The 142,212-nt window shown below is 43.0% G+C and overlaps 2 protein-coding genes across 6 annotated transcripts; one reads left to right on the forward strand and one right to left on the reverse strand.

The window, feature by feature from the left end:
- Window positions 1-9,999: 9,999 nt before the first annotated feature.
- On the forward strand, window positions 10,000-74,062 carry FXR1 (FMR1 autosomal homolog 1). Of its 4 annotated transcripts, none has more exons than XM_060242572.1 (17): window positions 10,000-10,445; window positions 44,400-44,452; window positions 45,164-45,257; window positions 48,939-49,010; window positions 49,377-49,525; window positions 51,417-51,510; window positions 52,897-53,013; window positions 53,132-53,302; window positions 55,527-55,605; window positions 59,008-59,117; window positions 62,124-62,210; window positions 64,632-64,839; window positions 67,354-67,560; window positions 69,169-69,369; window positions 70,304-70,384; window positions 72,652-72,743; window positions 73,038-74,062. In XM_060242572.1, the coding sequence occupies exons 1-17, from the start codon at window positions 10,395-10,397 to the stop codon at window positions 73,206-73,208; spliced, it is 2,037 nt and encodes a 678-aa protein (XP_060098555.1). In that variant the 5' UTR covers window positions 10,000-10,394; the 3' UTR covers window positions 73,209-74,062. The 4 variants fall into 4 exon arrangements, with proteins under 4 accessions (XP_060098555.1, XP_060098557.1, XP_060098556.1 ...); XM_060242573.1 differs by having other exon boundaries at window positions 10,007-10,445; window positions 69,217-69,369; XM_060242574.1 differs by lacking the exon at window positions 70,304-70,384.
- A 2,480-nt stretch (window positions 74,063-76,542) lies between these two features.
- On the reverse strand, window positions 76,543-104,905 carry DNAJC19 (DnaJ heat shock protein family (Hsp40) member C19). Of its 2 annotated transcripts, none has more exons than XM_060242577.1 (6): window positions 104,714-104,905; window positions 98,184-98,235; window positions 94,405-94,478; window positions 90,802-90,878; window positions 88,807-88,877; window positions 76,543-76,990 (listed from the first exon to the last, which is right to left on the reverse strand). In XM_060242577.1, the coding sequence occupies exons 1-6, from the start codon at window positions 104,714-104,716 to the stop codon at window positions 76,920-76,922; spliced, it is 348 nt and encodes a 115-aa protein (XP_060098560.1). In that variant the 5' UTR covers window positions 104,717-104,905; the 3' UTR covers window positions 76,543-76,919. The 2 variants fall into 2 exon arrangements, with proteins under 2 accessions (XP_060098560.1, XP_060098559.1); XM_060242576.1 differs by having other exon boundaries at window positions 88,807-88,880.
- Between the last annotated feature and the right edge of the window lie 37,307 nt (window positions 104,906-142,212).

Genomic DNA, 142,212 nt, shown 5'->3' on the forward strand with positions numbered 1-142,212 from the left:
CTTGAAGGATAAGTCTTGTAGCAAAGGAACTCCAGTGGAATCAGAGAGCAACATTTTTAACGTTGTTGGCAGGTGACCTGGAATATTTAACAGCAACATGAACCCTGCAGGTGTTTAACTTTGCCTGGAAAAGATGGCAGTGCCACTGGGTGACCTGTTTCATAATTCTGAGTGTGTGGACACAGGGATTCTGTTGCTCTGGTGTGAGGGAAATGAACTCTTCCCATCTGTTTTTCAGGATTCAGCAAAGCAATTTTTAAAAAAGGGATTAAAATAGTAACACAATGGAACAACCCAAGAGGATGTTTTTACTCTTCTATCAGGGATAGTAAGGTAGGCTATTGCACTGTTTACTGCAGGGCCTTTTTTTTTTTTTTTTTTTTTTAAAGCAGGAACGCACAGGAACGCAGTTCCGGCTGGCTTGGCATCAGGGGTGTGGCCTAATATGCAAATGAGTCCCTGCTGAGCTTTTTCTACAAAAAAGCCCTGTGTGAAACAATGATGATGTCAGGGGGTGTGGCCTCATATGCAAGGCAGCCCTTGAACTCCTATGGGACTGCCTTTCCCCACATATTCCCCAGAGAGTACTATGGCTGGGGTTTCAACACCTTCTTTCAATCCCTGGTCCTAGAGAGGCCAGGTTGGCTATAACCAGAGCAAGGACCTTCTTGGTCGCAGCTCTGCACTGGTGGAATGAACTCCCTGAGGACATTAAGGCCCTGTGGGATCTTCTACAATTCTGCAGGGTCTGTAAGATGGAGCTCTTCCACCAAGCCTTTGTTAAATCAGAGATCACCACCTGGACTGGACTAGATGAGTCACTGTGGAGCCAGGGCCTTCTATTTTATCTGGAGGACTTGTTAAAGACATGAAGAAGACTGGCTGCATTTTGCCATCTTGGATATAGCACCTTATAATGTTTTAAATGTAATAGATATAATGGTTTTATTGTTTTAATTTATGCCAGCTGGCCTTGTAAACCACCCTGAGCTCGCTCTGGTGGGGAGGCCGGGATGTAATTTAATTTTTAGATTTCTATCCCGCCCTATCCTGCAAGCGGCCTCAAATGAAATGCAAATAAATAAATAAATTTCCAGGTATTTCTGAACCCAGGGTTGGCTACCCCAGTGAATACTAATAATACTGACAACAATTGTACACTCTAATGCATGTAAAGGCATGTGTATCTAAATGTAGAGAAAATAGTTTTTCTTTTATATTTCTTTATAATCTTTTGTTCTTGTTTTTCTTGTTTTTCTTGCTTTTTGCTTTTTTTCTTCTTTATTCTAAAATGCTTAATAAAATATAATAATTGCACACTCTTTCCCTCATTGCCGAAGTCATTTAACGTGACTTTGCTGTTACTTCATTTTACCGCTAGTCATAAATTGCTAGTGTGTAGAGATTAGAAATCAAGCAATGTATGTGTATGCAGTTTGGACTATTGTAAGGTGAGGTATTCAGGGGCTGCCTCTGAAAAGTATCTGGAAACTACAGTTGGTTCAGAATACAATGACAAGTCTTTTAACAGGGACCCACAGAAAGGAAATATAACCCCAGTATTGTGTGTGCTTCATTGGCTGCCGATTTATTTCTGAGGACAATTCAAAGCGGCAATGGCTTTTAAAGCCCCAAGAGGCATAGGACCAAGGCACCTTAAGTACTGCTGCCTTCCATATGTTCCTTAGATCTTCCACTGGAATACTGCTTCGAATGCCTTCACAAATGGAAGCCCTGCAGGGTGTGGGGAGCACACAGAGTAGGGATTTCCCAGTGACTGCACACCCAGACTGTAGGATGCGCTCCCACAGAAACTTAGTTTGGCCTCTTTGCTCTTCATGTTTAAGATCTTTAAAAAAAAAAGTTTGGAAGGCATTTGGGTGAATGTGTTTGTTGAAAACCAGTATTGTGCAGACCAACAACAGCTGTGTCTAAGTGAGGGCTTCTGCCCAGCAGGGCTTCTGACTGGCTGTGCAAATTAAAAGAATGTTGCTTCAGCAGCAGCTGTCGTCACAGATTTTGTTTTATTCTTTCTCTCCCCTTCCCTGCATATTTATTAAAAAATCACTTCTCTTGTCCTCTGCATTTGGGCTTCTTTTATGTGTTTGTGTGCGCGTTTGACTTCCGTTGTGGCCATTTTGCAGTTGTGCCCACCACCCTATTTCAGAATTCCAAAGGTGTCCAGAGGCACAAAAAAGGTTGGGGACCCATAATCTAGAGGCATGCTTCTTATAACCCCTTTTCTAGTTTCTTTTTAAAATCATTTTTTGTATTTGTATTTTGTATCCAGATTTGTCTGCACCTTAGGGTTGCAAACTTAGGGTTAGAATGCTATCAAATGCTGCAGGATAGAGACTGGCAGTGGCGTTCCAACAAGAGACTTTATACAAAATATTATTTTGGAAGGCCAAGATATGAAACACGGCACTACAACACTACTGAACCCATAAATATAAAAGACGGTCCCTTGAGGAAGGGTTTTCCCGAAACGAAATTGGACTGGTTCTTTTATGATTGATTGAACTTTAATTATATATGGTTTTTGGACAGTAAGAGCGTTGTGCAGAAGATGCTTTTTTGTCTGTACCACCGTATTGTTTAAGAATTTATAGAGGATACACATTTTGGATTATACTGAATAGTTTTTTCCCCACCTGGGGATTGGCAGCTCTACTGCACCTAGAAGTCATGTTGACCTCCGGTGACTGACCCCTACTGGGAGCCTGGAGGATATTCAGGGAGGTGGCTGAATTGAGCTTACCCCTGTCCTCTTTATTGGATATTTCAAGGAAGTCTTCCATCCAAGTACTAACCACAGTTGTCTTCTGTGGACTTAGTCTTCTGAGATCTGATGAGATCGGGCTTGCCTGGGCTATCTAGGCCAGGGGTCCCTTTTTTAGTTTCTCATAGGCTCTTAGGCAGACCTTGGACCCTCAGACAGAATTGTAGAGAACACAGTGCAAACCCTGGGAAGCAGACTGCCTGTTGGCTTAAATCCTAATGCTTCAGCTGAACTGGGCTCTGCATCAGGCTATTATGAGTTGCATTTGATGTACATTAATGTAAATGCAAATAGGATTTGGTATAATCAATATTCTCAGGTTGATTGCTTCTGTGTTGCTACTTCCTTAGTCCAACCCCCTAAAAAATTATAATTTTTTTTTGCCAGCTGCAGCAACTGGCCCTAATATTAGCCTGTAAATACACTTTGCCTTTTAAACACCACTGAGAGTATATTTCCAGCACAAATAATTTTAATCAGGCAAATTCACATGCAGATTACAGCAGCCCAAGCCAAGTTTCAAAACATGGCATTATTGACCAGAACTATGAATAATATTCCAAATATAGCCAGCATGCTTCTTGGGGCTCTACATTAACTTTAAAAAAATTAACAGACTCTTGATTTGAATAACTGCAGGGTGTTTATGCTGTCAATATAAAGTGTGTGCAGTTTCTTTCTCCCAGTATGACTTGGTGCAACCTGTCATTTTTACAGTGGGCACAACTTAACCTAAGTTTACTTCCAAAAACACCATTTGGAGACTGTAAAAGACTGCAGATGGCGATTCTACTATACTCGCAATCAGCAACATTACTTTCTTCTTCCTGTCCTCATTTTTTTTTTTTTTTTGCAATTTAACAGTGAACCTTCAGAAATGATCTGGGAAATACTTAGCTTAGGGGTCCCCAGCCTTTTTGAGCTTGTGGACCCCTCTGGAGTTCTAGTAGGGTTGCCAGCCTCCAGGTGGGGCCTGGAGATCTCCTGCTTTTACAACTGATCTCCAGCTGGCAAAGATCAGCTCCCCTGGAGAAAATTGCTGCTTTGAAGAGTGTCTGGGATTTAGATTGTTTTTTGCAATTGTTATCTCTGTTTGGAGGTGAATATATGTATACTAACTTCTTAGCAATATTGTCGCAGTTGTATTTCTTTACTTATACTCATCTGGAGGCTGGCAATCCTATTTAATTCTGACACAGGGTGGTGTGATCAACTACAAAAAAATGGTTGCCATAGCAGGTGGAGACAACTGCAAAATGGCTGCCACCCAAGGCAAAGCCAACTACAAAATGTCAGGGAATGAAATAAGGAATTCCTCAACATTTCAGGCAAAATCTCTGTTTAATAAGATGCCTTTTAATCTGTATACTTTTTACTTGGAAAAGTAAAAAAAAAGTAAGTAAGTATAGCCAATCAGAAGCCCTACTGGCAAAAAGCCCCACCCAGTGCCACCCACTTTCTAAAATAATTCGTTGGGTGCCAGAAAAGGTGTTGGCAGCTGTCCGGTTGTGAACCTCAGCATCTTATTTTGTGCGGGTTTTTTGTTGGTCCTAATAAAGGTACTTTATTGCCATTTGGATTATTTCTTTAGAGAACCTTGAAAGCAGCTTGCAAAATGTTTTTAAAGGGTTGGATTCACATTATGGTATGTAGAGTGGGATTTTCCTGCCTCTCCTGTCCTTCTGCAATGCACAGAGCCCCTGAAATTTCTTATCCTGAGAATTAGGGTGCCCTCTTACATAGCAGGGGCAAAATGGGGTCTTCAGTTTCTCTGAGGGAACTGGCAAAAACCATGCATTCAACTCTAGCACAAAGAGCAGGCAAAATAGCACCTTTGGATCCAGCCCAATGAACACAACAACAAACAACGGAATAAAGCAATATAAAAAAGTAAAACAGCAGAAGCACTAATCAAGAAACCTGAAGTGCTGAAAACATTCCTAGATCAAATGCAAGGATTTTTTTTAAAGGATCATCTTCAAAGGAAAATAAAGCTGTTGCCATGTCAGTGTGTGTGTGGGGGTGTATTCCATAGCCATGGTGCCACCACAGAGAAGGCCCCCTTTCCCAGTCACCTCTCATCTAACCTCAGAAAATGGAGTTACCCAAGAATTCAGTAGATGACCAATAGAAATAGGCTAGTCCCAATAAGGAAACATGCTAGGTAAATTTTAATTTAGGCTGATTTACCTTAAGTTTCATGTATCGATTTTGAGTGATGTATTAATCACACTTACCTATAATGGAAACAGAAGCTTGGAGAACTAGTAAGAACTTTTAACATTAATGTCCATATCATATTATTAATTTGTATTCTACTTACTGCTTTTTGATATTATTTTTGTTGTCTTTTTTTAATTTTTTTAAAAAAGAAACATGTTTGGGCTGCACTAGGAATATTTGGTTAATATAACTGAGTTTTGCCCAGTCATAGAAGTAGTGCAGTAAATAAATCTCCCAAGAAGTATATTGCTAAAAAGATAAACTTACGTTTATTCAAGGACATCCAGTTCACATTCGGATTGTAGTCAAAAGAAGAGAGAGAAGCCTAATCTAAATAGTACTTTTTCTATCACAAATGGCCAGCTCCTCTACCATCATGTACCTGAGAGCATAAGGGCATTGTATCTACAGGAGAAACCTTCAGAGACCTGTGTCTCCATCAAAGGGCCTGTAGGGGGAGTGACAGGAAAAAAAGAAAAGAGGGGTCAGAGGGCACTTCCCTGGTTAAGACAAAGAGAGGCATCCCATTAGGGGAGATAACACCTATATGCACTTAAAGTATGTAGCGCCCCCCAATGTCCAGGCATGCTGAGTTGTTCACTCTAATATTGGCTGCATTTAGGGTTGCCAGGTCCAATTCAAGAAATATCTGGGGATTTTGGGGGGTGCAGCCAGGAGACTTTGGGGTGGAGCCAGGAGCAAAGTTGTGACAAGCATAACCGAATTCCAAAGAACATAAGAACATAAGAGAAGCCATGTTGGATCAGGCCAATGGCCCATCCAGTCCAACACTCTGTGTCACACAGTGGCAAAATATTTTATATACACACATACACTGTGGCTAATAGCCACTGATGGACCTGTGCTCCATATTTTTATCTAAACCCTTCTTGAAGGTGGCTATACTTGTGGCCGCCACCACAAGTATAGAGAGTTCTGGTCATCACATTTAAAACTGCACACCTTTTAAATGCCTTCCCTCCAATGGAAATAATGAAAGATAGGGGGACCTTCTTTTGGGGCTCATAGAATTGGACCCCCTGGTCCAATCTTTTTAAACTTGGAGGGTGTTTTGAGGAGAGGCACTGGATGCTATGCTGAAAATTTGGTGTCTCTACCTAAAAAAACAATCCTCTCAGAGCCCCAGAAACCTGAGGATCAATTCTCCATTATAGCCTATGGGAATTGATCTCCATAGGGAATAATGGGATGATCAGCAGACATTTCCCTCCCCCTCCCCCACCTTCTGATGACCCTGAAGCAGGGCGAGGGCCTCCAAACTGGGAGATCTCCTGCCCCCACCTTCGGATTGGCAACCCTTGCTGCACGATGTTTATTCACTTTACAGTCTTCCTGGTTTGCAATTACATAGTTTGACAGAGGCTTTTTTTTTTTTACAATGAGCAGATGCACCAGATGCTGAAAAGGTGAGGCTCTACAAAGAAAAAAGGAGGGCTCCCTGAGTTTAAGCAAGACTATAAATGAAAAAAACATCAGGGTGAAACTATACTATCGAAACATATGTAATAGGGAAAACCCTTTTGGCCTCTACTTCTGCTCCTAAATAATCTAAGATAAACAATATAAATGTGCACAAAAGGCACTTTAATAATCCAAAGCTTCTACCTTAAACAGACTGCAATATGAAACACAAGAGTGCACGCAGGCACTTAGACATAACCTCTATTCTCAAACAGCCTGCACCAAAATGAATTCAAAACAGTCTGCAGAAAAATCACAGTCACTTTTAAAGTGCACACAGGCACTTTTAGAAGGTTAAGAGTCTGCTATAGACGCATAAACCAAAATCATAAGAGAACAGTCTGTAATGAATTCTTTCATCCAGATTATGCACAGAAATTTAAAGAAACAAATTATCCCAGTTCACCGTCTTGCTTGTTCAGTCCACTGTTTTTGTTCAGTTAGGTGTAGGATAAGGAATAAGTTCATCCACATTAAGCCAGTCCATGTTAGCTGGTTAAACGTTTCATTGCCTTTTTCAAGACTGATGACTTTTAAATGGAACCCAAAAATCCTATCTCTTCCTCACAAGGCTCTAGCTCATTCTTTGTATGGACGGAGTGGGTAAGGACTGTGAAGTGGGATAATTTGTTTCTTTAAATTTCTGTGCATAATCTGGATGAAAGAATTCATTACAGACTGTTCTCTTATGATTTTGGTTCATGAGTCTATAGCAGACTCTTCTTTCTAGAAGTGCCTGTGTGCATTTTAAAAGTGCCTGTGATTTTTCTGCAGGCTGTTTTGAATTCATTTTGGTGCAGGCTGTTTGAGAATAGAGGTCATGTCTAAGTGCCTGCATGCACTCTTGTGTTTCATATTGCAGTCTGTTTAAGGTAGAAGCTTTGAAGTATTAAAGTGCCTTTTGTGCACATTTATATTGTTTATCTTAGATTATTTAGGAGCAGAATCTACTCAGAAGTAGAGGCCAAAAGAGTTTTCCCTATTACATATATGTTTTGATAGTATAGTTTCACCCTGACGTTTTTTCATTTATAGAAAAGGTGAGGCTCAGCAGAAAAGCAAGAGCCAACCAGAACATTAAGGTGAGTGGGTAGCAGATTTGGGGACACAATTGATTAAAGGCGACAACTATAAATTATTTATCATTACACTTTTGGAACCACGGATAAGAAAGTGCCATTTTGTGAAATTCTGGAGATTTGGGGGGTGGTGCCTGAGGAGGGTGAATGAAGTTTGGGGAGGAAGTTCAGTGGGAATGTGATGCCTTAGTGCCAACCTTCCAAAGCTTTCATTTCCTTCAGAGGAACTGATCTCTGTAGTCTGGCTGTTGGCCGTAGTTCCAGGAGAACTCACTCAGAGAAGCAGTCCCCACCCATCAAACTGTAACTTGCATCTGGAGGCAGGACAAGCATGAGGTATCCAGAGATTGATCAGCATTCTTGATCAGCACTCTTTTTTCACATAGCAGCTAAGAAACAGGGCTCAGAGGCCAAGGCCTCCTAACGTTGGTATTCGGAGTTTTATTGCCTGAAGATTTTTTATTTATATCCCACTTTTCTCCCTAATTTGGAATTCAAAGCAGCTTTTCCCCACATGGTTCCCCTCACCTCTACTTAATTCTCGCCATCAACTTGTGAGGTTAGGTTAGGCTGAGAAGTTGTGATGGGCCCAAAGTCACCTGGCAGCAGGGCCAGCCCTAGACAAGGCTAACTTCTGGCGTGCTCCCCCCCACCTGCACTGATAACGTCACCAAGTCACATGGGGGCACCCATTCAGCACCCCCAGGAGGTCAGTGTCCTAGGAAATTGCCTCGTTTGCCTAGTGGTAGGGTCAGCCCTGCCTGGCAGGCTTCCATGGCAGAGTCAGGATTCGAACTCAGTCGTCTCAGGTCCTTATCAGACACTCTTAACTACTATACCAGCCTTTGGCCACTATGGCTAGTAGCTATTGACGGATCTCTTCTCCAGGAATTCAAACTTTTAAAAACCGTCTTTGCTAGGGGCTCTCACTATGTCCACTGGTGGCAAATTCCACATTTACTCTACACTCGAATGTAATTAAACACACCCTGCCAAATAGCTGAACACTCCATGTGCTTCATGAAGGGTGTCCTGTCTCAGCATTTATGCTGGAATAAATTTTAAGTCTTCAAAATCCCGCTGGATCCCTTTTTATTTCTTGAACCAAGGCTTTCCTTTGCTTCAAGTGTGCTTGGGTGGGAGACAGATTATGCTTACCACCATCCGCTTAGAAGCGTTTTCCATCTCTAGAGCAGAGTGTCTATGAGAATGTGCTGAGTTCCCACAACCTTTTTCTTTGCAAGTAAGGTACATTATTTGGTAGAACAGGACTCAAGTGAGAGCAGCCAATGGCCATCACTGTGAGGCAGGGTTGCAGTAAGTGTATGTAAGTGCAGTAAGGGTTGCAGTAAGGCATGAGTGGCTAAATCATGCAAGCAGTTAGCTATTTCTTCCCCTGAGGGGATCTATCTGAGCCACGGATCATGCCAGTTCATGCTTCTTAAGTACTGCAGTCACCTTGGCAGTTGGCACCATCACCCATGCAGAGCCATAACTTTATGCCCCAGGCAAGAATATAAAATTGCTCTAGTTATTTTGGGAGAAAGGTATATACAAAGCTAACAAGAAAAATAACGTTTAATTCTCCATAGGGAATAGTGGAGTGCCCAGCTGACATTTCCCTCCCCCCCCCCTGCTTTCTGATGACCCTGAAGTGGGAGAAGGGCCTCCAAACCAAGGGATCCCCTGCCCACATCTGCGGATTGGCAACCCTAAGAACCAAATACTTTTTCTTAAAGTGGGTGGGGAGTGACGACCAGCCACTCCATTCCCAGCTTTGCCTACCCTATCTCAGGGCAAACCCCGCAAGGCGACAGATGGCGGTGGCAGGGGGTGGCGGGAAGGCTGAGGCGTCGCCTGCTAGGGTTGCCAAGTCCAGTTCAAGAAATATCTGGGGACTTTGGGGGTGGAGCCAGCAACAAGGTTGAAACAAGCATAATTGCACTCCAAAGGGAGTTCTGGCCATCGCATTTAAATGCCTTCCCTCCATTGGAAATAATGAAGGATAGGAGCACCTTCTTTGGGGGCTCATAGAATTGGGACCCCCTGGTCCAATCGTTTTGGAACTTGGAGGGTGCTTTGAGGAGAGGCACCAGATGCTATGCTGAAAATTTGGTGCCTCTGCCTAAAAAAAAAAACCAAAAAAAAAACCAGCCCCTCCCCAAGCCCTAGATACCTGCAGATCAATTCTCCATTATTTCTTATGGGAATGTCTCCATAGGGAATAATGGAATGCCCAGCAGATACTTCCCTCCCTTCCCCCCGCTTTCTGATGACCCTGAAGCGGGGGGGAGGGCCTCCAAACCGGGGGATCCCCTGCCCCCACCTGGGGACTGGCATCCCTAGCGGGAGGACAGCGGGACTGTATTAGTGTGCTTGTGGGCGGGGAGAACCAAAGACTTTTTCTTAAAGGGGGTGACGACCAGCCGCTCCGTTCCCAGCCTCCCTCGCCCAATCTCCGGGCAAACCCCGTGAGGCGACAGACGGCGGCGGGAAGGCTGAGGCGTCGCCCGCCCTCGAGGCGCGCAGAAGGGAAGGCCCAAGCGGCGGCGGCGGAGGAGAACGCCAGGAGGAATCCCTCCGCCTAGGGTGAGTCTCCGCGGGCGGCGGAGGCTGAGGGCGGCGCATCACAGACAGACACACCCGCCGCCGTCGCTGCCCCGCCTCCCTTCCCCCTCCGCTCCTAGCCTGCGTCGGCTGTGAGGAGGGGGAAAGCCTTGAGGGCAACCCCCCCCTCCTCCTCCTCCTTCCCCTTCTTCTTCTTCCTCCGCCACCCCAGGTGGAGAGAGTTTCTAGAAGCCCGTCCCAGCGTCCTTTGCGGCCCCAACATGGAGGAGCTGACGGTGGAAGTGCGCGGCTCTAACGGGGCCTTCTACAAGGTAGGAGCCGCCCCCCTCCCACGGGGGTCGAGGGAGGCCCGGAGGGTCGGCTGCGAGGGGTTTTCTTTCGCGGGGAGGGGAAAATTGGCCTCGGGGTTCCTCTGGGGAAAAGGGAGTTCGGGGAGGGAAGCCTCTCGGGCAGGCCTGAATAGGGAGGGGAGGGAAGATGGAGCGCCTTTGGGATTAGAGGTGTGTGAGGGGCCCGGGGTGGGGGGAGGGCTGGGATCTCAGGTAAGGCAAGGCTTTGGGTATGGGTGTGCGAGGAAGGGACTCTCGAAATGGCTTATTCCCGTGGTACAAGCAGGGTTCAGTGTAGCAAAACCTTTGGCCCACTCTTTAGAAAATTAATGAAACCAAGTTAAGGGGCTTCCTTTCTTCCTAGGGACAGGGAATGTAAGTCTGGGGAAGCACTTTAAAACCATCGAGGGGAAAAAAACCTCAGGCATAGGATTCCCCCCCCCCCTTTTTAAAAAGAGATACTTAAAAATTTTTTTTTGTCTGAATGAAGGTTTATTTATCATTTCCCAATACAGAAACCAACACAAATGAAAATTAGCGTACATCACATAAGATATGAAAATAACATTAAGCAAGAATAACACAAAGATCAAAAGTAGATCAGTTTTTTGTAGGGAAGATTATTAGGTACAATGTCATGGTCAGTTAAATATGTTACCAGAGGAAACCAAACAGCTACCACACGATGTTCATACTTTTGACCTGATAACCTTGAACTGCTGGGTAAGTATTCCATGTTGGAAGTAGGGGTTGTCCTAATTTTAAAGTTTTAGTGTCTGTGTGGCATGTTTTGGAGGGGTTTACATTGGAGAAGGATTGGAAAGGATTGTGGTTTTGAGTCACTCATGGGGTTGGGGGTGGGGAGAGAGGGAATTCCCGTTGCTTTTACTCATATCTTTTCTAAATCTTTACTAATGCTTGATTTAGGCTTCTGAAGTGTGGAGTTGTATTTCTATCGGTACAGACCCATAACACTGGTGGTGGGTATGGGAAAGTGTTGGTAAAATATGGTTGGAAATAAACAAACATGCAGATATCTGGAGTTTTGATTGCTAAATTTTTATTTAGGAACGTAAAATATGTAGCTTTCTTATAAAATTAGGAATGTGTGGCAACTTTAAAGCAAGTAGGGGCCTGGAGTTTATTTATGTCACCAGAAAGCTTCCTTCACTGCCACCCTCCCTGGAATGCCAGGATGTTACAGGATCAATACAGGATACTCTCAGCTGTTGCCTGTCAGTCTTTCTCTCTAAACTAAGCCTTGGATGCTTGAGAATCCTAGATCTTTTTATGGTGTGAGGCCTCTGTATTCCTTTACAGGAGCATTCCTAGCAACCAGCCGTGTAAATGCTAGTTTTCTCATTGCTTTCTGTAGGCTAATCATCAGACATAACTATAAATGTATGGTAGTATAGTTCCTGTCACAATACAGTTTATTTTTCAGGGACAATGTACTGTATAGTGTGCTTGAATGACATATGATAGGAACTTAGTATAAATGTGGTTGGCTTTTAAAGGTTTGTTACTAGATAATGTTCCAAGCAACCATCGATAGCAGTTCTGGAAAGCAGTATTTATTGTTTTTAAACTGTAATGACACTCCGGCATTTGACTTATTTTTGACCTTGAACCGCATATCGAAGCCATACTTTGGTTTTGCACTTAATGGAGTACTTGGAATGACTTAATGTATTTTTAAAATGCAGAATGCTAGTGCTTAGGAAGAAAATTCCTTCACTAGTAGAAAGTTGAGAGATGTGATTTGATGAGAGTCTGTTGGTTCAAAAGGTTGCAGTGTTCAGATTTAATTCTATGTTGTGTTAAGTTCTTTCATGCTATATAAATGCAAAGTCACACTATTTCAGAAGGTCCTATTTTAACGTAAATAAATAAAATCTGTTGAATTTAATCGCCTTGAAATTGCAGCATTCAACTATCACAGTTTCTTGCTTCTGCAGCTTTCTCTTCTTGTATGTACCTGAGGCAGGGGGTGGAATATTGGATTGGAAATTAAGCCTAGGAGTTGGGAACAGGACATATGAGTTGGATATGATCCTGGAAAGGGGGGGGGGGACTGTTTGCAGTAGCAGGAAGGTTTTCTTGTTTATCCCAGTGAAAATTACATACATTTTCACCTGAGCAGAATTTGAGCAATATGTTAAACAACCATAGCGGCCCGCCCCCGCAGCCAATTGGGGGCCATTTGTTATATGTTTTTCCTTATCTGGAAGTTATTTGGATTGGTTCTGTGTGAAAATCACAAATGACAGAATGCAAAATTCATGTGATATTTTGCAAAGAAGGTATGTAAACTGGAGTCAGTAATTTTAAAAATCATTCTATTTGTAGACTCTTCCAACCCCCCTCCAAAAAAAAAAAAACAGTGTTACATTTTGTTGTACTGGTTTTCAAGTTTTCCTCTGCAGGAATTACCCCAGAGCACTCCTGTAGAAGAAGAATGTTCCCTGTTGTTTAATGGCAACAATAAACATTACCCCGGGTATGAGAGCGTAACAATTTACCAGTGAGAAGTGATATTTTGTTAAAAAAATGAGAAAATCTCTAGTGCAGAAGAGCCCATGTGTACTCTTATTTTTTGCAGAGCATTCAAATTAATTTCTAGTGGCCAAGGGTGACTAGCTCTAGAAGCCATTGAAGAAGAAGACTCCATATTTATACCCCACCCTTCTCTCTGAATCAGAGACTAAGAGCGGTTTACAGATTCCCTGTTATGTGGGTGGGGCTGAGAGGGCTCTCACAGCAGCTGCCCTTTCAAGGACAACTCCTGCCACAGCTATGGTTAACCCAAGGCCATTCTAGCAGCTGCAAAAGGAGGAGTGGGGAATCAAACCCAGTTCTTTCAGATAAGAGTCCGCACACTTAACCACTACACCAAACTGACTCTGTAACCAAACTTGCCACTGTAACTTTCATTAGCACTTTAAAAAAGATATATACCAATTCAATAACACATTAGTTTGTCTGGAACTGGTCCTATAAGAGTTGATTAGGATTTTTTTGGCAGAAGCTTGCCTGTTTTGTGTGGTGAATATCAGCTCTAACCTTTTTAGCTGCATTCTTTTTGAGCACCAAGGTTAAGGCAAGATTGTAAAGATGTGGAGGCATTTCATTGTACCCGGAAAGAGTAGTCCTGCCTTTGTGGAAGCAAAATCTCTTTCTCCCATGTCACTAAGGTTTAAGTTTCCTGCAGGAGGGGGCTGTGGCTTAATAGAAGAGCAGCTGTTTGGCATCCAGAAGGGCCCAGATTCAATCCTTGGCATCTCCAGTTAAAAGGGTGAAGTAGGAGGAGATATGAAAGATGTCTGCCTGAGGCCCTGGAGAGTGGATGTCAGTCTGAGTAGACAATACTGACTTTGGACCAGTGGTCTGATTCAGTCTAAGGCAATTTCATGTATTTGGTTTCACAGTTGCAAATCAAATGTGATTCCTCCCCCCCCTCCCATCCAGTGCTCCCAGAATGGCCGTATGTACTAAGGCTGATGTAGCTTCACTGGCAGTTTAAGTTGTGATATCACAGGTGATGTAATTCTTGCCATGTTTGCTCTATTTAATAGTGTTGAAAAATATATAAAAATTTAGAAGTTTTTGTTGCTGTTAGGTTGTTGTGGGAACGTCCTTTTATACTTCCAAAATTTTGGACACTAAGGTGCAGTCACATGAGCAGTTTGGCCTGACATAGCCATCCCTCTGCTCCAGATCAGATGGGTGCATTCAGACATGCACATCTGATTCCCATGCCCCACTTGACTCCTGCGCTAAAATGACTCTCTCATGGATTAAATAGCCACCAGTAAATTCCCGTGGCTACCTCAGTGAAGTGTTTCCATGTTGGGTTTCCGGGTGTCTGATTGCCCAGGTGCACCATGGTAATGCATGAGTAGTGTGATTGTTCCATTCCATTTCCAGTGCATCCTTCCCCCCCCCCCTCAAAACCCCACTCCAACATGCGCTTCAGCATCCCCATAGATAGAACATGGCCAAGAGTGCATGTGTGCTTGTCTGCTTATGTGCACAAACAGCCAGACTTAGGGGGAAAACCCACCAGCCATGGTTGTGGGTTTTACAACCCATGGATCCATGGTTGTGGCACATTAGTGATGTGAAAGACCAACCATGGGCCTTTGGCACTACAATGTCGGCTTAGGGGAGTGCTGTCTGATGGATGGAAATTGCCTCAACAGCTTATTTAAAGCTGAGATACTGCTGCAGCAACCTAAGAAAGTTAATCATAGTTGCAGACATTTATCACTCCCCCTCACAAATAGATAGATTCAGTTACAGGGGAAAAAAGTTTAGTGTCTGCCCTTTGAGTGGAGTCCTTTTTTTGCCAAGTAACTATGGTTTTTTGTCTTCTCCTTGTTCAATATTTTCTTGTTTGTTATTGTGTCTGCTCCATTGTCACTCACAGTCCCCAAATGCAGATGAGACTTCCTTGTATACTCTCCCACCAGTATGCAGGAAAGAGGAAGATGGTTGAACTCTCCCTCTGAATTGTTGGGCCAAGGTTGCTTGCTCTCATGCTGCTTCAAAATATGGGTAGCAGAAAGCAGAGCATAGATGAGATCCCTTGGGTAGCCAGGGCCTGATGTGGGGCTGAAGGGAAGCAAGTGGTTAAAGTAGAGTGGGGCAGTGGACCTTTGGGAGATAGCACCCTAAAGTGTGTATCTTTCAAGTAATTTCTTGCCTCCACTCTGCTATCTGTTAGACTCAATGTTGGGGATTTACCTTTCACAGTTAAAAGGCTTGAAGGATGTCTACATCTGAATATATGTGGAGTTGACCTTGGAGAACAAGTATTTTCTCAGGCTGACACCCCCCCTTCCTTTAAAACCTCTTTTTAAATGTTGCTCCAACTTCCAAACTTTGGAACTATTAGCATTTATGGTATATGTTGGCAACAGCTCACACTAACTCAGCTTAGGGAACATTGGTTGGCAACTATTCAGTGGGCTGTTAAGCCCCATTGATCTTAACAGGAAACTAAGTGTGCATAAGAAACCTGTGTGCTGCATTGTGACCAGTGTTTATAGTCCTTTGAAGAGATCAGTTCAGATAAAACCTTAAAATTTAGCCATCTATAAGCACTAGTTACTAGTAAAGTGTTAATCAGTACATTGGTACAAGGCACATAAGATAATGCCCAGTAGTAGAACATTCATCAATAGAAAAGTAATTTTTTTGTGTTTAAATTTTGTAATTACCATTAAGCTGATTTTGCACCAGTCTATCATGACTGTTGGAGAGTAACTTCCAGGTGATACGCATGCCTTCCCTTGCTCTCTACTCTATTCAGGAAGTCCACTTAGAGAACAATTTCAGGCAAATGGGATGTATTTGTTACAAGTGATTTCTGAACCACAGTGTACTGTTTCTTGGACTCTTTAAGTCAGGGGTGTCAGACTCATTTGTTATGAGGGCTGGATCTTACATAGACCTTGTTGGACAGGGTCGTGTTGGTCTGGGCCATGTGTGTACCTATTTAAGGTTAGATAGCAGAGATATAAACTTTATAAGGGACACAAACACAATTAAAGGGTTTTTTTTAAAAAAAAAAATCTTAAAACATTAGCACTCATTGGTCTTAAAGGTGCAGGAGGGAGAGGAGCCTCAGCCAGTAGAAAGAAGAGAGGCTTGGCTCAGTAGCTCTGCTGTGTGATTAAGAGAGTTTGGCAAAGCAAGCTCTGCCTTCCCCCCCCCCCCTCCAAGGGAAACTCAGCCAATAGAGAAAATAGAGGTTTTGCTCTGTAGCTCCTGTGCAGTTGAGCAAGCCTGGCAAAGCAAGCTGTTATGCAGAAGGAAGCATGAGAGAGGGAGAAGGAAACAGATGACAGCCGGTTGCTGGGGGGCCTGATTTGGCCCCCTGGCCGCATGTTTGACACCCAACACCCCTGCTTTAAGTCTTTGAAAATCACTGGTAGGGGGCAATAATTCTGTAAACAGGGTGATAGTTCATACTAGTAAAACTGTTCTATTCCAAGGGACCACCTATGCAGTGTGGCACAATTCTACAGTTTCCTGTTTCTTTGTATCAGTCATGTGCAACTAAAATACTCTGTTGGTGTATCATTTATCTACATTGCAGATGCCATGCTACAGTTAGTAAAGTTGTTACAATTCTACAGTATTATGGTTGTTCTAAAATTAGTTACCTTATATGGCACTATTGATTCAGCAAGTTAGGAATCCTAGATTGACATATTTATGATAGGGGTGGCAGTGGAGGTGCTCTTTTTCTGTTCTTTTAGCAAATTTTGTTGTCATGTTTTCCAACAATTGACAGTGGAGGCCAAAGAAGTGTCTTTATGGTTTGTACAAAATGCGTTTTGGGGCTATAGAGTTAGATCACAACTACACATTGGGTAGAACTGCTCAAATTTAAGTGACAATGGAATGGCTTTTGAAATAGTATATATTTGCCAATGCTTGCCAATATTTTATCTGGTAAATACATACATATACACATGTTCTGATTGAGAAATGCCTCATGGCATCTGGTAGTTTTTTACTAGCTTCCCAACTTAGAAGGCTGTCTGAACTAATGTATTGAATGGACAAACATAGTTTAGACAAGCTTTTCTCCTGTAGCAGGGAATGTCTGCTATTCAGTCTTATGGAGTAAAAATAAAAGTAATGCTGTACCTTTTATGTGAAGCAACCAAAATACTGCAAACTTTTGAGTTCTCCAAAACTCCCCATCAGTCTGTATTCTTAAATAAAGGGGAAGGGGATTGGGAGGAAAATGGTATTTCAGGTCACTGTGTCAACATATGTGGTCTATAGTTTATGAAGCATGTGTTGTGTACTTTATTTAGATTAGGTATTGCTGAGTGCAACTGGTTTTAAGTTGCACTGAAGCCTTCTGAGATGGAGAAGGAAAAAATGGCAGTCTTCATTTGAGAATATTAAAGACAAGAGTTAATCATACCATACTAAACCTTTAAACGAGGGTTAATCAGATGTCTTTCTGGCATTAAGTGGAGCAGAGGCAGGTATCTTGAAAAGGTTGAAAGCAAAATGCAGTGGTTTTTTAACATAAGCTGAACTAGTTTAGATGAGGCAATGCAATATACGAAATGTTAGGGGGTAAAAATATAAAATGCTTAGACAGTGTTGCAGTTGGGACAGAATTCACAGATTGATCCCGCCATGCGTATAGTATTTGTGTATAGTACATGTAGACATGGCACTGTCAAATAATTTCTGCAATACAAGGAACTTCCTTAGTGGCCTTTTATGGTGGGTATTATGCTAGACTGGGGTCCCTGACCTTTTTGAGCATGTGGGCACCTTTGGAATTCTGAAACAGGGTGGTGGGCACAGCCACAAAATGACTGCCATGCAATGGCTGCTATAAGAGGCAGAGACACTCACAAAATGGCCTCAGCAGTTTACGTTCAGTCACACAGCAAAGATCCTTGTGCTGTGGTGACAGTTGCTGCCAAAGCAATGTTTTTAAATATCTGCAGTGCCAATCAAAATCTCCAGTGGGCAGTTCGAAGGTTTGCTGGGCAAAAGCTCCAACTCTCCCTGCCCACTTTCTAAAAGCACTTGGTTGGGACCAGAAAATGCATTGCACTGTGGCGGCCATGGTCACCATGCTGGTGATCCCAGTACTAGACTATAAATTCTTGACTTTCATAACAACTGTAGGATATTCCAATTATGTATTAAGTGAGCACAAAGAGGCTAGTTCAGATGGTTCCACACACTTATGTAACAAAATACAAATTCTAATGTATTGAAACGATAAGTCTATTCACTTCTGATTTTGCTATATGCAAAACTTGAAAGAATTCAGCCTGCTTGCTAAAACAAATGGGATGTTGCTGCACAGATATTAGCGCATTTCTTGGTCCTGAAGTTCTTGTCTTATCCTTATGGGTAGCTATCAGTGCAGTCCTAAGCAGAGCTGTGCCCTTTGAACCCAATGACTTCAGTGGATTTAGAAGAATATAATTCCACTGAGGATTGCACATTTTAGGGTGCCAGCCAAGTCACCTTCCTATTTAGCTTTGTGCATCTTGTGAAAATGTTTGTTTTCACATTTTGAAATATTGATGAAATGGATTTTGGAATGCCCTGCTGTTCTTGTGTACATCTTTGATATTTTTTGTGTGTTTATCTTTCTGTACATTACTTTGAGGATCTGTGTTAAAAGGTGATACTTTTAAAAAAGAAAACATCATGCATATGGTGTTTCGAAATGCAGGTAAATAGGACAGGAGATTACAGTGTGTTACATTGTAGTTTTTTGATGTTCAGATGACCATTGTTTTCCTGTTTATTTTAGACTGAGTTTGGAGAGGTGAATAGGTGCTGTGGCTTCATGAAGGCTTTTGCTTATGTGGAAAAACCTGGGGAAGACTGGTTACAGCTATATTTACCGAAGTTCTGTCAGAACTTGTTTTGCCTAGGAGATGGTCTTGCAATCTTAGTCCTATTACACTGGTTATTAGATGTCTCCTCATTCTATTGATTTCACTGACTACATTATGTAATCTGCCTTGAGTCTTGGAAAAGTGGACTATAACATGAATTAAACAAAACTTGCAGAGAATTTTCCTTTTATGAGAAATTTAAATGTGGATAACAATCTTTGATTCCAGATGTGGAAAATGTGCAAACAAAAAGCTAGTACAGTTCTGTTTCACATTAAGGTGATGTGTGCCTTCACAACTTGTGGGAGTGTACCATTTCTGTAGGAAAAGAGACTCAAACCTTTTAACCAAGTACAAAAGACAATGATATTTTGCAGCTTTGAAAGTAGGCTTTCAACCTTCAAATTGATTTGATCAGTGTGGAATCTCCACCACTTCATGAGTTGCTTTCTGCTGCCTGTGAGTCATATATCTCTTTTTGGATTGAGTCTTGCTCCACTGTCTCACGTTCACTGACATGATGCATAGCTGTAAGGTTATTTTAGGCTATCTGGTTTTCATAGTATGGGGCTCTAAAGAGGACAGAAGTTAATTTCAATATTAATTTCAGTACCCATTCTTTTCTTCTGTCTTCTGTCACTATAAAAAGATCTAATCTTTTTCATTTACTTTTTGGGTTGTTTCAGTGACTGTAATATGATTTTGAAAAGTAGCATTTGTAATACACTTTAAAAGGAGTGCGGCGGGAATAATAACTTTCTGGACAGCTGAAGTAATTCAGACTAATGTAGAAGCTTTCAGAAGAATTGTTTCTTTCTGTATTGCTGTGATTTTTTTCAAGGGGCTTTGATGCTGTTTGACTGATTAGTTTCATTGAGACTTAGATAATAAATGTCAGCTTTCAAAGTGCTCTGGTTTGGATCCTTAAAGGTTTTTAGACAGATACAACTCCTGAATGTGAGCTAGATCAGAAAAGACAGCAAGGGAACAGCTGGCTCTCCTTGGGGAGGAAATTCCATAGTTTTGGTGCCATGACTGAGGAGGCTACTTCTTGCATTGCCACCCATCTAGCCTCAGGTGATAGTGGTACCTGAAGCAGGGCCTTTGAAGATGACCATAGTGCTTAGTTAAGTTCATATGAGAGTAGGTGTTCTTTAAGGTATCTTGTCCCCAAACCATGTAAGGGCTTTACAGTTTAGTACCAGCATCTTGACTTGTGCCTAGAAGCAAACTGGGAGTTGGTGCTAATGGAACAAGACTGGAGTTATATAGTCCTCATGACCCACTTCAGCTGGAATTCTGGCCACAGCATTCTGCAACAGTTGTAGCTTCTGGACATTCTTCAAGGGCAGCCCTGTATAGAGTTTATTACAGTAGTAAGTATGAACTGTGACTTCTATGCATTATGTGCTTAGACCAGGGGTCCCCAACCCCTGGGCCGTGGACCTGTACCAGTCCGTGGCCTGTTAGCAACCGGGCCATGAGTTGTATAATTATTTCCTTATATATTACACTGTAGTAGTAGTAGTAGTAGTGATGATGATGATGATGATAATAATAATACTACATTGGATTTTTATCCTGCCCTCCACTCCGAATCTCAGAGTGGTTCACAATCTCCTTTATCTTCCTCTCCCACAACAGACACCCTGTGAAGTTGGTGGGGCTGAGAGAGCTCTCCCTAGAAACTGCCCTTTCAAGGACCACTCTGTGAGAACTATAACTGACCCAAAGCCATTCCAGCAGCGGCAATTGGAGGAGTAGGAAATCAAACCCAGTTCCCCCAGATAAGAGTCCATACACTTAACCACCACATCAAAATAAAGTGCACAATTGTATAATCCCAAAACCATCCCCCCCCCCCCCCCCGGTCCGTGGAATAATTGTCTTCCACAAAACCGGTCCCTGGTATTAAAAAAGTTGGGGACTGCTGGCTTAGACTACTCCCTACTATGAAACACAAGGAAGAATTGTTTCTGTGTGAAGCTTGTACTACCTCAGTTATGCACGTCTGAAATTACCATAGCTTTTGAAATGTATACCCAGTCTTTATTTTAATTCAGTTGTGAAATATTGTTGGCTAAAGCAAACAGATAAACTAAAGCAAATAGTTGTCAGGACTTCTTTTTTTAATACTGTTACTGACGCATTCTAATGTGGTTTATTGTGGTTAGTGTTGGACTAGGATCTGGGGGACCTGGGTTTGATTCCCTACTCTGCTATGGAAACTGACCATGCTATGGAAACTGACCTCGTAGCCTAACTTTCCTCTGAGGATAAAATGGCAGAGAAGGTGATATTGAAAGCCACTTTGGTTGCTGTTTGGAGAGAAGGAAAGGAAAGGTCGGTCCCCTGTGCAAGCACCAGTCGTTTCTGACTCTGGGGTGACGTTGCTTTCACAATGTTTTCACGGCAGACTTTTTACGAGGTGGTTTGCCATTGCATTCCCCAGTCTTTTACACTTTCCGCCCAGCAAGCTGAGTAAATGAAGTAAATACTGATGTGTTCATATTGAGATGGTGGAATCAACAAACAGAAAGGAACATATACGGTAGATAGAACAGGGGAGTGAATTAGGCTAGCTGAGGTGCAAGTTGATAGCTAGAGATCAGCTAACTTGATTTACAGTAACAGAATGTGTCCTTGTTACACAGAGGTTCTGCAGTTTAGCTTATGGTCAGTAAAATCATTAAGGGGTTCTAAATTAAATATTTGATCAAAAGGTATTGCAAAATATCATGAATACTGTACTTCAGGTGCAGGTACATAAAGGCACATGGTTCCTAAAATATGAGTGGTGCAATGTACAATTGCAGGGATACTATGTTTCTTCTTTTTATCAAAACATCATTATGAACAAAGCTGCTGGAGTATCCAGACGTTTTAAGGCAAGCACAAATTCAGGTACTGGAGCTATTTGCAGAATATGTGTGAAGTAGTCCAACTGGCAACTTGAGGAGGGATTTGGAAGATAGGGAATAAGGCTTTTTTTTTGGTTGAAAGAAAACTATTCATTTCTGAGATACCTTGTCAGAAAGGAAGAGGAAAGGCTTTGAAACTGCACTGTGGCTCAGTTGCAAATTGCAAGTTATCCTTTGAGGGGACCTCTTGATTTTAAAAAAGGCCCCTTTGCTAAAATTGATTAAATTGGCTGAAGTTGTCAGAACTGGTTAAAATGCTGCTGCTCTCTTTCTGATAGTGGGAATTTGATCATCTCTTGGAGGATGGGGAAGCAACCTGCCCATTGTTGCTCATTGGCTTAGAACCAAATGGGATTTCTTCAGTTGCTGCATCTTCTTATACTTGATGGCATTAAGATTCAGGTGGATAGTGGTGTTGATCTGAAGTGGTGGAGCAAACTAGTTTGAATCCAGTGGCATCTTTAAGACCAACTGAGTTTTATTCTGGGTATAAGAATATTATCAGTGTATCTGCAGAAGTGTGCATGTGCACAAAAGCTTATTCCCAGAATAAGACCTCGTTGGTCTTGAAGATGTTACTGGGATCAAACTTTATTTTGATGGCATTAATATACTGACCCCTGTTGTTGGAAGAAAGAATTCCCTTGAGAGATCTTGATAAAATGCATCATGCTCACTGTTTTGTAGTCTAGCAGTCCTCACACACACACACACCCCTTTAAATCACGGTAGTCTGGGTGCTCTTTGGGATTCTTTTTGTATGATCTGACCTGGATAGGCCAAGCTTGGAAGCTAAGTGGGGCTGGCCTTGTTTAGTACTTGGATGGGAAACCGCCTGGCAAACCACCTCCGAACATCTCTTGCCTTCAAAACCCTGCAGGGTCACTATAAGTAGGTTGTGACTTGATGGCACTTCCAGCCACTATTACCATTGTGGTATAATTTATTTGGAAATGAAGATAATGCAAGGGGCAGTCCAGACATATTTTGTCTCAGTTCTGGTGAACTGGTTTTCACACGCTAGCTGCAAACAAAAGGGGCAATCAGTGTGGGAAGTGCACAATGGGAGAAAAATTCCACCATTAACAGTATTGTTAATGGCTGATGGATAAGAATGTTTAACAAAAAGAGGAGTTCCTGGTATATTGTTAAGGAAATAGTTCAATACTTTAGTGCAGGTGGGTTTAAGAAAAGCAAGAAGGAATAAGAAAACAAAAGCGGAGCTCCTGGTAATATAGTTGAGATGGTTCACCACTTAAGGTTTGGTTAGAAGTAAATTTTGAAGCTGCAGGTCATCATGTCAAGTGAGAGACATAAATTTCCCATTGAGGGTGTTCTGCCTACAAATGCAGTTCTCATTCAGTCAAACCCCTGTTTATACCCCTGTTTCTATTTTAATGGAGCTCAGAAGCAATATCAGCCAAGGCACCAGTAGAACTTTGGGTACAAGATACTGACATTGACAGTGACAAAATTCACACAAGAATTAAGTCTCAGCTTTTAATTTTATTGCTCAAACATCCTTCAGGTGTGTTTACCTTATTCACTGGACATCTTACAAAAGCTATATTATTTATATTATTGATAGTTTGCTTTTCTCTCTGAAACTCAAGGTGGATTACACGATGAAGTCAGTTAAAATCAATATGATGAGGAGACGTCTAATAAACAATGTAATAAGACTACAATTACAGAAATCTGAAACAGGGTATAGGTATTAAGTATGGCATTTAAAAGTCACAAACAAATAAGCCAAGAAATGCTCAAGTGCTCCCTCATCATCTTCTTGCTGGTAGCTTGGAAATTGGAGACTTACTGAATCACAGCAAACTGTTGTTTGTTGTGACATCCAGGAAGTTTTCAAGTCTCCATGCCACATGGGAGAGGAGAGGGAAGGGAGCATATGAGCTATATTGAAGACTTCTGGATCACTGTCATCGAGAGCCAGTTTGGTGTGTGGTAGTTAAGTGTACAGACCTTTATCTGGGAGAACCGGGCTTGATTCCCCACTCCTCCACTTATTTATTATTTTATTTATTTCATTAGATTTGTATCCCGCCTTCCCCTTACTTGCAGCTGCTGGAATGGTCTTGGGTCATTCATACCTCTTGCAGGAATTGTCCTTGAAAGGGCAGCTTCTGGGAGAGCTCTCTCAGCCTCACCTACCTCACAGGATGTCTGTTGTGGGGGAAGAAGATAAAGGAGATTGTAAGCCACTCTGAAACAGGGTATAAAACTGTGGTATTCTTCCTCCTCTTCCTGAATGCTTTAGGGGAGGCGCCATAGTTCATTTGAAGAGCCTGCACTTTGTATGAGAAGGTCCCTGGGTCAGTCCCTGGCATCTCTAGTTAGAAGGATCATGCTATAGGTCAGGGGTGATGAACCTCTGGACTGAGGTCACTTGAGGACACTTGGTGTGGCCCTTGGGGATTGCTGGGCTGAGCAGTGTCCCTAGGGCCAGGCAGGGATCACAGGGCCCAGATGTACTGTGCAGAAGCCTCCCTGGGGCCTGGCTGGTCGGCCAGAATTGCTGCAGGGCCTGGAAAAGTTACTGTCATAGTTCAGTTTGCACTTGATTATCCCAGATGGTGTGGCCTAATATGCTAATGAGTGTGTGACCTAATATGCTAATATTAGGGGATGTGGTCTAATATGCTACTGAGTTCCTGTTGGGCTTTTTCTACAAAAAATCCGTGGACCTAGGCATTTGCCTAGGGCAGTGGGCCAGGTGTGTGTATATGTATGTGAGCCAGATTAGGCTCTCCCCACATGACTTCAAATAGAAAAACAATTATTTGCATTAATTTTGCTGGCCTGAATCATTCTCCCTCAGCAGAGCACTGTTTTTTAAGTTCATAATTTTTTATGGCCTGCGAATGATGTTATAAATATCCATATGGCCCTTAGCAGAAAAAAGGTTCCCCACCCCTGCTGTAGGTGATGTGAAAGAAATCTGCCTAAGACCTGAGCTTCTGCCAGTGTGAGTCAACAATATTGACCTTTATGGACCAAGGGTTTGAATCCATATAAAGCAGCTTTATGTGTTCTCAACTGAGTTTTGTTCAGTTGCAAACAGGGTGGATTTGATTTAAATCATGTTTTTACAGAGAGATTCATTCTTGCTGGTATAATCTTAATATTCTCCCTTAGAGGTGGAGGACATCTTGGGCATTTCCCACCATCCAATCAGGGAGGCAGGACTTCAAAACTCTTTCTCTTCCTGTGATGTGGGAATACCCTTTGTTCAGTTCCTTTCCTGCCTCGATAGGGAGAGCAGCTATTAAGATAGGGTCCTATCCTTCTCACTGTTCTTTGCCTATTTTCTTGTGACTAATACCTTTTTTCCCCTCTTCCTCTCTAAATTTTTCTCTATACAAAACAAAACAAAAAAATGTCTTACCTCTCCTCCTCCTCCCCCCCCCCCCCGGAGGGAAATCTCCATCGCGGCAGTTTCACAGCCTCAGGAAATAGCCGCGGTGGGAAGACAGAAGAATGCAGCGACGTGATGATTTTCTCAACCGTCCATACTCTGGCACCCAGACCAGGACTGTGGGAGAGGGACCTTCTGGAGCAGGCATGATTTCCAGGCTTGCGGTGGCTATGGCAATGTGGCCCTTCAGGGCGACCCGCAAAAGTGCAGGAGAAAGCGGCGCTGGTCTTCTCCAGCCGCGGACAATCTGCCCCGCCCCTGTTCTTTGCCTGAGAACGGCGGCCATGTTGGGAGCTCCTTTTTGACGGGAAACAGTGGCCGACAGCAGCGCAGCTTCCCGGGACCGGCTAGCAACGTGGATGCCAATCTCCAGCCGAGAGATGGAGGATATTGCCGGTTTGACCAGGAGCAGAGACCTGAGTATTGCCCGTGGCAGTCATATGGGTTCAGTAACATACCTACCCCCCAGGGCGATTTTCCTAATGACTTTTTTGAATTCATTAAGCAGGCTGTGACTTCTGCAATTTTCAGTGCCTGTCAAATGGGGGTGGAGGGCTCCCAAACTCCTCTATCTCGTTCCTCCTCCAGATCCCCTTCTCCCAAGAGATCTAGAGATGTCCCTTGGCCTACAAAGGTGACTAGAAAACAGACTCAGGGCATCCGGTCAGGCAGAGAAGGCTCCCCAGACAGATGTCAATCCACAGTCCCTGATGCGGGGAGGGAGGAAGGAGAATTTATTTCAGATGAAGAAATTGAGGATGTCAGCATACCTGAGCCCGCTGTGCGTTTTTTCAAATCTGAGGAATACCAGTCCCTTCTAGCCCAAGGTCTTGCCGGCCCTAGATTTATATGAATCTCCTGATGAGCAGGAGGTCACCAGCTCTCTCACTAACCCTAAGAACAAACCTGAAGGGAATACAGAATTCTTTCCTAGGTACAGGTCATCAGATAAGGTCTTTCCCTTTCCTGAGTTTTTTGAGTGCCAACTAAAGATGGAATGGGAAAAGCCAAATGCTAATTGTCAAATTTCTAATTTTGTTAAGAAATTGTATGCCTTACCATCTTTTGCTACTGAGATGTTACAGGTGCTGGTGATAGATGGACCAGTGGCAGCTCTTCAGTCACAAGGCCTGCTGTCAGAGGATGGCCACGGATCAGTGCGTGATAACTGGGACGGAAAGATTGATCTGGCACTGAGGCGAAACCATGAAGCCACGGCCATGGCCATCAAAGCTGCAGCTACCAACTCCATAGTGGCCAGAGCAGCTATAGTGTAGATCAAATGGCTCACTCAGTTGCTTCCAGACGCCAACAAGAAGGTGCTAGAGGGCATCATCCGACTCATGAGGGTGACTGAGTTCTCCGCAGATGCCTCCTTGGATACACTGCACCTTCTGTTCCAGGGTGTTGGTGGCAACCATAGTGGCCAGGAGAGGCATTTGGCTTCGTGGCTGACCTTCACTCCAAGAACATCATAGCGTTTTACCCCTTCAAGGGTGAAAGACTTTTTGGAGACTCCCTGGAGAAAATTCTGGTGGAAACCAGGGATAAGAAGGCCATACCTAAGATCATTTGATGACACGACAGAAGGGGATTTTGCTCTCAGTCCTTTCGTCCATCCTCCAGCAACCTGAGGGACAGACAAGACTCATGGAAATCATCCTGGGGCCAAAACAGACAGCCATTTTGCAAGAACTTCTCTAATTACAGATATCGTAAACAGCAGTCGGACAGAGCTAACAAGGACAGAGACAGCAAGCAGAACGAAGCATGACTGGGACACCATTCCAGTGGGAGCCCGTCGTCTTCATTTCTACCCAGCATGGGCGGACTCCAAAGCTGGTGCCTGGACCTTAGAGATTGTTTTAAGAGGATATGCAATAGAATTCAAAAAATCTCCTCTGCGCCGTTTTCTGATGTCACCTTTACGTTCCAATGCAACCAGACGGGACATCACATTCAAGGCCATCCAACACCTGAGGGACATTGCAGCAATAGTACCGGTTCCCCTGGAAGAACACATGCAAGGGGTCTACTCAGTTTTCTTTACAATTCCCAAAAAGAATGGGGACTGCAGAGCGATACTAGAGCTGAAATTTCTGAACAGGTTTATTCGCCTACGACACTTCCGTATGGAATCTCTCAAGAGTATCCTGGAAGCCCTTCAACCACAGGAGTACCTGGCTTCCTTGGACGTCACCGAAGCTTATTTCCATGTCTCGATTCTTCCTTTGCATCACATGTTCCTTCGGTTCTGCATCCACGACCAGCACTACCAATTTAGGGCACTGCCCCTCGGCCTTGCCACGGCCCTGAGGATCTTCACAAAGGTACTGGTGAACATAGTCTCCCATCTCTGACAGCAAGGGATTCATGTTCACCCATACCTCAATGATCTGCTGATTCGTTCCCGCTTAAAGGAGCAGGCCATACTAGACATACATCAGACCATGTCATGCCTGAGACGGCACGGGTTCCTGGTCAACATGGCCAAGAGCCGCATCTAGCCGACGCAGAGACTGGAACATCTGGGCATGATTATAGACACCTACCTGAGCACTCTTTTCCTACCAGAGGGCAAAGTTCAGAAGACAAAGCAGCTGGCACTGACAGTCATCCAAAGCTTGTCCACTCCTTTACTGGTCCTAGCAAGACTAATGGGGGTGCTAATCTTGAACCTTGATGCAGTCCAGTAGGGTCGCTTTCACACCAGGTCCCTGCAGTCCTTCCTATGCACCTTTCAGCAACAGATCGCAGAGAAGCGCAGCCTGCTTCTTCAAGTACCACTGCCGGTTCGAGAAAGTTTGCTGTGGTGGACCAGAGATGCCAATTTATGACAGGGAAAGCAGTTCTACATGGAGAAAGAACTGCGGATATTTTCAGATGCAAGTCTGCATGGCTGGGGAGCGACTCTCAACAAGGAGACGGCACAAGGTCAGTGGTCCTGCAATGAGACCCTACTTCCGATCAGTGTTCTGGAACTGAGGGCTGTTTGGGTAGCCCTCCTACATTTCAAAGACCATTCAAACAGCATGTTCTCGTACGCACTGACAGCATCTCAGCGAAGGCCTATCTGAACCATCAAGGAGGCTCCAGGTTACGAGCCTTACACAAGGAGGCGGTCAATTAGGCGGAGCAGAACCTGGGCTCTATAAGGGCTGAGTACATCAAAGGATCCCTCAACGTAGATATGGACTGGCTCAGCCAGAAGAATGTTCTCCCGGGAGAGTGGTCCTTGAACAGGAAACTGTTTCTGCTAACAGTAGATTGCCCCGGCCTTTCGGTAGTGGATCTCTTTGCATCCCCCAGAATCACCAGCTGCCTCGATTCTTCACCAGGTATTTCCATCACCAAGCGGAGGCCACGGATGCTCTGATGTCCATCTGGCCACTGGGGCTGATGTATGCATTCCCTCCCATTCCAATTATACCAAAGCTTCTCAGGGTGATCCGCCAACAGAGTGCAGAGGTCCTACTAGTAGCACCATGGTGGCCTCGACGTCCATGGTTTTCCTCTCTGTATCGCATGGCGGTGTCTGATCCCCTACATCTACTGACATGGCCAGATTTGCTGTTACAGGGCCCGGTTTGGCACCCACACTCAGTGGCTGCAGCTGACCGTTTGGAGGTTGAGTGGCAGGCGCTCATAGATGGGGTTATTCGTCAGAAGTAACCAGTACAATCTTGTCCTCCAGGAAACCTTCCACCGTCAGAATTTATAACACATCATGGAAGGCTTTCCACAGATCGTGTAGGAGGAAAACAGTGGACTCGTTGCACCCTCCGGGCTGTACTCCAGTTTCTTCAGGGCGGAATGAAAGCGGGACTAAAACTGGCTACCCTCCGAAGGTATCTGGCCTCGCCTTCGTAATACAGGAGGTGGAAGGGGTGAGTCTCTCATCCTCATAGCCACAGATTCCTTCTTTGATCTCGCCTCCTCAGAAGCACAGGTTTCCTACGTGGCATCTTATCCCGGTCCAAACAGCCCAGACTAGACCACCTTTCGAGCCTCTAGGATCAATATCTTTAAAGTGCCTTCGGATGAAGGTCGTATTCCTAGTGGCAGTGATTTCTGCAAGAAGTATATCAGAACTTGATGCCCTGTCAGTCAAGAAGGAACTCTGTGTATTTCATTAAGATAAGGTGGTGCTCAATACAGACCCCACTTTTCAGCCTAAGGTCTCTTCGAAGTTCCATAGAGATCAAGAGCTTTCTCTACTGTCATTCTGTCCAAATCCAAAACATCCCAAGGAATGAATATGGCATACGCTAGATGTCCATTGGGCGCCATTATAAAGTGAACCTCTGCGCTTCAGCGGATGCTGCCTTTGGGAGACGAGTACTACAACACGTCCCTGAATAGGATGATCCCATCCTGTCTGTCTATACTGCTCTGGGAGAACCCAAGATGTCCTCCGCCTCAAAGGGAGAACGACCCTTGGCACTTACCGTGAGGGGTCCTTCTCCTTAGAGGAAAGGAGGACATCTTGCCCTCCCTTCTATCACCCTATTTTCCTATTCTGCTATTTTGTTACTCTGCTATTCTGATATTGGCTGCCTCGTTCTCTTCTGTCTTTGCTACCTAAGACTGTGTACAGGCATTTGCAGTTGGGCTCCTTAGAGCCTTATTCAGTTTACCCTGGCCTGATTTAGGGTCAGTTGTTACACCCTGGGTGCTTTCTTAGTTATTCTGTTGATAAGTGTTCTTAATGTTATATTAGAGTTTACTGCTTCTCGAAGTCACCCGAACTGAGCAAAGGGTGTTCCCACATCACAGGAAGAGTTTTGAAGTCCTGCCTCCCTGATTGGATGATGGGAAACACCCAAGATGTCCTCCTTTCCTCTAAGGAGAAGGACCCCTCACGATAAGTGCCAAGGGTCGTTTACAACCTGATGAAGGTTTCATTTTTAGAATAACAACTTTTCCGATTACTTTTACAGTTATACCAAAAAATTACTGATTTGGTTACACTACTGTAAATGCATCATAGATAGTTCACTTCACAGTAATTTCATAATTATCTATAATTTAATAGGTTGTTCATATTTGGACAACTTTTCTGCTGTACTTTATTGGAAGGAGAAAAATAATCATTACCTTAATAACAATTTAAATAGTTTTATTTAACTAAAAATAGCATTATAGCATATGTATTCTTGCATTTGCTTAAACATCCATGCTTGTTAACTGATGTTAAACTTTTTTTAGAAAAAGTCTTAGACTACCAGCCCACTCTACACATGAAAAATTTAAAATGCTCTCCTCTGTAGCTCACTCATCTTCATCTTCTTGTTTATTCATAATCTGGAAAAGAAAAATGAACTTTACTGTTTTATCAGATCCCATTCAATTTCTCAATTTAGAATGAATGAATCCAAAGGAAGAGAATATTCTTTCTACACCAACAGACGCTACAGCTGTTAAAAGTGAAATCATTACTTAGCTAACTCCCACCAGTTCGCTGGTGTGACTTTCTTTAAAGCATCATCAACAAACATATATTTCTGGAATGGTTCCCCCTTAGCTCTAACATTTGGCATTACAGATGGATGATTGCTGGATATCCGTGTCATACCTGACTCTTCTTCCTCAGCACTTAAGGTTTGACCCTGGTACTGAATAGTGACAATATTTACGAGAAAATGAGATGGAGACAGTGCTTGTCCCATTTGTTTTTTTAACACTTTAATTCTGTCAGTGTGTAGTTCTGTTTAAGTGCTCATTCAGTTTCTTCCAAATTTCAGTAGCATCAGCAATAAATCAGCTATTTTTCTGTATTTTATTTAAAGCTTCAGAGATCGGTTTCAGGATGCTCAGTGTATGTTCAACATTTCTCTTGAGCCTAACATTGAGGATTTTGGCCATGGCAGTACCATCTTTTTTCTCTCAATTTTGTTCACAGGCCACCATTAGAATAGGCCAGTTTGATATATGCTGCTCAAAACAGTCCACTACGAAGTTCCATTTAACATCTTGTGGGAGCATTAGCTTGGTTCCACCCTTTCTTTTCAGAGCTGCTGCAGCAAAATGATTGTTATGGAAGTATTAAGCGATTTCAACAACATTAATCTTTATTTCTGGAACACTGGCTAAGACAGAGGTGTCAAACTCATTTGTTACGAGGGCAAGATCTGACATGTCACATTTCTGGAACACTGAAGTCTTTGGCTAGGACAGATGTGTCAAACTCATTTGTTATGAGGGCAAGATCTGATATAAATGTCACTTTGTTGGACTGGGCCATGTGTATCATAAAATGTAACACAAGGTATTGGAGGTAACACCTTTATCAAAGGTGACTTCAGATGTCAAATGGCAATAGCAGGCTTGATTGGATTAGGTGTGATACTCAGAGAGGTAGTAGGCATGGTGATACCAGCATTGGTAATGAGACAGGAAACCTAGATCTGGGTACGATCCAGGAAATTTCAGTTCAGAAGGATGCAAAGAATAAATGGGCATAACTCTGACATTAGAAATGACAACATTCAAAAACCAGTGGGAGAACATTTAACCTTCCAGAACGTTCAGTTGCTGACCTAAGTAGCAGTTCTTTTACAAAGGAATTTCAGAAGGAGTTCAGAAAGAGAGACTGCTGAATTGAAACTGATAATGAAGCTCAATGCATTCTCCATAACTGAACTGAGACCTAAGTTTCCTGTCTTATTGCCAGTGCCTACTGTTGTCATTTAGCATCTGAAATTACTCCACTCTCCAAGATAAAAGGACTCACAGCTGTATCTGAAGAAATGAGTAGTGACTCTCAAAAGCTCATGCCCTGCCACAAATTTTGTTAGGTACTACTGGACTCTTGTTCCTTTCCACTAATGAAGATTGCAAACTGTGCTGTTAGCCTCCCTTCCCTTCCCTTCCCTTCCCTTCCCTTCCCTTCCCTTCCCTTCCCTCCCCTTCCTAGTTTGGGAGTAATTGAAACTTTGTAGAGAAATAGAATTTCTCCCTCAGAGGTTGTCGGACATCTCTGTGGGTTATTCCTACTATTCCTTCAGGGAGGCAGGAACACTTTTTTCAACTTCCTGTTGGCGCCTTCGGAATAACCCCGCCCTCAGTTTTGTTCCTGCCTCTACAGGGAGCAGCAGCACAAGGCTAGGTTCAGCCTTTTTTTTTTCTCTGTTCTTCTTCTCAATTTCCATTCCATATCCTTTCCTTTCCATATCTACTTATCCCTCCTTTTCCTTCTGCCTTTGCTGATCAAAGACTACCGAGGAAACTTGTTCTGGGTCGTTTTAGAATGGCCTGTAGTAGGGACGGTTTCCTATCGGACGAGGAGGGAGAGTCGCGCGCCGCGCTTCTAGCAGCGCCGACTCACGTCGAAGGAGCCGACCTGCCTTTGCGGCTTGTTCGCGCCCTTCCTGACGCGGCCGCAGACGAGCCAGCTGCCAGCGCCAAGAAACGGCGCGTAATGAAGGCCCAGGCTACGTCCCTCGGGGCGGCAGCAAGCGGCGGCGGCCATTTTGGAAGTGCGGAGCGTAGCTCTCAGACCTTCCAACCCCCAGGAGCAGGCACTCCGGAGACTCGGAACTACCTGCAACCGCGCATCGAAGGCTTCCAGGACGGGGGTAATGTACAAATGGGCAACCCTCTGAACCCAGAGGCTATGCTTTTTATTAGAAGAGCTATGCAGGAGGAAATGGGCTCCTTTTGCGCCCGGCTGGGGCTTCTCCCTCAAGGATCAACCTTTCCTGCAGACCCTCCCCGCTCTTTCTCCTGGCCCACTAAGGCAGCGCGAAAGGCCCCAGTGCAGTCTTCCCAATCCTTAGAGCTCGAGACTATGGCATCTGACTCTGACCAGGAAGACAGGGAAGAGGGGGAATGTTTCTCTGAGGAGGAACAGGAGGAGGTTAAAATTCCTGAACAGGCTAGTCGTTTCTTCCATCAGGAAGATTACCAGTTTCTTCTAGCCAAAACGCTTTCAGCCTTAGAAATTGAGGAGGGCCCTATTGATGAGGAAGTCAAGGTAGCTAAATCTAAGAGGTTTAAGTCAAGAACCAGTGGTAATTCTGAGTTCTTGCCCAGGGGGGAAGCTTCTGAACAAGTCTTCCCTTTTCCAGAATACTTTGAAAAGCAGGTTAGAGCAGAATGGGAAAAGCCAGCTTCCCTTAAGCAGTTTCCTCACTTAGTAAAGAAGTTATATGCACTGCCTGCCTATACCAATGAGTTGTTACAAGCTCCAACTGTGGACGGCCCAGTAGCAGCTCTACAGTCTTCGGGACTGGTTTCAGAGGACGGCCAGGGTTCTCTTAGAGATCCCCTGGACAAAAAAGCTGAGGCAACCTTGAAGAGATTGTACGAATCTGTGGCCATGATAGTTAAGGCGTCCTCCGCGGCCTCCCTGGTCTCCAGGGCGTCCATTGTTTGGGTACGTAAGTTACTCCAGATGTTACCAGAGGACAACAGACGCATGTTAGAGGGCGCCTCACGCATCCTTAAGGCAGCGTCATTCACAGCTGACGCAACCTTAGATATACTGACCTTTGCCTCTAAAACAATGGCTTCCGCTACTGTGGCTAGACGCCTCCTGTGGCTTAGGGCTTGGCAAACTGACTTCCTCTCTAAGTCCACAGTGGCAGCTTATCCCTTTCAAGGGGATCGTCTCTTCGGGGACGCTTTGGACAAGATCCTAGTAGAGACTAGGGATAAAAAGAAGGCCATGCCCAAATCCATTCGGAGGAATGAAAAGAGGGGCCCCCAGTCCTTTCGGACCCAACATTCCTTGGCCAGATATCGTTCTGAATCAAAGAAGTTTAATTGGGAAACACCAAAGAATTCCTTCAAAAGAGGCTCATTCGGCTCCAAATTCAATCGTAATAACTTCTCCAAAATGGACAAGCCTGACAGAGAGGGCAAGTCCAAGCAGGCATGACTACGGTCACGTACCGGTGGGAGCTCGACTACTCCACTTTGCAGAAGCCTGGGAGGCCTCTCAGGCAGACCAATGGTCTTTAGAAATTGTAAAAGAGGGGTATTCAATAGAGTTTCACCGCATTCCACCAGACAGATTTGTCAGATCACCTTCCCCCAAGCAGAAGCACAAACGTCTCATCACCTCAAAAGCAATTCAGCATCTTATCGACATTCGAGCAGTCGAACTAGTCCCAGGGTTGGAGAAGGGGAAAGGCGTATACTCCATCCTTTTCACCATACCCAAGAAGAATGGCGACTGGAGGGCCATCTTGGATCTCAAGTTTCTAAATCGCTATGTCAAAGTACGTCACTTCAGAATGGAAACCTTGAGATTCATTATGGACTCTCTATTGTCAGGGGAGTACCTCACTTCCATAGACCTGACCGAAGCTTATCTCCACATCCCTATCCACCCTTCTCATCGTCGTTTTCTAAGGTTCGTGGTACTGAATCAGCACTTCCAATACAGGGCCTTACCCTTTGGCCTGTCAATAGCGCCCAGAGTTTTTTCCAAAATGTTAATTCACCCAATAGCCCAGCTGAGGAAGCAGGGTATTCACATTCACCCCTATCTGGACGACCTCTTGGTCAGATCCAACAGCAAAGAGAAATCCCTTCGGGGGACAACTCTGGCCATTCAGTGTCTTCAGTCTCACGGATTCCTGGTGAACAAAGAAAAGAGTTCACTTCAGCCGAGTCAGAGGTTGGAACACCTAGGCGCAATGATCGACTCCACTTGCAATTCGCTATTTCTACCTCTGTCCAAGGCCAGGGCCATCAAGGATTTGGCTTCCAGGGTCATCCAGAGCAAATCATCACCTCTGATGTTGCTTGCCAAACTAATGGGACTTTTGATATCGACCATAGACATGATTCAATGGGCCAGATTCCATTCCAGGCCTCTTCAACTGTTCCTACGACCATCTCAACTTCAGATAATGGAGAGAAAGGCCATAAATCTGATAATTCCGTTGTCAGTCAAGAGGAGTTTGCGATGGTGGACGGACTTGTCTCATCTTCGCCAGGGCAAGTTGTTCCATCCTCCCTCATACCTGGAGGTATTCACAGATGCCAGCCTGGGGGGCTGGGGAGCTTCTCTTCAGGACAAGCCAGTCCAAGGCAGGTGGTCTCAGTCCGAGAGTCTGCTTCCCATCAATCTGCTGGAAATCAGAGCCATACGTCTAGCTCTGGTTGCATTCAGGACCCAATTGTTCCAGAAGCATGTGCTTGTCAGAACGGACAATATCACAGCCAAGGCGTATCTGAACAACCAGGGGGGCTCCAGGTCTTCACAGTTGCACCGGGAAGCATCAAGAATTCTGACATGGGCAGAAAAACATCTGGCCTCTCTAAGGGCGGAACACATCAGAGGCCAGGACAACATACAGGCAGATTGGTTAAGCAGACAGGAAATCTGCGAGGGCGAGTGGGCCCTCAGCTCAGACATATTCGACCTCATATGCCAGCGTTGGGGTCTACCAGAGGTGGATCTTTTCGCTTCAAACACAAATTCGCAACTACCAAGGTACTTCACAAGGTTCTCCCATCCAGAAGCCGAACAGACAGATGCCTTGACAGCCATATGGCCTCCAGGTCTCTTGTATGCATTTCCTCCGGTCCCTCTGGTTTCTCGAGTACTGCGGAGGGTGAGAGCTCTACAGGCGGAAATCATCATGGTAGCTCCCTATTGGCCACGGCGTCCGTGGTTCTCAATGTTGACAGAGCTATCAATAGACCTTCCAATGTCACTTCCAGTTCCTCCCGACATGCTTCATCAGGGTCCGGTGTGGCACCCCGACCCGGGGTGGTTTCATCTGACCGCGTGGAGATTGAGCGGGAGACATTCAGAAATCTAGGTTACTCTCCGGAGGTGACGGACACTATGCTAGCATCAAGAAGGCCCTCCACAGTTCGCATATACAACACCACCTGGAAGGCCTTTGTCCGATGGTGTCGTAGGAAAAAGGTTCCTTCGCTTTCCCCTTCCATTGCGGAGATACTAGCGTTTTTACAGGAGGGCCTGGAGTCCAGGTTAAAACCAGCTACGCTGAGAAGGCAGATAGCTGCCCTGTCCACTGTCTTACCGGTCGTTGGAGGGTATAGGCTATCTCAACATCCACACATCCAATTATTTTTGCAGGGGGCAAAATCGAAATCTCCTCCGACAGTCCATCGCTTTCCGTCTTGGCGGCTCCATACCGTTTTATCAGCGCTTACCAAGAAGCCATTTGAGCCCCTTCGAGAGGTGGACTTAAAATGGGTGCGAATGAAAACTCTCTTCTTAGTAGCCATCACGTCTGCACGTCGAGTCTCGGAACTGGGGGCCTTATCAGTGAAGGCGGGTCTTTGCGTGTTCCACAAAGAAAAGGTGGTTCTGCGCACGGATCCCTCCTTCATTCCTAAGGCTGCTTCTAGGTTCCAACGCTCACAAGAAATCTACTTACCCACCTTTTGTCCAGAACCCAAACACCCAAAGGAGGTAGTCTGGCATACGTTAGATGTGCGCAGGGCCTTGAAGATTTTCATTCTAAGATCTGAGTCAATTAGAAAAACTGAATCCATGTTCATCAACATCTCTCCTCCAAGAGTGGGAGACAAGATGTCTAATTCATCCATCAGTGCAGTGCTGAAGGCCTGTATCAGCGAAGCATATAGGGCATCAGGGTTACAGGTACCTGGAGGAATCACTGCACATTCTCTTAGGAGTGCCTCCACAAACGCGGCACTGCTGAATAGGGCTTCAGTCGAAGAGGTGTGTAGAGCTGCTACTTGGTCCTCTCCGTCTACATTCATAAGACATTATAAGATCCATTCCATGGCATCAGCAGATGCAGCATTTGGGAGAAAGGTATTACTGCATGTTCTGGGGGAGGTCAGCGATGAAGACCCACCCGATTAAAGGGGACTGCTCTGGTAGGTCCCACAGAGATGTCCGACAACCTCTGAGGGAGAACGGCCCATTGGACTTACCGTGAGGGGTCCTTCTCCTCAGAGGTTCGGAGGACATCTCGCCACTCCCAGATTCATTTTCATCGCTTAGGTTTCTTTCTATAGCCTATCTCCCTTGTACTGTGTTACTTTCAGTATTATCGGAGTTCAAGTTTACAGTTTACATGTTAAAACGAGTTGTTAGTTGTGTTTATAGTCCTTCTAGTTAGAGGGAAGACGACACTGCTTTCGGAGTCCCACAACTGAGGGCGGGGTTATTCCGAAGGCGCCAACAGGAAGTTGAAAAAAGTGTTCCTGCCTCCCTGAAGGAATAGTAGGAATAACCCACAGAGATGTCCTCCGAACCTCTGAGGAGAAGGACCCCTCACGGTAAGTCCAATGGGCCGGTCTAAGCTAAAGATCCTGCCCTATATTTTAATAGCGGATAGGGCAATTATAGTGAAAGGGACAGATAACTTGCGTTTTTACCAATTTCTTTTGTGTTCCTTGCTCAGTATGGAGCTATGCTAAAAGTATGCTTGTAGACATTTTCTTTTAAATAAATACTTTTAAATAAGTACTTTAATAAATACATATCAAACAGATCTCCATCATCTTGAATACAATACAATACAATATCTGAAGAGGGTGCCTGAGGCATTAATCCGTCCCCATGGTGACCAGGTGCTGGGCAGCAGGAGACACTGAGGCAAGGACTCGGAATGTGGAAGGGAAGCTGGAAGTCCTGATCCTCTCTCAGTAGGAAATCCTAGCTAATGATTGGGTGGTACTGGAAGGCTACCAGAGAGTAAGAAAACCTCACTAGGGAGTTGGGAACCCCTAGGAAGACAGGGTAGAATAGGGTCTGTAGGTCAGAGCAGGCACATTCTGCCACAGGGGACTCTGCATCACAAGTAGAAACTTAATTTTGCAAATGAGGAAGCAGTAGGGAAATTTTTTAATTAAAAAAATTGAAATGTAGTGAAGTTGAAATATTTGCAAAACTTCCCTATCAAACCTAAGCCTGTTATGAATCTTTAACGTGAAGTGCATCATTTCAGAAAAGTTACCATATAAAATTGAATTAGTTTGCATATTGATGGAATAAAAGGCTTAATTTTATACAATGAATAGGGCAAATACACTCAGCTGGAGACTGCTGTACCATATCCTGGAACATTTAGAAAGGATGACTGTTATTACTAAGAGCCAGCATGGGTTTCTGAAGAACAAGTCATGTCAGACTAACCTGATCTCTCTCTCTCTCTCTCTCTCTCTCTCTCTCTCTTTGAAAAAGTTACTACTTTGTTGGAGCAGGAGAATGCTGTGGACATAGTTTATCTTGATTTCAGTAAGGCTTTTGATAAGGTTCTGCATACTATCCTTGTTAACAAGTTGGTAAAATGTGGTTGGATCCTGTTACTGTTAGGTGGATCTGTAACTGGTTGACAGATTGCACCCCAAGAGTGCTTGTGAAGTGTTCCTCATCCTCTTGGAGAGGAGTGACAAATGGAGTGCCTCTAGGATCTGCCCTGGGGCCTGTTTTGTTCAACATCTTAATAAATGACTTGGATGAAGGAATCAAGAGAATGTTTATTAAATGTGCAGATGATACTAAATTGGGAGGGGTTGCAAATACAATAGAATACAGACAGGATACAGGATGATCTTGACAAGCTGGAAACTGGGATGTAACCAATACAATGAATTTTAACAGGGATAAATGTAAAATTCTGCATTTAGATAGGAAAAATCCAATGCATAGTTATAGGATGGGGGAGACTGGTCTTGGCAGTGGTCTGTGCAAAAAAGGATCTAGGGGTCTTAGTGGACCATACGCTGAACATGAGTCAACAGTGTGATGCAGTGGCTAAAAAGCCAAATGCAATTTTGGGCTGTATTAACAGAAGTATAGTGTCCAGATCTCGTGAATTATTCTGTTCAATTTTGGACACCGCATTTTAAGGAGGATATAGACAAGCTGGAACGTGTCCAGAGGAGGGCAACAAAGATGGTGAGGGGTCTGGAGACCAACTCCTATGAAGAAAGGTTGAAGGAGCTGGGTTTGTCTAGCCTGGAGAGGAGGTGGCTAAGAGGTGGATATGTTCACCATCTTCAAGTACTTGAAGGGCTGTCATATAGAGGATGGTGTGGATTTTTGTTGTTGTTGTTGCCTTGGAAGGTAGAACCAGGATCTTCACAATCAAGTATGGAGCATTGGAAGACTGATGCAGGATGTCTGTATAGGAGTGGGTGGGCTGGGCCAATTTGTGTCAAGCAGGGGAAAGAGAGACAAGTCAAGGGGAAGTGTGTACCTCCCAGTGCTAAAAAGGAACTTCTCTGCCATTGAGTCGACTTTGTTTGTGCAAAGAGTTAGAAGGCATGGTGTTCTCTTCACGTGCACTAGAAGCAGTTCTTATAAAAAGCAGTGAAAAAAAATTGCAGCTCTTTAAGGGATGAACCTGATTCATTGGGTAGAAGACCACGGCTGTAGGGTGATGCAGAGGACATAGCAGTCCTTCATGTTTGCTCTTTACAATCCCTCACTCCTCACATACCCCACTTATTACACAGATATTTTCCCAGTATTTAATATGTACCTGTGTTAGAATTGACACAGAAGAACCCTATCTAATAACTTTTTGCAGTCGGATGCCAATAAATTTAATGATTGCTTTTCAGCCAATTGCATTTCTATTTGTACTGTGTTACTTTATGCTCAAATAAAGCACCAGCTGTGTTAGGAAGATTGTCTATTTGAATATAAGTTACATGAGTAGCTAGTGAAGTGACAACTAAGATTAAGTGGTTCCATTAACTTTTAAGCAGGAGGTTGAATTTTGAAGGAATTAGATATGATTAGGCTGCTGCTTTTAGAATTTTTCAGAAGAGTTTGGAAGAAAATACAGGATAAACTGTCAAAATGTAGAGATAAGCTTCATGGGATCCAAGTATGATGATATGTAGACTGGCTTTTCCAGAAATCGACACTGGCTTGTTGCTTTTGATTTTTGAAGGTGGCTAATTCCATAATCCTTTGTGGTATTACTGTACTGGCCATTCAGGCAAGGTATTGCTATGAATAATACTAGAGCATTTGCTTCGTACAACAATAAAACATGGATCTGTCTTATGAAAATGCTCAACACTGAAAACTAAGAATCAAGTTTTTGCGTGTGACACTAATGCGTCATTGCTTGAATATTTTTATTTAAATGTGGGTTTTAGCTAGGTAATATGCACTAAGAATGGTATAGTGGAGTACTTTGCCAGTGCAGTAATTGCCATAGAAACAGGTCTGTGGAATTTGAACAGTTGACCTTGGTGATGCTAATAAATTATGGTGCTACAAAGTTCCATTTATGTAAAGAGAATCTGACAAGGGAAATATGAATATTGCTTTTCAGTGACTGCTTCTTCCATATTATACTACTTAGTTTCATGTTGGATATTCTTGACTAGCCCAGGTTAAACTTTGGAAGATGCTCCCTTCTCGAGGGGAGGAGGACACTCTGATACACTTGGGTTCCTCTTCCCACAATCTCTGGAGGCAGGAAATTGATTCACTTTCTATCTCCACTAAGGAGATTCACTTTCCATCTCCACTAAGGAGCCCACCCTTAGTCTTTTTCCTGCCTAGGCGGAGAGAGCAGTGGCTTTAGAGCAGGGATGTCAAACATGCAGCCAGGGGGCCAAATCAGGGCTCCTGTCAGGCCTCTGAGCAACTCACTGTTTTGTGCTTCCTCCTCCCTCTCTTGCTTCCTTCTGCATCACAACTTGCTTTACCAGGCTTGCTGAATTGCACAGGAGCTACAGAGCAAAGCCCCAGTCTTAAGCATGAAACCACTACATCCCTGGTTCTTTTCCTTCTGTTATTAGCTCGTTTGACCAAAAGTCTTAAGCATGAAACCACTACATCTCAGCAATATAAAACAAACATACAACATGGCATAGCCAGGCAGATAAAAGCAACATGAAAATTTGCTTGCCGGGCAAGCCTGAGGTCCCATTTAATTCAGCATTCTGTCTTCCAGCAGTGGCTAGCTAGGCTGTCTTGTGCAGCTCATTAAGCAGGCTTGATGATGGAATCTGCTCCAGATGTGTTCTGTGACCAGCCTGGTTAATTTGAGTTGCTTGGAAAGAATGTCTGAATCTCCTTGGTAAGTCTACAATAAGTTCACTCTTATTGGAAAGAGTTGTCCTTGGTTTCTTCAAGAAGACAATAATTACTGTAGACTTTCTGAAAAGGTTCACTGGATTTTGCAGATTGAAGGAATTACCAGACAGTCTCAAACTTCCAGGACTTTGGTAAGGCATAGAAAATGTGGTGGTGGATCAACTCCTGAGATTAAAACAATTATATTGACCCTTTTAAATCTGGCATCCAGATTTTAGGATGCCAACTGTCATGATTGCTGTAATGTGGACTGTATTCATATGGAGAGAGATTGGGTAGGGTGTGTGTGACCTGTGTTGAGTTTCACAGACCTCTTGACAGCATTCATTGCAATTGTGGTATTCTCCTGGACCACTCATCATGTCCAGGAGTTTGGGACATAACACTCTGGCTATGTGCTCCTGTCTGGAACACAGCGTTCTGAAGATGATATTGGAAGCTACCACTTCACTCATTGTGTGTTTGCTTTTTTAGGTATTGCAAAGTTTCCATCTTGTCCTCTATACAATTTAATGTGTGAGAGATTGTGTGAGGAACTGAAATTAGGTGTGTCCTTTCACTCACATCCTATTGAGACAGTATAATCCAGGGGTGGCCAAACTGTGGCTCGGGAGCCACATGTAGCTCTTTCACACATATTGTTTGGCTCTTGAAGCCCCCACTGCCCTGTTAGATGGTGGCCTGGAGAATACATTTAAAGTTAAAGATGATATCTTTCCACCTCTCTCATCTTCCCTCCCTCGCTCTCTCTTTCCTTCCCTCTCTCCCTCAAACACCTGACGTTCATGTCTTGCAGCTCTTAAACACATTATGTCTATTCTGTGTGGCTCTTATGTTAAGCAAGTTTGGCCACCCTTGGTATAGTCCCTGGACAAGAGTTGGTAATGACTGGATGGGGCCTAATAAACTGAAAGTACAGATAAAACAGTTTTAAAAAAAAAAAAATTAACAAAAAAATGTAGATAACAATAAACCAGCACCAGTAATAAAACACAATATAATGATACTTAAAGATAATATCTCAAGTACCTGTGTATAGAGTACAAAACATAACGTGCAGCCAGTTACAGATTAGCATACTTTGATAATAGTTGAATCCTAGAATACATTCATTAGTCAACATAGGTCTGACATGTCATGTGAAAATATACATTAAAAATAAATCATGTCTTTATAATATGCATTGCTAGGTAAAATATAATTTCCCATTAAATATTTCACTACAGGGTACCAGATTTTTACAAAACGTGAAATAGCAAATCTTGTGAACAATGAGAGCTGTAACACATTGTTTTACCCAATACAAAGTATTCTTATAGTTTTTCTTTCCAAAATTTTACAGATAGAACAGACTTGTTGAACGGGCATTTAACCTGAGTGGTTGTCCAAAATGGACCATACTCTCTCCTGAAGAATGAACTTCAGAACTTCAAGTTTCTTTTGAGTCTGACTTTGCTAGTTTATTCTAAAATATCATCTCTGCCTACAGCTGCTTTTAACAGAATTACTGGAATACTGCTCCCTCCAGGATGACATTATGGTTTAGCTATAGGCGTCTTCAGTAACGTCTAGATTAGATTATTGCAGTGTACCGTACATTGGACTGCCTTTTGAAGAATGTTTGGATAGCCCAAAATACAATGGTTAGATTTAACCAGTACCGGTGGATTGATCCAGAAAGAGAATGAGCTGAACACGAATACCTGTGTGAACCCAAATTGGCATGCTCTGTGTGTCCTTGAAAGCCCTTTGGGTTCTGCATCCTGAGTGTGAGAAGGAGTGCCTTTGACTATATGATACCCACCCACCCCCGTGCCTTGAGGTCAGCCAGGCAGCTGCATAGGGTCTCTGCTGACTGAAGTTTGGTGAGAGGCCACCAGAGCTAGGGCCTTCCCAGTGGTGATGCCATAATTGTGAAACTCCTTATAAAAGGGAGGAGCCATCTGTTTGAATCTCTTCCACCCTTTAAGGAACTTGATTTTTTTTTTAAAAAAGTATTTACGTCTGTTTGGGCTTGGATTTTGGTTAGTCTATAATGGTGTGGAATCTGCTGGTTGATCTGTGAGTTCTTTTGATGTGTTTGTGGTTGGACATATGGACATATGAAGCTGCCTTATACTGAATCAGACCCTCGGTCCATCAAAGTCAATATTGTCTCTTCAGACTGGCAGTGGCTCTCCAGGGTCTCAAGCTGAGGTTTTTACACCTATTTGCCTGGACCCTTTTTTGGAGATGCCAGGGACTGAACCTGGGACCTTCTGCTTACCAAGCAGATGCTCTACCACTGAGCCACCATCCCTCCCATATAAGACCAATGTTTAAATTGGGTTAATAGGAAAATGCTTTGGGACTGTAAGCTACAGGGAAAACCTTTACATTTTTATAAAATGTTTATGAACAGTTTTTAATTAGGAAGGAGTTCATACACTCCCCTGCCTTCAGTCTTGAAGCACAAGCTCTGAACCTTCATTGTGATTGGGATCCCCTTGCATGTAGCACAGATGGCTGTCAGCTTGTTGTAGGGCTTATTGGAATTTACTAAAAGGAAAAGTGGAACACCGTCTTAACTCCTGCGGTGGTAAATCGTATTTATTTAAAATATTTTGTGCTATTTTTCTGAAGAGCTAAGTATGCAGCAAAACACTTATGCAAACTCTTTTGAGTATGAAGACCCCTTTTAAATATTTTTTTGTGTGTGGATGCCTCACATGACAGTAGTTGTAGTGGTTATTGTTCATTGATTGAGGAAATACATAATGACAAAAAGATCAAAATGACAGTGCTAAGTGCAAGGCTGAGAACTGCTGCACGAATGCATCCATCAATGTTTAATGAACTCTTATTAACTTATTTCTAATGACTTTTTCTTTTACCTGAAAGTAAAGAATTAGAATAGATAGAGATTGAATTGACTGAAACATCACTGATGTAAGTTTAGCTTTGATTAATGAAAGAGTAGCTCATGCCCAGCTGTTCTCCATTAAGTATCTCTGCTTGGCAGACACCTATATACCTTTTTACTTTAAGCTTTGTTTTTGGCTTCCATTAAGAGTAGAAATTGTACCATTAAAAATCCCCGAGAAGCCATTAAAATAGGGTCTTTTTATAATACAGCAATTAAGTATGAGTGTTTCTAACCATTTTTGCTCTTTATTTTAGGGATTCATCAAAGATGTTCATGAAGATTCTCTCACAGTTGTATTTGAAAACAAGTATGTACTGTGTAAAAAATATGCAAAATGTATGCACTGTCCTTCTTTATTCAGCTAGAGAATGTACTCTTCCCCCTCTCCAAAACCCCGCTGATATTTTGACTTGCTAATGAAGGAAAGAATGAGATGCTGTCTTCAGCCACAGTTCATTCAGTGTAAACTGGGAAGGCAAATATCTTAATAATAATAATAATAAATTTTATTTATATCCCGCCCTCCCCGCCTAGGCAGGCTCAGGGCGGCTAACAACAGTTCAATAAAATTATACAATATAATATCTTAAAAAGTTGTGGTTTTTTGCGGCTATGATTCTTTATATTCTTAGCAACCATAGCAAATGTATTGATTTGAAACCCAAAATATGATTGATTTCTTCGGTAATAGGGCAGGTGTGTAAATATCAATTTTTCTGGTGTCAGAGATTGCTTTCCATACATCAGAAGTATAATCTTTATTTGTTTCTCTGGACTCTTGTTGATGCCACAGATGATTTCCATAAGCATGAGTAGAGAGGTGAGCTAAGGAAAACATGGGCTAATACCATGTGTAAGTTTTTTTGGAAACCTAATAGCAGGGTTCTTTGTCTGATATTCAAGCTGTCAGCATTCTATTTGTGGTCTGGTTTCACTTCTAAATAGGGTTGTAACAGTGGACTAGGTTTTCTTTTCCTTGTGACACTGCAATGATATGAAATACCTGTTCAACTTCCAGTTGGCAACCAGAACGCCAGGTTCCCTTCAATGAAGTAAGATTACCACCACCACCTGATATTAAGAAAGAAATTGGTGAAGGGGATGAAGTAGAGGTGAGTTGATGTAAAAAAATTTTTTCCTTTCTTGTGTGCATGTAAAGTACAGTCAAGTCACAGGCAATTTATGCCGACCCCATAGGGATTTCAAGGCAAGTATTTAAGCAGAGGTGGTTTCACATTAAATTCCTCTGTGAAGTCTTCTTTGGTTATCTCCTGTCAAAGAACCAACCTTGCTTTCCTTCTGAGACCTGACGAGATCGTGCTGTACTCCCACATCCCTTCCTTCCTTATACTAGAGAGAAATTCCTTGGGTTTTCTCTGAGGCAAATTGTCAGTGACTTGTCCTTCAGAGGTGCTTTTTAAAATTATTACATAAATCATATTAAAAATTAATGGGAATTGAACAGGGGCTGCATTTAGTCAGTTGTAACATAGATATTTAAACAAGGACACAGATATTTAAACAAGGACATCTTTCTCAGGACCCATCCAGCCTTATGCATTGCATTAAAGCCCATCCCCATATAATGACTGTAATATCTGGAACCTCTCATCCAAATCACATGCCTCCATAGCCCATACTTTTAATGTGGCAGCAGTGGATTTACCTAAAAGGAAGAGGGCATTGAATGGAAGATGAGCTGTGGTCCTGCCCCTCCCTCTCCCCATTATACACATAAGTAACTGACATCATGGGTGTCAATGCAGAATACAGAGTGTTATTTGTTTTTCCTGCTAGGAACTGTGGCTAGGAATCTAAGATGCTGAAGTTTAAATTTTAATGATTATTTTCAGTTCATTTTATTCAAATACACATTCTTTTGTTAATATGAATGTGTGACATCTGTGCTATCAGTTAAAACTTTCTGGCTTCAAAAATTTTGTTGATAGCAAAAATCTCAGCATTTAACATTTGATTTAGAAGGTGATGATGTTGGATTTATATCCCACCCAATACTCTGAATCTCAGTGTCTCAAAGCGGTCACAGTCTCCTTTACCTTCCTGCCCCCACCACAGACACCCTGTGAGCGAGATGGGGCTGAGAAAGCTCTTACAGCAGTGTCCTTTCAAGGACAACTCCTACGAGAGCTATGACCCAAGGCCATTCCAGCAGTTGCATGTGGAGGAGTGGGGAATCAAACCCAGTTCTCCCAGATAAGAGTCCACGCACATAACCACTATACCAGACTTGTGTACATATATTCGCGTTCCTTACATGGGCTCCCACCCAGGGACTGAACAAAAGTGTGTCATCAGTTTCTGAGACTGTTCTGAGCCCCACAATTTAAAACAGAGTAGAGCTGTTACAGAAACATCTCTGAAACTTTAAGCATCAAACTAACAGGGCCAGTAGAAAACACATAGTGATTAAGGTGAGATGAAGAAAACATTTCACCCTTTAGTCCACCATTTGTGTACGCATAGATAGTTTGGTAATGCTGAACAATACTATGTACTTCCTTGGTAGATAAGCTGTAGGAATCATAATTGTATCTGTCTGAAATAAGTGAAAATCGGTGTGTCATGAATAACTTGTATTTCGATCTGGGTGTATAGTTTGTCAGCTTCTTTAACAATGTTATTGGGTTCACTGGTTTTTTGGATGGCTGGTGTATATGACTTCCACAATACATACGTAGAGCTGTGTTGAAGTTAGATGTGTGTAGATGGTGGGCTAGACTTTTTATTTTTTTCCAATTATTGAACTTTTCCTATTCAACAGAACAATACCTTAGTGAAGTGAATTGAAGTTTTGCCCAGTCTTTTACATTGGCCAACCTAGAAGTTGCTGCTTATTGATACAAAATAGCATGACAACCAGTACTTCAGTCTAAAGGGAGTACTTGGGAAATGCTGCTGCTTTGACCTAGAGTTCATCCTGTGCATTTATTCAGCAGATGTCTAATCCACTTAATAGAAACCAGATAATAAACTAAGAGTTTAACTGTGGTACTAGAACAGAAGACAGACAATCTTGAGTAAAAGCATATGTTTTCATTTTAGTTTAGTTTTTGCTGAAGTAAAGTACTTCAGAATTTGTTTTTGTACTACTTGATCAAAGAGGGAACTCTTGAATGTTGCTAAAAATATGTGAAAGCTAACTAAAATGATCACAGACACCTAGAGGGAAGAAGCCACTTACTGAGTCATATTAGTTCATTATTAAAGAAGGTGATTTTCTGATTTCAGTGATGTAAATTACTGATCTGACATCATAGTTTTACTGTATACTGCCATTCTTCTGTGCTTAGAATTTTGCATTGGACCCACTCCCCATTTTCTGTAAATAGAAGGTCACTTCTACTTGTTCCACAGATAGAGTTGTAGATGTAATTAAATACATTCTATGATTATTCATTAAACCTAAACTTATTTCACTACTTAAGCTAACATAAAATGCTTCATTTATAGCTTAACATACAAAGGCTTACTATTCAGCATATTTATGGAATTTTTCTTCCTCCAAAATAGCAAATATACCCAATACATGTTCACGAAAGCTGTAAATTGCTGTACATGACGTTGTCTTAGAATATACATATTAGTTATTTTTATTTAAAACATTTTCCTGCCATCCTTCCACCCAAGGCAGTGAAGAATTAAAAACGCTACAACCAGCTTAAAAAGTGCATATATATAAAAACAAATGAAATTGCAGTTTTAAAATGTATAAACAGGAAATGCGGTTAGTGAGTAAGCACCACATAAACCAAAAACTTTCACCTGCTGGGAATGCAGTGATAGAAGTGGACAGACAGATCTCCCTGGGGAGGGAATTTCACAAGTGTTGGTGCCATAACTGAGAAGGCCATTTCTCATTTGCCACCCATCTGCCTTCAGATGATGGGGAGGGACACCCAAAGCAAGGTGTTTGTTGATAACTGTAGTGATCAGGTAGGTTTATGATGGAAATAGGTATTCTGGTTCCAAGGCTTTAAAGTTCAGGCTTTTGTGATGCCACCTTTAAGCCTCAGGCATATATTTGGGTGTGTGTGTGCAGGGGGGGGGGGATGACATGCGAAAGTTCTGTACTATGAGCAGTAGGTTGTAATCCACTGTTTAGAAGTCTTTGGTCATATATTCTGTTACTAACAGAAGAATTATCTTCTTGGAGGGTTGTTAAACAATGAGTCTTGAGATTCCAGTCCAGTAAACTAATTATCTAAATCTTGTTAGAAGCCAGACCTTCACTGCTTTGCTAGAAGAGCATCTGGCAATATAAAAGAAGATGCTGAGAAACTTTAATAGTGCCTAAATATTTTATTGAAGGGATGTGTGTGCAGGGAATGAAAGTATGAAACCTGAGAGCTTGTTTCCAGTGCAGATATACTGCTTCAAAAGTGGAAGTGGAAGTCAAGACACCACAATTCTGTTATACAGTCTTTTCTTCTATTGTCAGATTGGCTATCTGAACTAGCCGCATATGTAGTTAATAATTTGTTTTGAGGCTTGTTGCTTTGTTGGACCTCATATCATAATGTAAAAATGCCATTTTGTTGTAGAATCCTCCCCCATCTTGGTAAAGGAATGCTGCTGTGGTGTGAAATTTTTAAAAGATTGCTTCTTTGATCAGATATCTTTATTGCTCTGTAATGTTGGCATGCGCAGGTGGCAGGCCTGTCTTTCAAGAGGTGTAATCTTGCATATACAGTCTCAGTGGATTTAACTGGAGATGTGACAGAGCTTATAGGCTAACATGAGCAGTACTTAAATGTTTTTTGACTTCCTTCCAGGTCTACTCAAGGGCAAATGACCAAGAGCCTTGTGGATGGTGGCTAGCAAAAGTTCGAATGATGAAAGGGGAGGTAAGCAGGGATAAAACTGGGGTGCTGCAGGTACTTTTCACAAATAGCCATAAGAGTATGAAATCTATTTGTAGTGGCTTGTAGGAAAGGGACACAGCTCTTTTACACTGTGGATAGCAACGCCCTCCCTCAGCTGCCATTGGAACACTTGCTAAAGCGTAGGTGGGGAGTGCGTTGCAGAAGAGGGAAGAAAAGAGGTGTCCCTGCCACAAAATGCTGTGCTCCTCATCTGTTTACGATAGTACTCCATTTCTACCTAAACTTGTCCTCGATCTTGTTTCACTTTTTGCCATAACTTAATTTTTTTTCTAAAGTGATTCCTTTTGAATTTTCAAAAGAATTTAAAGAATTCTTATTCCTTCGCAGTTTTATGTTATTGAATATGCTGCTTGTGATGCCACTTACAATGAAATCGTCACGTTTGAACGACTTCGACCTGTGAATCAAAACAAGCCAGTTAACAAGAACACCTTTTTCAAGTGTGCAGTAGAAGTTCCTGAAGATCTAAGAGATGCGTGAGTAACTGTACTAAAACTTTTATTAAATGATAATAGGCAGAATAAAAATTACCTAGCATCTAAAGCCTCAGGGCAGCGAAGTGTCAAATGAAAATTTCAGAAGGCTTTGCTGAATCTTTCCAGCAAAGGGAACAGAAGGACCAGCCAAGCAGCTGTGTGTTCTTACTATTGGAATTGGTGGAGCAGCTACTGAGAGGTGTGAAGAGGTCCTGTCTAGGAGTGAGTGACTAGTTTGTTGAGGAAGCCTTGTCTTTGATGATCATTGGATAAGAGAAGGCTGTCAAGGTTATGAGCCTTAGCATCCGAGGAAGAGGGTTGCGCAGTTGTAACTGAGAGGGCCACCATGGTGTAATCAGGGCCAACTCGCCCACTAGGCAAACTAGGTGGTTGCCGAGGGCGCCAAATTGGGCTCCCTCCCAGTGCCCAAGACAGTGGCCTAATTTGCCTCCTCCCACCTGCCACGCTCCCGCCCACCAGAAGCTCGCCCGCTGCTGCTTGCCCCACCCCCCGACGTTTACCCTGCTCTACCGCTGGCACAGCCAGCTCCCTCCTTCCTGCCCCCCGAAGTTTGGCCTGCCACCACCCACCCCATCCCCGGAGATTTCCCTGCCACCGCAGCCAGCTCCCGCCTGGCCTCAAGAAGCTCGCTGCGAGGACGCCCAGCATACCGGCTCGGAGGTCTGTGTGTATTTTGAAGAGACCTCTGGAGGAAATTTCTCCCCCCTCTTTTCTGGAAAGGAGGAGGAAGAAACGTCCTCCAGAGGTCTCTTCAAAACACGTGCAGACCTCGGAGCGGTATGGCTGGGCCTCCTTGCTGCGGTGGGGGGGGGGGAGGGCGAGGGGGGGCACCTGCCTTTGGACCAGCAGGCGCAGGTCTACTTGCAAGTAGCCCCGCGCCTGCCACCTACTCACGAGTAGGCGGCAGGTGTGGAGCATCGGGCTGCCTAGAGCACCAGAAGGGCTCAGGCCAGGCCTGGCTGTAATAGTGATGATGAGAGTGCTGGACTAGGAACCGTGGGCACAACCACATGTTGTAGCATTTTAGAGCTTAATGGTTTAGAAAAATGCCACAGGCACTCTTTCCCTCCCAGCGTTTTCTAGTGCTGAAACCACTGTGGTGTTGAGGGCATTGCCGCTTGAAAAGGTACATAGAGGGGAGCAAGAGAACTCTCGGTCCTGCTGCACTGCAGGCTTGATCAGGATCAGGCCTTTGCAATTTTAAAATCACTCCCTATTAGGCTCTAAAATGGTGGTAGCGTTCCTGGGTCTGACAACATTGCATCTGATTTTGCCCTGGAACTCCAGTTACGAATCTTACTTTGCCATGGAAGCTTGTTGTTTAGCATTGGTCAGTTGGATCTCTCTCAGCCTAACCTGCATCACAGTGTTGCTGAGAGGATAAAATGGAGGAGAGGAGAACCATATAAGCCTCTTTCTCCCCTCACAGGGCAGGGGGGAATAGCAGAATATCAGTGAAGTAAATACAGATTATTTTCTCAGTGGAACCAAATGCCTGAGGCTAGCCTTGTATATAGATCCTAAAGAATAAACTTTAAAAAAAAAAAGAGTGCATTCGTAGGTGAGTTCTCGAGAGAACTGTGTTCGGTAGCATCTTGAAGACCTCAAAATAGTTGCATTAGTAAAAAAAATACCATTACCGGAATCATTTCATTGTATACCTTTCCATTATCTCACTTTCCTCACTGTACTTTGATCATTAAAGGCTGATCCAGTAAAAGACAACCCATTAACAATGTGTGATATTCCTGTATGCAGAGATACTTGGCATTTCTCCTGGTTTTGGAGTACTCTGATTTCAGATACTGCATTATTTTCAGTTTTGCACAGGTTATGTAGATAAAATTTTCACCTGAATTGATTCCTCTAGGTGTGCTAATGAAAATGCCCATAAGGATTTTAAGAAAGCAGTAGGAGCCTGCAGAATTTTTTACCAAGCTGAAACGACTCAGTTAATAGTACTGGTAAGAGATTTTCTTTTCAGTTCAGTCAGAGTACAAATTGTCTCATTTGGGGTTTTTTTTTGTATGCAGCTGCAACAACTTGCTAATTCAGTAAATCGAGGTAACTTTTCCACTTGCAAGTGGAAAACCTACTTTGAGGACTGCGTGAGGGTGGATGTGCTGTGAGTAGGAGCAGTGGATGCATGAGCTGATGCCAGCTAAGCCCCAGCCTATACCTTGCTAGCTTTCCCACTTGTTCTGCTCGCATTGGAGCATCAAGGCGGCTTTTTTCATGCAGTGTAGTAGGGATTTTTGCAACAGCAGGCTGCCTTACACCACTTAATGTGTACTTCTCCCACATTTCACATGAAACTGTACTACACATCACACGCTGTAGCTCTTGCATTTGGGTAGAAATGGCTTTGTGCCCAAAATAGATCCAGTTGTATCAAGTGAAGTAATTTCATATACGTCTGTATAATTTGAAGTGTTGATCATGCTATGCTGATGCATTGCCCAATAGTGGTGGTCATGTGAAATCATTGAGAATGAAACAAAATTTTAATTGAAAGAAGCTCCTGCTATGCGTGTGTGTATAGGTCACTGTTACTGTATTTGGATGTGGAAGTTAGACAGTGAAGAATGCTGACAGAGAAGAGACTGATTTAGTGGAAATGTGGTATTGAAAGAGAGCTTTATGGATATGGTGTGTGTAAAGTCCATCAAGTCACAACAGACTTACGGCCAACCCGTAGGGTTTTCAAGGCAAGTATTAAGCAGAGGTACTTTGCTGTTGGTTTCTCACCCAAGTACTGACCCTGCTTAGATTCTGAGATCTGACGAGATTGGGCTATACTATAACATCCTCATGGATTCCATGGACTGCCCAGAAGACAAATAATTATGTTGGCCACATAATGAGAAGACAAGACTAATTGGAAAAGATAGTAGTGCTAGGCAAAGTTGAAGGGAGTAGGAAAAGAAGACCACCCAACTGGAGACAAATTGACTTAATAAAGGAAGCCACAGCCTTCAGTTTGCAGGACCCGAGCAAGTCATTCGATGTGTATATTATTGGAAAGTTTAGTGTTCTGAGCGTCATAAAAATTATCTCGTATCCAAATATTCTGCTAGTTGTGTTTTGACTGTATGAGAACTTCTTTGTCCAGATAACTTTTTGCTGCAAAAGTTTTCTATTTTGTCATTTATTTCCCCTACACATTATTTACCAGAACACTAAGGTACGTGTGTGAGTTTTCTGAAATTTTGCACCTTTAGGAGAGAAGCTATGTATAGCTCATTTTCTGAAACTTGAGTTAAAATTGTAATAGTTAGAATGCTGGTGAGTTCCCTGGATGATAGTTTGTTTTATAAAACGGGAATGCTGGTTTTTTTATATTTTTACAGTCTGCCGGTGAGGCAACGGTGAAAAGAGTAAACATACTGAGTGACATGCATTTGCGCAGCATTCGAACCAAACTAATGCTCATGTCAAGAAATGAAGAAGCCACAAAACATTTAGAGGTGAGTCTTCCTTAGTGTGACCCCCCCCCTCCCCATTTCAGTTTGAGTAGCCTGTCGTCTGTGTTCATGTTTGAAGTCCATGTAGTAGTAAACACAATTTTTTGTCTCCTCTTTTTAGTGCACAAAACAGCTAGCAGCAGCATTTCATGAGGAATTTGTTGTCAGAGAAGATTTAATGGGGCTTGCGATAGGAACTCATGGGAGTAACATACAGCAAGCCAGGAAGGTTCCAGGTGTTACTGCAATTGAGCTTGAAGAGGATACTGGTACTTTCAGGATCTATGGAGAGGTAAGGAAGAAATTGCTCACTTGTTAGTAGCTGTGTGGTATTCTGCTTCTTGGTTTGCTGCCCAGCATGGGGATAGGTTGCACAAATTCCAGAGGCCATCATAAGTACGCACAATTTATTTGCTGGAAAGGAACACTCTAGGATCCTGGTGTTCTCATTGCCCAAATATCACAGCTAAAAACATACCCATAATTGTTGCCATCCCTTCTGCCTATATTTGTGTCTTTTGTGTAGAACTTCAAATCACAGTGGAATTCTGAAATTACTGTGTTTAGTTTTTGTATTCTCCATTTGGAAGTTTGCATGCAGTATTTTGTGGATGCAAAGCAACTTGTGTGCTTAACTACCATGTCTGTGTGCTTGTGCATTTGATGAGCATTGGCAGCTTACACTCTGAAAATCTTGTTGGTCTTGAAGGTGCTATTGGACTTGAATCTAGCTGTCCTACTGCAGACCAACAGGCAGCCAACCTTCTGAACCTGTTTTGTGTATTGTTAGGGGTTTGCTGACGTAAGTGGCTGACAGCCTGGTCATCCTCTGATTAGAGAGATTGATATTCCCTTTCTGGGAAATGGAGCAGCCCTTTCTGCTTTACATACATTGCATATTACTTATATCCTGCTTTTCTCCCCAATCAAAGTGGCTTAGAACATTGTTCTTCCTTCCTCCGTTTTCTCACGGCAGCTTCCCTGTGAGGTAGTTTAGTCTGAGAGAATGTGGCTGGCCAAGGTCATCCAGCATCCATCCATTGTAGAAGTGGGAGTTCGAGCCTGGGACTCCCAGAATCCTGATGTGACACTTTATCCACTCTGGACTGATGACTCTTGGGCTGGAGAGTCCCTGCCTCATGCGTTCCTGTTGGGTGTGAATGAGATGGTCAGAGAATGAGGGGAGAGATTACTTTGTTATTGAAGGACAAGGACTTTTTAAAAAGGGAATCACGTAAAACATTTAAAATGCCTTTCTCAAAATGAAATTCTATCACTAGCTTCTACCTAGCATTTGCTAGAAAGAGAGGCACTTTCTTAAGTTCCCTTCAAGCCAGTTTGGTGTAGTGGTTAAGCGTATGGACTATAATCTTGGAGAACTGGCTTTGATTCCCCACTCCTCCACATGTACCTGCTTGAGTCAGTCAGAGTTCCCTCAGAGCTCTCTCAGCCCCACCTACCTCATAGGATGTGTGTTGCGGGGAGAGGAAGGGAAGGTGATTGTGAGCCAGCTGCTCTGAAACTCTGAGTGAAGGGCAGTATATAAATCCAATCACCTCCTCCTGACTTTTTAAATTATATTTTTATCCAGTCCTGCCTCTAAGGAGCTCAGAGAGAATGAAGGGCCCAAAGTCACCCACTGAGTTTTTCCATTAAGAGTGGGGATTTGAATTTGGGTCTATACCTCCACCACACCGGTTCTCTTCTGCCTTTGTTTAAATACAGAATGATGACTTGTGCAGTTTCTGCAGGAATTGCTTTTCTGTAAAGGGCTTTCCAGATCTCTGTTGGAGTTCTTGGCGATAAGGAACAGCCCATGGCCTTTTTTTTATTTCTGCTGCTGTGGCAGAAGGGTGGTTGTGTAATTCTATATTCAGGCAAGATACTTTTTCTTTTTTGCACCTTTCCCTTATTTTCTGTATTAAGTAGGAGGGTTCTCCAAACTGTGTAGAACCATATCAGTTAGTAGTAATAATGGATGAACTGTGTTTCTAATATTTAATTGGCTTGAAGGAGTTGAGGCAGCATGCTGGAGACCCTGAGAGAATTCAAGGTCATGAAAGGAGCATTGGTGGGAAACAGGCTGTATGTCAGAGTAGTCGGAATGTAGCACATATCAGGTGAAATGCTGATCTGCAGCCCCTGGATATATAAGGGATTTTGGCTCTGGAAGTCCAATCACTCCCCTTAACAAATACTCATTGCTATAGAGATGCAAACACTGTTAGAAGTATCCGGCCATGGTATAAAAGAGTTATTGCTTGAGTAAGCTGCAGCTAACAGTTCTCTTTCAATTGATGCGGAAAAATAGTCATCCCCCCCTTTTATTTACCTAGCTAGCCTTTTCAAATGCGTCCGTTGCTTATGAATGTAATGCTTGAATCAGATTATATGTATCCCTGTCATATTTTATATTATGAGGCTTTTCCTAAGGAGTATTTAGACTATGGAAAGAGGATTTAATTTTTAATGCACTGTTTGTTTGTTTTTTACAAATGGCTTCTGTTCACTTTCAGAGTGCTGAAGCAGTAAAAAAGGCTAGAAGCTATTTGGAATTCGTGGAAGACTTCATTCAGGTTCCTAGAAGTCTTGTGGGTATGTAGCACTGATGGACGTTTAACATGTTTGAAAACCTGGGTGGAGGAGGGAGGCCAGTATATATCATTTCCCCCCTCGTCCACATGTTTCATCCAGAGCTCTTTTATGGAGAATGTTACTTTCTGTAATGGGTTTAGGCCACAGAGTACGGATAGAGGGATATACTGGAAAGAGGAGGCAGGAACTGACATTACCTGAATGACCCTCATTAGACTGGAAAATGGAAGTAGGCAGCAGTGTCCCCTTAAGCTCTGCCTGTTCTCTTCCCAGTGATGTTTAACTGTTTGTCTGGTCCTAAAATTGGTCCTCCAGTAGCACAGAATTGTCATCAGCACCTATCTATTTAGTCTTCTAAGCCTAACAGCAGAAGGGAGGAAGCTGTCTGTGGAGTTTGCCTCTATATATTCCATCCGAACCATCCATCTTTCACCGTGAGGACCCTTGAGAAGAAAGACAGTGTAACAGTATGCTAACTGAATAAATTTTGCACAGGCATCCGTCCTCTGGGCAAAACTAGCTTTCAAGTAGAACAAAGTAGGAGTCGGGTGGCACCTTTAAGACCAACGAATTTTTATTCAGAATGTAAGCTTTCGTATGCATGCATACATCTTCAGATGAGGTACAGAACTGAAATACATATGTATTTCATTGTAAGCCGCCCTGAGTCCGCTTGCGGAGAGGGCGGGATATAAATATAAAGTAATAAATAAATAAAATAATAAATACAAAAGTTTGCATTCTGAATAAAACTTTGTAGGTCTTAAAGGTGCAGCCTGACTCCTACTTTGTTCTACTGCCTCAGTCCAGCACGGCTGCCCACTTGGATCCAGCTTTCAAGTATCACTTTTATTAAGTTGCTCTTGAATGGGATCAAAATGATTTTCAGCTTCTGCCTTTGTAGGGGATCTTTCCTTGATACTTTTAAATTCTCATCAAGAATCATGGCCTGTGATCCTGCTGCCTTTGGCTCGCAGCCTGGCCAGCAAAGAAGACATTCAAGAATAGTTTTAATCATCCGTCTCTTTGTTGGGAACAAACGTTTTGGAGACTTTTTCTGTCTTATGCTAATAGAATTAAAGGATAAGAGGAAACCTCCTCAACCTCTCTTATATCTTTCAACATACAGCTAAAAAGTTTGTCTTTTAGGGGAGCATAGGGAGTAATGCGGTTCAGTTTGCAGACAAGGCATTCAGGCTTGGCTCAGTTCCTAGTCACAAGGAATATGACGATTTCCTCTTGCAGAAGTGTGAAAACCTCCCTTCATACTACCCCCTTGCACTAAATTAAATACAGCGTCTCCTGAATTGTTTTTCTCTTGTGCTCTAATGTCATGCAACCGAATGCTGGGCACTGTAAGATACAGAAAGGAAAGTACTTGGTGTTGCACAAGATCTTGCCAAGTGGAGCTGTGCAAGGTCCATTTGTTTCTACTTGTGCGTTGCTGGTTCTAAGCCTTTGGTCTTTGAGACAAAATCTGTGTTTGCCCACTTCAGTTTAACATGTAGGAGGGGCAAGTTGCTTTTTTCCCAGTTATTCTCTGCTCAGTGGTGGTTACAGCCACACCATTTTCTCCAAAGGGCTTCTCTAGTGGAACAGGTGATTCTCGTGATGAATGCCAGTCTGAGGTTAACTTGTTGATTTGGGCCATTGCATATAAAAAGCTTGTAACAGCATGCATTTTTTGTTACTTTTGTCTGGCTTTGGGAACGTTTTCCTAAGTTGTTGCACAGTTAAAAGTGTTGATTGCAACTGTGAAGGCTGCCTTCATTAGACAAGCGGGACAGGGGTACGCAGCCAACCTATTCAGGGAAGTTTCTTTTTCTCCTGAGCAGAAAATCTAAACTGAACCTGATATCAGGCTGGTTAAGTCGAAAGCAGTGGGCCTAGTAGCTCCAGTCATTCCAGATTATTCATTGGATTACTCAATAACTTTGGAGTCTTAGGAATGATCTCTTTGCTTGCACAGAGAACCATGAACTTTGGTTCTTCACAAAAGGGGAGCAGAAAGTATAGATGTGCAGCATGGCTGTGGTTCCTAGTGTGTGCCCTTCTCCTATTTCTGCTTTTTCTAAGGACATTTTGGAATATTTGAGAGAAACTGGTTGGAAGTTACTCCGATGATTTCTTTCTGGTTCTAGACTCTCAAGCATTCTAGAACTGGTGGCGATTCCGTGACACCTTTCTAGCTATATGAGGAATCAGTTCTACATCTTGTTTTGCTAGTTATACTCCACTTTCCTCCCCCATGGGAACCCAAATAAAACATCACTTTCTCTTCTTGACAGCAGCAGCCCTGTGAGATAGGTTAAGCTGAGAGAGTTACTGGTCCAAGATCCCACTCCAAGCTGCCACAGCAGAGTAGGGATTTGAAACTAGGTCTCCCAGATCCTGGTCTGACCCTGTGATCATCGGGACCTGAGCTTGCTGTAGTTTGATGCCTGGTAACTGAGCAGTTGTCCTCAAGCTTGATCACTGTTTACTACCTGTTGATCATTATTTCTAAGCTTTTGCTGTTCCAAATGGATGGGTGAGGGAGAACCACTTTTCTTGTATAGTCTCTAATTCTGTTCCTGAGGAAGGGGCTGTCTAGTTTCTGGAAATGTTCCTCTGCTCATATTCAGAAATGGGAGTCATATAGTAAGATACACACTTTAATTCTGACTTGCTTTACAGTTTTGGATAACTATGTGAGGTTCTGAGGAATATAGTAAATAGAGCTTCTTTTTTATGGCAGGAACTCCTTTGCATATTAGGCTACACCCCCCTGATGGAGTCAATCCTCCAAGAGCTTACAGGGCTCTTCTTACAGAGTCTACTGTAAGCTCTTGGAGGATTGACTGCTTCAGGGTGTGTGGCCTAATATGCCAAGGAGTTCCTGCCACAAAAAACCCTGAAAGCACAAAAATATGTAGCTGATACTAGTGTATGTTTAGTATCTATTACATGGAAAGGACACCTGATGTAACTACAATTAAGGAACAGATTTATCAAATAAAACTAGTTTGAGAACTCTAAACAGAGCTTGGGAGACTGACTAAAAGAGGGCAAATCAACCAGATCTGAATATCCTCAGAACGCAGCAGTTAAAAGAAATACAGAAGTGTACTGATTGTGTCTTGCTAAGCATTCTCTCTCTCTTTTTGGTATTCTTTGATGAGATCTGTGCTACATTAAAAGAGCAGAAGAGATTCTTTAGTCGAGATTGTCATTAGTATTTTGGCTTTGCTTAAGCCTATTATGCAAGAAACTGACTAAACTGAGGAACACTCAGCTTACTTTTTTACAATTTAAAAAGCATAAGCAGTTACTTGAGATATTTTGAGATAACGAGAAAAAACATTGTAATCTCATTGTACTGTGACTGTTCAAAACTCAATTAACAATGTTTATTCATTAAAGGGAAAGTTATTGGAAAAAATGGTAAAGTCATTCAGGAGATTGTGGACAAGTCTGGAGTCGTTCGAGTGAGAATTGAAGGAGACAACGAGAATAAACTCCCCAGGGAAGATGTAAGAAATTTAAATCCTTATTTTTTAACTGGTTTGTTTCTGAGAATAATTCTACCTCTGTTGATAGAGAAACATTTGAAATGACAGGATGGGGAGGACAGCATTTATTTAATGAACTGAAGGCTGATCATAACCCAGATAATTGGTACCTCCTTGAGGTCTGATCTATTAATGATGCATTTTAATTCATCAATTGATTTGCAAATTGTGTTGCAGGAAACAGTGGGGTTACTGAAGTTAATTAACTAAGAAGAGAGCCAGTTTGGTGTAGTGGTTAAGTGTCCAGACTCTTATCTGGGAGAACCGGGTTTGATTCCCCCACTCCTCCACTTTCACCTGCTGGAATGGCCTTAGGTCAGCCATAGCTCTGGCAGAGGTTGTCCTTGAAAGGGCAGCTGCAGTGAGAGTCCTTTCAGCCCCACTTTCCTCACAGGGTGTCTGTTGTAGGGGAGGGAGATAAAGAAGATTGTGAGCCACTCTGAGTGGAGGGCGGAATATAAATCCAATGTCGTCTTCGTAAAAAAAAAAAGAAAATAAAATAAATGGTGGGCAAGCATCGTTTGAAAACAGCTTACCCACTGATTCACCTTCTGCTACACTGTGTAGCTCAAGAGAGAGCTTTTATGCTCTAGGTTATACTTACGGATTGATGGAGGTTACATGGGCCAGTAGAAAGATCCATGAACTCCAAAGGCATTTAAAGGGCACACGGTCCCTTTAAATGCCTTCTCCAAGCCGTGAATTCATGCTTTAAAAGCCTTGCGGGTGAACTCACCAAGGATTAGTGTGGCTTGGAGATGGCATTTAAAAGGCTCACAATCCCTTTAATGCGCTTTAAATTTGGCTTTCTGGCAGCACCCCAAAACCCCAAATATTTTTAGGACTTGACCATTTTGGATAGCTGAAAGTGAGCCCCATTCCATAACTGGCTTAAATAATCCCAATAAGGTATCTGGGGGGGGGGGGTTCAGCTTGGTTTATGTCAAATTCCCCCCCCCCCCCCCCCAGTGTTCATGCTGAGTGCTTCTACTAGTGTTCTTTAACCCATGGGTCAGAATCCTCTGGTGGATTGCATGTTCCCTAAAAATTTTGTTCTGCTGCTTTTTTTGGGGTGGGGGGGGGAGAAAGGGACCTGCTATTAGTACATATGTTGAAAAAGCCTGTTTCCTGCTTCTCTTTGCACCCACGCTCAGTGGAGCAGTGAGATAGTGAGACAAGATGACCAAGTGATAGAGAGGACTTTTCTCTTTTTTTTGCTCACTCAGGTTCAGACCTCTCCCCCCACTCATGCTAAAACTCTCTTGTCTTGCTGTCTAGTGCAGCCTGGCTGCTCCCTGCCCAATCAGTCCTCCAGTGCTCCCTAATCTTCAGGGCCAAAAGTGGAAGTTGGTTAATTAACTTCTCAATGGAACCTGTAATGGGAGGGGGATACTGGAGAGGTGATGTCATCTTCCAGAGATTTCTCTCTGATGTCATCATTGCCTGACTGGGTGGGCCAAAAAGATATAATTTGAACTGTGGCCGAGGAGAGAAAAGCTAGCTGAGAATTTCATGAACTGTAGGCAGAGGCTGTGATCTGCAATGGCTAGAAACATAGATAATGCTATTTGAAGCCTTCCTATTGAAACTGAAGTTGATGCCACCTAACAGCACTCTGGGCAGTGTTAGCTGAAGCTAGCTTTGTTATTTTCTGGTCTGTATGATTTTTGAGTAGTGCATTGGCAATTTTTTTTCCCATACTGATTTTTCTTGATATCATTTTATAAACAACAGACTGGATCTTGTGTGCACTTGCTCTGGAAACCCACAGAATTTATTGTGTTTCCTTGACAACCCCTCTTCCAGCGTGGATCTTTCATGCTGCAAGAATGGGAGGTATACTGGGTGGAGGTGGCTGGGGTCGGAGGAGAGAGAAGGCACCATTTCTTGTGGGGAGGGAGGTTTCTCAAAACGTCTGTGTGGATTTATTCCTCATTGTGGTACTGGCCCCACTCTTGTGGATAGCGGAACCATGATCCTGGACTCAGTGCTGTTGATGTTGTATCTTTGCCGGCACCCTGTCATGTGACAGATGGCTTGTGACTTCATGGATCTGGAAGGGCTGACCATCACTGTCCTAGATATTGTCCCAGAAGATTTCCCAAGACATTGAAGGTTCTGTAGCAGGTGCGCTTAACAAAAGGGTTGATTTGAGAGAGATTCCTTAGACTCTTAGAGGTTGGTAGTTCAGAAATTTTTTTTAATCTCGTGTCTGGGCACATGAATGCTGCTGCCTGTGTGTTGGCAGTAGGGTAGTACTATTTGAAAGGTCAAAATGTGGGGTTTTTTTTAAAAAAAAGTTTTCTGATTCAGCATTATCTCAGCCTTAAGGTTTAAGTTTTGTTGAAAAGTTAAATTATATGATTCTGACTGCTGTTCAGTTTATTACAACATACAGGTAATATGAGAGGCTATAATGTAAACACTTAAATGCTTTGGCTTCAGTGACACTGGACATTGCACAGGAGGAAGAGTTTGTGGACTTCCAGCTGTTTAGGCATTTTGTTTTTATTTCTGGGTGTGATGCCTGTATCTGGGCATATTGGCTCAGGCTTCCTGACACAACAAACCATAGTTTCTGATCCTGGTTTGCTGGGTGATGGCAAACTGTGGCTTGTCAGTTTGGGTCTTGTGCCACACCATAGTGTTAAACTTCCTTAACTCCCGCTTGCTGGGTTCTCCAGATCGATCCGTTGTTTGCTATGTGGCTTGGATTTTGTATAGGTGTTTATGAAAATAACTGCATGAAGCTTCTCTACACCCAGCCAGGCCATGGGTAGAACAAGATCAGTATTGTTTGTTCTGACTGGCGGTAGGTGTCCAGGATCTTGGCTCGAGTTCTTTTCACATCAGCTGCTTACCTCATCCTTTTAACGGGAGGCGTGAGAGGCTGAATCTCATGTGATACAGGAGTCCTTCCTGTGGACTCCATGGACACTACTAACAATCGCATCCTTATTCTTGTAGGGAATGGTCCCTTTTGTCTTCGTGGGTACTAAAGAAAGCATAGGGAATGTCCAAGTACTTCTTGAATACCATATTGCCTACTTGAAGGTAAGTTTTTCAGCGGGAGGCGATGGCCTTTTGTGGAATAACTATTGCTATCAGAAGTCTTAACGTGCAAATCCGTTAATTGCAGACAAGTTGCCCATTCTGGTTCTAGATTGTGTACATTACATTGATTTTATTATGAGTTGTTTTTTTCTTTCTTACAAAAAACCTGTATTCCATAAAAACAGGGTATGAGGACTTTGTGCTCCACATTTGAAAGGTAATTTGAGATCTCATCTGCTGTGGAGTGCATAGACAGCAAACAGAGTGATTGCACTTAGTTTAAAATTGTCTGACTCTTGAGTTGTGTAGTAGCTGAATGTTACCAGTTCATTGATATTTGAGGCTGCTATCAGATAGGTGATACTGTCAGTGAGGAAATACATGTGTGCTGGCAAAACATGCTCTGCTTGCAAGGCGTGCTTGACTGAATATATTTTCTGCCAGGTTGGGTTACATAGCACTCTTCTTGGTAGCCTACCTGTGTGTTCCACATGCACATGCATACACTCACAGGAAGAGAAGGGTGCTGTGTACCAGAAAACTCCCGAGCTCTCAATTGCAGCTCAGCTTTTGTGAAGGAAGTGCCTCCCATTCCATGCCTCAAAATGTGCTCAGATTTCAGTGTGCAGACAAGTCCAGCAACTTACTTATAATTGCATTTAGTGCATTGAAAAAGTTATTTTACAACCATACCATAAATATAGTACTGTCATTGCTTTGAAATTGAATAATTATGTAATGAGGGGGGCGCTTTTGCCTTGAACTTTTTAACCTGCATCCTTTGGTGCCCTCCGGGTTTGAGGTTTTTGTATTGGAATAATCTTGCCCTACTTTTTGTAAAGAAAATGTTACTCAAAGACAAAATCAATCAGTAACATTGTCCTGCTTGTTGAATGGCCCAGGCTAGTCCAATCTTGTCCGATTTTGGAAGCTAAGCAGGATTGGCTCTGGTTAATACCTAGCTGGGCAATCACCAAGGAAGTCCAGGGTTGCTATGCAGAGGCAGGCAATAGCCAACCCACTTCTGAATGTCTCTTGCCTGGAAAACCTCATAAGGGGTCACCGTAAGTCATCTGCGATTTGACAGCACACTTCACTACCATGCTTCACTAAAGAATGTAGATATAATGTAGGGGGATCATTTGAATACTCACAAACAGCTGTGTAAGTTCTGGATGTTGAGAGGTGTGTACCTGCTGCATTCACATATCTGTAGATTCAGAAGTTAGGTCTAGGTATTCTACAAAGCACCAGAGTGTTCCTCCTTGGAGTGACTGCTGAACGCATTCTGGAATTGCCTCTCACTTTGTCATGGCAGTTGGTGTTAGAGTTGCCAGCCTCCAAGTGTGGCCTGGAGATCTCCTGCTTTTACAACTGATCTCCTGCTGGCAGAGATCAGCTCCCCTGGAGAAAATGGCTGCTTGGAAGGATGGACTCTATGGCATTGTACCATGCTGGGGCCCCTCCCCAAACCATGTCCTCTCCTTGCTCCACCGTCACAGTCTCCAGGCATTTTCCAATGCAGACCTGGCAACCCTACTTTCTGTATTTGCAGTGCTGGAGTTATTGCAGTAAATGAATGTTAACTTAATGGGCGCTTTATCTACAGCTTTGGACTTTGGATTACTTGTGATGAAAACCATCCCAGGTTCAGTGAGGGGAGGGGGGGGGTCAGGCTATATTGCTTTGATTTATATGGGTGCCAAACGCACATTGGGCTGAAACCTCAGGTTCCCTGGTTGTCACAGCTGACTGTGCCTTTAAATCACTGATCTGCCCTCTTATCCTCTCGGTATAAAAACATCCATCTGTTTTGAAGTTCTTCCTTCCTGATCCATTGCTGCTTTTTTCTTTCGTTTTGTGATTACAAAAGGTATGTTAATATCAGGGGAATGCACTACAGTACAACTCCTGAGAGAGATTGCTTTTAAAAAGGTTAAGGTGAATTCAACCTGATGCATCCTGAATAAGCATTGTATAGAAGGTTCTTTAATTGTGTTCTTTGTCAGTGAAGCTGCAGTCCATTCTGCCAAGCTCTGGTTGTAATGCTAATGTAGTGCTTGGAGTTTTGTAGCTCAGCATGTCAGCAACCAGTTTCAATTTGAGTCAGTGTAGTGGCTAGCATGTCAGACTATGAGATACATGTTCAAATCCACACAAGACTTCACAGCTCACAGGGTGACTTTGGCCAGTCACTTTCAGGCTAATCTACCTCATAGGATTGTTGTGTGGATAAGATGGGGAAGGGAGAACTGTGTATGCGGCTCTGAGCTCCTTGTAGGACTGGTGCGATAAAAATATAGCTTTTGAGAGTGGGATTTAGAGCCTTGAGTTGTCCAGGTGCTACTGAAATGTGATTTTTGGCACCAGTAGCAATGCAGTGGATTTGCTAACATTTGGTTGGTTTAACTGTTGATGCAGGAAGTGGAACAGCTGCGGCTGGAGAGGCTCCAGATCGATGAGCAGCTGCGGCAAATTGGCATGGGTTTTCGGCCATCGTCCACCAGAGGTCCTGAAAAGGAGAAAGGTTACACCACTGATGAGAGCACTCCTTCCTCCGTTCAAGGCTCCAGGTCCTATAGTGGAAGAGGCAGAGGACGGAGAGGCCCCAATTATACCTCTGGCTATGGTGAGTGTGTGTTCAACAATGAGAGCCAGTTTGGTGATACAGGGGTGGCCAAACTTGCTCAGGAACCACATGTGGCTCTTTCACATATATTGTGTGGCTCTGAAAGCCCCCACTGTCCCATCAGCTGGCTTGGAGAAGACATTTGCCTCTCAGTCACCGGTGGCTTGGAGAAGGCATTTAAAGTTAAAGTTGCTTTCTTTCCACCTCTCTCTTCCTCCTCCCTTCCCCACCTATTTTCCTCCCTCCCTCCCTCATTTGATGTTCACATCTTGCAGCTCTAAAATGTCTGACGTTTATTCTATGTGACTGTTACATTAAGCAGGTTTGGCCACCCTTGTATGATATGCTGGTTTGGCTCCTCTCATTCTTGTTTGTGTATCACTGATAAGAACATGGCAAAGGCCAAAGTGCAGATGGTGGGTGTGCAGCATGCTTGGATATCATTGTGAACTTTTAAAACCAGCTCTTGAAATACGACATATGAGCTTAGAAATCCAGAGCATCCAAAAGGAATTCGCTGAAAGCGTAATCAGCTTCCTTGTTTCTAGTCATTCAGCACTTGGCAGTGCATTTTCCAACCTTGCTTTGCAATCCATTAACAAAGACCACTTATCATATCATGAAGTTAAATAGAACCCCCTGAGTTCATAATCCTTTCTTGTCCACCATGGTTTCGAGAGATGGACTGTTTTTCAAACATGCACTTTGTTATGTTAGACCTAGCACACCGATGATCTGAGAAAGAAGTCCGTTATCCCTCATGGGAGGCTTCAGGAAGTGAGGCGCCTTGTAAGTTGTGTTACCTGCAGTAATGTGATAATATTCATTCCCTCTTGTAAGGTGGATTCTTCCATGTGCAGTTCTTTATACCCCTCATGAAAATGACTGGCTGCATGCTAGGAATCTTCAGGCTCTGCCTGCACAGTAGGCAAGGTTTACAGCTGCCAGCCCCCATCTTTTCACTAGTGGGAAGTTTCTAGCCGTCAGAAGCCTGGAAGTTACTGTCTCCTTTCTTTTTTCCTTGCTATGAAAGTGGTAAGACTCCGGCTTGTGAGGATCTCCCCCCCCGCCAATTGCTTATTTAAACTGCACAATTGTTCAGTTGCAAAACAGTGCTGATTGTTTTGCCACTATGGTAGGATGCAAGAAAGGAAGTTAGCATGAAGAGGCAACACATGTGCATCACTCCTGAAACTAACTTGTTGGTACTGTCATACTGCTTGAGTTGCTGTGCCAAGAAACAGTGATGCTTTTCAGCCATCATCTGTATATCTGTTTCTAAAGTGTGGGCTTTACCTCTGTAGATCAGGTCCACAGTGAGAGAAAGGAGCTGCAGTGGGCCTGGTGCTGGAGGCCTGGCCTCACTGAGCTTGCTGGCCTCAATATTGATGGGTGGGCAGAAGCTGTGCCAGGCTTGCCAGCAGAAGTTGTAAGTGTGAAGGGACTTTGGTAGCCACAGTGGGCCTGGCGGCAAAGGCCTGCAAACACAGTAGACTCACTGGCATTGATGCCTTGTGGGACTGGGAGCATAGTGGACTGGCAGTGAAGCTGCAGATAAGGAGAAAAGTAACTCCCTTTTGCATTGCAGGGATTGAAAGCATTGAATTTGTCCCCACCCAGCTTGGAGGTGTGTGTGCATTCTCTTTACCCTCACTTTTGCAATGCAGAGATCAAAAACATTGCTTCTGCCACTGCCCAGCTTGGAGGGGAGGGTAGGCTTCTTTTGCAGCTTTGTTGTGTAGCAGTTTTGCTGAAGGGGCGTGGATAAAAACCCAGCTCCCTGTTCAGCTGTCAGTTGGCCTCTGGCCCAGAGGCAGCTGCAGATTTGTCAAGCAGTTGTTCAGGTTGCTCAGTGCCATCTGAATGTATCTGATTGGCTCACAGTCTTTTGAGTGTCAAACAAGGTAAGTTCATGGGTTCGGTGCAGAATTTGCAGCATCTTTAATTTACAGATGGCTGTGAACTACCCAAGCTAGTGTGAAGCTGAGCTACCTGCAGTTGCATTGCATAAAAGCCAAAACTAATTTCTCAAATTTCACTCCCGTGTGGTTCTCATTAGTGAGAATTCATGCCTTTTGTGGGTATGAGTGAAGATTCCTCCACCCCAGTGACACTTGGCATAGCTAGGCCACATAAAGCATGAATAGAATAAGTAGCTAAAGTGGAATGTCTTTTGGTCATTTTCAGATCATGTTCCTTTGCACTGCTATTTATTTGGAGCTGAAAAGTTCTCTCCTGCGTTCCCTGTCCCAACCCATTGCTTGTTTCAGATCCTGGTGAAACTGTGACCTGATCCTGGGTGCGTGTTGCGAACTGTTGTGACCATTTTAATTCTCTGAAAACCAATTTATTTTTTGAAACTAACCTTTCACCTCTGTGTCTGGGAGAACTGCACATATCTCAGCTCTTTTGTGACTTGAGTGCTTCTGACCTTATACGAGAACCTCTGGATTGTCGTCTCTTTAAACAGGATTTTATCACCATGTTTTCCCTCTCCTTGCAATCTTTCAAAAGGGACAAACTCCGAGCTGTCCAATCCCTCCGAAACAGAGTCTGAAAGGAAAGACGAACTGAGTGACTGGTCGTTAGCAGGAGATGATGACAGGGAGAGTCGGCACCAGCGTGACAGCAGGAGACGTCCACCAGGGGGAAGAGGGCGCAGCGTTTCTGGGGGTCGTGGACGTGGTGGCCCCCGTGGTGGGAAGTCGTCCATCAGCTCTGGTATGCAATTGAGACATTTTTCAGTTGCAAGAAGCAGCGAGTGATGTTGTGAAAAATTGCAGTGTAGTTCAGTGAGCTTCTCTTTCCTGCACCGTTCTTCTAAGGATCTTGGGCTGGTGTACATTTTATTGTGTAGCTCCTTCCATTTTATCCTCCCCATCAGCCCTCTGAGGTAGGTTAGGCTGATGAGGGAAGGTGATTTGCAAAAGGTTACCCAGTGAGCTTTATGACAGAGTTAGGATTTGAGCTTGGGTCTCCTTAGTTGCTTCAAGTGCAGCAGAACTGTAGCAAACAATTCACCTTCTATTTATTTTATAGATTAATTTGGAGGGTACTAAGGCAATCACTTAGATAATTTCAGGTTTAGGTCTCAGATATGTAGGCAGTTTTTGCTAAGTCCCACCATTGGGTTTTCTGGAGGATAGGGAATGCATGGCATCTGTGGGCATTTGAGTACTCTGGGCAATGATTCAGGCGTGTCTGTCCTGCACTTTCCATCTTTATTAGTGTGGCACCATATGCAGACAGAGGACCTGGGACAGTTGTCTCTAATGAAAAATCCTAGTGATGGCAGAGGCCCCAAAGGGCCTCCATATGATGTGTGTTCTGGCTTAGACGGCTTCTTTCTGTTCTTGAAGATTGTTTGCCTGATATTGGCTTAAAAGTCCAGAAACTGCAGATAGTGCACAATGCAGCAGCCAGGTTGTTATTGGAGCTGCCTGTACAGGTGCACATTCAACCTGCACTGGAAATACTACATTAGCTGCCTGAGGCATTCTGGATTTATTTCAAGGTGCTGTTCTTAAATTCCTATATGGCCTGGGACCAGCTTACCTTCAAGACCAACTTTCCCCATATGTGCCCCAGAGAGCACTGCACTCAGGATCTCAATCTGTTAATGATCCCCAGACCAAAGGAAGCCCGGCTAACTTATCACCAGGACCAGGGCTTTCTCTGTAGCAGCTCCCACATGGTGGAACGCGCTAGTCTGGTGTAGTGGTGAAGTGTGCGGACTCTTATCTGGGAGAACCGGGTTTGATTCCCCACTCCTCCACTTGCACCTGTTAACATGGCCTTGGGTCAGCCATAGCTCTGGCAGAGGTTGTCCTTGAAAGGGAAGCTGCTGTGAGAGTCCTCTCAGCCCCACCCACCTTACAGGGTTCTGTTGTGGGGGAGGAAGGTAAAGGAGATTGTGAGCCACTCTGAGATTCGGAGTGGAGGATGGGATATAAATCCAATATCTTCATCTTCTTCCTCGAGAATATCAGAGCCCTGCGGGACCTACCACAGTTCCGCAGGACTTGCAAGACTGAACTTTCTCGTATGGCATTTAACAACTAGGGGAGATAACTGTGACGCCTAAGGACTGTAATATTGCCTGGCCCACTGCGCCAGCATCATAAGTGCTGTCACCACCAAAGATACTTAAGTTTGTAATTTATTAATTTTATTGTATATTATTGTTTTAATGTTTTACATCTTGTTCTTCTATTGGTTGTTAGCCGCCCTGAGCCCGGGAGGGCAGGATATAAATCAAATCAATAAAATAAAAATGTGCCACAGCTGATTCTTATGCAGTGCTCTTTTCCCCCCGTTGACATACTCTAGTGCTGAAAGATCCAGACAGCAACCCTTACAGTTTACTTGATAACACAGAGTCTGATCAGACTGTGGACACAGATGCCAGTGAATCGCACCACAGCACTAACCGGCGTAGGCGATCCCGCCGGCGAAGGACTGATGAAGATGCTGTTTTGATGGACGGGATGACAGAATCTGATACCGCATCAGTTAATGAGAATGGCTTAGGTATGTGAACCGCTTGTGAACAGAACTTGAATATACATTGCTTTTTGCAGAATAGTCCCAAGCTGGTGTAATTATATTGAGACGACAGCAGAAATGATTCGTTTTGTTGACCTGCGTTTCATTCGGTTTGCTTCCGTGCACTTCAAGACAATGTTGGCCTCTAGCCACCTTAAACTGGAACCAGAATGCCACAGTTTAATGGAATCTAGAAGGGCTACGTAAGGTTGACTTCATGGGATTCGGTTGTCATGGAGAAGTGTTGCCACTGTTGCTATAGGGAGCTCCATGACTGTGACACTTTGTACTTTATGCATCAAGTTGCTGCCCAGTATGGTGGTGTAGCATGCATGGTGTGTATTTTGAATTTATTGACAAGTGGATATCTTGACTCAGCTTGAGTCAGAAAGTCCCGTTAACAAGTCCATAACCTTGGGGAGCTTTGGCTCCTTCTCACAAAAGTGGGCAAATGTGAAATTACTGGCCTTGATGCCTTGGCCAGGACTTGACGTGGATATGTTTTGTGAAGCTTGCCTAATTAAGCTTTGGGAGTAAAGAACTTACAGCCAGAGAGCCAAGATTTCTGGCGTCCCTGAAATTAATATCCTAAACACAGTAAAACAAACATATCAATGGGGCTTCTGCGTATATGGCTTTAAGGCTGAGGTTTGTGGTGGCGTATAATTTTTGTAGATCATACAAAGAAAAAAGCTTACTTAGTTCAGTGGAGACTTTTAATTCCTGAAGCCCATGCAAATGCCTGTCTTTATACCAAGTGTCAAGCATCATGCTGTGGTGGTGTTCTTTTCAGTACCAAAATGCATAAAATTGTCAGAGATGCTTCACTATTCAGAAAAGTTCTCCTTTGAATGTGCGTTAAAGTGTTAGCAGAACAGTTTATCTCTGAGATGGTTCACGGTACGCTTTGCAATTGCAGATGATAGAGACAAAAAACCCCAGCGACGCAATCGTAGTCGCAGGCGTCGTTTCAGGGGTCAGGCAGAAGATAGACAGCCAGGTAACTTGAGTGGAGAAGCGGGCTGCCTCGGGTCACAAGCATGAGGGGAATGTCCGCTGTTACGTGTACCTCTTTAAGCACGTGTGAAGCTGCCTTGTGTAAAATAATGATTGCTTAATAACTAATCAGAATTGCAGGATGAAAAACTTTGTCAGCAGACCTTTGTTCACTTTTATAATGTCTAATGGAACTAATGTTGATACCTTTTAGCTGGTATCTCTCCAGTGTGTAAAGCATCTGTACTTGAGCTCTTTTTTCTTTTGAGTTCAGCCAAACATCCAAAGATGTTGGCATCTGAGGGTTATGCCCGGTTCAGAGAGACATTGCTGGATGATTAGGTATCTCTTCCATGGGCCTTCTGAGTAATATGGATGCTATTCAGATTCTCAGTGCTCTAACAAAACTGGTACGCGGATGGGGGCTTGCATGATTTCTGCCTGTCCCATAATTAATTGACTTGATCTAATAATGACTCTCTGTCCCTTTTAAGGACACAAAGAAATGCAGTGGGCGGGGTTGTTGTTTTTTTTTTGCCCAGTACTTGCATGTTCTCATTTGGTATTGCAGCTTGATGCATTTTTAATGTGTACTAACCTCTTATATCCCCTAAAGATATACAAGTGTTTTATGTAGCTGTTCTAAATGTGTTGTACCTGTAATTCCCTGTAATGTGGTACTAAGTAGCTTTGGGATGATTTCTTTTAAAATGTTCCCGTATCTTCCTGAAATGATAATCTGCGATAGTGTCACCTCCGCCACCTCCCCTGCCAGGATGATGAAGGCAGACAAGTTTCTAAACACATGAAATTATTTGAGAAGATGGGTTTTTGTGTCAGCAGATGTGATGTTGGATTAGTTCAGTGCTACGGAAACCTTCCACTGAAGACAGTTGGAGGGGTTTTTTTTGGACACCTTGAAAACACCAATCAAAATATCTGCCGAATTTTGCTTTTTTATTATTTCTTCATCTGCACGTGTTATAAAATTGCAGCGATTTTGTTCTTGCTGCAGGATTTATAAAGCAGAGGAAAGTACCTGAAGGTCACACAGAATTGTAGCGTTCTGTCACAAAAGGATCTTCTAGAAGCTTAACTATTGTGAGAATGCTGGTTTAATCTTAAAGTTAGAATGAGACCTAATGCTTGTTCAGTCTCTCAGTATGTACAGTTCACGAACTGGCAGGTTTTTCCTGCTTCACAGCAGCTGTCAGAACTACTTTTATTACCATTCACTGCTCTCTTCTCTCCCCCCCCCCCCTTTTGCTGACAGTTCTCGTGTATGTGTAGGCAGCCAAAGAGAACGAGTGACAGTACTCCTCTCCTGTGGAGGAGTTAAGGGAGTCCAGAATTGCTTGTTTCCTGCTACAAAGTATGAATTCGTGAAGCTAAAAAGTCAAACCATTGATTTACCAAGCTCATTGTTCTGGCAGTCGCTCTCCAGGGTCACTGGCAGACAAGTGATGTTTCTCAACACCTGTCTGAGATCCATTTTTTAAATAGGAAATACCCAGCATTGACCCTAGGTGCTCTGCCACAAAGCTGTGGCTCCTCCCTGCCAGAAGAATCCCTAACTAAAGTTTGACACTCAGAACTGGGCCCCCAGCTGAAATCACTTGCGGTGACCTGCCAAGTACCCTCTCTCTCCCTAGTGCGAGACATGTTTATTATTCTCCAAGCTTCTTTTCAAAATCCTTACTAGTGTTAAGCTGTCTTCGTTCTCTTTGAAGAATATCATTGACTTAAAGTTGTAAGCATTTTAATAGCCATCTGTAGTCCCTTTTTGGGGGGGGGGGGTAACAGTGTAAGCCACAAGTTCCTAGCAGAGACAGAAATAAAGGAACTGGGAAACTCCTTTGAAATTTGCAGACACTGTCTGCTCTGGGTGAATTCTGAGTTTAAGGGGGTTTAAAGTTTTCTGTTTATATTGCCTGTAGATAAGAGGATGCAATGTGACTTACTTCTGATTCTTCTAATAGTTGTTTTGGATCCTTCAGATTTCAAAAAAGCCTTAAGACTAGAAGTCTGTATGTTGACCTTTCTGTGCACAACCGGGTTTGAAAATCTAATGCTGGTAACATGTACCATCCAGTAACTCTTCTTAAAACCAGGGAGTTTGAAAAGCATCTTTTGAGGCAGCACCAAGATCTATTTGACTAGTGTGTGGGGGGGGGGGAAGCGAATGGGAAATGTTACAGTGTGTGCACCTGAAAACACAAGATTTTATTCATGATTTTAATTTTGAAAATACTGTTTGTTTTCCCCTCACAGTCACAGTTGCTGATTATATATCAAGAGCAGAATCTCAGAGCAGACAAAGAAATCTCCCAAGGGAAACACTGGCCAAAAACAAGAAAGAAATGGTAAGAAAAATGAGAGGCAACCTGAAATACCTTGTAAAAATGCTTGACCATGTCCAGTTGCTTTAAGTTAAGGCACAAGGAAACTCTAACCACAGACAGCCTAATCAGCTCAGTGCTCAGAGGACAAGGATGAATGTATTTGTATCTGGCAGTACTAGCAGAGAGCCCGGTGAGGTATTGTAGTTCTAGAACTTCCAGAAGCCTATGTAGTTCTGCGGGAGGGGAAGGTACTGGCTCGTACTTGTTCCCAAATGGTCTCATTGCTCACCACAGAACCTGTGTTTCCTTTAAAAGGCAAAAGATGTGATAGAAGAAGTTGGCCCTTCAGAAAAGGCTGTGAACGGCCCTGCAGCTGTTTCTGGGACTGAGCCTTCAAAGCTGCAGAAGAGTCCTGAAGAAAGGCCTAGTACTATACCAGAAGATGGGAATAAACAGGAAGAAGCTGTGTTGAATGGGGTTTCATAAACAAGAGTTCCTAGTTTACAGTTCTTTTACATTACATTTTACAATAGTGCTTGTATAAGCTTGCCAAAGATAGAATACGGATCGCGAGTCTTGACACCGCACTTTCAGTTCCTCTGTTTTGGAAAACAGAAATGGGAGGGATCCTGAAGAAATCCAACGTTGAAACATACCTTTTGACACCTACTGTGTTATAAATATCATCAGATGTGCCTTGAGAATAGTATATGTAACATTTAAATAAAACAAATTGCTGGCTATAGGAAATGTTATTTTGTTTTCAAAATACGGCAGAGATTCGGGGGGGGATCCCTAATGTAACCTTCTTTATGAAAGCATTAGCTGCTTTTGTTACATTTTTAATAATATGCAACCACTTCTTCACCTGAGGAAAACTAGAAAAATGCAGTCTAAAATATTTTGCACTGAATTGTAATTTCTCCATTAGTTTAGTCTGGAAACTGGTCTGTTTTAATACATGTTTTTTAAAATGCTGTATGTAGTGGGGGGGGGGGGAAACTGCAGGCCACTGGAATACATTTATTAAATTCTCAATCTGCAGGGATATTGGGTGACATTGGCAGTGACTGTTCTACATTGAGGCTTTGTTTGATTTATTTATTAAACTGTACAGTATTTAAAATCAAACATAGCTTTAGTTAAAACACTTAAGCTGAATTAGTCATGTCCATTAAGACATAACCAGAACTACTGAAAAAGATCAATTTCCAGAAAGTTTATTCTGTATAAACTACATATGTTAGTCCTTAGAGTATTTTTATTTTTGTTTTGGTTGTTTGATGTGCAATATGTTTTTGTATGCTGGTAGAAAAAAATAAATAAACTTTGATCTTCCACTGGTTGATCCTTAACTGCATTCCATGCTCATGAAATATGGATTATAGTAACCTGTCAGTTGTGGAGTCCTAGCATGTCCAAGCAGCAGTTTTCATTGAGAGAGCTGTTATTTTTACAAGGGTCAAGGTACAGCACATCTGCCTGTCTGTCTTCCCATGAAGCGCCCAGAATCTTCAGAGGGACTGCTTAAATTTTGGAAGAGGCACAGGAGACTGATTTGTCCCCTGACCTTCAAGGCAACGTTTAAAACTGCAGGTTTCTAATCACGCATCACAAGTCTGGCACTGTTGTGTATGTATGCGTCTACTTCTATTTAAGTGCTAGGGGTCTGCCCTCCACTAGCCAACTTACTGCTTATTGCTGTAGCTTGCTGTTCTTGCAATATCCTAGAGGCATTTGGCCCTGTTTTGCTGGTAAGTATTTTCAATAGTTTGACAACAAATAACTATTCTTTAAAAGAAATCAAAACACATGACCGTAACAACATATAGCATCTGGATTTTGATTAATTTTAGTAAGAGATCAAGTTTTACCTGCATAGTTCCCCTCAAATATGTCTGATATCTGCCTGCAACTCATCAGCTTTAGTTCCTCATGCAATAATAGGAAGTATTTGTCAAAGGTCCCCAGCTAATATAACAGTGACTCCACCGATAATTAAGTCTTGCAGTGCGCAGTCTAAAGCTTCTTCTGCAGCCTTTTGAGACATGGTACTCTCACCCCATTCTGTGAGTTCACGTTCTTACTAAATTGTAATTTTTGCTATTCCTCCAAACAATATTGCGTGTTGGCTGGGTCAGCAGTTGACATATTTAAGGGTAGCTGCAGCTTTTTGTTTACAACCAACGTAACTGTTCTTTCTCCATGTAGTTATAGCTGAGGCTTCACTTCAGCCTGCATGAAGACTTCAATTTAAGCTGAAGTTTGAAAGCGCTTCATTGGTTCCCAGGACAACCATGGATTAAGGAAGTGCAGTCACAGAGAAAACGAGTGCTTTTGGGGCATCAACCTTCCCTATGAAGAAAGGTTGAAACGCTTGGGACTCTTTAGCTTGGAGAAACGTCGACTGCGGGGTGACATGATAGAGGTTTACAAGATAATGCATGGGATGGAGAAAGTAGAGAAAGAAGTACTTTTCTCCCTTTCTCACAATACAAGAACTTGTGGGCATTCGATGAAATTGCTGAGCAGACAGGTTAAAACGGATAAAAGGAAGTACTTCTTCACTCAAAGGGTGATTAACATGTGGAATTCACTGCCACAGGAGGTGGTGGCGGCCACAAGTATAGCCACCTTCAAGAGGGGTTTAGATAAAAATATGGAGCACAGGTCCATCAGTGGCTATTAGCCACAGTGTATGTGTGTATATAAAATTTTTTGCCACTGTGTCACACAGAGTGTTGGACTTGATGGGCCGTTGGCCTGATCCAACATGGCTTCTCTTATGTTCTTATGTTCATAACTCAGAGAAGTTAAGTAAACTGGCTTTGTTGTCTGCCATCCTCATCTTCCTTCCTTCTAGTGAGTAAATTGACACTTCCATTGCAAACAGCAGAGGGATGTTCTGAAGATAATCTTCGCAAGGATGTTATGATCCCCTTTATTTGTAACACTTAAATTCCCAACATAATCCTGAAGTTGGCCAATTTTGGGACTCCTAGATGGGTGGACACATACATACAATTAACTTGTTTTGTTCCCCTTATACAAGCTGTTCCAGAGCTGCTACAATTGCAGGCCAATCCAGTGACTTTCTTTGTTCATAGTATGTACATTTTAATGTTCCTAGTATATGCAACAACTACAGTTTTAAGATTAGCTTCTTTAGTCAAAATTTCATGCAAGTCCTTTACATTAAGCATGAATTAGGAGCATTATCTAGTATATGAAAACAAGGTGCTGAGCCATTAAAAGTGATTTCTTGTAAACCATATTAGGACAATTGCGAAGGAATGTAACTTATTCTAGAAATGGTGGACAAACATAGGACCTGATAGACTGCAGAATTTGAAAGTGAATGTTACTAAGTCTTCAAGCTGTACAGGCAAATTGCAGTGCTTACGGGGTAAGATCTTAATGTCTATGCCCTTTTGCTGTATAGATCAGACGCCTGTACCTTATTTCCTTTTATTCATCAATGTTTGGTTGAAAAATTGTCCAGGAAAGCAAAAGTATCCAGCTTGTATAACATGATATTACTAAGTGGTTTTCTTTGGTGAAGAAAACAGAAAGTAACATTGCATCATTCAAGCTGAACATTCCTTAAGTCTATGGGCAAATGTTAAATTACTCTTATTAGTAGGTCGGGGAATGGGTGAGATGTGGGAAAACAAATTATAAGCACATGATATAATGTAGAGGTCTGAACCACAATGCCATACAGGCAAGACTCTCGTTTTGCTGCCCTCTTAAATTGTTTAGAAACTGTGACAAAAAGACGGAAAATGTTGTGATTAGGAATATGCTGCAAATCCCCTCATTTTATCAGTATAAGAATATAAAGATTTAATACACTTTATTCCTGAAGAACCAGGACATGATAGGTCTCGGGTTATTTCAACCCAGATTCACAGATCACTATTATCTTATATGACATCTCAAACCATAGCAGCATGAGCTTCAGATATCAGCATCTGTTTAACCTTCAGTAGGTCCAAAACTTCAGAAAGCTTCTTTGGGGGGGACTGCATGGGCGTATGTCTGGATATATCAAATTCCAGAGGTCCCCCCCCCTCCGAATCTCTTGAGCAAAAGTGGTTTTAGATCCAGTTCTGAGAAGATAAGAAATTAAGTAGTTCCTCATGGCAGATTTCATACCATCGTTTGTCAAGCTGATCAGTTCTATAGATAAGGTGTTCATTTCTTAGCTTGACCTTCCAGCAAGTCTTTAGCTTCGTTGATTTTGGCTGCAATATATGGAGATCCACCTGGCCAAAAATAAAACATGAAATAATTTAGCAAAAGAATTGTTCCATGCTATGATGCCTCCATCCACTTCCCTCCCTCAGAGGCAAGGTTTTCCCTCCATTTTTCTTTCCCTTTCTGACTGAGCTGCTGCAGATATCAGTTTTCTTTCCTGAAGAACTCTGGCTGTCATGGTATGATATTTTGGCTTCTGGCTCAGCCCAGGAACCTGAGGGAAAGATTGAGGGCCCCTTTTAACTTCAATGGCACTTGAGCTGTTTTGAAATTCCAAAATAATGAAATAAAGGGAAGAGATCAGTACAACTCAAGTCTAATCAGAAAATGGTCCTTACAAAATGGTTTGTGACTAAGATGAGAGGCTTTTGTTAGTGTTTCCCAAACTGCAGTACATTCTCTTCGAGTATTTACTGACTCTTGGATTTCAGAAGATCAGGACACACTATACAGTGCCCCAGCCCCTTCTCTAAACACAGCAGTACTCTTCTTGAGTTTTAACCAGCGATGGCCAAACCATGGCTTGGGGGCCACACGAGGCTCTTTCACATATATTGTGTGGCTCTCGAAGGCCTCACAGCACGTGGCCAGCTTGGAGGAGGGCATTTGTCTCTTTAAATCCCTTCTCCAAGCCAAGCCAGTCAACATGGAGGGGCTTGGAGAATATATTTAAAGTTACTTTATTTCCTCATCTTCCTCCCTTCCCCCCTTTCTTTCTTTCCTTTCCATCTTTCTCTGTCACTTTATCCCCTTCACTTTCATGTCTCATGGCTCTCAAGCATCTGACAGTGCTGAAATAAAACTGCATTTCACCTCAGCATTCAGGTCTCAAGTCTTTCTCTGCTCAACAGATGCTAACCTGTCAGATTCCTTGAAGCAGCCAGTCACTCAAGGCTCTGGTTCTGTGAAGAATTAACCCTTCACAGTTCTTTATCTGTTTTGTACAGCACCTCTTGGCTTTTAAAAGTGCAGTCTGTCACACATGCTTTTGATGCATGACATCCTAAACTGATAAAAGCCTCTTTAAGACTTTGCAGAAACAAAAAGAAGCTTAAGAATGGGGGACAAGCCACTGTCTAGAGATTAAGCGCATGCTTTGCATGCAAGTTCAGTTATAGCATCTCTAGTTACCTTTTAAAAATCAATCAAACTCTCAAGAGCAAAGGCTTCTGATGCAGTTTATATAGATCAATAGGTACCCAGTTAAAATCACTATAATTAAACCACTAAAACAATAAATTGTGAAATCAGCAGCCAAAAGGACTGCCGGTAGCAGAAGCGGGAATGGCATCAGCCCAAGATAGCGAAATACTTGAAAGCGCAATCACAGACGATTCCTATGAGAAGAAAAAATGGAAAATGCCTAAAGAAGCCGTAGTGGTTCCATAAACAGTTCTCTAAAGACTTGAGAAATAAAAAAAAACCTCCTTTAGGAACTGGAAGGGGAGGGCCTTATAACCAAGGTTGAATATAAACCAATCACCAGTGCTTGTAGAGAAAAAGTTAGGAAAGCTAAAGCTCAGTATGAGCTTAGGCTGGCCAAAGATGCTAAAAACAGCAAAAAAGGGTTCTTTTCTTATGTTCTGAGTAAGAAAAAGAGCAAGGACATGGTAGGCCCATTGCAAGGGCAAGAAAGTGAAATTGTAACAGGTAATGAAGAGAGGGCGGAACTGCTCAATTCCTACTTTTCCTCAGTCTTCTCTCTTCTGAGGGTATAAAGTTCCAACCTAGGATCAGCATAGGGGTAGTACATAAACACCTAGTTTTTTTAAATGAAACTTAAGTCCTCAGGGCCAGGGTTCTAATAGAGCTTGCAGATGTAATTTCTGAGCCTCTGGCTATTATTTTTGAGAATTCTTGGAGAACAGGAGAGGTGCCAGAAGATTGGAGGCAGGCAAATGTTGTCCCCATCTTCAAGAAGGGGGAAAAAGATGATCTGGGTAACTACCGACCCGTCAGCTTGATGTCTATATCTGGAAAAGTTTTAGAACAAATCATCAGTCAGTCCTGGAACATTTAGAAAGAATGGATGTGATTACTAAGAGCCAGCATGGTTTTCTCAAGAACAAGTTATGTCAGACTAACTTGATCTCTTTTTGAGAAAGTGACTACCTTGCTGGATCAGGGGAATGCTGTAGACATCGTTTATCTTGATTTCAGTAAGGCTTTTGATAAGGTTCCACATACTATCCTTGTTTTATTTATTCGATTTATATCCCGCCCTCCCCACCAAGGCGGGCTCAGGGTGGCTTGTTGACAAGTTGGTAAAATGTAGTTTGGATCCTGTTCCATTAGGTGGATCTGTAACTGGTTGACAGATCGCACCCAAAGAGTGCTTGTGAAGGGAGAGCAATGCGCACGCGCTAAGACTCGGACGCCTCGTCCCCACTCTCCCTAAGAAAACAAAGATACAAGCTGTAAAACAACGTAATTAAAAGCGGGAGTCATCGAAACTGGCTGCGAGACGTCTAACATACGGAGGAGCAGAGTGAAAAGATAAGTGGCTTAAAGATAAGCAAGCTTAAATAAGCAATAATATCAAAGAAAAGGAGGGGAGGTTGAGGAAGCTGAGATAACATGGCGGTCACTGTGAAAAGCCTCTCAGAGCAATTAGCACAGTTCCAGACTTTAATGCTTGAATCTCAAGCTAAAGTACATGCAACGTTGGCTGACTTAACAACACAGATGCAGAGCTTAGGCACAGAACTTAAGGCAGTCGCTGGCGTTGCGACAGAAGCAAAGGCTCTTTCACTGCAAAATAAAGGGGAAATTGACCTTTTGAAAAAACAATCCACAGAACTTTCAGACCGAAGCAGGAGGAAGAATGTTATCTTCTTTGGCATTTCAGAAGAAGTTAAGTCTTGCGATTTAGAGCAAACACTGGTGGATTTGTTATTAGACCAGGGCATGGAGATACAACTAGAAGAAGTAGAACGTGCTCACAGACTTCAAACAAGAAGGCAGGGCGGGGCGCCCCGCCCAGTTATAATGAAACTAGCAAGAGAGAAACTGCAGCAAAGAGTCCTCAAAACACTTAAAAAAGCTAAAGACTTAACTTTTAAAGGCAGAAAAGTTTATGTGAAAGAAGACTTTTGTAAAGAAACATTACACCAAAGGTCTCAAATGAAACCCTATGCACAGAAACTTAATCAAAGCGGCATTAAATTTAGCTGGGCATATCCAGCGTCTTTAGTTATCTACCAGGAGGGAAGAAGACTTTGTGCACGGCACCCTGAAGAGGCACGGGAGCTATTAAAGACATTGGGAGCAGATGAGAGGAGCAGTGAACCAATGCCTATGGAGGAACCTCACCAACCCCAGTCACAGGAGCAGGACCCAGAAGAAGGAGCATCCACTCGATCGGAGAAAAGGATAAGACTGTCTCGAGACTGAGACATATTAAGGGAAGTATCCAAATAAAAACAAAATGGTTAAATAAGTAGTAACATAACCCGGGAGGGGGGGGAGTGCGCTTGCTCAAGGTGTAGAGAAGGGATGAGTGATCATCCTCAGTCTATGGCTCTACACAAAGGGGGGGGAGAGATGGGGAAGGGGAGGGAAGAGGTATTTGGGAATGGGAAGGGGTACAAAAGTAAACTAGGTATTCAGCCAGGGGTACAAAAGAATGGTAGTTTTCGATCTAAATATGGATAAAACATTAAGGATGCTGACACTGAATGTCAATGGCTTGGGATCAGACTTAAAGAGATACAAGCTCTCTAGATTCCTTAAACAACAAAATATAGACATAGTTTGGCTCCAGGAAACTCATAAATCTAAAAGAGATAAAAGACCCTTGATTAGTGACCCAAATTGGGAAATTTTGGCAGAGGCACGGGGATCAAATAAAGCAAGGGGGGTAGCAATCCTAACCCATAAAAGGTATGATATAAAAACAATAGAGGTGATAAGAGATGCTGAAGGGAGATTTGTCATGGTTAAGTGTTTGATTGAAAATAGGTTAACATCATTGATAAATATATATGCTCCAAATACAGGACAGAAAACCTTTTTATTAAAAGTTCTAAAAAAAGCTAGTAAATTTATTGAAGGGGAGGTGATATTAGCGGGGGACTTTAATAAGGATGTTAATAAGGATAAAATAATAAATTGGAGACAATGGAACTTTATTGAAGTATATAAAGCTCTTAAATTGGTACCTGAACCCACATACTTCTCAGGGAGATATAAAACGACTTCATGTTTAGATTATGTATTAATTAATAGAACATGCAATTGGGAAATTAAAAAAGTTATTACCCACCCAATATGGATATCGGATCATGCCCCGATAAGTGTAGAATTTAAAACAACACATAAGCAAACCAAAAGAATATGGAGATACAATAATATGGTTATGGTTAAGGATAAGGATAAAAAACATATTATGGAACAAACGAAGCTATTCTTTCAAGAGAATAGAGGTACAGTGGGAACAAATATCTTATGGGATGCAGCTAAGGCAGTGATCAGAGGACAATGTATTATGAAAGAAAAGGAGATAAAGAAAAAATGGTATGTAGACAGAGAAGGCAGGCTTCAAGAATTAGGTAAACTGCAAAAAGACCAAGCTCAGAAGTTTTGCCCCATTAGACACAAGTTAATTAGGGATTTACAGAAAAAACTAGATGATCTAGACTCTATGGCATTATGGAGGAAACAGGTCATGGTAAAAAATGAATACCAGAGAAATACTCTTAACTCAGCTAAGAGACTAGCAAATTTTCTAAAAAATAAGAAACAAAGGCAAAGTGTGACAAGTATCAGAGTGGATAAAAAGCTAACACAGAATTCAGAGGAAATAAAAGCAGCATTTGAGACTTTTTATAAAGATTTATATGGAGAAAAAGGAGTGAAAGATTTTGAAGAAGAGATAGGAGTAAGGTTGACAGATACAGAGCAGAGAGGATTAGAGGACAATATAACAAGACAAGAGATTGAAAGAGTGATAGATAGTTTAAAGGTAGGAAAATCTCCTGGACTGGATGGATTTTCAGCAGAATTTTATAAGGAAATGAGAGAAATATTAGTACCAGAATTGCAAGAAATATTTAATAATATACTTAAAGGGGGCATAGCTCCAGACACATGGAGAAAGGCAGAAATCACAGTGATTTTAAAACCCCAAAAGGATCCTCAAGAAGTAGGATCATACAGACCAATTAGCCTATTGAATCAGGATTATAAAATTTTTGCCAAAGTAATGGCCAATAGGCTTAAAAATATTATACAAAAAGTTATAAAAGAAGATCAATATGGTTTTGTAGAAGGTAGGAACATTGCACATCCAATCCGAAACATAATAAATGTTTTGAGCCATAACAAGTCCGGGAAATTGGCGTTATTGAAGTTAGATGTCTATAAAGCCTTTGATACATTGTCACATAATTTTTTGTGGACAGTTATGGATAAATATGGGATAAGTCAATCAACAATAAGGGTATTTAAGGAGATATATAGAGAAGGTACAGCTGTAGTTAGACTTAATGGAGAACACACGGCACAATTCGCAATCCAGAGGGGAGTTAGGCAGGTATGCCCGATCTCCCCCTTTTTCTTCATAATGGCAATGGAACAGTTAGCCCAACGTCTCAGAAATTCGGGGAGAATTGAAGGATGTCATTTAGGCAAGGAAGAAATTAAGTTGAACTTGTTTGCAGACGATCTGATTATAGTCATAGTTAATCCAAAAGAAGCAGTAAAGGAGATACAGATTATATTAGAGGACTTTGAATCAAACTCAGGACTAAAAATTAATATGGCAAAATCAGAAATAATGTACATTAATGTAAAAAAAGAGGAAAGGAAAGAGATTCATGAACGAACGGGGATAGGACTAGGGGTCAAGAAAATCAGATATTTAGGAATAGACTTAGTCAAAAATGTTAAAAAGTTGGTAGAAAAGAATTATAACAGAATATGGAGTACGATAGTAAAAGATATGAAGAGATGGGGCAAGAAGATGTTAAACATAACAACCAAGATTAATATAGCGAAAATGTTTTGGACTTCGAAACTACTGTACTTATTCCAAACGATACCTTTAGAAATTAAAAAACAAAAACTTGATAGTTGGAACGCAAAAATAAAAGAATGGATATTCGGTAGCAAAAAAAGTAGAGTTTCAAGGCATTTCATATATGCGCATAATACAAACATGGGTTGGGGGGCCCCAGATCTGAGGAGTTATTATGAGTCATTTCAATTAAAAGCATTAATGGAAATAGGAGAGGAAAGGGAGAGGAAGTGGGTAAGAGTAGAGAATGAGGCAAATAATGGAATAGGGAATTTAGGGGTTTTCACTGGACGCAAGATCAAAGTTAACATATTAGAAACAGGACCGAGGAAAACAGCACTAATGATTTGGAGAAAATGGCAATTAAAATGGTTAAAGGGAACATCTAAACAAACCCCATTAGAGGCCTTGGATGAAAACAATGACGATAAAGGATGGTGGAGATTACTCAGTAAAAAAGGGTATAACAAGCTACAAGATATGTTAGTTGGGCAGACACTCAAACCATTGCAAACGCTATACGATGAAATAGGTAGGAAATATTGGCTGAAAATAACAGGATTATATAACAGAATTAGGAAGACAATAGAAGACAGATTGGTGACTGAAGGAGAACCAATGGAGGAGTTGTTAAAAGGGATGATAAAAACAAAGAAAGGGACAGTAGGAAGGATATATAGGAAAATGACGACGGATAAGGAGGAGATAAAAAATTTAGTTAAAAAAAAATGGAGCTCTGAAACTAACTTAGCAGATAATGTATTTGACAGTCTCAAGAAAGGTATACATCAGCTCAAAACGCATAAATTTAGAGAACTGGAGCTAAAGTTCCTCACAAAATGGTACAGAACACCAGCAGCATTAGCCAATATGTTCCAGGGTTTGAATTCTAACTGTTGGCACTGTGGAAAGAAAAAAGGATGGTATTCCCACATGTGATGGGAATGCTCAGAAGTTAAACCCTTTTGGGAAAAGGTAATAGAGCATATCCATAATTTTTTTGCTATAAGACCAACGATAGATCTAGATTTAATGTTCGGGAGCATACTAAATAAATACGGAATCAATAAAGAAGGGCTGGATCTATTCAAAGCAATGGTGCTAGCTGGCAAGGCTGTAATAGCCTTTGGCTGGAAGGATAAAACCAAATGGACGGAGCAAAACTGGCATAATTATTTATTTGAATATGTTCAGTCGGACATTATAGCCATGCTTAATCGTGATGAACAATGGGGGTCAAAAACAAAAAGGATAAAGGAGAAATGGTATCCATATTTAAAGTGGTCACTAGAAGGTCAACGGCGGGACATTCGGTGGAAGCTTCTTAATTTGTGCCCCTGGCTAGAAAGTTGAGCACGCAAGGGAGGGAGGGAGGGATTAGGGAAGAAAAATAGATTGATGAATGTGATAGGAAATCAAATCCTATGTACTAAAACATTCTCATCCCTATCGTCAGGGCAGGAAAAGCTCGGAAGTGACAAGAATATGAAGGTGAAAGAGAAAATGGACTTAATAAGGCTTAGAAGGAGAAGACTAAAGAACGACGGTACTACTTGGAAGCAAGAAGACCTCAATATGGACTGATATAAGAACATTTAAATTAAAAGGACCGAGCAAGAATACCTTGTAAAGGGAGATAGAGATTCAGATGTATACTCTGTATGAGAAAAAGGATAAGCTCAATGTAAATGACTAAAACAATAAATATATTCATATAAAAAAAAAAAGAGTGCTTGTGAATGGTTCCTCATCCTCTTGGAGAGGAGTGACAAGTGGTGCCTCAAGGATCTGTCCTGGGACCCGTTTTGTTCAACATCTTTATGATTTGGATGAAAGAATAGAGGGAATGCTTATTAAATTTGCAGATGATATTAAATTGGGATGGGTTGCAAACACAGAAGAAGACAGAAACAGGATACAGGATGACCTTGACAGGCTGGAAAACTGGGCTAAAATTAATAAAATGAATTTTAACAGGGATAAATGTAAAGTTCTGCATTTGTAGGAAAAATCCAATGCATGGTTATAGGATGGGGGAGACTTGTCTTAGCAGTAGTATGTGCGAAAAGGATCTAGGGGTCTTAGTGGATCATACGCTGAACATGAGTCAAGTGTGATGCGGTGGTTAAAAAGGCAAATGCAATTTTGGACTGTATCAACAGAAGTATAGTGTCCAGATCACGCGATGTGATGGTATCGCTTTACTCTGCTCTGGTAAGACCTCACCTGGAGTATTGTGCTCAGTTTTGGGCACCACATTTTAAGAAGGATATAGACAAGCTGGAACGGGTCCAGAGGAGGGCGACGAAGATGGTGATGGATCTGGAGACCAAGTCCTATGAGGAAAGGTTGAAGGAGCTGGGGATGTTTAGCCTGGAGAAGCAGCAGCTGAGAGGTACTTGAAGGGTGGTCATATAGACTGAGGATGGTGTGGAATTGTTTTTTGTGGAAGGTAGGACCAGAACCAATGGGTTGAAATTAAATCAAAAGAGTTTCCGGCTCAACATTAGGAAGAACTTCCTGACCATTAGAGCGATTTCTCAGTGGAACAGGCTTTCTCAGGAGGTGGTGGGCTCTCCTTCCTTGGAGGTTTTTAAAGAGAGGCTAGATGGCCATCTGACAGCAATGAAGTTCCTGGGAATTTAGGGGGAGGTATTTGTGAGTTTCCTGCATTGTGCAGGGGTTAGACTAGATGACCCTAGAGGTCCCTTCCAACTCTATGATTCTAAGATACTGGACAGTATCTGCTGGTCAGCACAGACTATCCTGAGATGAACCAATGGTCAGACTGCATTGAGGCTTCAGTTCTGGGCAAAGAGGGAACTACTCTGCCAAATGCATCCTTACTGCTACTTCTACTCAAACCTTTTTTTGTTGTTGTTGCAAATCCAAGAGTTTAATATGCCTGGTCCTGCTATGCAATACTGCCTCTAAACTGTGGGGTCTTGTGAGCAATTTTTTTTTATTTTGTGAGCTACTGCGTAAATTACTTTGCTCTGGGCCATTTTTCCTGCACTGTGTGAATGTTTCGATCTATACTCTGAGGTTTAAGTTCAGAATTAAAACGAAAACATTACATTCACCATGACCTTATTTTTCCATTAGTTTCTGGGCCTTTGCATCTCTAGCCTAGCTTTCCCAAAACATGTAACGTAAGCTACGACTGCAAAAAAATTGCAAAATAATAAAAAAGCAACAAAAACTAGCATAACAGCAGCAGTGAACAAAAAGCACAGCAGAAAAAACTGAGGAACAATAAACTTATGAATTTTATCACAGCAGTATCACTGTTCTCTCAATATGCACAACTACTTTCCCTAACCCTGAAAGAAAACCGGTTTTTGAAGTCCCTTCTTTGTCTGGAAGAGCAGCAATGGCTCAGGACTCTCCTCCTCGGCACCTCAAGTAATTGGATGCAAGCACAAATAAAGATCAGGGCAAACAATACTGAGCTGGTTGAGTGAGAAAGAGTTGAATGGTTTGCCTATATAAAAGGCAATGTGCAAGCCCCAGTCATCTGTTGCATTACGATGTTTTCACGGCAAACTTTTTACGGGGTGGTTTTGCCATTGCCTTCCCCAGTCATCTACGCTTTCCCCCCAGTAAGCTGGGTACTCATTTTACTGACCTTGGAAGGATGGAAGGCTGAGTCAACCTTGAGCCGGCTACCTGAACCCAGCTTCCACCAGGATTGAACTCTGGTCGTGAGCAGAGAGCTCGGACAACATAGTTGCTCATCTGTCCTATATCTTTGCTCATATTGCTTTGAGTTAATATTGCTGGCAAAGGAGCTGCAGCTGAGTTATCTCTGCGACAAATGATTACCTATTTACTGCACTGTAAACTGATGAGTTGGATGAAGTTACAATGATTGTATGCTGTCAAAACAAATGAACAGAGGGGGTTTGCCATTGCCTGAGTCTTCCTTGGCACAGCAACCATAGTCTTCCTTCCAAGCTCTGACAAGATTGTCAGAGCTTTTCAGACTGCTAGACAGAGTTACGGGCACACATATCTAAGTTCAAGTGGTTGAAGGACTGAATAAATCTTGGGTACATGGCACAGGAGGGATCTTTAACCCAGGTCTAGCTGTGTTCACCTTTTGTAACCAAAAGTTCCATTCCACTAATGGCAGAATGTTTCCTTCAGCGAAACAACTCTTTTGGTAGAGGAAAGCTATAACATTAGATTTTGGATCCAACCGCACTGCTTTGCAAACTTAAAAAGTGAAACATGAATTCACGGCAGTAGTCGTGGCTGGTGAAATAAATACCTGAACTGGTGACTGAAAGCATCCCAAATACCAGCGTGTAGCTGCTGAGTCAAACTCCAGCTGAGTAAAGCTCCAAGGCTAAGTATGCAAACCAGGATATTTCAAATCCAATTAATTCCATCACATATTTCCTAGCAGTTAGCAACACAATTAATTTGTCAAGCAGTTCCATCTACCTTCAACCAATTCAAATGCTCAAGTGTTTACAGGGCAACAATAGCCCTAAAAGAAAAATGTCACATAGTTGATGAAGTATTCCTCCAAAACGGTATAGTTATTTTATTTATTCATGTTATTTATAATCTGCCCGCCTCACTGGGACTGAGGGGCAGATTAAACAGAATAAATCAGTAGTAAACAACAGGATGCGACATCCAATAATCAATGTGAATGATTTGGATTGCAGAATTCTGGAACCAATCAGAAATCTGAACCAGAACAGAAGGAAAGCACAAGTATTAACATGATGCTGTAAAGGATGCCAAAAATCACTGTTGTGAGTCTGATTGTAAACAAGGGCTATGGACTGTATCTGTGATACTATGGCCATCTTGTTGAGATGTTTGGCAGTATTTATTTATTTATACTATTTGTAATCCATTTTACAAGGAGTCAAGGCGGATTATGCATAGTGAGTCACTACAATCAACAAAACAGACCATTCAATAACTTAACACATTAGGATTGTTGAAGTCAGGAAGCAACTGGAAAGAACTGAAGCACAGCATAAGTATTAACATGACACATTAAACACTGCAAAAATACCTAACAGAATCCTACTTAGAGTAAGCAGTACACAGCAGTATAGACCATACCGATTGTGTGGCTCTTGAAGCCCTCAACGCCTTGTCAGCCAGCTTGAGGAAGGCATTTCTCTCTTCAAATCACTTCACCAAGCCAGCCGTTGTTAAAGTTACTTTATTTCCACCTCTCCCCTCCCTCCATTTCCTTTTTTCTCAAATAGGTTCATGTCTTGCATATCTGGCATTTATTTTCTGTGGCTCTTACCTTAAGCAAATTTGTCCACCCCTGCCTTAATCATTTATCCAAGTTTAAGATTGATCATTTGAGCAAAGCCTTCTGAAGGGGCCAAGCTGCAAATGGATAGGATGACTGTGCATGCACACTCTCTGTGGTGGCTCCTACACAGTGGGACTGCTAAACCAGGGGTGGCCAAATTGTGGCTCTTTCACACATATTGTGTGGCTCTTGAAGCCTCCACCACCCCATCAGCAGGCTTGAAGGCATTTGTCTCTTTAAAACACTTCTCCAAGCCAGCAGCTTGGAGAATGCATTTAAAGTTGCTTTCTTTCCACCTCCCCATTTCCTGCCTGCCTGCTCTCAAACATCTGATGTTCATGTCATGCAGCTCTCAAACATCTGATGTCTATTCTATGTGGCTCTTACATGAAATAAGTTTGGCCACCCCTGTGCTAAACAGATGGTACAGTCCTCTAATAGAACATGCTAGATGGACAAAGGGAACAGTATCATTTAGTCTATGTCAAACATAATCCATTTCTTCTCTTGTTTACCTTTATCAGGGTGATTCAAAAGCATGATTCGTCTGTGAGCTTCTCTGATTTTTCCTTTATTAGCTGTAGGACTGCTTGTTGGGAAAAAAAATGAGAGTGAGATGATGCTAGGTCAATGCTATTTTCAGACAGACTTCAAAACATAGTTTCTATCAGGGCTAGGCTGCTTCTTTTGAATCTCCCCCTCCCTTTCCCCCAATTCTGCCCCCTCAGCATGGCTACTGAAAGAATGTTTGCCATCCACAACCACTAAGTATTTGCAAGCTACACCATATTTAGGAAATTCCAGCAATAGATGCAAAAAAAGGAACAGCTCTATTCTATTTAACTAGTCTGCAAGAATACTGTCCTGCAGAATGCACGGCCACTTTGCTTGGCTCCAAAGCCTCACTCAAGCAACAGAGGCACTGGCAGTACAGCTGGGGCAAGCTGTGTGGGAGGAAGGACCAGCCTTATGCTCTTTTTGCCCTACACAGCCAACTGCTGAGTCCAAGGCGAATCCCTGAAATGCTGGCAATCTCCAAGCACAATACTCTCCACTCATTTTGTTTGCTTGCACATCAGCATCTCCACATGTAGATGCTGCATTCTTTTCAACAGCCGGGCTCTCAAAATGCTGCCTGACCCTGGCGTAATAAATTCACCACCATAACCAGCTTTCCCTCACTCCACTGCTTTGGAATGGTAAAGCTGCACTACTGCAGTCCTAAGCTCTACTCACAACCTGAGTTCAATCCCGGTGGAAGCTGGGTTCAGGTAGCCAGCTCAAGGTTGACTTAGCCTTCCATTCCAAGGTCGGTAAAATGAGGACCCAGCTTGCTGGGGAGAAGTGTAGAAGACTGGGGAAGGCAATGGCAAACCAACCCCGTAAAAAAATGTGCCGTGAAAACATTGTGAAAGCAACGTCACCCCAGAGTCAGAAACGACTGGTGCTTGCACAGGGGACTACCTTTACCTTTAGAAGGCAGGACTGAAAGTTTCAGCTCAAGAGATCTAAGGGTTTATAACCCAGCCTGTTCCTTGTGCAAGCAGGATCTCAAGGACTGTCATCGTCAAAAGCACTGCTGTCAGGGCTGGCTGTTGTGAAATAGTCTGAGTTCAAGGCCGCTTGCTTCAAGAGACATTGACCAGTGCAAGAAAATCCCATCTGGAGACCTTTAATATAGGTCTCTGCAGCTATGGGGATTGAGGATGCCTCTCTGCATTATACCAGGTTTCAAGGTTATGTAGCCATCATGGAAATGTCCAGGGTTAGTCACTGGGTGCTGCCGGGTTTCTGTGTCTTTGGCAAAAGACTAAGAGAAAAACAAGGGAAAGAAACTTAACCCCAAAACTGGAGTAAGAAACCTGAAAGAATAATATGCAATTAAAGGGCCAAACATTAAAAACTGTAAAATAAATCATAAACCAACATACATGTATTTTTTAGAAAGCTAAAACCATTTAAAGGCCCATCATAAGCCTCTATCCTATGTACAGTCATAAAACCACAATGGGAACCCACTCAAGTTGACCTGACGTTTCGACCTAGACTGGTCATCTTCAGAGATCAGAAAGGTAAGCACACATATTGGCTCATACTACAGAACAGAATAAAACAACAGAACAATGCTGGACAGAAATTTTACAGAAATTTATATTACAGAAATTTCCTTGTGGTCCAGCATTGTTCTATTGTTTTATTCTATTCTGTAGTATGAGCCAAGATGCGTGCTTACCTTTCTGAGCTCTGAGCTCTCAGTCTAGGTCGAAACACGTCAGGTCAACTTGAGTGGGCTCCCATTGTGGTTTTATGATTGTACATAGGATAGAGGCTTATGATGGGCCCTTAAATGTTTAGCTTTCTACAATAAAAACGTGTATGTTGGTTTATGATTTATTTTACAGTTTGTTTTTAATGTTTGGCCCTTTAATTGCATATTAACCTTTTTGGCAAAAGACTGCCATGATTTAATGTTCAATGTTAGTCCCTTGACAAAAATTGTATTTTTTTACCTGACTCCTAATATTAAAGCAGCTTCCCTCTTGGTCATTTTGGGTTCAAATCCTCCTCTGTAATAACCACCGAAGGCCTGAAATAAAATACATTGTTATAAAACGGGGTTTTTAAACTTTTTGAGTCTGTTGACATCTTTGGCATTCTGACACAGGGTGGTGGGTGCAATCACAAAATGGCTGCCACAAGAGGCTGAACCAACCACGAAATGATTGTCACAGGAGGTGAAGCCACATATTCAGAAGAAGCCCAAGCACAGGGGAAAAGTGGGATATTTTTAAAAATACTCTGGAAAGGAGTCAGAATAAAACAAACACTTGTGGCAGGTGCCACTGAAACAATAGTTTAACCTGCAGAGCTAATTGGTTCTTCAGTGGCCAATATAAAAGTACAGCTGGGCAAGTGCCCCATCCACTTTCTAAAAGCACCTGGTGGGCATATGTCATTGTGGATGCCTATTGTAAAACAGATTTTTTTTTAAAAAAAGGTAGCATACAAAGGCATCTCTGATAACTAAAGATAGTGGCTAAACATAAAAACTGTGTTGTAGTAGGTGATTTTAACTACCCGCAGATTGATTGGGTCAATATGTGTTCTGGTCGAGAGAAAGAGATTGAGTTTCTAGATGCTCTCAATGACTGTGCTATGGGGCAGATGGTCACAGAACCTACCAGGGGTAGGGCGATCCTGGATTTGGTCCTAAGTAATGCCCAAGACATGGTGAGAGATGTAAAAGTGATCGTACTGCTTGGGAGCAGTGACCATAACGTTATTGATTTCACCATTTGTATAAATAGAGAGTTGCCCCAAAAGACCGGCACAACCACGTTTAACTTTAAAAGGGGTAAATTCTCTGAGATGAGGCATGTGAAGAGGAAACTGAAAGGAAAGGTAAATACAGTCAAAACCCTTGGGGAGGCTTGGAGGCTATTTAAAACTACAATCCTAGAAGCGCAGATAAAATATATACCACAAGTTAGGAAAGGCACAAACAGGTATAAGAAACGGCCTGCATGGTTAACAAAGTAATGGAAGTTGTAAAAGATAAGGACTCCTTTAAGTGGTGGAACATAAGAGAAGCCATGTTGTATCAGGCCAATGGCCCATCCAGTCCAACACTCTGTGTCACACAGTGGCCAAAAATTTTATTTATATATATATATATATATATATATATATATATATATATATATATATATATACACGTACTTTTCTCCCTTTCTCACAATACAAGAACTCATGGGCATTTGATGAAATTGCTGAGCAGTCAGGTTAAAACGGATAAAAGGAAGTACGGTACTTCTTCACCCAAAGGGTGATTAACTTGTAGAATTCACTGCCACAGGAGGTGGCAGAGGCCACAAGCACAGACAGCTTCAAGAGGGGGTTAGATAAAAATATGGAGCAGAAGTCCATCAGTGACTATTAGCTACAGTGTGTGTGTGTGTGTGTGTGTGTGACACAGAGTGTTGGACTGGATGGGCCATTGGCCTGATCCAACATGGCTTCTCTTATGTTCTTAACTAAGATGACTGTATCTCTAATGGTGGTATCAAAACAAATGAAATGGGCCACTCAGCTCTACAAAGCTGAGTAAAGTATGCTGGATGGTCCCCATTTTTCTGCCCCTCCACTCCTAATGACCTCTCCCCACTCTATAATATCTAACTCTTATCTCCTATTTTCTGACACAAAACATTTCAAATTCTACAAAAACTGCACAATAGAATGCACATATACTGTGTTTATAATTGTGTCTCATTTGCCACTTTCCCCACGATGACCATAAAGCAGCACAAAAAAAGCCACCTACACATAGTTTGGCATACCTGGGGAAATCCCTTCCTCTCCCTACCCTCAACAGGAGGACAGAGGACTTTACATGCGCCACTCCACTGTGTGGCAATGGAACCAGGGACAGCAGCCAAAAATGTCTGGGCCCAGGCGGTACTGGTCCTTGAAAATGAGAGGACTACTAGGAGACCTGGTCCCAAGGACCACAATGGTTGCTTAGGTTCATACTGGGACAAAGTCCTTCAAATATGAAGGGCTTTACAGGTAAACACTAGCACTTTAAATTGGACCTGGAAATAAATAGGCAGTAAAGAGACTTTACTCTCTTGCTGGGGGTAAAGTGTAAATGACTGGGGAAGACAATAGCAAACCATCCTGTAAAAAGTCTGCTATGAAAACGTGAAAGCAACGTCACCCCAGAGTCGGAAACGACTGGTGCTTGCACAGGGGACAACCTTTACCTTTTTAAAGAGACTTTGGATCAGTGTAACGTGGCCCCAATGATCAGCCCCCAATTACAATTGGGTTACCACATTTTCTACCAGGGGAAATTTCCTAGACTTCAAGGGCAACCCCATATAGTTTGTGCAGTAATCTAGCCTTGAGATTACCACAGCATGGATAAATCTGATATCTGCAGAACCAGAGACATCCTCCTAAGGAAATGCAGGCGGAGGGTGAAATCCCAAACTTTTAGTGGAGTCCTTTGAATAAAAGTTGCACCTGGTCAATAATGGAGAGATGTAACCAGCAGTCCTCTAAGCTGGGAAGTCTTGTGAGCAAAAATTCTACTTTGTGAGCTACTGGCGTTAAATTTGTGAGATACTGCATAAATTAGTTTGCTCTGAGGCCATTTTTCCTGAGTGAAAAGAAAAATTTGTGAGCTTGGGGCTAAAAAACTGTGAGCTAGCTCACACCAACTCAGTTTAGAGGGAACACTAGATATAAACCATACTGACCTGGATGGCCTAGACTAGCCTGATCTTGTCAGATCTTGGAAGGTAAGCAGGATTGGCTCTAGCCAGTTTTTAGATGGGAGACCACCAAGGAAGTCCAGGGTTGCTATGCAGAGGCAGGCAATGGCACGCCACCTCTGAATGTCTCTTGCCTCTTGCCCTAGGAAGCTGCTGTAAGTCATCTATGACTTGATGGCACTTTCAACCAACAGCACCCAATACAATGCAGATGATTTACCAATCAATACCACTTCCACCTTATCTAGATTCAGTTTATTCTGCTTCAGCCCCTTGACCATCACAGCCCACAGAATTTCACTGCTGTTTCCCCATTTGTAATTGCCTATTGCAGGGGTGGCCAATGGTAGCTCTCCGGATGTTTTTTTGCCTACAGCTCCCATCAGCCCCAGCCAGCATGGCCAATGGCTGAGGCTAATGGGAGTTGTAGGCAAAAAAAACATCCGGAGAGCTACCGTTGGCCACCCCTGGGCTATTGGCACGTGTAGATTTTCTGACTGAACAATTCAGATTTGTCTAGAACACAAATTCCAGGAACTTGCTTAGTGAGCTGCTTACGTCCCAATGCATAATGGTATTACTCCAAAGCAGTGTTCCCTGTAAGATGAGTAAGCATGAGCTAGCTCACAATTATTTAGCCTCTGACTCACACATTTTTGTTTCAGCTCAAGAAAAATGGCCCCAGAGCAAACTAATCTCTTCAGCAGCTCATGATTTTAATGCCAGTAGTTCACAACGGAGGATTTTGCTCACAAGACTCCACATCTTAGATGAAACATGGCTCCGAAGGCAAGCAAAAACCAACCCCAACAAAATTAAACAAGATGAACTTACAGATTTTGGCAGAGACTGCAGCGCTTGCTTCACTTGCGGTTCCATTTGCTTCATTGCCTGTAATGCATAACGACCTTGAAGAAAGGTTAGAATTCCAGTTCAGCTACTGAAGAGTATGATCCACAAGTTCCAATACAACTGACCTCACACCAGCACTGTGTGCATGTCCGGGAGGGAATGGATGGAAATCAGTGCCTCTAAGGAAGCTTTCTAATAGTGTAAAAGGGCTGCCGAGATGCACACCCTGCCTATTAATGTACATATTTATTTTATGTTATTTATAATCCACCTTTCTCACTGGGACTCAAGGAGAATCACACAGAGCTGCTGATTTCCTTTGAAGTATTTTAAGAAATTTTGCAGCAGTGTAGATAAAGCCAAAGGGCCAAGTCTGTATTCACAGTCGCCATAGAGCCCTTATACAGATATATAGGCTGCTGTAGTGCAAAAACATGGCCGAGTTCAGGACCAGGTTTATCCAGAAATTCAGAACTTCACTGCACATCCTAAGTTTGAAAAGTCTTCAATTTATCCAACAAACCTCAAATCACAAAGAACTTTTTACCTATTATTTGAATCAACTGATTCATGCATCTCCAGCACACCTGGGCTACTACAACACAGACTGAACAATATGTGGCTGCTGGACCATGTTCAGCCAACATCTCTTTCCATGTTGTTCAAAAGGCTTTAATTATTTTTAAGGTTCCAGTCCTCCAGGTTGCCATGGTAAACCCAGCAAGAAGAAACCCAAATTATGCTTTAAGAGGGTTATTAAGCAATAACTGTTTCATTATTAGTCTCTTGCACTGATTTGTGATACCTTTGAACACACACATGAAGTTGCCTTATGCTGAATCAGACCATGGGCCTATCAAGGTCAGGGGTGTCGAACTCAATTGTTACAAGCACCAAATTTGACACAAATAGGACTTTGTGGGGTCGAGATATACGTGTCATAAAATGTAATGCCAGGTAGCAGAAATACAAACTTTATAAAAGATACGGATAAACACAATATATTTTTACTTAAAATGCAAACATGCTTAAAACTCTTGAAATATTTTGTTTAAAATGGAAAGGTGGGGGAATAGTGGGATTTAGTAATGCAATTTTTAAAATAAAACATCAAGAAAAAGCACAAGGATCACAGCAAAAACTAACAATATAAACTGCTCTGAGCCTAGGAAAACATGAAATGGCTGGGCATCACAAGCTTTCCCCTGACCTGGGACTACTCAGATTGATAATGGCTCTCCAGTGTAATATGCCCCTTGGGCTGTGGGTTCCCAGGTTAGAGTACTCACTAGGCACCAGTTCTCAGGTCCAGTCAGCAGAGACAAGCTGGCTCAAAGCATCAACCCTTTATTTGCAAGGAGCTTCAACTGGGCTTAAATGCTGCAAAGGTGAAACTGCTTTAGTTTCAGTCTGCTGAAATACACTGCAGCTCAAAGTTGCAAGGAAAACACTGAATGGATTTTCCATTTAAGTCTCTGGGCCCAGATAGACCTTAATGGAAAATCTATTCCACATTTTCTTTGCAAGCCCAGCAGAGCTTCCAGCTAAAGCAGGCAAAGACATGGTAGAAGGGGCTGAGAATGTTGTCAGCTTTAAAGGGTGAGGACAGGAGGGAGGGGGGAATGGTGGTCTGGGTGTTGCCCATGGGCCAGGAGTTTGACAGCACGGTCTGCTCAGATAGCAGCAATCCTCAAAAGTGTGGTCCTTTTTACTGAAGATGCTGAGAACTGAGTCTGGGACCTTCTGCATGCAAAGCAGAGGCTCTTCTGCTGAGCCATGTTCGCTCTTTGTTTGCACAGCCCTGTACCTGTAAATCCCCCCCTTTCTATGATTCTCCAACATGCTAAGTAGGAGGCATTACAATTAAAATATATGTGTAACATAATTAAGTTTGAGTCCAGTGACAGCTTTAAAACCAACAAAATTTTATTCTAGGTAAAGATATTATTGGATTTATATCACGTCCTATACTCTGAATCACAGTGTCTTAGAGTGGTCACAATCTCCTTTTTACCTCTCCCCGCTATAACAGACACCGTGTGAGGTAAGTGGGGCTGAGAGAGCTCTTGCAGCAGCTGCCCTTTTCAAGGACAACTCCTACGAGTGTTATGGCTGACCCAAAGCCATTCCAGCAGCTGCAAGTAGAGGAGTGAAGAATCAAACCCAGTTCTCCCAGATAAGAGTTCACACACTTAACCACTACATCAATCTGTCTCTATAAGCTTTAGTGTGTGCATACACTTCTTCAGACACATGTTTGAGCAACAGTGACATTGGCAAACGTAGCTGTGCTTTAGCTATCTAATTCTGTTCACCTGGTGGGGGGGAATCATACATGGCTCAGCAAGAAAGTGAAGATGACGGAAGTGAAGATCAGGGCCACATCTGCTAATCTTATCTTTAGTACCCCTTTGCCAAAGATTCTCATATACCTATATGTCATAAGCGAGGCCTTGCAAGTGAGAGCTTCCACACTATCTCCTAAGAATCAGATGTCATGCATCCTGGAACACCAAATAAGTCTATAAGTGAGGTTATTTACATATAGCCTTCTGACTAAAAGCCCCCAAGGCAAAAAGAGAGGAAGAGTTCAAAAAGTTTGATAAACAATTATTTAAGCTAAACATCATTTTACTGATTTAAAACAGTTCTATCCCATCTTTCTCCTCATGACGAAGACCCAGTCTTGTATTTTACATCCATAAATACAGTGACTTAGCTCACAATGTAGGATAGGACATGAAACAAAATAGGAAGGGCCCTGGCTCAATGGTAGATAATCTACTTGGTATGTGAAAAGACCCAGGGTGATTCCGCACTCACGTTGGTCTGGGGCGGGCTTCTGTTTTGGGGCAGAGTAAGCTGGCGATTTCGCACCAGTTGAGCCGGCATTTTACACTGTGGTGGGGCAAATCACGGGTTTGCCCCATGCAAAATTACCACAACTGACCTTGTCATTCCTTTAATCTGCAAAACATTTTCACTGTTTTGCATACTAATTCACTGCCCACTCTCTATATGTAGGACGGCTAATCCCATTCCATAATATTGTCCGATGAAGTGTGGTTTAAGCACACATTAGTTCACATTTTGAATAAAACTTCGTTGGTCTTAAAGGTGCTACTGGACTCCTACTTTATTGTGGCTGCTTAAGTTATTGTGGTATAAGCTTTCAAGAACTACAGCCCATTTCATCTGGTGTGACAGAGGACTAGGCTGGCCCTAACCATGTTTTTACCTGGTGAGAGAGGGAAGAGAGATCCCCTTTGACCATCAAAAAAGGCTGTGCTGGGAATTTCCACTGACAAAAGCCATGTGGAAGAGGGATTGCAGTGAGGAGGTGGAATGGGGAAGATGGTGTTAAAAAGCTGGCTGGACCCAACCCACTGTGTGATAATGAATCTCTTCAACTGCTTTCACACATTGGATAATGCACTTCAGCAACTGTTTGCAAGTGGATTTTCCTGTTTCATACAAGAAAATCCAACTGCAAATGCCTGATAAAAGTGCGCTGAAAGTGCATTATCTAGTGTGTGTGAAAGCAAGCATAGTCTTTAGCAATGGCACGAGATTCTTTTGTTGTTTTTTTAAAAAACTATAAACGTGTCACATACATAGATTTGCTACACCCTTTCTGCTCACAATATACTCATCCACAGTGGCCCTCGGAGACTAACACACTGTACTATAATGATATGATCAATTTTGAGCGCAGCGCTATTCAAGCAGCCTGAAATAAAACATGCAATCCAAAAACAAACCTGCATATCCAGCAGCAGCTATTGTCAGACCGACTGCTATCATGGTACTAGCCTAAAAAAAAAAAAAGGAAGGAGAGGGGAGCAATATTGTAAAAGCTATAAAGCAGTCATTTCAATGCATTAAGTATACTTACTGTTGGGATTCAAATGGTTTGAGAGATAGGAGAAAAACACTCTGAAGTGGCCATGAAATGGATAGTTTAAAGGTTACTTACAATTCACAAAAGGCCTTAATTGTCAGCTTACAAACACTTCTTACATTAGAATCGTAGAAGGTATACCTGCTGACGGTTAAGTCCTCTGGGGAAAAGATGGGCTATATGTAACACTGGAAATAAACTCCTGGGACAGGCAACAAATCATATCTGTATTTTCTGAAGTAGGAAAACAGTTCCCCCCCCTTCAGTTTACAAGGGCACAAAAAAGGTGTGAATTTATTTTAAATTTATTTTATTTGTTTAATTCAAAAGCTTGCATATAACAGGCTATGCATTTTACAGTACAAATAAGGGGCAAAACATGCCTTTAGTGGACAATAAACCAAGGGGAGTTCTCCTTTTGGAATTCCCTCTCATCAACCTTGCAGGGTTTTTGTGAGAGGAGGTTAGGGCCCTGCGAGAGTTCTGCAGGGCCTGCAAGACGTCACCCCAGAGTTGGAAACGACTGGTGCTTGCACAGGGGACTACCTTTACCTTTTTAACATCTGCAGCAATGGGACTGGCCCATAAGAACACCACCAATGGCTTACCTCACCACACTATGGTGATTCTGAGACCTCTGAGTACAGCTAACTACCAGAATTTAATCGCTGCCTGAAATCATGACAGTAGCACATGCAAATGTTTTTAAATTGTTTTTATGTCTTATGTTTTTATTGTTTATTTTGTCAGTCACACTAGCATGCTTGCATTGACCCTTGGTCTGTGAGCATCCCTGAGCCTGCCTTTGGCGGGCTATAAATTAAATTAAATAAAAATAATAAAATGTTGGAAAAGAATAATGTAAACCACTTTGGGTCCCGATTAGGGAGAAAGGGGGGATATAAATGAAGTAGATAAATAATAAACAAACTTCCCTTTCTTGCTCTCAAACAGGGCTCTGAAGCAGTTGACAGAATACTGGATTCGAGGAAGATCCCTATTCATTCTCAGCTCTAGGTTAAATCTTGGGCAAAATGATAACAGTCCTTCAAATTTACCCATGAAATCAGGTTTTATTTTAAATGGCTGCTTCCAATATAGTGAACTATTTTTGTGTGTGTCTATTTAGATAGAATGCTTTTTAGGCCATAGCTAATGCAGTTCTGCTGGAGTTATGTTCAAAGTAAAATAGATTGAGGGTGTGTGTGGAATGTTTTCATTAGAATTTTTTAAACATTTTAATGGGGATACAGAAAAAAGAAAAGTAGGGGAAAGGGGAAAAAACTTAAGTAAATTTGTTATAATTACATAATATAGAGGCAGTTATACAAATATTAAGGATTTTTTTTATACATTGTATGAGTTTGTAAGAAAAATAAATGGCATTTAGTTTAACATAAAGTAGATTTTGATAAATGTCTGACCCCTAGATCTGTCCACTTAAATGTTTATCCACCCTTGGATCCATGTAATGATATAATCCCATGCCCATCAGAAAGACCTTTGTGACCATCAGAAAGACCCTTGTGACTGTTCCCATTCCCATGGCTGGGTCTTTTAAATGCAACTCCCAGTCACATGTTTGGTGTAGTGGTTAAGTGTGCGGACTCTTATCTGGGAGAGCCGGGTTTGATTCCCCACTCCTCCACTTGCACCTGCAGGAATGGCCTTGGGTCAGCCATAGCTCTTGCAGAGGTTGTCCTTGAAAGGGTAGCTGCGGTGAGAGCCCTCTCCAGCCCCACCCACCTCTGTTGTGGGGGAGGAAGGTAAATGAGATTGTGAGCCACTCTGAGACTCTTCAGAGTGGAGGGCGGGATATAAAACCAATATCATCTTCATCTTCATCTACATGGCAGCACACATGGAAAAGCAGGTGGTAAATAATTGCCATCTTAAGAGTGGTTTTCATGGGAGGTGGCAAATTAGTGGCCAGAGTTAAGGAGGCTTTCTGCAGGCACTGTGCTTTTTGGTTTCACATTTTTCTTCCTTCTTCACCCATGTTCAGGCACTCCAAAATCAGGACCCTAGCAGTTGGTCGTCGTGGAAAGGTTTTTGAATTGCAGCTGAGTTATGGTGACTCCACAGGATTTTCAATGCAAGAGAGATAGTCACTGCCTGCCTCTGCGTAGTGGCCCTGAAATTCCTTGGTGGTCTCCCATCCAAATACTAGCCAGGGCTGACTCTGCTTAGCTTCTGAGATCTGACAAGATTGGGCTAGTGTGAGCAATCCATGGCCCTTGGCAGTTGTCATATTAATTAATTAACTCAGAATAGACCAATCACATTAAGAACATTACAGTTGCATTTTGGAATCAGGTCAACATCCCATTAGTGATTAGTCCAACAGTAGCCAACCAGGTTTCTCTTGAGCAGGGGAGTCAAACATGCAGCCCAGGGGCTGAATCAGGCCCTCGGAGGGCTGCTATCAGACCCCCAAGCTACTGGCTGTCATCTGCTTCCTTCTTCCTCTCTCTTGCTTCCTTCTGCATAACAGCTTGCTTTGCAAGGCTTGCTAAATTGCTCAGGAGCTACAAAGCAAAGTCTATTTTCTCCATTGGCTAAGACTCCTCCCTTGGGGAAGAATGGGGGAATAGCTTGGTTTGCCAGACTCTCTCAATCTCACAGCAGAGCTACTGAGCCAAGCCTCTGTTCCTTCTATTGACTGAGGCCCCTCCCCCTCTTGGTCCCCTGGGAAAGGAAGGAAAGAGCTAGAGTTTCCTTTACCCAGTTCCCTGGGTCCCATGGGAAAGATACAAAGAAAGCACTTTTAAGACCGCTGATTGCCAAGGTTTTAAGCATTTTAAGGTTTTTTTTTTTTTTTTAAAAATATTAAATTGTGTTTGTCTGTGTCCTCTATAAAGTTTATATCTCTGCATCCTAATCTTAAATAGGTACACCCATCAAGGTCTCATTTATGTCAGTTCCATCCCTCATAACAAATGAGTTAAACACCCCTGCTCTAGAAGCTCATAACCAGGGTTTGTGTAAACAATGTCGGTGCGGTAGTTAGCAGAGTGAGCTTCGTGACGTGCCCGACACTGAGCTCCAGGAAAGAAATCAGCCAGACACCTGCAGCTAGTGCCAAAGTAGTGTATTTACAGAGTATACAGTAAGTGCTCACTAGTGCAGTCCAAGATATTATTCACACAGACAAAATGCTCCGCCAGACAGCTAACTCTCGAAGAGAGACCTGTGTATTGCCCACACAGCTTACTTATAGTTCAGCCAGCCAATCCAGGCTGTGCAGAGTCATGCTGACTCAGCATGTTCCCTCACCTGTTCTCAGCCGGCTCAAACCAGCCTGCTGATAAGGTCACTGTGACCTAGCATGCCTGCTAGATCACCATCTGTCAAATCAGAGCTGTCATACTGGGTTAAGATAGATTCATACCTCAACGTGGTAAAGAACAACAAAATCTACATGGAAAAAAACCCCTAAATGATATCCAGCTTGTTAGCTAAAAGGCGGGAATGGACAAATTCACAGAGGACATGGCTATCAATGGCTACTAGTCACAATGGCTATCTACTCTCTCCAGTACTGGTGACGGAATGCCTCTGTGTCAGTTGCTGGGAAGCATAGACAGGAGGATGCTGTTGCGGTCATCCCGCTCATGGGTTTCCTAGAGGCAGCTGGTCAGCCACTGTGCAATCAGAATGCTGCGCAAGATGGGCCACTGGTCTGACCCAACATGGCTTCCGTGTTCTGATGTTTCTCTGATTACCTTCCTCCAAAGAGTTCAGAATGGCATAAAGAGGTCTCCCCTCCTCTCATCCTGTATCTTTTCACAACAACGCTATAATGGACTGGCCAGTAGTCACCCAGCAAGTTTCAGAGTTCAACAGGGACTAGAATTTGAATCTTCCTAGTCCGTCACCTGTACCTGGTCATTTTTTTTGTCCCGCTCCAATCAAATGCAGCCACCAGCAACATGGCCATGAATCCAAGAATGTCACCGTGCAGCTAACAACTTGCTTTTATTATTGCACCATGATGCCATTTGTTAACATGGGCAAGGAGTGAGAGAGATTTACTACCAGCTTCTGCATCAACCAGGGGAAATCTAGCAGTGGGGCAAAGCTTTTATTTATTTTCTTCAGTTTATATCCTATCCTTCCTGCAGGCGTGCTCAGAGATCATTCTGATAAACAGTATCATATTTAAAGCTTATAAGAACAGAGAGTTAAATTTTTAAAATAACAGAAAACCAGAGTAAGGTGCTGCCTCAGTGATGAAGCTCTGATGAAACCTTGTAAGCCATGCTGATGGGTATCAGCCACTAACCACAAGGCTAGGGCTACTGGTAGGGGAGGCAAAGAATGGAAAAAATGGATGCCTGCTGCCTCAGCTAAAAGCCCAGCAGAACAACCCTGTCTTACAGGCCCTGTGGAACTGTAGCAGATCCTGCAGGGCCCTAATCTCAACTGGGAGCTTGTTTCACCAGGCTGGGGCCAGGGTCAAGAAAGCCCTGTCGAGGCTAGCAGGACATCCTTTGGGTCAGGGGAAACCAGACAATGTTGGTCAGTTGAGTGCTGAGTTCTGTGGGGCACATATGAGGAGAGCAAGATATGCAGGTACGCATATCTACTATTTTTCTACTGACATTTCCAAAAAGTTGCCCAAAGGTGTAACTTCAAATATAACTTTCAGTGTCAGCATCATCTTTTCACACTAATCCTTAACTAATTAGTTGTTGTAATTAGCATGTATCAAACCTGTTGAGAATGGTGCTTTTGTTGTTCTAATAAAATCGATGCTTTAAAATACTTGACCTTTATTTGATAATAACTGACCAAGTCTTTTTTTCAACTGTTTTTGAATTGTGACTTTGAAAAAGCACCCCTAAGTTAGATATGGCATGACCATCTTTGTTTTGTCCCCAGCATCATTTTTTCTCACAAAGACTCAATACAGACCTGGGATTTCATTTAGCTACCCTGACAGTTTTCAAAACACATCCTTGCAGCAGGTTAGTAAAGTAGGTTGGAATTAATAACCCTGGTATTACAAATGAAGAGCTCAGGCTGAAGGAGCATAGCTTGCCTAAGGTCACCAAGTGAGCTTGTAGCAGAAATGAGATTCTGAAGTGTAGACCTCCCCAGATCACAGGTAACTCCCTAGTAACTACACTACCCCAGCTCATAAAAACAGGAGACAGAGTGGTCCTTCATGCACGCAATTTTAGGTAAGATCTAAGCATGATCCTGGCAGGGCAAAAATTTACCCATGAGACTCTGCATGGGCCCAAGACTTGCTTCTACTGGGCTGTTACAAGCAAAATGTAGCTGTGCATAAAGCAGTAACATGAACACAACACCCACAGGAGCTATGCATCTTGGTCGTGTAAACATTCACAGGCCACTGGTTTGTAAAGTAAAGTTTGTGGAAGTAGCAGTCCAGCAATATGCACAATTCTGGCCATGTGCATAACTGCATAGGAAACCCTTCATTCCCAACAGCATCACATTCAAATCACACTTTAAACTCCCTCTTCACTTTCCATATGTATTCCCTTCATAGACACATGACTTATTCCTCTTCCCTACTCCTTCAACATGCTCAAGACCATCATTTAGGCTGTGTTAATTTATGCATAATGGTTTTTGCCTGTAATAATTTATACGTAACAACGGAATCCCCCCCCAACCCTCTTCAATTTAACTAGGCTTGCATAAGAGGCCAATTTTATCTAGTAGAACAAAGTAGGCGTCAAGTTCACCTTTAAGACCAACAAAGTTTTATTCAGAATGTAAGCTTTCCTGTGCTAGAAGCACACTTCATCAGACGAGGAATCAGATACGGTCAGCAGAGCTATATATAGCTAGTAGGCAGTGGTTTAGAATGCAAAATGGTACACATTTAAGATCCAATGACAGAATAGTAAAATTAACAAACTGAGCCAACCTTTGATCTGGGTAACATGAGCGTGAGAAACCAATAAAACAGTAACATGTCAAATTGTGAGAATGTCTGTTAATCACTCTATTGTGCTCAGAGCACACGGAAGCTTACATTCTGGATAAAACTTTTGTTAGTCTTAAAGGTGATAATGGACTCCTACTTTGTTCTATTGCTTCAGACCAACACGGCTGCCCACTTGGATCTGTCTACAATTTTATCCAGGTTTCAGATAATGTAAAGCTGAAAACAAAACAGCTGCAGATAATTCGGATTAAAATGCAATGCACCGCCCACCCCGCAGCCTCCGAAAGGCGGGTCCACGCCGGCGCCTCCATAAAAAGCAGCAGCATCTCCCACTTCATCAGCAAGGCTGGGGGGGGGGGCACAGAAGGGGGTGAGGGGCTCGCAGGAGCACGCCTTCACCGCCTAGCACACACTGCCTTTCCGGGCAAACTGCAGGGAAGGCAGGCACTCTCTCTCTTTCTCACCATGGTTTCGCTCGCCCCCGCCGAGGGGGAGACGAAAGCGGACGACCCTCGCTTGCTCCTGTGCCCTTTTCCTCGTTCTCCTTCCCCCGCTCCCGACTCCTGCCGTAAAGCGCAGGCCTCTTTCGCGTGTCGTAAAGCGGCCACAGCCACCGCCCCACCCCCTCGCTAACAGAAGGCGGGAATTCAAGCCCCGCGCGCGACTCAGGCGGTGTTTATTGTTAGAGGGGGAAGCTGCTCAGGCTCAGCGTAGCCGTTGGGGAACTTTGTGAGGGGGAAGAAGAAGGCAGGGAAGGGGGATTCGGCGCGCAACACACACCTCATTCAAAAGCTCAGGGAGAGACGAGTGCGTGCGCAGCCTCGTCAGTTTTGCCTTTTAGTGTATTGACACTTCGACTGTAATATGAGAAAGCGCGCTGTGGAAGCTGCCTTATATTGAATCAGACCCTTGGTCCATCAAAGTCAGAATTGTCTACTCAGACTGGCAGCTGCTCTCCAGGGTCTCAAGCTGAGGTTTTCCCATGCCTATTTGTCTGGACCCTTCTTAGTTGGAGATGCCGTGGATTGAACCTGGGACTTTCTGCTTATCAAGTAGCTGCTCAGTCACTGAGCCACTGTCCCTCCCATAAGAACATATGAAGCTGCCTTCTACTAAATCAGACCCCCCTCGGTCCATCAAAGTCAGTATTGTCCACTCAGACTGGCAGCGGCTCTCCAGGGTCTCAAGCTGAGGTTTTTCCATGCCTATTTTCCTGGACCCTTTTTCGTTGGAGATGCCGCGGATTGAACCTGGGACCTTCTGCTTATCAAGTAGATGCTCAATCACTGAGCCACTGTCCCTCCCATAAGAACATATGAAGCTGCCTTCTACTAAATCAGACCCCCCTCGGTCCATCAAAGTCGGTATTGTCCACTCAGACTGGCAGCGGCTCTCCAGGGTCTCAAGCTGAGGTTTTTCACGCCTACTTGCCTGGACCCTTTTTTTAGTAGGAGATGCAGGAGATTGAACCTGGGACCTTCTGTGTACCAAGCAGATGCTCTACCACTGAACCACTGTCCCTCCCGCAACTCATGGTGACTCCATGAAATTGTGGACACCAATGGCGTTTTCAGGGCGAGAGACAGCTTGGCTTGCTGTTGCCTTCTGCTGCAAAACAGTCCCTCTCTTGGGGGGGACGCCTGTGCTGACCCTGCTTAGCTTACAGTCTTTGACCAGATGGAGATGGGTCTAGTCTAGGATATGAGGGCTGCTGCTCTAATCTCGATATAAATTTCCCAGTGAACGTTATGCTCCAAGCACAACACTTTATTTTGGTATTTTTATGATGGCCTCTCCCCCTTCAGTAATTTTACCCTCACGACAACCCTGTGAGGTATAGCAAGGGTCAGCTAAAAAGGCAGTGAGGGGCCTCAGGACACCTTCATGGCTTTCCCCTCAAATTTATCCTACTGCCTGGGTGCTCTTCTCCTCAAGCGTGTGTCTAGCAGAAAGGTGAGCTTAGGTGGTTGACCTGTGGTGTTTTTGTTGCTTATCATAACTTCCCTTTGTAAAAAGTCTGCAAACTGTAACTAAGACCTCTTCTGACAACACAAGTCTACAGCTGGGGAAGGCAACTCTTCACATGTGGCACACTAGACCTTTTTATATGGCATGTATTGGCCTCCAAAACAACCTAGTAGGGTTGCCAACTCTAGGTTAGGGAATTCCTGGAGTTGTTGGGAAGGTGCAGCTTGGGGAAGGCAGGGTTTGGGGAGGAGAGAGGCCTTGTGTGTTCTTAGCTTTGCAATTATACACTGGATGTAGAGACTCCCAGTGCTTGCTTGCCAGTCACAAGAAGCAGAACACAACTGTATTAAACAGACTTAGCCAACTATATACTCTAGATCGGGGTGGCCAAACTTGGTTAATGTAAAAGCCACAGAAAAAGAATCAAATGTTTGAGAGCTGCAAGGTGGAAAGAAAGCAAAAATGGGAGGAGGGAGGAAGAGGTGGAAAGAAAGCAACTTTAAATGCATTCTCCAAGCTACGGGTTGGCTTGGCTTGGAGAAGCAATTTAAAGAGACAAATGCCTTCTCCAACCCAGCCAAGCCAACGGAGGGTGGGGGGCTTTGAAAACCACACAATATTATGTGACAGAGCCACATGTGGTTCCCAAGCTGCAGTCTGGCCACCCCTGCTCTAGATATTCTTATTTCTCTGGAAGTGCTTCCCATCTACGCTTTACTTTGGCACCTGAACCAGGAACTATCTTCACATCTCCCATCAAAAGCAGTTTTAAAATTGTACTGCTATTTAAATTATAAGTTAAAGTTTTATTCTAATCCTACAAATCCATTTTCTGTGGTGGCCAAACCCCTGACTACTCTTTGTTCTGTAACATGAGGGAGAAGATTATTTTTCTCTAGATGGATGTTCTTCCTGCAGCTGGACCAAGTCAGGTGTTTCAGCCTCCCTCAACAGCCTAGTTCCATCTCAGTCATTATCTTGGAATGTTTCTTTTTAAGCTTGAGTCAGGTGCAGTGTTCCCGCTAAGCTGTGGAGTCTTGTGAGCAAAAATTCTGCTTTGTGAGCTACTGGCATTAAAGTTGTGAGTTACTGCATAAATTAGTTTGCTGTAGGGCCATTTTTCCTGAGCTGAGACAAAAATGTGTGAGCTGGAGGCTAAAAAATTGTGAGCTAGCTCACACTAACTCAGCTTAGAGGGAACACTGGCCAGGTGGTGGAGCTGTCTGGATATGATGGCCCATGAGCAACTGTGCAGCACTGTATCTCTTTGGGACAGGGATAACTAATGGAATTCCAGTGTCTTCAGAGGCAGAAACTGAGGAACATTTTCACTCAGGGATTCCATGTCGCAAAAATAAACTTGCTCCATTTTACCTCCTTCTCCCCTCAGCTCCCAAATATTTTTTCTTTTATATGCTTATTTTTCTCCAGTTTCTTGCTTCTTTTTAAGATGCTTTTGGATGACTGCAGCAGTTCTGTCAGGATAAAAACACTTCCCACACACATCTTTCCCTTCTCATTCATAGGTACTTTCTGTGCTGTTTTGTTGGTTAGGCAAATACTTCAAATAACCAAACTAGGAACCTGCTTAACAATGAAGTATTCTTGAAAATACTGCAAAGGTGAATACATTACTGAGCAAATATTTTTGGTGCACTGCAGTGACATCATGAAGCATAAGAAAATCATAGGCTGCATTCTACAAATCACTGGATATTGTGCTAGAGGAATAATTTACATCTATTTTCTTGTGTAGCCATCAGTCCAGTTGTAAATGACTGCTGTACTGCAACAATCATGTAGTATCCAGTAATGCGTGGATGCAGCCATGGAACACCTCTGTAGGTATTCATATGTTTTCTTCTGTCATACCAACTGTGTCTGTGCAGTGCTTCATGAGAAGCAGGATCCTGAATAGGATGTCAGCAGGCCTGTAGACATGGGGAGGGCAGGGGGGCACGGCCTCTCCACCCAACCCCCCTTCCTCCAGTATGGCCCCTCCTTTCCCCGCTGCTCATTCCCCCATTTTCGTGCTGCCACTCTCCCTGGGCTCTTCCCACCCCGTTCCTGCCTCCCCCACTCTCCCCACGGCCCTGTTTTCACCGCTGCTGCTCTCCCCAGGCTCTTCTCTGCCTCTCCCACTCTCCCCACGGCTGTGTTTTCGCCGCTGCCGCTCTCCCCGGGCTCTTCCCAGCCTCCCCTGCTCTCCCCACAGCCCCGTTTTCACCGCTGCCGCTCTCCCCAGGCTCTTCTCTGTCTGTCTCGCTCTCCCCACGGCCCCATTTTCGCCTCTGCTGCTCTCCCTGGGCTCTTCTCTGCCTCTCATGCTCTCCCCATGGCCCCATTTTTGCTGCTGCTTCTCTCCCTGGGCTCTTCTCTGCCTCTCCCACTCTCCCCATGATCCCATATTCGCCACTGCCCTCTCCCCAGCATCTTCCCTGCCTCCCCCACTCTCCTTGCAGCCTCGTTTTCGCCACTGCTGCTCTCCCCAGGTTCTTCCCACCCCCAAGAGCGTGAGAGTGAGCGAGTTGGGGCCCGGCGGCTGGCCACTGGAAGAAGCAGCCAAACCTCCATGGCCCCCCCCACCCAAAATTTTAAGCCCTGTGCCCCCCCACCCAAAAATTTCTGGCTACAGGGCTGGATGTCAGCACAGTGATCTGTCAAGATGACTGTAAAGCAGGATTTTGCAGCAGTGTGTATCAAAAATCTTTGCAGGAGCTGGCAGACATTTCAGACTCTTAGAAGTGCTCTTCAACCAGTCCTGTGAAGGAACTCAGGCCAAACTAGATATTACTTCCCTGGGATATTACTGGGACAGCCATGTTTGTTCTTTTATCTGCTCAATGTATACCTTTTGTAAAGTGAGGGTTGGAATGAAGCCCAATGTTAACCTTTGACAAGGTATGTGAATGTGGGGAGCTGAACTCTACAATACTTTTACCTGCATACAGACTGTCATCTCATCTCAAACACTTCCCTACACTCCCAGTCCAGCAACTTCCAGTATTGGGGCTCAGCTACAAAAGAAAAAGATGTGGGATGATGGAGGTGGGAGGTGGAAGAACGAGGTTTCCCCAAAGTTAATGTTAAATGCTAATGTTCAAATTAATTGTTAAAATGTTACTCCCCCTTTGTATGTGAATGGGGCAGATTCACGAATAGCAAATGCGACTGCCACCATTAACTCTAGTTTGACCCTCACAGAACGTACCTCCTTTCTTTCAAAGCACAGAAGATCACCTCTCCCCAAAGACCTTGCTTCTCCTTCTTCTGCCGTATTTGAGAGCCTGACTAAAGCAGGTAAGCAAACTTAGTGTGCAGGGTGTTGGTGGAGGACAAGGAATATCTGTGAGCCAATTTCAGAGCCTCTGAAGCTGGTGAAGCTGTGAAACCCAACTTGCTAATAAGATGACAGGTATATATGTATTGCAGAACACTTCCAATAATCTAAATATCTTATGCTTTGAGTTATGCTAAATATCTTATGCTTTGGTAAACCGTGGTTTATGCTTTACATTACAATGCATTCTGTGTTTTCCTGGACAGTTTCAAAAGAAGTAGTATAGTGGTGAGTGTGTGTGTTTGTATTTAACTGAGAGCTACAATTACAAACAAAGGAAACAGGAACAGATTCTGGGTGGCAGCTGTATTTGGGTGGAAGATTTTAAACAAGAGTGGCAGTGGTAAGTGAAAATTTGTGAGATGATCTCACAAGAAAGGGTGATTCAAAATTATGATGCACTATGTCCACAGTATTCCCATTGGTTACTGTGCTAGTTACAGTATCAGAAAAGGTTGATATGGCACAACTTTTTTTTTTAATAATAGGGATACATTTATTTATAATCAGAAAGATCTCAATACAACTACACAAAGGCAAGAAGAAGAGTAGGTTGATAAGAAGGGTAGGTTTTCTTCATCTTAGGGGTTCTCAAAGTGGCTAACAATCGTCTTTCCCCACAACAGCCACCTTGTGAGATAGGTGGGGCTAAGAGAGTTCTGAGAGAACTGTGACTGTCCCAGGGTCACAGCAGGCTTCCTGGGGAGGAATGAGGAATCAAACCCAGTTCTCTGGATTAGAGGCCGCCACTCTTAACCCCTGCACCACAATGGCTTTCATGTGCCTGCTACTAATTCATTTCATAATTCAGGAAAGAATGGCTACAAAAAGCACTGAGGGTCCCTTGGGCCTAATGGCTTCCACCACATTGCTCCTTTTTGGCCAAAGAGGGTGTGGGGAGAGGCTTTGAGATCCAGTATCTCTCTTTGTTGGAAATGAAGAACTGGTTACTGTCCCCTTTCTCAGCCTCCAGACTAGATTTTGAGTCCAGACTGGGTGGCAAGAGATGCAGATAGCTAGATTGTCAGAGTAAGCGTCCTTCCTATCTTTACTCTTTTGCCACTGTCCCTTTGAAGTAGATTGATAGATCTTGGGGAAATTGCCTTCCGTTCATCCTCTCCCTCAACACACTTCTCCTTGCACACACTAAGAGTGAGGACACGCTGTCTCCATCTTGACACCATGATGCAGATGGCTCTCTCACCGTCTGCACCCATCCTTAGTAAGTTATACTAGTATACTATCCTATCTCTACCGTTTCCTATCTAGAATGTAGTTCTATGATAAAGTGACAATTATTAGTCTTAAACTAAATAAGTGGCTCTGTGTAACTTTGTGCAAAGATGCTCCTGTGTGCATAGCTTAATGCACTTTACTAAACTAGTTCTGGGAACTGAACTAACTATACCAGCTCTCCCAAAACACTTGACAACCAGGAGATGAGCTAGGAGCCACACTCTACGTGGAGGAGAAGCCCCACCCAATATATACCAGTACTGCTTGGCAGCCCAGCTCCTGGCATAGCTGTTTTTCACTAGCTCAGGGTGGCCCCTCAGACAGCAGCAATAAAAGGGCAAATTCTGTGGCCATTTCAGGTCTGGAAAAAAGTGCAGGGAGCCAGTTTGGTGTAGTGATGTATGGACTTCCTGTTTGGTTGGAAGACAGTCTGCAGCTCCCTAACAGAGGGGGATTTTATTGTCACTGTTCAGGGTATTAAAGACCCCTGATAAGGTCTATGCTCATTAACCCTAGGCAAGGGTTAACCCAAGACGACTTATCTTCCTTTAATGCTGTTGATATCGAACTGGAGCAGTCAGGGAGCTGACTCCTTCATTTCTTGATGTCCGGCAATGGAATTTGTCAACCATCGTCTGCAGTGACTCTAAAGTGACTTCGGTCACTTAAGGCTGTCGGAATCCAAGCACTCTAGAAGGACTGATTTTAATTGCAAGAAAATAACAGCCGGGGGAGTTGAGAACATCTAAAAGGTAGACTCATCATTCTTATCTTCACTCTGAGAGACTTTGAATATAGTTTAAACACTGAGTGGATTAATAACAGACGAAGGCAAAGCATAATTGAATGGAAAAAAAAAACTTTTACCTTGTTAAGCTGAGCTCTGTGGCTTTGGATGTGAACAACAGCAAAAAAAAAAAAAAAACCTTCAAGATAAGAGTGAAAGTTGGCAATGGGAGGCTGGTGACGCAGAAGAAAGAAAAGAGAGTTGCTGTGTATATATGCCCATAAACTGCAGAACCTAGAATGAACTGAGCTGAGTGGGGGCATAGCAGGAAAAGAATTCAGCTTGTGAAAATTGAACGTCGTAAAAACAATTGCCTTCAAAGATATTTTGGAGAAAAGACATATTGTTGTGGATTTTTGTGGTTGCGGTTTCTTCATGCAGCTCAAAAAACTGCGAGACTAGACACGAGATCAGTCTAAGCTGTGACAGGAAGTGAAACTAAAAGGGGCTGGACAATAAATCAGAGCCTATAAGGATAACAAGAGCTGTGACATCCGACCTTTGAACTAGGAAGGAATTGAGTCCAAGACTCAGATCAAGAAAGACGAAGAGAGACCTCTCTAGGCTGGAACTGTACCATAGAGAAATAACGATTGCCATTTTAAAAGGGAGAAAAACTGTCAAAATTGTTAAAATTCAATATCTTTGCTCAGGAAGAAGGGAGAAAAACGAAACTAGTCTCATCTGAAAGAACTGGCTCTAAGCTATTGGATTGGATGCTAAATTTTATGTGGGGATTTTTTAAAGGTTTGGTGATTTTTTATATGTCAGTAGAAAGAACAACACGTGCAAGAGCCCAATCATTTGACAAGATGCAGTCTCAATTTGACGCTCTGGAGGCAAAAATGTTAAAAGCTATGGACAAATTGCATTTGGCAATAAAAAAAGATATTAAAAAAGAAGTTGGAGACCTTAAGAAGGAGATAGAGAATTTTAAGGAAGAGACTCAAAATAAAGTGAAAGAGGTAGAGATGAAAGTGGATACACAGGCCTCTGCCTTGCTAAAAATTCAAGAAAAGGTCATAATACACGACTGTAAGTTGCTGGAGTCACAAGTGCGTCTAAGAGGGGTACCTGAAAAAGAAGATACAGACTTAAAAGGCTATATGGTGGATATCATCACTGAGTACATAGAAGAAGACCCTGACAGATTTAAGAGTATGTTGGAGGGTGCCTACAGAGTCAACTCAGTTTATGCGAAAAATAAAGGTCTGCCAAGAGACATCGTCATAAGATTAAGATCAAAAGAGGTGGCAGAGAAAATTTTGAGGAAAGGGTACCAAAAAGCCTGGGCAATAGAAGGGAGCAGAGTTAAAATAATGAAAGAGCTACCAAGAGAAGTGATCAGCGATAGGAAAAAGTACAAGAAGCTAACCGATCAGTTGCGTGCAGAGGGCACAAGATATAGATGGATAATACCAGAGGGTCTTGGATTTGAACAAAATGGCAAAAGGATTACAATAAGAAGCGAACAAGAGATGCATAGCTTTTTTGAAGAAAATAAAGAACCAACATCATAATGGAGTACAAATTACTATCTTGGAATATAAATGGACTAAATTCACCACAGAAAAGAAGGAGAACATTCCATTGGATTAAAAAGCAAAAATGTAATATAATTTGTTTACAGGAAGTTCATATACAACGCAAGAACTGTAAATTTTTGTGGAATAGAAATTTGGGGTTGGAATTTTTTTCACTAGCAGAGCAAAAGAAAAGAGGGGTGGTTTTTTACATTAAAGAACAACTTGACCCAAAATTAATCTTTAAAGACAAAGAAGGAAGATATATTGCTGTTGAGGTGACGATAGAGGCGAAAAAAACGTTACTACTAGGACTCTATGCACCCAATGGAGCGAAAGACAAATTCTTTAAAGACATAAATAGACAAATGGACGAAGAGACTTATGACCAGGTATTGATGATGGGCGATTTTAATGGGACAATACAAAACAACCTTGACAGATCAAGTCCAAAGAAGAATGATAAAGAAGGGAAGCTGCCCAATTCTTTCTTTGAGTTGATTAAACAGGAAAATCTAGAAGACATTTGGAGAAAGTTCAACCCTGAGGTAAGAGACTATACATTTTTCTCAGCAAGGCATAATTCTTTTTCCAGAATTGACATGTTGTGGGGTTCCCAAGGCTTGGGCCTCATAACAAAAAAAATTGAGATTCTTCCAAAGGTTTGGGCGGACCATAATCCAATATGCTGGTCAACAAAATTGCAAAGAAAATCAAGAAGATGGAGAATTAATGAGGATTTACTACAAAATAAAGACACTGTATCATTCTTAGAAAAGGAGACTGCAGCATTCTTCCAAATAAATGAAACGGATGATATGGAATATCCAACAGTATGGGACACTTATAAAGCAGTAATGAGGGGTATATTAATTACATTGAATAATAAAGACAAAAGAGCAAGAGAAGAAAGGCTGTCAGCACTGCAAAATGAAATAGATAAAAAAGAAAAGGACTTAAAAAAAAGACCAGGGAAGAAAAAATTAATAAAAGAAATTACGATATTACAATCCCAAGTTAAACATTTGCTGAATAAAGAACTAGAATGGAATTTAAAAAATTTGAAACAGAAATCGTTTGAAAGTGCAAACAAACCTGGTAAATATCTGGCCTGGCAATTAAAAAAAAGGAAAGAAAATAAGACTATAAATAAAATCATGGCAAATGGGAAAACAGTAGTGGATCAAGAAGGAATTAAAAGAGAATTCTTTAAATACTATGCAAATTTATTCAAGGGTGTGAATGTAAGTAAAGAAAAAGTGGAAGAGTATCTACGAAACATTCAGGTGGCACCTTTGACGGAACATATGAAAAAGATATTAAATGACCCAATAGAGAAAATTGAAATAGAAGCAGCAATAAAAGCAATGCAAGAGGGTAAAGCTCCAGGGCCAGATGGATTCACGTCAAAATTTTACAAATCTCTTAAGGATGAATTAACACCCAAACTGTTGAAGTTGTTAAACACGATAAGAGAAGAAGGGAAAATCCCAAAGACCTGGAGGGAAGCTGTAATCTCTCTGATTCCTAAGGAAGATAAAGATAGCACAAACGTAAAAAATTATAGACCAATCTCATTGTTGAATAATGACTATAAGATCTATACAAGAATTTTAGCAGAGCGACTGAAACAATACCTGACCAACTTTATAAACAAAGACCAAGCGGGATTTCTTCCTAAAAGACAAATAAGGGACAATGTAAGAGCTGTTATTAATGTTGTGGAATACTATGAAAAGCACCCGGAAAAAGAAGTGGCCTTATTTTTTGTTGACGCAGAGAAAGCCTTCGACAACTTAAATTGGGACTTTATGTTTGCGGTAATGGAAAAAATTAATTTAGGGGAACAATTTATAAAAATGACAAGAGCAATATATACAGATCAGCATGCAAAATTGTGTATAAATGCAGACCTTACCAAAGAATTGAAAGTGAGTAAAGGAACAAGGCAAGGATGCCCGCTATCACCATTGTTGTTTATAATGACTCTTGAAATTTTGTTACAACAAATTCAAAAAGATGAAAAAATAGAAGGTCTAAAAATTAGAAGATTCTCTTATAAATATAAAGCTTTTGCAGATGATATAGTGTTCATAATGGAGAATCCGGTTCAAGTGTCACCACTGCTGTTAGCTAAGATAAAAGAGTACGGAGAACTAGCAGGATTATACATAAATAAGGAGAAATCGAAATTCCTCTGTAAAAACATGCAACCAAATAAAACAAAAGAACTACAAAAGGTGACAGGTTGTGAAGTCACAACCAAAGTTAGGTACCTTGGAATAGAGATAACAATGAAGAACATTGATTTATACAAAAACAATTATGAAAAACTGTGGTGTAAGATGGACAAAGATTTGATGAAATGGAATAAACTCAACTTGTCCTTACTGGGCAGGATAGCTGCAATCAAAATGAATATTTTGCCAAGGATAATGTATTTGTTTCAAACCATCCCGATTGTAAAAGAAGCAAAACAATTCAACAAATGGCAAAGGAAAATCTCTGATTTCATTTGGGCCGGAAAGAAACCAAGGATAAAGATGAAGATCTTAACGGATGCCAAAGAGAGAGGAGGTTTTCAACTTCCCGATCTAAGACTATACCACGATGCAGTTTGTTTGACATGGACAAAAGATTGGATAATGCTGTTAGACAAAAAACCTTTGTGGTTAGAAGCTCACGGAAATAGATTCGGCTGGCATGCATACATGTACTATGGGAAGAATAAAATGGATGGTTTTTTCTCTCACCACTATGTCAGAAATACATTACTAAATACTTGGATAAAATACAAGAAATACGGGGACGAGAGAAAACCATTATGGATAGTGCCAGCAGAAGTAATAAAAATAACAGCTGATTCTGAAGAAAAAAGAGAAATGTCATATAACCAACTGCTTAAGATTCAAGGAGACAAAATTGAATTAAAAACCTCAGAAGAGCTAAATAACAATTATGACTGGTTTCAAATGCAACAAATTAAAAGTTTGATGGAAAATGACGTAAAATCAGAGGGGATTAGACGAGAACAAACAGAACTGGAAAGAGTCCTGTTAGGTGACAATGAAAAATTGATATCAAAAGTATATAAGTTATTATTGAAATGGTCTACAGAAGAAGAAGTAGTAAAGTCTCAAATGGTCAAATGGGCAATTAATGTGAATAGAGAAATACAAATGGAAACATGGGAGCACCTCTGGAAGAACTCAATGAAGATATCAACTTGTCAAAGCATTAAGGAGAACTGTTTTAAAATGATGTATAGGTGGTATATGACTCCGAAAAAATTGGCTAAGATAAGTAAGAAAATGTCGGATAGATGTTGGAAATGTAAAAAACATGAAGGTTCTTTCTTCCATATGTGGTGGACATGTGAAAGAGCGAAAGAATTCTGGAAGATGATACAACAAGAAATCACCAAAATTTTGGGCTATGATTTTAAGAAAATTGCAGAGACGTTTTTACTTGGATTACAATTAGAAAAATACCCCAAAGAAGACAGAACTTTAATTTGGTACCTGTTATCAGCTGCTAGGACTTTGTACGCGCAGCTTTGGAAGCAAGAAAAAATACCAGAGAAGTGGGAATGGACCATGAAAGTTTTATCGTGGTGTGAAATGGACAAATTAACCAGAACACTAAGAGACTATGATTTAGAGATATTCAAAAGGGAGTGGAGAAAATTTAAAGGATATATGGAGAAAACTTGGAAAGTAAAGAAATATTGGACATTTTTTTAGTTGTAAGAATATATATATGGAACTTTGAGCAGTCAGAAGTGCCTTTAGTATGGATTTGAACTTATAACCTCGGGGAAGTCAACATTGGAGGAAGGGGGGATGGAAATGTCATATGGGTTAATGTGAAAAAAGAAAAAATTAAGAAATAGATAAGCTTTGTAACCATATGCTACCAATAAATTGTTTAAAACACGGTGTAGTGATGTAGTGGTTAAGAGTGTGGACTCTTATCTAGGAGAACCGAGTTTGATTCCCCACTCCTCCACTTACAGCCGCTGGAATGGCCTTAGGTTAGCCATAGCTATTGCAGGCGTTGTCCTTGAAAGGGCAGCTGCTGTGAGAGCCCTTTCAGCCCCACACACCTCACAGGGTATCTGTTGTCGGCAGGTCTGGTGCTGGAGTTTCCAGCACCTCAGGCTGAAACCTGACCCCTGCACCCCTTTTATTTTTATTTTTTATGCACGATGCATGCGCGACCCAATGCCATCACCAGAAGTAATGTCATCAGCCATGCATGTGCTTGGCCCACCCCTGTTCTTGGCCCTCTCCCACTTTAAAGTGGGAGAGGGCTGGGCACCCAAGGCTTAGAAAGTCTCCGCAAGGTCGGGAAGACAGTGGGTGCACTCAGGGCTGGTGGCTCTGAGCACACTTGCTGCCACAAACACCCCAACCTCACCAAAGCCTTGGCGAGGTCAAAGACAGTGGGCATGCTCAGAGCTGCCGGCTTTGAGGGCGCTCGCTGCTATGCTGTCTCCCCCGACTTTGCGGAAGCTGGGGTGGGCGGAGGGTATGGCAGCAAGCGCCCTCAGAGCCAGTGGCTCTGAGTGCGCCCACTGTCTTCGACCTCACTAAGGCTTTTCAAGCTTCGGTGAGGTCGGGGGGAAGGTGTGGCAGTGAGTGCCTGCTTTCCAAGCCTCCGCAAAGTTGGGAAGTTAGTGCGCTGGCCATGGCAGGAGAGGGAGCACCTCTTGGCGCCCCTAGGCCAGGTGGCACCCCTAGGTTCCACCCACTTGGCCTACTCCCACACGCCAGCCCTGGTTGTGGGAGGAGAAGATAAAGGAGATTGTAAGATGCTCTGAGTCTCTGATTCAGAGTGAAGGGCAGGGTATAAATCTGCAGTCTTCTTCTTCAGGGAGGAAATTTGAAGTATGTGCGTGATGGTTCTTATCTAAACTTGACATTGTGTGATTGGGAACTGAGGAGACCTGACACCTCAAACATGACTATTACATAGGATGGGGACCCAGACCCAAATTGTGTACTCTGTAATGTGTGAATCACTGCCATCAAAAAGTGAGAAGCTGTGCTCCATACAAAACTTTTTTTTCTTGTCGAGGGTGGATTGGGCAGCCCAAAGGGCCCTGTCCCCAGCCCTCCCATCCAGTGTTCCCCCTAAGCTCCACAGTGTTGTGACCAGAAATTCTACCTCATGAGAGAAAAAGGTTGTGAGAGAGTTTACATTTGACTATCAGATAAACGTTGCGGAAATGAGAAATGCAGGAACCCTGTTTCTTGTATTTAGTCTACAACAATTGTTGATTCTTTGCAATTTTAAGCCACCTTGAAGACCAACTGATGGCAAGACAGGGTATATGTTATTAAAATAAATAAATACATGTTGACACATGCACATGCATGTTTATTCTGTATTCAAAATGGGTTATTCCTAAATAGGTATGCCTAATAGGGCATACTTATTTTTTTTATTTTATCCACCCTATGTGGAAGACTTTTTTTTTAACCTTTATTCAATTTATTACAATTTTATTCTATTTTAGTATGTTTCAGCGTGTGTGAACATCCTTGCCCTACAACACTATGCAATTTAAGCAGCAAATCCAAGAGTAAGATTTATCTCTTGTTTGATATGTTTTAATCAGTTGAAATGCAGACTTATAACCAACCATTAGCTTGATTAAAATCCTTACACGCATCATCATGATAAGCAATACGAGGTTCCATCAGTACACAAGAGCCAATATGACAAATCAGCAGAGGACAAGAAACTGATCGTTTTCCAGAAAAGGAGACTGTTAAGCACAGACCACAAATCAGTCAGTCTGGGGGAAGTCCACCCATCACTACTGCTTAGTTGTTACCCAAATTCCCAGCATGTAGCCTAGTGCCAATGTAACCCGAAATAAACAGCACCTCAAGTTAGCTCCAAAGGATTCTGTGTATAAAATTGAAGCATGAGAGCTGAAAGTGGCCTTGTCCTATAACTTATACTCAGAGCCACGCAAAAACGACTTCATAATGGATCCACAGATGTACCTTCAGCTATTGCTTTTGTTATGTGTGAGACACTGTTATTAATACATGACACTGTATTATTAAGAATACTCACAAACATGTAGCAGAGCTATAATTCACCCTCATTTTGTGATAATCTCCGGCAATCAAACAACTCAGCTTGTCCATCTGGAACCGGCACATGATATTAAGTTTACACAGATTGCTCCAGTGGTCAGTCGTATTTGTTCAGAGCTCAGCAGGGGAAACACCATTAGAGTGTGCATTCACTAAAAATCCAGTAGTAATGTATCTGGAACAAAAAGAGAAAGGCAAGGGAAAAGTGGTCATGGGTGGTAGAGGGGAAATGGGAGGTCACAGACAAAGAGAAGAGAATTAACATAAATACAAGAAGGGACCAGAAATGATAAATATAGATCTGAGGGGATAAAGAAAACAAAAAATACATAGACGAATCACAGAGCGATAAAAATGTTAACTGGGATAGAAGGAAAATATATCTGGTTTCCATGACAAGTCAATTTACTGTTTCAGAAAAGCAATCGTCTATTTGCTATAGATGGGGTTATAACTTCCTGTTATGAACAGATCAAGAGAAACAGTAGTGTAATTTTGTTATACTTAACAGCTTCACACCTGGCAAAAACACTTTTAAGGCTAAATGGGTAGATCTTCTTTCAAACTTGCTCATCATCCACAGGTTGCTGTTGGTTTCTTTTGATGGCCAATTTCACACAGTTCTCTAAATCAAGGATAGGTGCTATGGGGCCACAGTGGAAAATACATCACAAACCATAGGACTACGATGGAAATATTTTTGTTGTTTTGTACAAAGGCAAACTGCCTAACGTATCCTTGAAGTTATTAGCTGTCAACCCAAAATGGCATATGTTTTAGGTTAGTTTTGAAAATATAAGAAACTAGAAACAGTCCTTGAAAAATCTTGATTAAAACACTTCATAATTAAAAACATTTTTCAGGTTGGACTCTGAATCGCTTCTTTCTTTTCTTCTCCTCTCATATATTTTTGCTACTGCATTTTCAAATTCATCACTCTGATTTAGAGTTGCTTACTCAGGGCTGAAAAATTCCTGGAGATTTTGGGGTGGAGCCTTAGGAGGACAGGGTTTGTGGGGAGACAGCACTGGGGTATAATGCCACAGAGTCCACCCTCCAAAGCAGCCATTTGCTTTCTGTCATTTGGAGAACAGTTCTAACTCTGGGAAATCTCATAAGAACATAATAGAAGCCACGTTGGATTAGACCAATGGCCTATCCAGTCCACCATGTGCCAAAACCCAGGTGCCATCAGGAGGTCCACCAGTGAGAGCAGAACTTCAGAAGCCTCCCCACTGCTGCCTTGTAAGCACCAAAAATACAGAGCATCACTGCCCCAGACATAGCGTTCCATCTATACATCGTGGACAATAGCCATTGATAGACCTCTTCTCTATGGCCGTTTTCCCACTTAGCGTTTGCTCCCCTTATTCCCCGGCGCAATTATCTCCGGATCATTTTTCTCGTTTTCCCACTAGTGACTCTTTGCGGAGTCGCCTTCCCTGAAGCCCCGGCTCAAATCGTTTTCCCACTGGCATCGGCTTGAGTTCGATGCCCTGTCAATCTTTTTTTTTTTAAGCGCAAGTCTGGTTGCATAATGACGTACTAACGTACTAACGTAACATCGAGCTGTTCCCTCCCCTTCATTTCGTGGACAAACCGCATCACGTGTGCTGCTGCTGCTCATGGATTGGCTGCAGCTGTAGAGTCCTCCACAGTCCTTTATGTATTAACAGAAGCATTCCTAGCACTATATTCCCCCCCCAAATTCTGAATTTGCGAAATATCGCAATAACGAAGAGAGAGAAATCGAGGGGTTTGTGTGTGTGTGTGTGTGTGGCAGCTTCTTCCCTTCGCTCCCTCCCGGGTGGCGAAGCTGGGATTTCCTCCGCTCTCTTTCCCCTCTCCGGCTGGCGCTTGCAACGGGGGACCTGACTGATTCCTGCTGCCAGAGCTCCCCCCCCCGCCCCATTCTCTCCTTCCCCTTCTGTGGCGGGTGTGAAGAGCGAGCTCCGTCTATTTTCTAACCGAGCGGAATGTAGCCAGGGAGAAGAATGCAGGACTCCAACTTCCCATTTTGTGCAGGTCCAGAAATCCTGGTGGCACAGTTGAGGGAGGCATTCCGTTTTTAACACACACACATGAACGCTTTGGCCCGCACCGGCACTAGATTCCCCCTCCCCCAACAATGGAGAAGCGCCGCCGCCGCCAAATGTCTCTGGGTGGCTGGGCTCCCTTTGCCAAGGCGGCGGCGGCAGCGGGAAGCCGGCGGGGTCAAGCGGGGCGCAAATGGAAGTGAAGTGGGGGGGTTTGAGCTGGGGAGAGTCGAAGCTGCCGGGGCCCCTCCGCCGGCCCGCTGAAACCGCCTCCTTCCCGCTCGCCCTCCCCAAACTAGACCCGAAACGAACTGGCTGGAAAAGGCCTGCTGGGGGGGCTGCCGCGGTCCCCCCACCGGGGCCCCTAAAGGGAGAAGAGGCGGGGGATAACGCAACACCGAAATAACGCAACTATTCCAGGAGGGGTTTTTTTTCCCTTTGTTAATTTCGAAATATCGCTATTACGCAAAACTGTGAAGTTTAAAAAAAAAATGGCCGCGCCGGCACTTCGGGGAAGCGCCGCGAAAGGCTGATGATTGGCCAAGGGGGTGGATGGGGTGGGAGGACGGAAAGGGAGAGGGTGCCGCCCACAAAGCAGTCGATCCGGCGTGGATGGATTTCCCACAGCAAACTCCGCTGAGTGGATCCGGAGTGGATCCGGAGGTTTTCGGAAACTCCGGCAACATGCTGAAAAACATACTCCGGCGTAAAATCCCTGTAGCGCCGGAGCAAACCGCAGCGCCGGAGCAAGATGTGCGAAATCCAAGAGAAGATCCGGAGGTAAATGGGGCGCTACGACGGAGCAAACGCTAGTGCGAAAACGGCCTGTATGTTTATCCAGTCCCCTCTTGGAGCTGTCTGTGCTTGTAGCTGCTACCACTTCCTGCTGCAGTGAACTGTATACATTAATTCCTTTTGGGGTGAGGAAGTACTTTTATCTGTTAGAAGCCTACTGCTCATTGATTTCATTGTGTGCCAACGAGTTCTTCTATTGTGAGAAAGTAGGGTTGCCAGCCTCCAGGTGGGCGCAATTACTATGTATAATTTGTAAACAACATAATTAGAAATTACAACAAAATTTACTGTAATAAATATGACCAAAGGCCTTGAGCTGTTTTGAGCATGTTGCCTATATAGAGAAATATTGTGGAGACCATGGGTTCTGAATGAACTTTTACTTTTCTTTAGATTTATGGTTAATCCCTTGCCTGAGGAAGGATTCTAGAAATAGGAAAGAAGTCGACATCCCTGTTGCAGCATTGTTTGATCAGATTAAGGAATGAGGATTGCACATCCTTTTTGTGGTTGGTGTTGGACATCAGGATTGGAGGCTTCAAATAGGAGCCATATGGACATTGAGTTCTCCGATGTTTGTAGCATGATATCCATTTGCTTGTACAGTGGAACTGAATGCTTGGAATTTCCTATGGACTGTTTCAGCCATATTTATTACAGTGACCTTGACTAAGTGCCACTGAGGCCTGGGAATATAATTCAAAGACTTTATGTAGGAGGCGGCTAGGCAGGAAAAGGTGCTGAACTGTTAGTGGCAGACTATATTTGACATAACTTTTGCTTGTTCTTTAGTCTGGCAAGGCATAGCCTTGTGAATGCATGCTAATAGTGTTTGCTAGCTGATCTATCAATAAAAGCTCCTGCCACCTCTCCTGCATGATTTGGATCCATGAGAGGGAGGAGGAGGAAGGTTGGGGGCCCCCACCCAGAAGTAGGGGACAGGGTCCCCACAGGCCCCCCATGGCTACAGGTCTGGTGTTTCCTCTAGCTGTTTTTGACTAGTATGCCATTGAATGCACTGTGATCAGGCAGTGCAGTCCACTCCTCATCCTGTGTGCCCATTGAAGATTTTATTTTAAAATAAAACCTTATCCAGATACTAACCAGTGACCTCTTGAAGAGCTTGCTTCATAGTTCATTCAGTTTTTCTAAGTTTTCTCAGAAAACTCTTGGGTAAAATCACAGTCCTCCAGTGAATTCTCCAGAGTTCACTCCTTTCTGAGAACTTGGGAAGAAAAGAATAGGCGAGGTTGTTCTCAGTTGTCTACCAGTCCACTCCCCCTCAATCAAACTCATCCTGGCAAAGATGGGGGTGGGGTAAATAGAGAGGAGAGTGTTCATAACACAAGAAGTATTGTATGTCCTGAGCCCAATCCTGAGTGCAGATTGGAAGCATGGGACAGGATTTCCAGCACATCTCAGTTCAATAAATTAAACTAGGAGAGCACTGGAAACTGCATCTCCTATCCATTTTTGGTACCAAAAGCTGCTCTTGAACATTCAGTTCTGAAGGATGGTACCTATCTGTGAGACATTTCCAGTTGCCATCAGCCCTCCCTGCTATATATAACACCCCCCCTCACACACACACAAGGTTAAGGTTGCTTGAGAAGCAGCCAGAGGGTGAGGACAGGCAGGGAGGGATGGCGAACAGTGAATTCCTAGGTCTCAGAAGGTTTATTCCCTTAGCTTTTAATTGGACTGGAAGAGGACACATTATAGGAGGAACTAAGTCCTGTTCCCAGACTGGAAGAGTTAATTTCCAGAGTCCACCAGCATTACCAGAGAGCCAGTTTGGTGTACTGGTTTAAGTGCACGGACTCTTATCTGTGAGAACTGGGTTTGATTCCCCACTCCTCCACTTGCACCTGCTGGTATGGCCTTGGATCAGCCATAGCTATTGCAGGAGTTGTCCTTGAAAGGGTAGCTGCTGTGAGCACCCTCTCAGCGCACCCACCTCACAGGGTGTCTGTTGTGGGGGGAGAAGATATAGGAGATTATAAACCAAGGGCGGGGTATAAATCTGTGGTCTGTCTTTCTTTCTTTCTTTCTTTCTTTCTTTCTTTCTTTCTTTCTTTCTTTCTTTCTTTCTTTCTTTCTTTCTTTCTTTCTTTCTTTCTTTCTTTCTTTCTTTCTTTCTTTCTTTCTTTCTTTCTTTCTTCCTTTCTTCCTTCCTTCCTTCCTTCCTTCCTTCCTTCCTTCCTTTCACCAATGTCCTGCAAATGTCCTAGATAAAAGGTAACGCAGAACACTGCTTGAAGTGTTAATTTCTGGGGATCTGCTTCTTGATTCTCTTGAGAGGATATGCAGCACTATGTTGTTTCAAGCTGCACAGTCTAGTCTGGAGGAAAAGTTCTTGACAAGAAGATCAGCACTGTTCATATTCTTTGACCCATTTCAATCTGGCTTCTGGTTGAAATTTGGGGTCTAAAACAGAGCTGTTGGCTTTGTTCGATGATCTCTGACTACAATTGGATAAGTGCAGTCTGATAGTGTACATTATTATTATTATTACATCTGTTGGCAGCATTTGATACAGTAACCATGATACTTTGGTAGACTGACTACAGTCAGTGTCTGGAATAAAAGGCACAGCCCTCTATTGATTTAGTTATTTTCTTGTTAGTAGGAAACAATGAGTTTCCATTGGAGATGCAGAATCAGCTAGCTGGGCCCTGATGTGTGGGGTGTGCTAAGGGTGTATTTTATTCCCAGTGCTCTTTAATAGTTATGTTCAATTGTTGGCTGATATCATCAGGAACTTCAGAAGTGGATTGTCAACAGTATATGGATGACACCCAGACCCATTTCACACTCACCCTACGCTACTCTGACGTTCCACTTTTCAGCGCGGTGTCCTTCCAATTTCCCACTATCTGCCCTGGGGCCTCAGCTTGCATCGCTGTTTTTGTGAGGCAAAGAGGAACCGCTAAAAACCAGTTTCTCTTTGCCTCGCAAAAACGGTGACGCAAGCTGATGCTCTGGATCAGATAGTGGAAAACAGAAAGGACGCCATGCTGCAAAGAAAGAAAACAGAAAGGACGCCTGCCTTTGGCGGGGGAGGGTGGGATACAAACATAAATTTATTATTTATTATTATTATTATTATTAACATCAGAGCGGCGTAGGGTGAGTGTGAAATCAGCCCCAAGTTTACATCTCAGCCTCTGGAGCAGGTATGAAGGTCCTGGGGTGGTGGCAGCTGCAAGCATAGCCAGCTTCAAGAGGGAGTTAGATAAAAATATGGAGCACAGGTCCATCAGTGGCTATTAGCCACAGTGTGTGTGTGTGTGTGTGTGTGTATATAAATTTTTGTGTGTGTATGTGTGTGTGTGTGTATATATATATATAAATTTTTTGGCCACTGTGTGACACAGAGTCTTGGACTGGATGGGCCATTGGCCTGATCCAACATGGCTTCTCTTATGTTCTTATAGGTTACTGCTTTGAAACTGTGGTCAAGTAGCTGAATGTGAACAAACTGAAGCTTAATCCAAACAAGACAGAAGTTGTACTGTTTAAGAAGTCTGAGTATTTGGCTGATGCTGATCTTGCAGTATTACATGGGGTTAAGCCAGGACTTTTTTTGTAGTAGGAACTCCCTTGTATATTAGGCCACACACCCCTGATGTGGCCAATCTTCCTGGAGCTTATAGTAGGCCCTGTACTAAGAGTCCTGTAAACTCTTGGAGCATTGGCTACATCAGGGGTGTGTGGCCTAATATGCAAAGGAGTTCCTGCTACAAAAAAAGCCCTGTGTTAAGCTGTCTTTAGTAGATTAGTAGATGTGGGTGCTGTTGAACTTGGCCTTGTTTATGCATAAACAGACTGCTGCTGTTGCTAGGAAAAGTGCCTTCTTTTAACTGTGTCTAGTTTAAACTGGCCCTTTATTTAGACTGTGTGGATAAATGGGCAAAATAAACATTGTGTGTGGCACGAGTTAGGCAATGGGTGCCTGTCTTGACTCTCAGTCACACATTCATGTGGGGACTGACCTTTGAAAACCTCTCTGTTCTGCATGGCTCCAGTACTGCAAGGGGGAAGAGAGGGGCTTCCATCTATGCCATTTTGCCTGTGAAAACACCAAAGAGAGGCCTGTTTGCCTCTTTCTGAGGCTCCATGTGTCCATCCCAAGCCACCTGGAGCCCAAGGAAGGGTCAAGCAGGACTCCTGTGGCCAATTCTGCTGGCAGAAATGACACAGGAGGGGAGCCCTCTTACACTGTTTGGGGCTATGCAGGGCAACTAAGAGGTTTTAAAACATTAGTGCTTTTGTGAACATGTGACTGAGAGTTGGGCTAGGCACCTGTGGTGCAACTTGTATCACATTGGGAGGGACGGTGGCTCAGTGGTAGAGCATCTGCTTGGTAAGCAGAAGGTCCCAGGTTCAATCCCTGGCATTTCCAAAAAGGGTCCAGGCAAATAGGTGTGAAAAACCTCAGCTTGAGACCCTGGAGAGCCGCTGCCAGTCTGAGAAGACAATACTGACTTTGATGGACCAAAGGTCTGATTCAGTATAAGGCAGCTTCATATGTTCATATGTAATGTGTATTTTGGCTGATCCATGACTTCCAGATTGGACTACTGTAATGCACTCTTCATGGACTGCCATTGAAGACAGTTTAAAAGTTTCAGTAGGCACAAAACACAGCAGCAAGACTCCTGTCTTGGGTCACCCACTTTAACTATATTTCTATCTCATCTGGCCCATGACCCTGCCCCTTGGAGGAAAATGACCACATGCAGAACTCCATCAAGACTGAGGGTTATTGGTTTTATTAGAAATTGTGATCCTCTGGTTTTACATTATTTCATTCATTTACTATGATGTTTTAACTGAATTGTATGTTAAATATGATGAACACCACTCTGAGCCCTTTGGGGGAGGGTGGTTTAGAAATTCAATAGATAACAACAACTGCAATGCAACATCTGTTGTACTATTTACATATTTGTTGTCAGGGCCAATTCAAAGGTGTTACCCTTAATACGGGCCTAGGACCTTCATACTTAGTGAAACATCTTCTAGTATACTCTCATGTGCCAGCTACAGTTTTCACACAGTACCTTCTTCTTCTGGTACTCTCTCTTATAATTGTCTGTATGGCAACAATTAGGTTAGATCTAGTCCTTCAGTCACTTCATTCAGGAAGGCAATTAAGACAGTTTTATTTCAGAGGGCATTTGTTGGAAGGTAAATTATTTTGACTGATCAGCCTGTGTATTTTAACCCATCAATGGACTGTTTTGTGTCCTTGCAACTTTTTGTTGCTTTGTTAGTAACTGCTGTGAGGAAAAAACCCCTTACAGAACATCGTAGTTACCAACTTGGTTGCCAGAGCACCTGGAGAAGTAGCTCACACACGTCTGGCCAGAGAGTATGAGCGAACCTATCCAGGGGCGAAAGGGACTTATGCAGTACTAGCAGCCATAACGCTGTGAAGACACTCAAGACTGGTACAAGAGTGCCCACCAGGAGAACAGAGGGCTTTCCGCCCTTCTGTATGACGTTCATCTCGGCCGTGGAGCGGAGGAGACTGCGCCACCAGGAGCTATCCAGGCAAATGGTTTTGAAGCACTGACCATGGAATCCACTGTGGAAGGCTAACACCCACGCAGCCATCTTCCTACCAGGCCAGACTCCATTCCAGCGAAGCGAACGGCTCACATACTCGCCAGATGTCACCTGTGATTGTAGGCAATCGACCCACCCCAGGCGTGGCTAATTGTCCAACCGCCACTGTCTTTGTCCAGCGGAACTCAAGACAAAGACTGGTGCCAAGAAGAAGACAGAAGAAGAGGAAGATCATCTTTAGCCAGAGCCAAGTTCCTTTGTGTAAACTGGGTGTTACCTTAGATAACAATTTGGCCCTCTATTGTCACCCTCTTCAATAAGTGTGATAAACTCAAGCACACCTCCACCCAGTGATTTCCCCCATTCTTCTCTGTACTATCACCTTGGAGCACCCCCCACCCTGGTCCATTTCAACCTGAAAGTTCACTCAGGTACCCAGGACCCAAGCCTGTTCATTGGTCAGGTATGGGCACCCTATTAGGTGCCACCAATGAACTTTCTATTGGCTTATGGTCACTGCGAAGCCTCCCCTTTTTGGGAGGTCATGCATCAGCTGACCACCTTCCTTCTCCCTCGTACCTCCCATCTCCTAAGGGCTCAAGATAGTCCTTATAACCTGTGGACTAGCTACCCACAAGTGTGCATCTAGCAGTACCCTAGTTCCGCTGTCTAGATCCATCCCTGATTCCTGATCAGTTTTGGGTCCATTTCCCCCGTCTTCTATCGCCGCCATTGGAGCCGTCTTGAAGACTACGATCGGTAATTATCACCCTGTTTGTCTACCCATATGTTGTCTCTATCTCTCTCTATATATTTCCTAGGACTGTATGAATGATTTTATGAGTATTTTATCTTGTATGCAAGTCTATATTTTTCTGGAATAAATTGTAATTGTTTTACTTAATTAGAGTCCCTAATATTTTTAAGCATTAATTTGTGGACGTGGAATACTGTATACACAGGTAAAAGATCCTGATTAAGCCAGGTGCCCACCTGACAATTCCCCATCCTCATTTTGAGGGCATTTTGGCTTACACTGTCTTGAGTCTAAGAAGATAAGGTGGGATATAAATATTTCCACTGATAAACAATTAGTTCCCACACAGATTATGTTGGAGTTGTAACAGCCTGCTAAAAGTCTAGTTACTGCACATACTGCTAAAAGAGTGGTTTAGTCCATTTGTACCCTAGGGGGACCTATGGTGCATTCTCTAGTGTTTAAAGTTTATTGAATGTCAAACATGTGGCCTGAGGGCCGAATCAGGCCCCCGGAGGGCTCCTATCAGCCCCCCGAGCAACTGTCTGTCATCTGCTTCCTTTTCCCTCTCTCTTGCTTCCTTTTGCATAACAGCTTGCTCAGTCGCACAGAAAATTATATTCAGTCTTTCCACATCTGAAGGGATAGTATAGATCGGGGTGTCAAACATGTGGCCCAGGGGCCAAATCAGGCCCTCGGAAGGCTCCTATCAGCCCCTCAAGCAATTGAGTGTCATCTGCTTCCTTCTCCCTCTCTCTTGCTTCCTTCTACATAACAGCTTGCTTTGCAAGGCTTGCTCAATCACACAGGAGCTACAGAGCAGTCTCTATTTTCTCCATTAGCTGAGGCTCCTCCCTTGGGGAGGAAGGGGGGGAGGCAGAGCTCACTTTGCCAGGCTCTCTTAATCACACAGCAAAGGTACTGCGCCAAGCATCTCTTCCTTCTATTGGATGAGGATCCTCTCCTTCCTGGCCTTCTGGGGAAGGACAGAAAAAGCCAAAAACCCATAGGAAACAATGGAAATTTGACCTACAGGCATCTGGAGCTCTGAGAGAGGTCTGTTTTTTGAGGTAGAGGCACCAAAGTTTTAGTATTGCATCCAGTGCCTCTCCCCAAAATACCCCCAAGTTTCAAAAAGATTGGACCAAGGGGTCCAATTCTAAGAGCCCCAAAAGAAGGTGCCCCTATCCTTCATTATTTCCTATGGAAGGAAGGCATTTAAAAAGGTGTGCGGTCCCTGTAAATGTGATGGCCAGAACTCCCTTTGGAGTTCAATGATGCTTGTCACACCCTTGTTCCTGGCTCCACCCCCAAAGTCTCCTGGCTCCACCCCCAAAGTCTCCTGGCTCCACCCCCAAGGTCCCCAGATATTTCTTGAATTAGACTTGGCAACCCTACCCAGTTCCCTGGATCCCATGGGAGAGATACAAAGAAAGCACCTTTCAGACCAACAAGCGCTAATGTTTTAAGCATGATTTAAGGGGTTTTTAAAAAATCTTTAGTTGTGTTTCTTTGTGCCCTTTATAAAGTTTATATCTCTGTTACCTCATCTTAAATGTACACACATGGCCTGGCCTGATATGGCTTGGCCCAATGTAAATGTTAGATCCGGCCCTCATAACAAATGAGTTTGACACCCCTGTTCTAGTCAGTAGAAACACGAATGGCACTTCGGAGTAGTTGAATGATAAAATGCAGTAGCACTTTACATGTGGCAATTGAAACATCAATAATAACATTCAGCAGCAAATCCTTAGTGTCTAGTTTGAATTACCATATTTACCCAAAAGGAAGACAACCCGGAACATAAGTTGACCACCCTAAAAAAAGTTATACATAAAATAAGTTTTTCATTCATTTACATGCAAAAGTAAAATTTCCTCCTCTTTTTCTTGATGGCACACTTAGAAAAAAAATTAGTCTTCCTTTTGTATAAATAGTCTAATTTACCCCAAAATATGTTCCTTTCAGGTGGCTAGTCCAGAGAAAACCCTCTTAGGGATAAGAGATTGCATGTATGGCCCTAGAAGGATGAGGAACACTGGAGGGTAAGTGGGAGAGGAACAAGGGAAGGAGTACCTAGTCATGAGGGAGGGGGAAGTGGGGTAGCTAGAGGACACATCAGCAAACATCAGTTATTACTCATGGCCTGGGCATGAAGGGCCTTGTAGAGTCACAGAAGATGGTCTTGATAGAGATGTGACAGCCTTCCCATGGAAATCTGGCTTGTTCTTCTTGCAATCACATTTACAGGATGGACAAAAGGAAACACAACTTTACACAGCGAGTGATACAATGTGGAATTCGCTGCTAGAGGATGTAGCGATGAAGGCCACAGGAATAAATAGCTGTAAAAGGGAATTAGATAGATTAATGGAGGATAAGTTTATCAGTGGCTACTAGCTATGGTGACTGAGGGGAACCTCCACAGTAACATTGCCAAGGTCCACCTCAAAAAATATCTGGTGACTTGGTGGGGGGGAGCCAGGAGACTTTGGGAGTGAAGCCAGGAGCAAGGTTGTGAGAAACATGATTGAACTCCAACTTCTGGCTATTGCATTTAAAGGGACCACACACCTTTTAAATGCCTTCCCTCAATTTGGAAATAATGAAGGATAGGGACACCTTCTTTTGGGGTTCATAGAATTGAACCACATGGTCCAATATTTTTGATTGTTTTGAGGAGAGGTACTGGATACTATGCTGAAAATCTGGTGCCTCTACCTAAAAAAACAGCCCCCCCCCCGACACCACAGATCAATTCTCCATTATACCCTATGGGAACTTGTCTCCATAGGGAATAATGGAGTGCCCCACGGACATTTTCCTCCCCCCCTGCTTTCTGATAACCCTGAAGTGGGGGGTAGGGTTGCCAATCCCCAGGTGGGGGCAAGGGATCCCCTGGTTTGGAGGCCCTCCCCCAGCTTCAGGGTCATAGAAAGTGGTGGGAGGAGAGGGAAATGTCTGCTGGGAACTCTATTATTCCCTGTGGATACGTATTCCCATAGAAAATAATGGAGAATTGATCTGTGGGTATCTGGGGCTCTGGTGGGGGGGTGCTGTTTTTTGAGGTAGAGGCACCAACTTTTCAGCATAGCATCCAGTGCCTCTCCCCAAAATACGCCCCAAGTTTCAAAAGGATTGGACCAGGGGGTCCAATTCTATAAGCCTCAAAAGAAGGCACCCCTATCCTTCATTGTTTCCTATGGAAGGAAGGCATTTAAAAGGTGTGTGGTCCCTTTAAATGTGATGGCCAGAGAACTCCCTTTGGAGTTGAATTATGCTTGTCACACCCTTGCTACTGGCTCCACCCCCAAACTCACCAGATATTTCTTGAATTGGACTTGGCAACCCTAGTGGGGGGAGGACCTTGAATCCAGGGGCTCCCCTGCCCCCAACTGGGGATTGGCAACCCTACTCCACAGTTAGAGGCACTCAAACTCTGAATCCCAGTACCAGGAGACAACATCATGGAAAAGCCTCAACCTCTCAACCCTGTTGTTCGCCCTCCAGAGGAACTGGTTGGTGTCTGTGTGAAAAAGGTTGCTGGACTAGATGGGTCATTGGTCTGATCCAGCAGAACTTTTCTTTTTTTCTTACTTCATGTAGCCTGATCATGGTTTGATATCAAAGATGGAGTCTGCCCATACTTCTGTCTGCACATGACCCCAGGATAATGGGAGAGGGTCTTGGGATAACAACTGTAGACTTTATAAAAGGCGGGTTTAGTTGTTCTTCTCCCTAAATCTAAGAGGGAAGAAGAGCAAAAAATGTATATTAAGATTTTACAACAAATTTCATCTGAACCTCAGGAAGGCCCAAGCACAAGTTTGTTGCCACATTCATTTCTCCTCCCATCTTTCTTTTCCATTAGCACATGGAACTTGATTCAACTGAATCTTACTTCATTTCCAGTTAACCATTATGTTTAAATGCAAGTGTCTCAGTGTATTGGAGCTTATTTACTCCACACAAACTGGGGGTTTTAAACTGAGATTTAAGCAGGGTTTAGAATTTTGGTTTTTGCATGTGTGTGTGTGTGTGGGGGGGGGGGAGAATGTATTTCAGTTCACCAGGGCAACTGTGTTTGTGAGTCAAGGGTATGGCAAAGTTCACTTGTTTTAAATGGGAAGTGTTAAAGCAAGCTCTGCACTCTAAAGAAGGAGGGACATGGGAGGGGCAACAGGACATGAAAACTCAACAACAAACTGTTCGTATTAGGGGGAGGTATTTGTGAATTTCCTGCATTGTGCAAGGGGTTGAACTAGATGACCCTGGGGGCCCCTTCCATCTTTATGATTCTATATCAGATATAAGTTAATTGTTGCTTCTCATAATGTTTGAATGCTATCTAAATATGCTACTGTGCATGGTAATATGTGGTGTAGTGGTTAACAAGGTTTGATTCCCCACTCCTCCACTTGCACCTGCTGGAATGGCTTTGGGTCAATCAGGCTTTCGTAGGAATTGTCCTTGAAATGGCAGCTGCTGTAAGAGCTCTCTTAGCCCCATGTACCTCACAGGGGAGGTATGGTAGCTCAGTGGTAGAGCATCTGCTTGGGAAGCAGAAGGTCCCAGGTTCAATCCCCGGCATCTCCAAAAAAAGGGTCCAGGCAAATAGGTGTGAAAAACCTCAGCTTGAGACCCTGGAGAGCCAGAGTCGCTACCAGTCTGAGAAGACAATACTGACTTTGATGGACCCAGGGTTTGATTCAGTATAAGGCAGCTTCATATGTTCATAATAATATTCAGATTTAAGGGAGGGACGGTGGCTCAGTGGTAGAGCATCTGCTTGGGAAGCAGATGGTCCCAGGTTCAATCCCTGGCATCACCAAAAAAGGGTCCAGGCAAATAGGTGTGAAAAATCTCAGCTTGAGACCCTGGAAAACCGCTGTCAGTCTGTGAAGACAATACTGACTTTGATGGACCAAGGGTCTGATTCAGTATAAGGCAGCTTCATATGTTCATATGTTCAGGGTGTCTGTTGCGTGTGTGTGGGGGAAGGTAAAGGAGATTGTGACTGCTCTGAGACTCTGAGATTCAGAGTATAAATTGGGATATAAATCCAATATCATCACCATCATCTTCTTCTTCTTCTTCTTGGACTCTTATCTGGGAGAACTGGGTTTGATTCCCCACTCGTCCTCTTGCAGCTGTTGGAATGGCCTTGGGTCAACCATAGCTCTCGCAGAATTGTCCTTGAAAAGGCATCTTTTGGGAGAGCCCTCTCAGCCCCACCCACGTCACAGGGTGTCTGTTGTGGGGGAGGAAGATAAAGGAGATTGTGAGCTGCTCTGAGATTCAGAGTAGAGGGTGGGATATAAATCTAATATCATAATCATAGAATAGACAACTTGGAAACTTCAGCAGTAACACAGTGTTTACATACAGCTTTGAGACCTTTTAATATCTTGGTTAAAGATCAGCACTGTCAACTGATTTTGTTCACACTCAAGACGTTCACTGCTACCTATAAAGCCTTATACTCAGACCCCACATATTGAAGGGCTGTCTCTTGTTATAACTCAAGAAAGGTAGCTGAGATAGTCTATTGTATCACCTTAAAAAGTGCCATCTTAAAGACTAACAACATTTACTCCCTGTGTGCCAGTTTAAATCTTCCCAGTATGTCCTTTGATGTCCCTTCAACCAGGGTTGTTCATTTGGTGTTTGCAGGGAGACAAGCTTTTAGGTTGCCTCTGTGATTCTGTTGAGTAAACTTGAAGATGTCTGTAAAACCCCTTCCTTAATGGCATTTAAGAGTGCCCCAAACTAAATGCTTTTGATGGTTTTTTGCTAATGGATGTGATCTGTTGGTGTATGGAATGGACTTTCCTCTCTGCTTTATATGTGACTGGGACACTAAGTTTTTATTTCTGGGCATTGTCTTTAAATTATCATACTTTTTAAATATTGGAATATTGTAAGTGCATGCATTTTAAAAGCTTCCTTTAACAGAAACTGGAAAGGCAGGGTATGTTTTCCAAATAAATAAATAAATAATGCAGGGTACTAAGTACAATAACATAGGAGGGTTGCCAGCCTCTAGGTGGGTAGCAGCGGACAAGCAAGCCACTGTGGAAATTCACGAAATACAATGTAATGTTACTAAAAATACTTATACAAAGATTCAAAAAGCAGCGGCAATGATAATTTCATAGAAAATTTTAGTAATCACTATATAGAAAAGACACAAAACATTACTCACTACAGTATCTAATTGATCATAATCACAACAATTCAATTAATAATATCACTTATAAATCATTATAAACAGTTCATTAATTCACATAAGTGTCCTAAAGTACGTCGTTCCTCCAGTCGACTTCCAAAAGTTTAGCAAGATGATCCTACCGCCTCCCTTGCGGTGGATTAAAGTGCTAGTGCGCTCCAGCAGTCCTGTGCCAATATCGCTCTTATACATTGATAGATGATTTCATAGAAAATTTAATCCGGCCAAAGTCAAGGCTTAAGTTCTTGGAAAAATATAAACAAGTGGGTGTGTGAAAAACCTCTGACAGGGATGCGCATTTATCACCATTTCTGACCCAGTCTTTTGTTGAAGAGGCTTTTCCCACTTATCAACTCGCCCAAGCAACAGCCACACAGCACTGATCTCCAGGTGGGGCCTGGAGATCTCCTGCTTTTACAACTAATCTCCAGTTGGCAGAGATCAGCTCCCCTGGAAAAAATGGCTGCTTGGAAGGGCAGGCTTTATGGCATTGTATCATGTTGAGTAATGGCAGAAAGTGAAGAAGACCTAAAGAACCTCTTGATGAGGGTGAAAGAGGAGAGCACAAAAGTCAGTTGTATAGGGCTGCTAGGTATGTGTTGGAAAATACCTGGAGACTTTGGGGGTGGGTTTGCGAAAAGGCAGGATTCTGGAGGGGCCTCAGCATGATTTGTTGTTGTTCAGTTGCACAGTTGAAAGGCAAAAGTTGAAACTCAACATCAAAAAAACTAATTATGGCATCCGGCCCTATCACTCCTTGACAAATAGAAGGGGAAGACATGGAAGTAGTGACTGACTTCACATTCCTGGGATCCAAGATCACTGCAGATGGCGATTGTAGCCATGAAATTAAAAGACATTTGCTCCTTGGGAGGACAGGTATGGTGAACCTAGGCAGTATAATAAAAAGCAGAGACATCACCCTGCCAATAAAAGTCCGTATAGTCAAAGCGATGGTATTCTCAGTGGTAATGTATGGCTGTGAGAGCTGGACCATAAGGAAGGCCATGCACAGAAGAATAGTTCTCTCCCCTGAGTTCCAGTATTATGGGAGAGGGACAAAAGTCTTTCTCTCCATCCTTTTCCCACCTCATGCATAATTCTATAAATCTGTATAATTTCTGTTTATAGAGATCATTTTTCTAAAGCACAAACCTTTTAGGAAAGGTGCTCCAACTCCTGGATCATCTTGGTTGCTACCCTCTGTACTTTTTCCAGCTCTGCAGTATCCTTTCTGAGATATGGAAACTAGAATTGTACATAGTATTCCAAATGCCACTGCACCATAGCTCTATACAAGGGCATTACAATAGTGGCCATTTTGTTTTCAATCCCTTTCCTAGCATGAAGTTGGTCTTTTTAAATTTCTGCTGCAGATTAAGTTGACACTTTCATTGAGCTTTCCACTACAACCCCAAGATCGCAAGTCATACTACTGGTGCAAAAAGGATCTAGGGGTGTTAGTGGACCATACGCTGAACATGAGTCAGCAGTGTGATGCAGTAGGTAAAAAAGCAAATGTTATTTTGGATTGTATCAAAAGAAGTATAGCGTCTGGATCACATGAAGTGATGGTATTGCTTTACTCTGTTTTGGTTAGACCTCACTTAGAGTATTTTTTTCAGCTTTGGGCACCACAATTTAAGAATGATATAGACAAGCTGGAACATGTCCAGAGGAGGGCAACAAAGATGGTGAGGGGTCTGGAGACCAAGTCTTATGAGGAAAGGTTAAAGGAGCTGGGCATGTTTAGCCTGGAGAGGAGGTGGCTGAGAGGTGATATGATAACTATCTTCAATTACTTGAAGGGCTGTCATATCGAGGATGATGCAGAGTTGTTTTCTATGCCCCAGAAGGATAGACCAGAACCAATGGGTTGAAATTAAATCAAAAGAGTTTTCAGCTAAACATTAGGAAGAACTTCTTGATAGAGCGGTTCTTCAGTGGAACAGGCTTCCTTGGGAAGTGGTGAACTCTCCTGAGATTTTTAAACAGAGGCTAAATGGCCATCTGACAGCAATGAAGATTCTGTTAATTTAGTCTGATCATGAGAAGGAAAGCAGGAAGGGCAGCATCTTTGTTCTCATGGCTCTTTCTCATTATGTCCAGAGAAATGCTGATCGCCACTTTGGGGTCATGCACCAATTTTTCTCCAGGCCAGTTTGGCCAAAGATCCTGGAGGGTTTTTTTTTTTTTTTTACCATCTTCTGAGCATGGAGCAGGTGTCACTGGGGTGTGTGGAGGGGAGGTATTTGTGGATTTCCTGCATTGTGCAGGAGGTTAGACTAGATAAACCTGAAAGCCCCTCCCAACTCTTTGCTTCTATAATTCTATCCCTTTCAACCTTATTCTCAGTCAGCTCAAACACCATCAGTGTATATTTAAAATGACAGTTATTCTAGTGTGCATCACCAATGCTTTACTTATTTCACCATGTTGTTGCCCAGTAACTTAATGTAGAGAGATCCTCCTGTAGCTTTTCACAATCTGCCATAGTTTACATAATCCTAAATAATTTGGTATCTGAAGCAAACATGGTCACTACAATGTTCACCCCAATTCCATCATTAAGAAACAAATTAAATATTGCTGGTCCCATATGATCCTCATGGAACTCCCTGCTCACTTCCCTCCATTGAGATAACTGTCCATTTATCTCTTTCTTTGCCTCCTGTCATTTAACCAATGTTTAATACATAAGGAGACAATCTCTTATCCCATAATTACTAAGTTTATTCAGGAGTATTTGGTGAGGTACCAAGTCAAAAGCCTTTTAGAAGTCAGCTGTATATTGTCTAGCAGTCCCATGGTGCAGAGTGGTAAAGCTGCAATACTGCAGTCCAAGCTCTCTGCTCACGACCTGAGTTTGATCCCAGCGAAATGAGTACCCAGCTTGCTGGAGGGAAAGTGTAGATGACTGGGGAAGGCATTGGCAACTATCTTGTAAAAAGTCTGCTGTGAAAATGTCATGATGTGATGTCACCCCAGAGTTGGAAATGACTGGTGCTTGCACCTTTACCTTTTCATATGTCTACCTGATCATCCTTCTCCACCTGCTTGTTGTCCTGTATTCTACAAGCACAACCAGTCAGGTCTTGAGTGGAAGCACCCTCAGGCTTGGATAATGAGGCTTGAGCATCAATAGGAGCTGGAGGCAAGGAGCTGAAAGCGAAGAGCTGGAAAAGGGATACAGGCTTACATCTAGATGGTTGACCCAGAAAGCTTCCCCTCCCAGCCCAAGGCTTAAATAGGCTAAGGACAAGTGTTCTACCTGCTCTAGAAGCAGCACCTGGGACTCATATAGCCAGGCTTAACTGGGGCTTGTCTATATCCTTAAATTGTGGTGCCCAAAACTGAACCAAAAAAACCTGAACAAAATCCATCAGAAAATGGTCCAGGAGGTGGAGCACAGACCTGGCACTGTATCTTTGCTTGGTATCTTGGCACAAGCCCTCTGCCTCCATTATTCCTGCTGGGTGGGGTTGGATTCTGATGGGCTTGGGGACTGAGTCCTGGGCTGGCGCTCATTTGCCCCAGGACCTAGGGGAACAAAGGGAAGTTCTGGTGGAGGAGCTCCTTCTGCAGGCTCCTCATTGGCAAGTTCTGAAGGATTGCCTACTACAAGCTCCTCAGAGGCCAGTTCTGGAGCAGATTCCAGTCTGGTTTCTGCCCTGGTCATGGGACAGAGATGGCATTGATCACCTCACAGACAATCTTCACAGGCAGCTGGATCAAGGCTGGCCGATGCTACTGTTATTCTTAGACCAGATAACAGCATTCAACATGGTCAACCATGATTTGTTGACCCACTGCCTTGCCAATGTTGGAGTTCGTGGGATAGCCTTGAAGTGACTTATCTCATTTTCCCAAGAGGGTAGCACTGGAAAAGAGGGTGTCACCTTGACACCCCCTTCTATGTGGTTTCAATCAAGGGGCAATCCTCTCCCCAATGTGTAAGCCAAAATGCCCTCAAAAGAGGTTGGGGAATTGACAGGTGGGCACCTATGGCTTAAAAAGGATCTAGAATCTATGTATACAGGATTCCACTTCCAGAAATTATTGCTTAAATTTGCCAAGGACACTAATTAAGTAAAACAAAAATATATTACAGAAAAATATAGAACACACATACAAGGTGATGAATACATACAACACACATACAGTCCTAATAAAAATAGAGAGAAATGCATAGAGGTAACATAAGGATGGACAAACAGGGTGATAATTACCGATCATAGTCTTCAAGGAAGGCTCCAATGGTGACATACGAGGACTAGGGGGAAGGGACCCTCAACTGATCAGGAATTGGGAATGTATCTAAACAGCAGGAATGGGGTACTGCTAGATGCACACCTGTGGGGAGCTGGATCACAGGTTATAAGGACTACCTTGAGCCCTTAGGGAATGGGAGGTACAGGGGCGGATGAGAGGTGGTCAGCTGGTAATTGACCTCAGAAAAAGGGGAGGTTCCGCAAGGGCTGGACTTATGCAGTAGCCAATAGCCAGTTTATTGGGGGCAGCTGATTGGATGCCCATACCTGGCCAATGAGCAGACTTGGCCCTAGTTATCTGATTGGACTTCCAGGTAACAATGGGCCAAAGGGGGAGGCTCCAGGATGACCATTAAGGGAAAGAATGGGAGAAATTATTGGGGTGGGGGTGATTAAAGCTATCAAAACATATCTAAAAAGGTGACAATAGATGGCTAAATTGCTACCTAAGGTAACACCCGATCTATACAAAGACACTTGGCTCTAGGTGAAGATATTCTTCCTCTTCTTCATTCCTCTACTAGCACCAGCCTTTGTCTTGGGTTCCGTTGGACAAAGGCTTAGGCAGTCTGACAGGATCCACACCTAAGATAAGCTTGATGGCCTTATGCATAGGTGACATCTGTTGAGTATGTGAGCCTCCCGCTTCGCTGTAATGGAGTCTGGCACTGCAGGAAGATAGCTGCTGGTGATGTTAGCCTTCCCATATGGATTCTATGGTCAAGGCTGAAAACCGCTTGCCTGGACAGTTCCTGGCGGTGCACCTTCTTCTGCTGCAACAGCTGAGATGGTGATCGCATGGAGCGACTGGAAACTCATCTGTTCCCCTGGTTAGCACTCTTCCGGAGACATGGAGTGCTGCTGAACATTGTGGCTGTTTGTACTCACATAAGTCCCTACATTCTGGTAGACAAAACCCACGTTCTCCTGGCAGATGTGTGTGAGTTGAATCTCCAGGCACCCTGGCAACCAAACGGGTGACTATGATGTTCTGAAATTAGGGGTCTTTTTCTCACAAATGTTTCAAATCTACATGAGCCCCCTTGCCGAGCTGCTGCACAGTTTTTGGCTAGGTTTTCATTAGTACACTGATGGCACTCAGCAGTATCTATTGATGGACAGCTGTCTGGATGCCACCCCAGCTATTTTGGCCAAGGGGCTAGACATCATGGTTGGATGGTTGAAACAGAGTTGACTGATACTGAATCCATCAAAGATGGATGTTCTAGAAGTGGGAAGGGGAGATTCAGGCTTGGGAGTGCCAACTTTCAGCTATTAATGGGGTGCCTCTAATACCAGAGCTGACTGTCAACATCCTGACACTTGTTAACATCATGACACATGTTTTGCCGTGCAAAGATGGCACTGTGGTACAACACGGATTTGCGGTCAATGAAACAGAGGCTCAGACGACTAGAGGGGCAATGGCGGTGGACTCACGACGAAGCAATCAGAACATCTTATAGAGAGTATATGAGATCCTATGAGATGGCAGTCAAGGCCACAAAGAGAGTTTACTTTGCGACCAAGATTGCATCCGCGAATTCACTCCTGGCACAATTATTTTGTATTATTCGGACTCTTATAACTCTGCCACAAGGCAGACTAAATCATAGGGAATTGGAAATAGGCTGTGAGGCTTTTGCAACATTTTTCATGGATAAAGTCTCGTTGCTTCGCCGTGACCTCCCTGCCACAATCGAAACAGTAAGTGAACTCGAGGCTCCGTGCCTGTTGCTGAGATCGGCTTTAGACAGCTTTACAACACTCAACTTGGAGGAAGTTGACAGAATCCTTGCAACTGTACGCCCAACAACATGCGGTTTGGACCCCTGACCATCCTGGCTGATTAAAGCATGCCTGATGGAGCGCCAATATCCTGTACGGGATATTGTAAATAGGTCCCTCTCGGATGGGCTCTTCCCAAAACCTCTTAAAGAGGTGATAGTCCATCCCCTCTTGAAAAAACCAACATTAGACCCAGCCGAATTGGCACACTATCGGCCAGTCTCAAATCTACCCTTCTTGGGTAAAATTATTGAGAGGGCAGTAGCGCTACAGTTGCAGAGCTTTCTGGAGGACGCTTCCATCCTAGACCCACACCAATCCGGCTTTTGCCCGGGCCATGAGATGGAGATGGTGCTGGTCGCCTTAGTAGATGATCTCCAGCGACAACTGGATCGAGGCGGGTCAGCAGTACTGTTGTTGTTGGACCTGTCGGCGGCGTTCGACATGGTTGACCATCAGTTGCTGGTTCACCACCTCGCCGATGCGGGGATTCAGGGGTTGGCCTTACAGTGGCTTTCCTCCTTTCTCTGTGATTGGGGACAAAGTGTGGCGATCGGGGGACGATCATCCCAGAGGCATCCGCTTAATTGTGGGGTGTCTCAGGGAGCGGTGCTTTCCCCGATGCTGTTCAATATCTATATGCACCCCCTTGCCCAGATTGTCAGGAGATTTGGGCTGGGTTGCCATCAGTACGCAGATAACACCCAGCTTTATCTGCTGATGGATGGATGGCCTGCCTCCACCGCATAAAAATTGGCCCCGGCACTACAAGCTGTGGCGGAGTGGCTCAGGCTGAGTCGTCTGAAGCTGATACGAAGACAGAAGTCCTCTGTCTGAGTCACGGTGGCCTGGGAAGGGAAATCCCTCTACCAGCCTTTGATGGGGCGCCACTGATATCGGCGCCTAAAGTGAAGAGCTTGGGGGTACTACTGGAGCCTACATTAGCTATGGAGGCCCAGATAGCAGCCACTGCGAGATCCGCTTTTTTCCATCTTAGGTGGGCTCGACAGCTGGCACCCTTCCTAGAGCACAACGACTTAGCAACAGTGATTCATGCAATGGTCACCTCAAGACTAGACTACTGTAATGCCCTCTACATGGGGCTGCCTATGTCCCGAATCCGGAAGCTGCAGCTGGTGTAGAATGCTGCAGCCAGGCTGTTATTTGGTCTCTCTATCCGGGACCATGTACAGCCGGGGCTGTGGAGACTGCACTGGCTGCTAATAGTGTTCCAGATTTGCTACAAGGTGCTGGTTACTACCTTTAAAGCCCTATATGGCTGAGGACCTGTCTACCTTAGGGACCGTCTCTTCCCATATATTCCCCAGAGGGTACTTAGATCTGGATTACAAAACCTATTAGGAATCGCCGGGCTGAGGGAGGCAAGACTGAAGGCTACCAGAGAACGAGCCTTCTCTATTGTGGCCCCCCACTGGTGGAACCAACTCCCAGATGAGGTTAGAGCCTTCGGGATCTTGCCCAATTCCACAAGGCCTGCAAAACAACATTATTTCGAATGGCCTTCAACCAAAGTACATAGCTG

Source organism: Heteronotia binoei, chromosome 6, assembly GCF_032191835.1.
Source record: "Heteronotia binoei isolate CCM8104 ecotype False Entrance Well chromosome 6, APGP_CSIRO_Hbin_v1, whole genome shotgun sequence".
Classification (NCBI taxonomy): Eukaryota; Metazoa; Chordata; class Lepidosauria; order Squamata; family Gekkonidae; genus Heteronotia; species Heteronotia binoei.

Coding starts and splice junctions, on each gene's coding strand:
- FXR1 (XM_060242572.1), top strand. CDS start 10,395: ATGGAGGAGCTGACGGTGGAAGTGCGCGGCTCTAACGGGGCCTTCTAC. Junction 62,211..64,631: donor ACCATATTGCCTACTTGAAG/GTAAGTTTTTCA, acceptor CTGTTGATGCAG/GAAGTGGAACAGCTGCGGCT. Junction 69,370..70,303: donor AGTTAATGAGAATGGCTTAG/GTATGTGAACCG, acceptor TTGCAATTGCAG/ATGATAGAGACAAAAAACCC.
- DNAJC19 (XM_060242576.1), bottom strand. Junction 90,879..94,404: donor TGCAGTCTCTGCCAAAATCT/GTAAGTTCATCT, acceptor ATTTTATTTCAG/GCCTTCGGTGGTTATTACAG. Junction 76,991..88,806: donor TTTGAATCACCCTGATAAAG/GTAAACAAGAGA, acceptor ATTTTTGGCCAG/GTGGATCTCCATATATTGCA.